At 60.6% G+C, this 123504-nt stretch overlaps 4 protein-coding genes, 1 long non-coding RNA gene and 1 other non-coding gene across 17 annotated transcripts; 4 read left to right on the forward strand and 2 right to left on the reverse strand.

Annotated features, from left to right (window-relative positions):
• Nucleotides 1–880: 880 nt before the first annotated feature.
• LOC119003399 (small Cajal body-specific RNA 6) lies at nucleotides 881–1124 on the forward strand. Its single transcript, XR_005069957.1, has one exon.
• A 4071-nt stretch (nucleotides 1125–5195) lies between these two features.
• Nucleotides 5196–29721, forward strand: CSNK1D (casein kinase 1 delta). Of its 3 annotated transcripts, XM_037063906.1 has the most exons (10): nucleotides 5197–5602; nucleotides 11066–11176; nucleotides 20372–20520; nucleotides 20883–21111; nucleotides 21427–21597; nucleotides 21908–22056; nucleotides 22711–22882; nucleotides 23311–23450; nucleotides 26161–26223; nucleotides 27322–28990. In XM_037063906.1, exons 1-9 carry the CDS (start codon nucleotides 5527–5529, stop codon nucleotides 26191–26193), a joined length of 1230 nt encoding a protein of 409 aa, XP_036919801.1. In that variant the 5' UTR covers nucleotides 5197–5526; the 3' UTR covers nucleotides 26194–26223; nucleotides 27322–28990. The 3 variants fall into 3 exon arrangements, with proteins under 3 accessions (XP_036919812.1, XP_036919790.1, XP_036919801.1); XM_037063917.1 differs by lacking the exons at nucleotides 26161–26223; nucleotides 27322–28990 and adding an exon at nucleotides 29617–29721 and having other exon boundaries at nucleotides 5196–5602; XM_037063895.1 differs by lacking the exon at nucleotides 26161–26223 and having other exon boundaries at nucleotides 5196–5602.
• Nucleotides 29722–30058: 337 nt separating this feature from the next.
• Nucleotides 30059–38671, reverse strand: SLC16A3 (solute carrier family 16 member 3). 8 transcript variants are annotated; one of them, XM_037063882.1, is made up of 7 exons: nucleotides 38541–38671; nucleotides 33386–33500; nucleotides 32708–32832; nucleotides 32353–32606; nucleotides 32039–32182; nucleotides 31013–31765; nucleotides 30059–30765 (listed from the first exon to the last, which is right to left on the reverse strand). In XM_037063882.1, exons 4-7 carry the CDS (start codon nucleotides 32573–32575, stop codon nucleotides 30503–30505), a joined length of 1383 nt encoding a protein of 460 aa, XP_036919777.1. In that variant the 5' UTR covers nucleotides 32576–32606; nucleotides 32708–32832; nucleotides 33386–33500; nucleotides 38541–38671; the 3' UTR covers nucleotides 30059–30502. The 8 variants fall into 8 exon arrangements, with proteins under 8 accessions (XP_036919777.1, XP_036919720.1, XP_036919716.1 ...); XM_037063825.1 differs by lacking the exon at nucleotides 38541–38671 and adding an exon at nucleotides 37841–37949; XM_037063821.1 differs by lacking the exon at nucleotides 38541–38671 and adding an exon at nucleotides 37841–37949 and having other exon boundaries at nucleotides 33386–33518.
• Nucleotides 38672–43304: 4633 nt separating this feature from the next.
• On the forward strand, nucleotides 43305–97280 carry CCDC57 (coiled-coil domain containing 57). 3 transcript variants are annotated; one of them, XM_037068424.1, is made up of 19 exons: nucleotides 43305–43701; nucleotides 47467–47881; nucleotides 49468–49576; nucleotides 54456–54557; nucleotides 55392–55549; nucleotides 55675–55749; nucleotides 57699–57899; nucleotides 58529–58687; nucleotides 61657–61819; nucleotides 62189–62323; nucleotides 63218–63434; nucleotides 64042–64194; nucleotides 65977–66080; nucleotides 67319–67522; nucleotides 70896–71073; nucleotides 76463–76641; nucleotides 78784–78900; nucleotides 80280–80499; nucleotides 96947–97280. In XM_037068424.1, exons 2-19 carry the CDS (start codon nucleotides 47475–47477, stop codon nucleotides 97138–97140), a joined length of 3075 nt encoding a protein of 1024 aa, XP_036924319.1. In that variant the 5' UTR covers nucleotides 43305–43701; nucleotides 47467–47474; the 3' UTR covers nucleotides 97141–97280. The 3 variants fall into 3 exon arrangements, with proteins under 3 accessions (XP_036924319.1, XP_036924333.1, XP_036924325.1); XM_037068430.1 differs by having other exon boundaries at nucleotides 43306–43701; nucleotides 76526–76641; nucleotides 96947–97279; XM_037068438.1 differs by lacking the exon at nucleotides 67319–67522.
• Nucleotides 65383–86224, reverse strand: LOC119003104 (uncharacterized). The gene is made up of 3 exons (XR_005069875.1): nucleotides 86054–86224; nucleotides 77861–77866; nucleotides 65383–65392 (listed from the first exon to the last, which is right to left on the reverse strand). It is a non-coding gene; the product is annotated as an uncharacterized LOC119003104 (long non-coding RNA).
• A 2292-nt stretch (nucleotides 97281–99572) lies between the features above and the next one.
• Nucleotides 99573–116229, forward strand: FASN (fatty acid synthase). Its single transcript, XM_037068324.1, has 41 exons — nucleotides 99573–99687; nucleotides 101354–101488; nucleotides 102011–102163; nucleotides 103184–103357; nucleotides 103483–103683; nucleotides 103781–103903; nucleotides 103976–104091; nucleotides 104171–104305; nucleotides 104672–105134; nucleotides 105217–105404; nucleotides 105535–105724; nucleotides 106059–106153; nucleotides 106242–106376; nucleotides 106474–106677; nucleotides 106822–106937; nucleotides 107111–107283; nucleotides 107362–107553; nucleotides 107633–107713; nucleotides 107821–108009; nucleotides 108116–108295; nucleotides 108373–108573; nucleotides 109204–109502; nucleotides 109781–110338; nucleotides 110443–110561; nucleotides 110687–110841; nucleotides 110957–111160; nucleotides 111271–111421; nucleotides 111505–111683; nucleotides 111770–111889; nucleotides 112054–112176; nucleotides 112290–112513; nucleotides 112586–112787; nucleotides 112891–113042; nucleotides 113140–113231; nucleotides 113380–113531; nucleotides 113612–113857; nucleotides 114113–114301; nucleotides 114570–114800; nucleotides 114901–115121; nucleotides 115202–115300; nucleotides 115375–116229. Exons 2-41 carry the CDS (start codon nucleotides 101362–101364, stop codon nucleotides 115762–115764), a joined length of 7542 nt encoding a protein of 2513 aa, XP_036924219.1. The 5' UTR covers nucleotides 99573–99687; nucleotides 101354–101361; the 3' UTR covers nucleotides 115765–116229.
• The last annotated feature ends 7275 nt before the right edge of the window (nucleotides 116230–123504 follow it).

A 123504-nucleotide genomic window follows, 5' to 3' on the forward strand; every position in this document is an offset into this window, starting at 1 on the left:
CTGGTGATCCACTTTTAGTCCCTGTAGATTTGCCTGTGTATGCACATACTACAAATCATTCCTTATTCATTTGAAGTTCAAGTTTAATTGGGTGTTCTGTAGTTTTATTTGGTAAGTTTGCTCCCACCCCCACCCCCAATGCTGGATATCCAAGCACCGTCACCTGGGGAAGGAGACCCTGGCATTGACCAGAGCCCAGGGTCCCCTGCATGTGGAACGTACTCTCACCTGCCAACAGATTTCCAAGAAAATGGAACTCCAAAAACACCAGGAAGCCAGGGAGTTGTCCCTCAGCACAGCCCTCTTGGGAAGGTGCAAGGGCTCAGAGTACAATGCCAGGACAAGGTCAGGAAGTGAGGGGATTTTAGGCCTACCAGTTCCCCAAAGACCTTATATGAAATCTTTTTTCCACATTGTCCCTTTTTCCATACTTTGTAGATCTCTGTATATTTAAAAACAGTTCTGCAGGGTCTGGCAGAAGTAACGCCTGCTGGAATGTGGTTGGTAGGATGATAATATGGATGTAATAATTCATAGTTTTAGTTTGAACATTTCACCTGAATGTCATATGGTGTGCTTGAGTGTGATATTGTTATATTTCAGAGTTACATGCTTATGACTGTAATAAAAAAGAGGCCCTCTGGCAGGTGTGGATGGAGCTCTGGCCTGCAAACTGAAAGGTCACCGGTTTAATTCTCACTGGGCACATCCCCGGGTTGCAGGCCAAGTCCCCAGTTTGGGGCAGGGGGTGTGAGAGGCAGCTGATTGGTGTATCTCTCACACATTGCTGTTTCTGCCATCTTTCTTCCTCCCTTCCCCTCTTTCTAAAAGTGAATAAATAAAATCTAAAAAGCTTTTTTTTTTTAAAAAAAAAAGGGGGGGTTATTTGTCCTGGAGCTTGTATCTGTGTGTTTCTTAAATCACAGCGTTTCCCAGCTGCCTCTCTCCCATCTGGTCCCAGCAGTGCTCTGATGGGCACAAGGGTGCTGACACGCGGCGATGCCCCGAGTCTGTGCTTCTTGGCGAACCCAGGGATCGTGGTTGGCACCCCACAGCCAGTCTGTGAAGGGATGAGATAGTGGGAGGCTGCTATCCGGTTCTGATCTGACTTTCACGCTGAGACCTCTGCCTTGGGGGAAAAAAATCACAGTGTTTCAGTTCGATGCTGGTGTTTCTGGGCAGTTCTGCTCCCCCTGTACCCATAGCTCTGGCCTTCCTTTGCCCTGGATGGAGGCCCTGCTGGGGGTTGGGGTGTGGGGAGGGGCTGTGGCTGGTGCCTCCCCTCCCTGCCCCCTGTAACAGAAGAGTAAACTGAGGCTCAGAGGCCTTGCCAGCTCAGCAAAACCAGGGGAGGCTTGCAGACTAGCCTGCCCACTTTACAGTCGGCTTCCTTCTTTCTCTGAGGGTCAGGTCAGGCCTTGGTCACGGAACCTGAGCATGATTCACAGGTGCCAGGCCCTCTCTTGTTTCATCTATTTATATAATATTTTGCTCATTCATTCCCTGCTCTTGTTCCCCTGACCCCACAGGCAACCCTTCAGATGGGTTTTGTGTGCTTGAATACTTTCCATCTCAAAGGATGGCAGATTTCAATGCTTAAGATTACTACCAGACAAGGAATGATGGGGAAGATCTTTAACTTGTCATGGCCACAAAAAGGATCCTACAGAAAAATAAATAAGGAAATAAATATTTAAAATGTGTTTTTTAAGTAAACCTATTTTAGAACAGTTTTACATGTTGGTAAAGTGTGAAGATAGTGCACAGAGGCCCTACCAGTCCCCACCCCCTGCACCAGGGTCTCCGGGACATCTCACACAGGATGGGGCACTTGTTACAATGCATGAGCCCGTCCTGATACATTTTTTAAACTAACGTCCACACTTTACTTCTTCAGTTTTACAGCCTGCTGTAAAACTATTGTTTTACAATAGTTGTTCCTCTTCTGGGCAGAATCTCCCCTGACGAGTGGGTGGCGGGACTCCTCGGGCTGCTGGGGGCGCTGGCTGCCTCTCAGAAGGTGCTGGTGCCGGGCAACCGGGATGGGGCTGAGTGCTGGGCGGTGCTGGTGCCGATGTCCCCTCGCCAGGACCCGTGTGCCACTTCTCTCAGTGTCGGTCTGGCCTCGTGGGCGTGGGGCAGGGAGACCGCGGAGGCCAGGCGCCTTGTCAGTGGTCACACCAAGGTCCTGCTCTCCACATGAGTCATGGTGATGTGACCTCACCTGGCTGAGGCGGTTTCCAGGTGTTTCCACTCGTCATCCCCTCCCCTCCTTATGTTCACTCAGGGAGAAGGTTACTGAGCCCTTTCACACCTGACAGAGAAGGGAGTGATGCCTCTGTGCAGAGCAGAGCAGGGCTGAGGAGAGCAGAGCAGCTTCGTAAATTATTCGACGGTCTTCTGCACGGGACATTTGCCTCTTCTCCTCTTTCTCTTTCTTTTCAGTCATTTATAGATCAGTATGAATGAATGGATACCCATCCCTATACTCTGTGATTCAACCCGACACTGTTGTGTATTTTGTTTAGATTATTCCAGCTTCAGCTCCAGGGAGCCCCTTCCCCGTGTGTTCCTCACGCAGCCTTGTTGTGAGCCATTGTTGTCTGGTTTTGTTTTCAAGCACTTCCTTACCTTCTAGCTGTACTAGCGAGCTCAGGACCCCATAACAGGACCGCAGGGCTTGGTCTGGGACAGGGGCGTCTCCGCCTGAGCTGCACCGACATCTGGGGCCCCTCTGTGTACTGGGGCAGCATCCCGACCTCCACCCACAAAGACCATCAACTGCCTTCCCTGTTGTGACAGGGTGGGATGGGGGGCACTGCCAAATGCCTCCCATAGCTCCACCCCAGCTGAGACCCCTGGGCGCCTGGGGCCCGAGTGAGCTTTCTGGGACAATGGAAACACTCTGCTGTGCCGTCTAAGCCAGGCGCCCCAAAACCCTCGGGACACAGCTAGCGAGGCGAAGGAGCTGGGTTTTCGCTCTTACTTGTTCAATCAAGCTAAACAGCCGTGAGTGGCTAGCGGCCGCTTCTGGAGCAGGCGCCTGTCAGAGCTGGAGCCCAGCCTGAGCCTGGGCCTGACCTGCCCCCGTCTGGCTGCTGGTGGGCTGTTGCTGACAGGCACCATTTCCGTTTCCGTCCTGGTGTGGGTGAGGGATGCCTGCTTCTGCCCCATTAGTCATGGGGTTGGCACAGGGCACCCAGAACCTGAAAGGCTGCTCTTCCCGACTCCCACCGATGCCTTCCTCCAGCCAGAGCGTAAGCTTGGGGCGACTGGCATTTTCCGGATTTTCCTGGACCAGTAGCTGGGCACTAGATGTGGGAGACACACACCTGAACACACACGCACAGGCAAGCACCTATGCGCACTGCCTTTCACCCTTGGGAGGCCCTCCAGGTCCGACCAGGGGCCCTACGTGCTGGCCCCCTCTCACAGGCCGAGGTCATTCCTCCTTCTTCAGATCTCAGAGAAAGGTCACCTTCCTCTGGAAGCTGCCAGAAGCCACGGACCACAGCCCGGTGCCCACATCGTCTGGAGTGTGACCACAGTCCTTGTCTGTCCTAAACCCCTAGACAGAGACTCGGATGGTGAATTTTGTTAATCAAATGGGAATAAGCATTACTGCTGGCCTCACCCCTCGGCACATACACTCAGGTCCTAGGGCGAGGGGTGGCCTCGGGTCCCCACCCCAGAGGACCTGAGCAGGAGAAGACTGTCCAGCCTGGGCACCGTCCACTGCTCTGTGGGCAAACATTGCCGCTGCCAGCTGTGTGAGGACTGTGCCGAGCAAGGGCACAGCAGCGAGGCAAACGGTTAGCGTTCACACAGCACTACCTTGTTTCCAGGCCCTGCTCTGAGGTGTGTGTGGTGGCCCCCTAGCCTCCTGCGCAGCCCTCGGGTCTCATGTGCTTGTCCCTGTTTCGAAGATGAGAAAACAGAGGCACAGGAGGACTGAGTCCCCCGTCCCAGGTGGCACAGCTGGTGGCGGAGCACGGATGGAAACTTAGGTACCCGACCCCCGAGCCCTGTCCCTCAGCCACTGCCTTTGAAGGTGGTGGCCCCTCCAATCCTGTTCAGGCGTGTCTGTTACTCCTGCGCATTGTGGGCGCCAGTTCAGTGTCCTGAGCATCGACTGGGTATGTTCCCAAGCAGGGGTGGAGCCCACGACCTTCTGCTTATGAGATGATGCTCTGACCAACTGACCCACACCGGCCAGGACTGTTTTAAAGTGTGCAGTTCAGTGGCTTTTGAGCATCCGTGAGGCTGTACAATCATCACCTGTACTTCGTTCTGGAAGGTGTTTGTCATCCCAGAAGGGCCCAGGGCCCATCAGCTCCAGCCCCCTCCCCAGCTCCCAATCCGCTTTCTGTTTCACACAGATTCTGTGTCTGTAAAGCCTGGCCCTTTGTGTCTGGCTTCTTTAATGTTTTCAAGAGTCATTCACCTTGTAGCTTTGGTGCTCCATTCCTTCCATGGCTGGGGAATAATGATCCCACTGTACGGACTGGCCGTACTTTGATGATCCATTCGCCCATTTGGGAGATTTGGGTTGTTTGTACTTTTGGCTGTCGTAATATGATTACATATAGTAAATTATAAAACGCTGCTCTGAACACGTCAGTTCAGTCTCCAGACGGATGGGAGGCTGGCCATCCTGGCCTCGCCCTTTGAAACCCTGGTAGCTTCCCCTTCACCCTTCAAGTCTGACACCAGGGTGCCCTTACTTTGCCCCAGGTTCGAGTGTGCAGGGCGTCGGGGTTCTTCAGCACCAGGCCAGGGGGCACACCTGTGTCCCCTGTGTCCCGGCCTGTGTCATCTCACCGGGCGCTGGCCCGGACGGAAGGCCCTCTTCCTGCCGCGTACGAGGGCAGGGGTCCAGGGAGCCTGGAGGGGCGGGCTCGGCTGCCTTTCACCCTCTAGCAAAGCGCAATGCCCGCAGGCCTGTCTCGGATCTTTTATCAGGATCCGCTGTTTTCCCACAGGCCTGGGAGAGCAAACGTAGAGTCCGATCACGGGAAGGAGCCCGGCGGAGGCAAGGAGAAGGGGCGGGCCGGGGGTCCAGGGGTCGCGCGAGGACACCTCCACGCCCTGGCTCCGCCCCCGCCCCGCCCCGCCCCGCCCCGCCCCGCCTTTCGGGCAGCGCGACCCCGCCCCTCAGACAGCGTGGCCCCGCCCCCGGGTTGCTAGGGGAAGTGACGTCACAGCGCGATGGCGGCGGCTCCTTCAGGCAGCTGAAGTGGGATTTAGGCCCGGAAGATCCGAGTCCATCCGCGGCGGGGAGAGGGCGAGCGCGGCCGTCGGGGGCCGGAGCAGGGGCGGCGGCGCTCAGACTGTCCCATCCGTCCCGTATTGTGGCGCTGGGCGCGGCGGGGCGGCCGGAAAGCGATGGTGAAAGCAGGGCCGTGAGGGGGGCGGAGCCGGCAGCCGGACCCGCAGTAGCGGCAGGAGCGGCGCCGCCTCCCCGAGTTCAGACTCAGGAAGCGGCAGGGAGGGCAGGAGCGAGCCGGGCCCGCCGCCGCCGCCACCATGGAGCTCAGAGTCGGGAACAGGTACCGGCTGGGCCGGAAGATCGGCAGCGGCTCTTTCGGAGACATCTATCTGGGTGAGGCGTCCGTCCCCCAGCCTTGGGGTCGCCCCCGACGGGCGATCGCCCGGCTCCGACGCGGGGAACCGGGCAGGGCCGCCCCCCCCCCCCGGGACACTCCGGTCCCCGCATCTCCCTCGCGGCCCTCGCTCCGGCCTCCGGGCCCCGCGGTTGCCAGACAGGAACTTGCGGTCCTTCCGGGTCGGCCCGCGCCGCCGCCCCGGGGACACCTGCCCAACGTGTGGCCGGGGCCGCCGGGGTCGCCCCGGGACCCCGCTACCCGCGCCGGCGCCCCGCAGACGGACAAAGGCGGCGGGCGGAGCGCGGCCCCGCGTCCTGCGCACGTGCGGTGGGCCGGGAACGCCCGAGCCGGCCGGAGGCGCCCGTGGCCCCCGCTGCCCTTGGCGACGCGGCCCAGGGCCGGTCCAGCGGGGGCCGAGGACGTGTTGCGCATCCAGGTTCCGCGCCGGGTGCCAGGACTCGGAGCGCCGTTGGCGCCCGCAGACCGGCCCGGACCTCGGCCGCAGTGGACGGAGACGCTGGGCCGCGCTGCCCTCGAGAGCTTGTTCCTGAGGCTCTCAGGCTGCCCTGTTTGCGGCGGGAATGTTCTGGGCTGTGTCCGATTCACGGGGCAGGCGCAGGTGTGATGCGAGGCTGGCTGGCTCCTCCAGGCCGCGCGTTCGGGAAGGCTGCCTTTCCCGGGAATCGTGTGCGAGTTGCCCCGCCCCCCGAGGGGTCCGTCCAGCTGGCCCGCAGGGCGGCTGCGGAGGGACTGCTGTTGCGCAAGTTCGGGGGTGAACTTATCCTGCGGTTGCGTTTCGTTGGCCGGTGTACCTGCCAGGAGGGGCAGGACCGGCCGGGTGCAGTCCGCCTGCCGCCGGGTGCGCCGTGCAGTCGGTGGGGCGTGTGCTCCGGCCCCCCTCCTGTCACCGGTGGAGCGCCGGCCTCGCCCGGGCCGGAGTTCACTGCTTTTGGTGCCTCCTTCCTGACCCTGCAGGGCAGCCCCATCCCAGGCGACACTGTTGCCTTTGAACTGCTGGACTTCCGCCTGCCATCCTGCTGAGTAAAATACACTTTGGAGATGTTCGGATTTTACTGTTTAAATATTTATGCCCAACAGTCAGTGGCCGCATCCTTCAGCTGCGTTTGGGGAGGCAGAGTGCTGCATAAATGCGAGTTGTTTGCCTTATTTATAGAGCAGTGGGTTTCTGGCAAAACTTTTAACGTGGGATCTGGGAGCTGGACTGAAAAGCTGTGAGCCACCCTTACACAGACATGAAAAGTGGACAGTTGGGAGTGTTCTGTGCTCTGGTCTGAGACTCTGCTGGGCAGCTCTTGGCTCCGGAAGCTGGGTGCAGACCGTCGAGCCACGAGCCCTTTGTCAGGATGGGAGCTCTCCGGGGACCCTGTTTGCTCGTCCTCCAGCCTGCCTTTGGGCCTGCACTCTTGCCCGGCACACCGCCACTTGGTAGAGACCAGGCAGCCAGGTGTCCGAGTGCCTAAGGCTGGTGGGTGCACCATGGCGCTCTCACCGCGGTGGGAGCTCCCGCACAGGCCGCCCGTTGGGACTGGGTAAGCAGGCCGGTCCTCCTCCACCGCGTTGACTCAGCTCTGTGCTGGCTGGAGCGAGTTCTGGCTGCGAAGATGGGTCTGCGAGTGCTCCCCACACACTGGTTCAGGATCAAAGGTGAGGTCCAAAGGGCATGGGGCGGACTGAGTTACATGTGCCATAGTTGTGGGGTTTTTTCTGTTGGTTTAGGCCACTGGTTGGGCTACTTAAGGGGTTGAGTCTTCACCTTGAAAATGGGCCTGGCCTGTCATTCTGTGCCATCACTTTGCAGTTGGTCAGGATGCTCTTGACTCTTCTGGGTAGGGCTACCACGGACCCCAGGGTGTGTGGTCTCCATCCTCAGTGTGCCTCCCCTAAGCCTCACAGGTCCCAAAGGCTCCTGGGAAGGCCCAGCGCTCAGGCCCCGTGCAGCGCTCACGCAGCAGGAGGCCGCCGTGCCTGTCACCTCCGGCCCCCCTCAGCCCCAGCCCCCACATGCCTTAGCCCCTGGTGTGCGGGAGGCCACGGGGCAGCCTCTCACTTTGCGGGCACCTCCCACGTTGGCTAGTGTGGGGGACAAGGGCCAGTGTCCTCAGTGTGACCAGAGGACCGGGGAGGGGGTGTGCGGGGTGGCGTCCTGGCACCCAGCCTGTGTGGCAGTGCCATGGTCAGCATGGGTGCTGCTGGGATTCAGCCGTGTGGGGTGCCCAGGCCTGCGGGGGCAGCGTGATCCCCCTTCTGACCGAGCTCTGTTCTCTCTGCTGTGTGTCTTCTGGAACCGCATCCTGCGGCTCCATCGGGTGACTAAAGGACTCGCAGCGTGCGCAAGCACCTTGTTTGGGTGCCGTGTTTAGGGACCTCTCGGAACCTGACTCTCCTGCCCTGCCTCTCCGGTTTCGATGCTCCTGTGGAGCTCATGGGAGGGGCTCCACGGCACGGGCCGGCCAGTTGGAGGGGAGGGCAGCCCCTTGCCCTCCACAGCTCCGGTCATCTCCTGTATTCTTGAGGGTGGGGCTTGAGTGCTCCAGCAAGAAGTCGGGGCGCTGCCTCCGCTGCCCTGCCAGCACTTCACTGTGGGCGGCCTTTGCCCTGCTGTCCTGAGGCGTCTCCCCGTTTCTTCGCAGTGTCACTGCTCAGCGACAGTTACCTCCCTGCCCTAGACTGGGGTCGGTTAGGTTCACTGAGTTTACCGTCTACCTTGCCTGCCCAACTCGAGGGGCCCAATCCCATCTCCCTAGGACCAGCACTGGCCGGTGTCTGAACGCAGGCGCCCATCATGTCCTGAGGGCAGGTTCGCTGCCCAGGAGCGGGGGTGCTCTGGGGGCCACAGCACCAGTTTGGCAGACCCGGTGAGGAGCCACTGACCGGCTGCTCGGTTTTGACTTGTTCTGAGTCTGGAGCCAGACCTCAGTGCTTCCTTCAGTTCATTTAGAAGCACTTCTGGTGTGTGTGTTTTTAATGTGAACTTTTTTAAAAAGCTATTTATTTTTAGGTAGAAGGGAAGGGGGAAAGAGGGAGAGAAATATCAGTGTGTGGTTGCTTCTCATGCGTCCCCTACTGGGATCTTGGCCTGCAACCCAGGCATGTGCCCTGACCGGGAATCAAACCAGTGACCCTTCGGTTTCCGGGCCGACGTTCAGTCCACCTGCCACACCTGCCAGGGCTAGAAGTACTTCTAAAAGTTACCTGCCCCGAAGCCCCAGGTGTTGTAATTTCCAGTTTGTCACAGGCTGACACTTCAAGTAAGATTAAGATGTTGGTGGTAGTGCCCCATTGTGGTGGGAGCCCTGCCGGGGTGCCCCCTGCCCTGGCAGCTGTTTGAGGACGGGCCTGGAGCAGCAATGCCCGAGCATGGCGTTGCTGGTGGCTGTGGGAGGCGGAGCAGGGCTGCAGACTGGCCGGCCTCAGTTTCCGTGGCATGTGCACACCTGTGGCTCTGCTGCTTGGTACTTCCGCCCAGTGGACACGTTTCTGTGTGTGTGTGGCAGAGAGCCCACGTGCAGCCCTTCTCCTCGAGTCATTACATGGGGGGGGGGGCGACCTTCATGCCTGCTTTTGCGGTTGTGCCCTGGGGAGGACTTGCACCACACCTGGAGGAGGGAATTGCTGTGCGCTCTGAGCTGCCGGTGGCTTGTGTCCCGCACACAGTCACTGTGCAGGGACACTGCTCTATGCTGGCTTTGTCAGTCCCAATGAGTGAAGCCAGCAGTGCTTCTGCCTTCTGGAAGGCGTGAGCCTGGAATCTAGCCAGCCTGTGCAGGACCATGCCTTCTGTTTGAGGAGGGCTTTCGTCCCGGCCTGGGTGACATGGATGAGCAAGTGGAGTGCTGATGTCACTGGTGAGATGAGTCATCCACTCCTACAGGGCAGCTCAGAGTTCAGGTCAGAGTTACAGGCCCTCGCAGGGACTCTGAGTTCATTTTTCATTTGCGCAGTAAATTTTGTGGTGAAGTCACCTCTCTCGCAATTGGGGAGAGTGTGCCAACTGCAGGCAGACGTGTCTGTCTCTCAGGGCCCCCAAATCTCAGTGGGATGGGCGGCAAAGCTCTTGGACCCTGAGGGGACCGCTCTCTGGCAGCGGTCAGACAGTGGGTGTCCCCACTGCACCCAGCACTGGGGACTGGTTTTGGAGTCAGGCCCGCTGCAAGTGACCACATCCCGTGCAGTCACCCGAGCCGAGGAGAGGAGGCTGTTCTCTCTGGGGCGTTCCCTGATGTCGGCGTCAGTGCTCGATGACCTCGTCTGTGAGCTCCCCTGTGCTCTGTGACCACTACCCTGTGGGTCTCCACACTTCCCTCCTGAAGCTCACTGCCAGCCTGCTGTCTAAACAGAGAAGGCGAGCAACCACGTCGCCAAGGACGGGGGGACGGAAGTGTCCTGGGTTCTGTCTGGGCCGCTGGAGCCAGTGGTCGCCGCTTCGTAGCAGCCCCACTGCTGGGGCGGTCACAGCGCTCACACCTGGAGGGCTCCTGCGGGGCAGGCCAGCAGGGCCAGGGTCTGCGCTGTGTGCAGTCATCTCCTGCAGGAAGGTCCTGCCACTGCTGTGGGGCTTCGGGTGCTTGTGTGGGAGGGTGGTGGGTGTCAGGTTTGCGGGTCATTAAGGGGAGAAAACAGATGAAATACTTGTACACAAAAGCTTCTAATTTTACCTTTAAGCTCACAGGCTGATGATGGAGAGGTAGTAGCAGACACATTGTCAGTTTTAGTACAAAACTAACAAAACGTGTGACAAGTAGTCAGGGCTTTGAAAATAAGTTCACCCTCTTGGTCTAGTATCACTGATAAACGCAAGGTGATGTCCTATTGCTGAGAGTCTCCCCCCCCCCCCTCCAAAGCCTTGTCCCTTGGCCTGGCCTGCCCTGGGTTAGTGAGGAGTGTCATGCCCTGGAGCTGAGCCCACTTTGTTCGGGGGACCTGTGGCTGGGTCCCTAGACTGGGGGGTCTCAGGCTGTGTGGTGTTAGGTGAAGACCCAGCCTTCCCTGTAGAGAAAGGCGCATGCACACACAGTTCTGTCCTGGCAGCGTTGGGGGACACAGGCGATGTCACAGGAACACACGAAGTCACCCTGGGGCTGACTGATAGGGTGCTAGGAAGGTTAGGAGCAGGAAATGTGGGAGGCTGCGAGGAGAACCCCTTGGCCTTCTCTGGGTCCCCTAGTGATGTGTGCCCATTGGGCACATGCGGAGGTGGGTGATGGACAGCAAATTAGACTTCCCCACATATGTGGAATTCCTCGCTGGAGAAGGAGGGGAAGGAGGATAACTTCCCATGGGGTCTGTGGACCACTGACACCATCTCATGGCAGAGGCAGAGTGTGACCATCCCCTGGTGCTTCTTGGAAGATTGGGACCGAGCTTCTGTTCCTGGCATGTCACGACTTTGGGTTAGGTGGGCACCAGGCAGTAATGCTGTGCTTTTCTTTCTTTGCAAGGTACCGACATTGTTGCAGGAGAAGAAGTTGCCATCAAGCTTGAATGTGTCAAAACCAAACACCCTCAGCTCCACATCGAGAGCAAAATCTACAAAATGATGCAGGGAGGAGGTACGGCCTTTACCTGTTCAGAAAGACGACCGGGTGGTTTGATGGGGGCATGCTTCCCGAACCACAGTCTCAGGTTTGTTTGGGGGAGGGAGGGAGAGCCCTGCACCCTGGACCCACGTACTGGCGGGCCTGCAGAGGGACTGGCTCGACAGAAAGATCCCGCCTTCCTCCCCTGCCTCACACGGCAGTGCCTGCCTTTGGGACTGGCAGGAGCTCTGGTGCCCCAGCTCACCCGGTTGTGTGTGCCAGCTCAGGGTCCTGCTTTGCTCGCAGCTCGGCAGAGCGGCCGTGCCTTCAGACTTGTCTGAGTTTAACAACTGTGACCCCTTATGACTCAGTCACTGTCCCAGGTCCATCCCTAAAGCTGCCTGCTGTCCGAGGGCGCCCATCCTGATACCAGAGTCTAACTTGTAGAATTTGCTGGACTTGGGAATCGTCTCGCTAACAGAGCAGGGGGGGCATGTTTGGGGGGGGTCTCAGAGAGTGGAAATGCTGCAGCGTGTAGGGGGTGTGGCCAGAGCTCCAGGGGGGGCCTGGGCCCCACCCCATGGGAAAGGCAGCGGTGCTACTTCCTCCTGGAAGCCTGGGGGGCGAGGCCCAGAGCTTCAGCTCCGGGCCCCTTCTCTCTGGGTTTGGTCTGTGGCTGGGAACCAGCGTCAGGAGACCACCGAGAGCAGCACAGCTGGTTCTGGGATCCTGCCCAGGGGTGTCTGTGCATTTCATCCTATGTCTCACGGTACCATAAAAGCCCTTGTCCAACTTCTGTCGTCCCAGGGAAGGTCGGCAGAGGACCCAGCCAGGGTGCTTGCCCGCCAGTGGCCTCAGTAGAAGGCAGCTGAGGCAGATACACCTTTGAAGGTGCTGACCAGTAGAGCAAGGTGACTCAGGATGTGGTCTTCATGGTGGGCAGGAGCCTTGTACTGAAGGTGGATTAAAACCTCTCACTGGGAAGCCTTGCCCACTTTTAAGAAACAGCATCTCTCTAAGGACGCCCAAGCCAGGGCACCCCTGTCACTGGCTATGGCACAGTGTGGCAGCACCCTCCCCCAGGGCAGAAGGGTCAGGAATGTCTGCAGGTCTGGCTGATGCTACTTCCCGTCTGAACCCTGCTGGAGGGGGGCAGTGCCCCTCCTCCCGGTCTTCCCGTGCCGCCTCCCTGGGACCCTGCCATCCCCACACGGATTGGGTCCCCCGGTTTAAGTTGCACACTGGAGGGTGCTGTCCAGGTGTGAGGTGTGCTCTAGAGAACGACTGTGCCCGGAAAAGCAGAGCACAGCATTCTGGGAGGTTCTGTGAACTTGTCAGCCGAGAGCAGGCTGGGCCTGGCAGAGCTGAAGGCGGAATCTTGGCGGGGGCGGGGGGGGGGTTCTACAGTGGGCCAGGTGACGGTGGCATGGTACCTGGGTGGCCAGGGGACAGTTCCTGTGATGTCTGTGGGAAGGGGTTGGGTGCACACATGTCAGTGTCAGGGATTGCTAGAAGTGTGGTTTTTTAAAATTATTCGTTGACTTTCGAGAGAGAAACATTGATTTGTTGTTCTATGTCCTGATGCATTGATTGGTTGATGCATGTATGTGCCTTGATCCGGGAGTGAACCCATGACCTCGGCGTATCAGGATGACACTCCAGCCACCTGAGCTGCCTGTCCAGGGTGGCACGAGTTCGTTTTTAGCGCAGATCTGGTCCAAAATAAAACATTGGGAACAAGGACAAAAAGAAGAAAAGTATGGCTTGGGACCCGCGTTGCAGGCCTGTGTTTCAAGTCCTTTGATTGGTGTGAACCGTTTGTCAAAGATGCTCTGGTGATTCCGCTCTCCCAGTAGAAAAAGAAGCTTGTAAGCAACACAACCCTAGAAGAGCGTGGACAAAACAACTTGTTAGGGTTACACTAGCCGGGCCACCTAGTGGTCGGCCACCAAAGCAGTGAGGGGAAGGTCTAGGGCCCCTACAGGGAAGGGGGCACCAGTGGCGTGCCAAGAACGCAGGGGTCAGGCACACGTTGCCCATTCCGGCATGCGAGTCCCAGTGCGCAAACCTGAATCCTCTTCTCTGTAGCTCCCATGATGCTGCCCACAGCCATGTGGCCGCCACAGGGAAACCACACTTGTGCCCTCCTGGCACTAAGGTGGAGCAGCCCAGCGTTGTGAAAGGTTAAGGGTTTGGGTCCTTGTTTCACACAGCCACCCTGGCAGCTTGGGAAGGGTGCAGAGGTGTCCTTAAAGCGTGTCGTGGCCTACTCACGTTTCTATGCATGCTCAAGCCGTGTTGTGCTGGGAGGTCTAGTCCTACCCAGGCCGGGCAGGGAGCAGCGGGTCTGTGCCTTGCTCCTCACCCCCACACCCTCTCCTGCTCTCATGTCCACGTGCATCCCACCGTCCAGGAGGGGGGCCAGTCCTGGTGCCCTGAAGGAGCAAGGCCAGCTCTGCTCTTTGGCAAACTGAGGTGGTGGGTGGGCTGTGCCATCTGATAGGTGGTCTCCATGGTGACAAGATGACGTATCCCTGCTCTGCAGGCCCTAACAGCTGCTGACTTGGCCCTGACATTGCTCGTGGGCCTGAGAACAAGCAGCCAGCCACGTTACACCCGAATATTCGTAGTAGGAAAACTGTTAAAACGCACGAGGTGCATCATTCACACATAGCCTGTGCCATTGGCCTGGGAGCGTGGGACCAGGTAGCAGCTACCTTGATGAGCAACACTGGGGGTGGCGTTGGCCTGGAGTGGGGTGCCTTTTCCTAACTACACCCCAAAAGTAGGTTTGGAGGAGGCCAGGGTGGGAAACCCTGCCTCCTCCAAGACCTCCGGCCCCCGAGTGCAGGGGCTGCGCTCAGGCAGCGGGTGGCTCTCTCCTGCTTCACCTTTTCCCTGGGCTGCCGGGAAGGTCATCGTCATCCAGTCACATTCTTTTTGTTGCAGTTCGATCACAGTTGTCCCCACCCTGTGCACCCCTGTTCCCACAGTCAGTCCCCAACCCGTTGTCCATGCCCATGGGTCCTTTATACATGTCCCTTCACTGGACCCCTCCCCTTTCCTCTGTTGTCCCCCTCCCCCCTCCTGTTGGTAACTGCCAGTCTGTTCCTTGTTTCCGTGCCTCTGGTTCTGTTGAGCTCATTTGTTTTGTCGATTGGGTTCCACTTGCAGGTGCAATCACATGGTACTCACCTTTCACTACCTGGCTTGCTTCTCAGTTCCCTCCACGCGGTTTCAAAGGGCAGGAGTGCGCTCTGCTGCAGTGTCCCGTCTCGGGGTGGGCGCGGTCTCTGACCCGCTCGTTGACTGAGGGGCACCGCGGCTGGTTCAAGCACTTGGCTGTTGTGAGCTGTGCTGCTCTGAACACGGGGGTGTTTCAGGTCCTGGGGGTGTGACCCCGCGGTGGGATTGCTGGGGCGAAGGCAGTCCCACTTTCAGTTTTCTGAGGGAAGTCCACACCGTTTTCTGCAGTGGCTGCACCAGTCTGCATCCCTGCCAGCAGTGCACTGGGCCTCTCTTCTCCGCGGGCTCACCGCCTCTTCTGTTTGTGCTGTAGACCATTCTCACCGGTGTGAGGTGGCATCTATCTGTGGCTTTAATTTGCATCTCTGATGGCTGGTGGTGCTGAGTGTCCGGTCATGTGTCTCTGGGACCTCTGTGTGTCCTCCCTGGAGAGGTATCTGTTCAGGTCCTGTGCCCAGTTTTCTCATTGGGTTGTTTTCCTGGTGTTGAGTCGTGTGAGGTCTTCATATGTTTTGGAACTCAGACCCTTGTCTGAGGTGTCGTTGGCATGTGTCTTCCTACACAGTAAGTTCCCTTTGCATTCTGCTGTTTTCTTTAGCCATGTAGAGGCTTTTTTTAATAAAAAGATTTCATTGATCTGTTTTAGAGAGAAGGGAAGGAAGAAGGAAAGGGAGAGAAACACCAGTGTGTGGTTGCCTTTTACGTGTCCCCCACTGGCGACCTGGACCGCAACCCAGGCGTGTGCCCTGGTTGGGTATCAAACCAGCGACCCTTTGGTTTGCAGGCCGGTGCTCAGTCTACTGAGCCACAGCAGCCAAGGCAGCCGTGTGGAAGCTTTTTAATTTGGTGTAGTCCATCTTTGTTTATTTTTTCCTTTATGTCCCTTGTCCTAGGAAATACCGATATCAGCAAAAATATTGCTGTGTGGGATGTCTGAAATTTTACTGCCTGTGTTTTCCTCTAGGACTTCTATGGTGTCATGGGTTATATTTAAGTCTTTCATCCATCTTGAGTTTATTCTGGTGTGTGGTGTAAGTTGGTAGTCAAGTTTCTTTTTTTTTTTTTTTTTTTTGCATGTACCAGGACAGTTCTCCCAACGCCATTTATTAAAGAGGTTATTTTTACTCCATTTTATGCGCCTTCCCTTTGTCGAATATTAATGGACCGTAGAGACTTGGGTTTACTTTGGGGCTCTCTATTCTGTTTCATTGATCTATGTGTCTGTTCTTATGCCAGTACCAGACTGTTTTGATTACAGTGGCCTTGTAGTATAGTTTTTATATCAGGTATTGTGATCTCTTCTACTCACATTCTTCTTTAACAGGAAAACATCTTCTTTATCCAGGCCACTTTCAAAAACTGGAGATTCTGCTGGGGCGAGTCTGATACAGATTTTGGGCGGGTTCCCCAAAGCCCTCAGGTGTGCTTGCACAGAGCGTGGTTGGAGTGCCTCTGCCTCCCTTCCAGGAGGGCAGAGGGGGTGATGCTGGGGCTCCTGGCCTGACGGCAGTGTCCACCCTTCCTCGCTCCTTGGAACCCCACTGTTGGGCAGCCTGTGCGACACGGCTGTGGCTCTCTCCCCCTCCCCAGAAGCAGGCTGGCATGGCTTGCCTTGTGAGCTGGGCCACCTTGTGGCTGGTGCTCTGGAAGAAGGGGCCTGGCTGCCCCCATCTTCCTCCCCTTCGGTGCCTCATTGCCAAGACAGAACTGCTACAGGGCCAGTGGCTCGAGAAATCCTGGGCCCTTGGTAGACTTACAGACTCTCAGCCCCACTGCCGCACCCTCTGTGCACACCCTCCTTCGGCTCACAGAGTGCACGGGGGGTCGGGCCTGGCTGTGACGCGGCAGGTGCAGGCAGGAAGCCGAATTCTGGGCCCGAGGACGGGGCCAGCCCCACGAGGCAGCAGTGGTTCCTAGTGGCTTGGCACGGCCACTTGCAAACCTTTTGCTGGGCAGATGCAGACCCTACCTTCCCCACAGAGCCCCAGGGCCCTGGTCAGGTGGCTGCAGTCCCCTAAGAACTCCAGAAACTGAAGTGTGATTCTTAAAAGTTTACAGTAGTCAGGTACAAACCATAGGTGACTAGCAATAAATCAGGCCAGGTAAGACCTGCGTGCAGAAGGTTTTGGCTGGATGGGAGGGTGCTGAAGACTTGGCAGCAGGGGCGTTCTGTGTTCCTCAGTGGGAGATTTGGTAAGTCCTCTGTCTTTCAAAGCTCTTCGGTTCCGTGGGATCCTGGTCCAGACCCGGCACGACTTTTCTTCCAAACGACAAGCTGACTTGAGAACTCTGAGTAGGCAAGGGCCAAGACTGACTGAAATACTGCTGAAGAAGTGGGGCACTTGCCCTGCAGATGACAAGACTGACAGCAGCTGTATGGGGTGGCAGCCACCCAAACTCGGACGGTGGCGGTCAGTCCCCACAAGGGGCCCAGGCCAGGCTGGGGCAGGAGAGGTGAGCCTGGCATGTGTGGTGGCGGGAGAAGACACGCTCAAAGGCCAGCAGGCAGTGCAGAGGACACAGGGCAAGCTTGGGGGGCATCAGCTGGCCAAAGTTGGGGCGAGGAGCGTTTGTGAATCCATCGTGCTGTGCACACTCACTGAGCTCCACGGGGAAAACACGGAAGGAACTGTCACATGGGAATGACCACTCTAGTGATGGGTTCAGGTGGGAGTCATCGGTGCCTGTGAGTAACTTCAGGGGAACCAGGGTCTGGCGCCACCCTTGAAGCTTTGTCCACCGGTGACTTGATAATAGGGAAGCACCTTTCAGGGAAGAAATCTAACAGATAGCACCTGGCAGTGGGTCACAACTGGAAAATCCAAATGGATGGCCCTTCAGCAGAGTTGCCTGAACTCACCAAAAACGTGTGCGGCGAAAGAGGAGACACTGTCCACACCGAAGCATGAGGACCACACCCAGCGTGTGGCCCTAGCGGGGGCCCTGGGTGGTGCAGTTGTGAGGGTGTCCTGGGACCGGGGGCTGGGGAGATGTGCGTGGGCCTACGTACACGTTGACCACGGCAGCGTCAGGGGCCTGGGACTGACTGGACAGCGTGGAGGTGGGCTCTTGTGGCTTCAGTGGCGAAGGCCTCGTGCGCACACAGTGCAGGTGATGTTGGGTGTTCTGCCTCACTTTCCCCGGAAGTCCATTTCAGGGGCAGGACTGCCATGAGGGGCGTGGAACTGTCACACTTGTTGGTTTTGTCAAAGCAGCATTACTGAGGCATAATGAACTGCATTTTAAAAAAGTGCAGTGCAGTAAGTTTTGCCATATTTATGCTCTCAGGAAACTATTACCGTAATCAGCACAGTCACTCTCCCCATCTCCCCCAGAGGGTTTGCGTCCCCCTTGTGGTCCCTTCACTGCGGTGGCCTGCAGCTCCTTCCAGACGCCGCTCCTGTCACTGGGTCAGCTTGCACTGTCCTGTGTGTCAGTGGTCACTGCTTCGTGGCGCGGGAGCACCCTGGGTGGGCGCGCTGGGTTCTTGCTCCCTTTGCCTGTTCACAGAGATGGGTGTTCGGGGGTCCAGCTTTCCAAACAGCTGCTGGGAAACTTGTGCAGAGACCCTGTGTGGACATTTACTTCCTTTTTCTTTGATCAGCCCGGGGGGCAGGGCGGCCAGTGAAACGCGGTGGGCGGGGCTCGTCTCTAAGGAGCTGCCGGTCAGTGGGACATGGGGCTCCAGCGGTTGTGCCCTTCAGATTGGCCATTTCACCTGAAGTTTATGATACTTCTTCCCAGTCTTTGCATATTTGTAGAATCCTGTTATGTTATCTCATTCTTGATTTTGGGAGTTTGTGCCTTCTTTCTTTTTCCTGGGAAGTCTGGTCAGAGGTTTATCAAAAAACTCAGAGAACCAGCTTTTGGTTTCAGTAGTTTGAAACCAAACTACTCTGTTTTAATGATTTCTGTGATCTTTCATTTCTTCTGACTTTGGTTTTCTTATTTTTTTAGATGGAAACTGAAATCATCGATCTCTTCCTGACACAGGTGTCTGGTTGCTATAACTTCCCCCAAGCGCACCTGGGCAGCACCTCGGGAGTGCCGGTGTGCTTGGTTTTCATGCCCGTGCAGTGCTAGGTGCCTCCTGATCCCCGTTTTGATTTCCTCCATGATCCCATGGCTTATTTCCTTGTGTGTAAAATAGCCGCTTATCATGCGCACCAGACCTGTGGCTCTTGGGAAGGGCAGAGCTGGGCAGTCTCGTCTCTGCTCTGCGATGGCCTTATCTGAACGGCTCAAAGGCAGAGGGCTGGACCCGGCCGAGGGCCGCCATCATCTGTCGCCACTGCCGCCGCCAGCAGCGTGTCTGAAGGCTGGTGCTGGCCGCGAGCAAGGCCTGTGCAGCAGCTGAGGTGCTGCCCTACCTCCCAGCACAGCAGGGAGCGAGGGGTGGTGTCACGGGTGGAAGACAAGCCTCGCTGAGCTGCGGTGAAGGGAGAGCCGCTCGGGAGGCATGGGAGAGACCGAACGTGACTTCAGGTGAGGGTCGCAGGGACAGGTAGGCGCCTGGGCTGCTTTGAGGTGTGTTGTGTAGCTTCCAGCTATTTCAGAAGTTTTCAGGGTCCTCTACTGTCTGTGTCTCAGACACCTGATGACACAGGTGTCTGAGGTCAGGCTCTGTGCGGCCGGAGCCCTCTCGCTCCCGTGAGGCCTGTTCGCAGGTCTCTGCCATCTGGCTTCCTGCTGCGCTGTGCTCTGCCGCTGGCCTCAGACGCGCTGGCCGTGCTCCTCCAGGCAAGGCGGTGCCTTTACCACCGTGAGGTGACCGGCAGTCTGTCCCGCTGTCCTCCTCTGGCACCGACTGTGTCCTCCTGTGCGTGAAGGCGCTCCGTGTGTGCAGGGTGCAGGGACCGGGTGTGCTCTTTCCTGACCCTGGTTGCTGGCGCCTCACTTCCCAGGGTGTCCGGGCTGCAGCAGGCCCTGGGACGCCTGCTCAGTTTCTGCTTTCCTTTGGGTTGGTCGCGTATGTTTATTTCAGTGGCTGTCCTGTGGTTAGCCTCTCTGGTGGCTTGTTGACTGTTCCTCTTGTGCTTGGGGCCGGGGTCGGTTTTCCATGGCCATCTTTCTTTACCTGTCGTGGTCTCCTCCTCGTGCTTTCTCCCAGCCCGCCTGCGCTTTGTGCTGCTGCGTCCTTGTCACCTCTGAGCCGTCCAGTGTGGTGTGTGCAGCGTGTGCCGGTTTCCAGCCTTCCATCTGGAAGGGACAGACAAGCAAAGCTGATCTGCTGGTGATTGATTCTGCAACTTTTTATGTCTGCAAACGTCTCCGTTTTGTCTTTGCTGAGGGTGTTGTGCAGCCTCTACTCTTGGAAAGCGCCAGACTTTTCTGAGCTTGGAGGGTGTTGCTCCGTGTGTTCTGATGGGAAGTCTCATCACCCTTGTCCTCGTTCCTCAGTACCTGCTGCGTCGTCTTTCTCGGTTGCTTTCGAAGTGTTCTCTGTCACTGATGACGAGTGACTCGGTCGTTGGGCACTAGTGTAATGTTCTTTGTGGTTCTTGTTCTTGGGGCCCGTTGAGCTTTTGGGGTTTCTGGGTTAAATGTTTTCATCCAGCTATTTCTTCTGGCGTGACGCCTGTCCTTACTTCTCTCTCCTCTCCCGGGGGCTCTGGATGCAGAAAGACCTGAAGTTGTCCCACAGGGACCGCGGTGCCGTGGGCTCTGCCGGTGGTTTCTGTGTGTCACACGGAACCTCGGGGCTCCCAGTGTCGGGTCTGCTGTGAACCCCACCCTGGGGGTTCTCGTCTCGCACACTGTGGCGCTCGTCGCCGCAAGCCAGCCTTGAGCCTGGTGCACATCCCACGCTGCTGGTCCGCAGCTGTACGGAGGGTGTCCAGCATAGGGGCCTCCCTTCCCTGCCCCCCCTCCTCTGTTCTGCGTCTGCCTGCCCAGCCGACCCTGGTCAGAGTCTCTGTGCGAGCCCAGGCTTGTCAGGGTCTTCTGACCCCACCCCTCTGAAACACCACGTGTGTCTTGCAGTGGGCATCCCTACCATTCGGTGGTGCGGGGCCGAAGGGGACTACAATGTCATGGTGATGGAGCTGCTGGGGCCGAGCCTGGAAGACCTCTTCAACTTTTGCTCGAGGAAGTTCAGTCTCAAGACTGTCCTTCTGCTGGCTGACCAGATGGTAAGAGTTTATTGTTCCGAGTGATCGGTCTGACTTGTGGGTTTTTCTCCATCCACCTGTCACACACAGGGAGGAAGTGACACGGTGGGTTGGGCTTGGAGAGCCACAGTGGGCGCAGGACAGCACATTCACACATGCGACCTGATTCTCAGAGACAGGACTGCAGAGGGGCCTGCCACGGGCTGCTGTCCTTCCCCCTGGAGCGCCTGTGAGAGGGAAGTGCCCAGGATGGGGGGTGCAGTGTCCCATCCAGTCAGGGGACAGCTGCCCTGGCTGAGGGTGCGGGTGCAGGTGCGGGGCGCCGGCAGCAGCCTCCTCCATGCTGAAGTCGGGCCGGCCCCGCTGTGCCACCCCGCTTGCAGATCAGTCGGATCGAATACATCCACTCGAAGAACTTCATCCACCGTGATGTGAAGCCCGACAACTTCCTCATGGGCCTGGGGAAGAAGGGCAACCTGGTCTACATCATCGACTTCGGCCTGGCCAAGAAGTACCGGGATGCCCGCACCCACCAGCATATCCCCTACCGTGAGAACAAGAACCTCACTGGGACGGCGCGGTACGCCTCCATCAACACGCACCTCGGCATCGGTGAGCCCTGCCACTGGCCTAGGCTGCCCGGCACATCCGGCTCAGTGCAGGGGAGGGCTGGCCGCTGGGGGCTGGGAGTGGTCGGCACTAGGGGTGCAGAGCGGGGGCTCTGTGTGTGCTGCGCAGGTGAGCGGCAGCTCTCTGGCAGCTGTGCCATGGCTGTCTCAGGTCCCGGACAGCAGGTCTGGGCCGCTGCAGGTGGCCTGAAAGAATCCATGTGTTTCGCTGTGGTTCTTTGAGTTCATTTCCACAGTCAGCATGTGTTTGTTGCTGCTGATGTGGGTCAACCGTGGTTCATTTCCCCTCTTTTGCCAGAGCAATCTCGAAGGGACGACCTGGAGTCACTGGGCTACGTGCTCATGTACTTCAACCTGGGCTCCCTGCCCTGGCAGGGGCTGAAGGCTGCCACCAAGAGGCAGAAGTACGAGCGCATCAGCGAGAAGAAAATGTCCACGCCCATTGAAGTGCTGTGCAAGGGCTACCCGTGTGAGTACCCGAGGCCTGCGGGGGGCGGGGGGCAGGCAGGGCAGGCGCCCCAGCCCCCTTCAGCATCGTCTGGAGCCCTAATGGAGGTTGTCTCCCTTGGTTCTGTGGGACTGCTCTGGGGCAGGTGGCCAGGAGGGAAGTCAGGCCGCTCAGTGATGCAGCCTTTTCTGGGACTTCTCCCGGAGCTGGGGTGCCGTTCCATGTAGCCCAAGGTGGGGATGAGGGTGGGAACCCATGATGTCACCTGTTGTCGTGTGGCTTCCAGTCAGGGCTGCTGCTGGTTAGTCCTGAGCGTCTCCTTGTTTTACAGCTGAGTTTGCCACGTACCTGAACTTCTGCCGATCCTTGCGTTTTGACGACAAGCCTGACTACTCATACCTGAGGCAGCTCTTCAGAAACCTGTTCCATCGCCAGGGCTTTTCCTACGACTACGTGTTTGACTGGAACATGCTCAAGTTTGTAAGTGCCATCGCCAGCCCGCCGACCTCTCAGCACGGATGGGAAAGGGCCCATCAGCGTCAGGCCTCCAGTGGCCCGTGGGCTCTAGTCGCGTGTGGGAGGCAAGTTGTCCGAGGTGCAGGGCTGGGAGCCCCGTCTGCTGGGAGCCGGGCGTTCCTGCAGGGCTGGGCCTGTGGGGTTGGCCCAAGGGCAAGCAGCTTCAGGAGCGAGGGGCCCCTGGGGGAGGCAGCGAGGGCAGGCCAGACGTGGGGTGTGCACAGGGGCACCACAGCCCCGCACCAGGGCTCTCGCTAGAGTGCTTAGTCTCCTTCCATTGAAAGTCCATTTCACTGTCACCACCGTCAGCCCTGAGAGCGGGGTGGTGCCGGACCCCTGTGACGTGGGGTGTGGTGCCTGCTTGCTCCTGCTGCAGGGCATGGCTGAGACAGGCTCCAGCCACAGGAGCTGAGGGCGTGCTGATGAGTTGTCTATGTGGGCGGGCAGCCTGGGGAGGCCCTGTGTGCTGAGTCTGACCTTGGCTCCATTACTCAGTGTGTTTATTAATTGCCCATGAAAGTGCTGCCATGCCCCTAGTATTCTCTCGGGCTGCAGGGGACACCAGGGCCTTGGGACGTTCACCAAACCCCCTTCATTCTCCTCGACTTGCCTTCCCAGGGTGCCAGCCGGGCAGCGGACGATGCTGAACGGGAGCGCCGGGACCGTGAGGACCGATTGAGACACTCCCGAAACCCAGCCACCCGTGGGCTCCCTTCCACGGCCTCAGGCCGGCTGAGGGGGACACAAGAAGTGGCCGCCCCCACCCCACTCACCCCTACCTCACACACTGGTGAGCAGTCCTGGGGCTGCAGCTCATACCACGTGTCCCTCCCAGCAGGCAGTGGGGTTCTGTTTGCATGTGACCTCAGGCAGCCAGCTCTGAGCAGGGTCTGGGGGGGGGCTTCTGTGCTGCCTTCTGGTCATGCTCACTTCTGAGGGGGTATAGACCAAGAAGCACTTGGAGTGGTGCCTTGGGGAAGCCCATCTCGAAGCTCCCTTTCTAACTCGCGTGCCCCTGCCAGCCCCTCAAAGCCCACCCCCTCCCCCACAGCACTGCAAGCAGAGCCCTGGGGAACCCTCCCACGGGAACCCCCGATTCGGGCATCCCCCTTTGTGGGCTCTGCCTAGGGGCGTGCATGAGCAGGGCAGTGTCCCCTGGGCGCAGGCTGCCCTGGGACACAGCATGGGAGGCCTCACCCCTGTCCCTGTCTCTGTCAGCTAACACCTCCCCGCGGCCTGTGTCCGGCATGGAAAGAGAGCGGAAAGTAAGCATGCGGCTGCACCGTGGCGCCCCTGTCAACATCTCCTCGTCAGACCTCACGGGCCGGCAAGACACATCCCGCATGTCCACCTCACAGGTGCGTGGGCCCAGCTCTCCGAGGGCAGGACACAGGCCGCAGGCTCTCTGTGTGTGGACGAGTCCTGTGGGCTCCAGGTGGAGTGGGGCGAGGGTTTTGAAGAATTTGAACTGATGAGGGACACTGTCCGCTGGCTTTGTCTGCCTTCTTGGTTGAGAGCCTTGGAGAGCAGCTGTGTGGGCACCAGCCTCATCTCCCGCCGGGCTCGGACAGGCATCGAGGTCTTTTCCTCTCCTTCTGCTCAGGCCCAGGTGGGTCTCCAAGGCTTGGTGTCTTCCCTGCACACACTTGCCACACAGTGCCTGATGGCTCCAGGTATCTGTTGTGGGCACCCCCAGCCATGGACTCTTTTTCTCATCCTCTCTGCTAGGCAGAGCCTGGCCAGGGTAGGAGCGGGGGCTGCTGGTGGTCAGTCATGTGGGGTGGGGTGGACAGAGGCCTGTTGGGGCCCAGTGCCTGGTGACATGCTGTGGGCAAGGGTTTCCATCTTGATGTCCCTGTGCATCCATCCATCTGCCTGCAGAGGCCTGGCCTCCTGTCCACCCCATCTCCCCGCCACCCCCACACTCTCCCCATCAGTCTCCATTGTCCCGTCCTGCCCTGCAGGCTCCTCTCCGAGTGCAGCAGCTCTTTCTCCTCCAGGGCTTCCAGGGCCCTTCCTGTGGCCGGGTGGTTACAGGTCAGGGACCTGCCCCTACGACTGTTTGTGAGATTCCTAGGGAAATCCAGCCCTGGTTGGGGGTGCAGGCCCATGGGTGTGGCTTGCTGGCGAGGGTGGCGGTGGGAGCACAGGGTCCCAGAGCTGCCAGGGACTGCCAGTCTGGCAGGGGCGGGCTGAGGATCATCTCTCCCTATCACTCCAATGACCAGTGACTCCACTGGACCCTCTCGGGTCCTGTGACTTCCTTCTCCCTGAAGGTGCAGGAAGTTTGAATTGTGGGGCTCAAGGAGTCTGGCCGGGATAGTGAGGGTGGGTCTCGTAGAGCCCCCACTCCTGCCCCAGCACAGGACACAGCTGCGGGCTTCGGGGCTTCCTCCCACGAGTCCTAGAACCTGTGAGTCAGCAGCTGCCCACCCCCACCTGGACGTGTGGTGCCTCTCTGGCCCCGGTACACTTTTGGGGGGACACTGGGGGCTCGGACTGGACTTGACATTTGCATGTTGGGGGCCCAGCCAACAAAGATGAAGTAAGAGACAGCTTTAACTTTCTAAGGAAATAAAGCGTTTGGGGGGGTTTGGAACCCTTGAGGAAATGGGAGAGTGGGAGGTCCTCCAGGCACCGGGCACTGAGAGCTGTGAGTCCGGCTTTGCACCCAGGCCCACCGCAGCTGCTGGCCCCTGCACGGGCCACACAGCTCTGAGGCTGCGCCAGGGAAGTCTCAGTGCGCCGAGATGAGCTCATGGCCCAGGATTCCTGTTCCTAACGATCCTGTTCTCCATCTGCTCTCCATCTGAAGAGAGAGAATGGGGGGGCGGGGGCAAGAGATTGGATTTGAGGGTGTTTCCCCTCCAGAAGCAACCTCTCAGCTCTTTTCACCGGTCACCTTGGGGATTTTCTCAGGGTCTTCCTCTTGTAGAGGACCTGGCTTCTGGGGGTGTGTCCCATTGCACCGTTCCGGGTCTGGCAGGGATGACTGTGTCTCAGTTTTCCTGGTCTCCATGGGCATGCTCCCTGGGGTGGCTCCGAAAGGCCTTGCTGTCCAAGGGCGTGATTGGTGCCCCCGGGGGCAGTGGGCGGCTCAGGGCAGAGCTGCCCTGGGGTTTGAGGTTTGGCTGTTCGTGGGGTCCCTCCTGCTTCTGCAGTTCTGCAGCCTCCGTCGCACCTGCTCCCCAGAGGAGGCAGGTGAAGGCACTGCAGCCTTGCACGCGTTTTGCCTGCTCACCTGTGGCAGCATCTCCTACGTGCCCTCGAGGAGAGGTTGCGTCGGGTGCCGATGCTCCCGGCCAGGGAGGTGGTTCGGCCTTGGCAGAAAGCAGCTCAGACCCCACCTGTCAGAGGACCTGCTGCCTGGGTCCAGCTAGGGGGTGTCCCTCTCTGGACCTCATGGCCATTGTGCGCTCGGCCCCTGCAGGAGGCAGTCACTCCTCCTTGCTTCCACTCCCTTCGCACGGGCAGCTGGTGCTGGACCAGCTCTGGGGACTTCAGTCCCTGCACGCCCAGCCCCAGGCTGCAGGTCCGGCCTCTGGTGGACGAGCTTGCGTGTGGCGGAGTCTCGGTGTGGCGGTGCTGATGGAGCGACGGGACAGGTCCTCAGCTCACTTGCTCCTGTGTCGGTTTTAGTCCACCTTGTGTCGCCCAAATCAGGTCCCATCCTCTTCCTCGTGCCGTGAGGAAATGTGGCCACCTGTGTGTCACAGAGAGGTGCCGTCCTTTCCAGCTGCCCAAGCACAGGCCACTCTGAGCAGGGAGCGAGGCCTGGGGCAGCCACTGGGCATTGGGCTTGCGTGCTGTGGGGGGGTCAGGGGTCTCCCCTGGCCCCTTGTCAGCCTTGGAGGCAGCTCGTCCTAGAGGAGCGGCCACAGCTGCTCTTGGCTTCGGGGGCAACTCACAGAAGGTGAGGTTGAACCCCCGGGTGGTTCCCAGGGTCCCTTCTATGGCACCCTGGCCGATGCGGGTGGACTTGGTGGAGGAAGCACTTCTGGAAACAGGAGGCCTCATGCTGGGCCCGCCAGCGGCCCCTGTACCAACAGCTGTCTTTTCCCACCTCAGAATAGCATTCCTTTCGAACACCACGGCAAGTAGCTGCGCGTCTCCGTCGGAAGGCAGCACTGGGTGAGTGTGCTCACGGCGGTCTCCAGACGGCAGGCGCCGGGGCGGGCGGGAGCCGACCCTTCGCCCCCGTGGGAGCTCACAGGTGGGCTTGGTCTTGCATGCCAGGTGCTGCAGGTAGACTGAGGGCCCTCTGCCCAGTTCCTTCTCTCTTGCCCCGTCCAGAGCACCTGCAGTCAGGTGCTCAGTCTGGGGGGCAGACAGACTGCAGGGAGTCCCCTAGTGGGGTGACTCGAGGACCAGCTGCTGTGTGCGTCTGAGCCCTGCTGGGGAGCAGGGCCCCAGGGCTCTACACGTGCCTGGCTCCAGCAGTCCGGGATACTCCAGCTGCTGGGTCTCGGTGTCGGCTGTTGGGGTCGTGTGTATGTCGCGCTCAGCTGAGTGGTCGCGCTTGGTGGGGCCTCCTGCGTGCTCGCTGCATGAGACCCCTGTGGTCTCTGCGGCCCTGGCTTTGCCGTCTCTCTTCCCTCCGCGTTTATCTGTCTTCCTCGCTTTGTTTTTCTTTCCAAACTTGGTCTCTGCCCAACACCTTGTCTCTGCTGTTGTGTGTACCGACCTGTCGGCCCAGCCGCCTGCTCCCCGCCGCCAACGTGCATGGCTGGGCACCCAGGGCACTTCTCTGGGCTGGGTTGGGCGACTCCTTCCCTCCGCTGAAGGCTGCAGCTGGGGCTCGGGGGCCACGTGGAGCCCGCTGCAGCTCAGACACGGCGGTGCTCTGGGAACTGAGTAGGGGAACTGCTTGTTACCTCTCCCCCAAAGGGTGGGGATCCCAGTGCCTCGGGGGCCTGACCCCCATATCAGAATATGAGATTATTTGGGGTGGGGGTGGCTGGGATCGAGTATTTCTTGCCGCTTGGATTCTGGTCCTGTCGTTCACGAGCTTCTCGGCTCCGCCTGCATGCATCTCCTCCTTCCCCGTCTTCCTGTCACTGTTCTGCTGAGCACCTGCCCTGGCCGCAGAGGGCGCTCCTGGAGCGCGGCTGGGTATTTGGGCATCTAGAGTGGGGCTGGGCGACACCTGTCCCCTTCCTTCAGGACACTCGCTGACCGACCTGGCCCCTGGCCGCATGCTGATCTTGTCCTGTGCTTTGGCTCCGACAGATTCCTGGTCGGGTGGCTTCCAGTGGTCTTCAGTCTGTCGTGCACCGATGAGAGCGCTCCTCTGTGCTGTGAAGGGCAGACACTGAATGCATGGCTGATCTACTCTGTTACATGGCTTTACTAGTGACGCTCCCCGGGCTAGGACTCCGGGCCACCCACTCAGCAACGCCCGCGGGGACAAACTAAACTAACCGGACAGACTCCCAGCGCTGCCGCCGCCTGGGCTTCACTGAGGCCCACGCGGACTCGTTGTCCCGGGCCCGGGAAGAGACGCCGAGGGTGAAATGCCGGCAGGAACCAGGCTCCCGGTCCAGAGCCGCCAGCCCTCCCTGCCACGGCGGCGCTCCACGCTCCCCGATGAGTCTGCTGTAACCACCACCTTCTACTTGGTTCTGACAGTTTTGTATCATTTTGCTAAAAATTATTGGCTTAAATCTGTGTAAAGAAATCTTTTTATTGTTTCTTCTTGTCTGTTTCTCCGGTCTTAAAAAAGGTGTTGACTTCAGAGAGTCCCGACTCAGACACCAACATGGAGTTTCTGTGTAGCCCGAGGTGGGCGCTGGGCACCTGTGCCACCAGCGATGTGCCTGCGTCTGTGTGGCCTGACCCACTGTGGAGAGGGGCGTTCTCCAGAAATCGCCACGTGTACACGTGTGTGCAGTGTGCATCTGTGTGTGTCGTGTGCTGTGTCCTGTGACCTTACCTGGCTTTGGCCGTCACCCCTTCCCCACCGTAAACTGAGCCTCCAGGACTCCGGCCAGCGGAGCCTTTAGGAAGTGCAGCCTCGAGCCAGGGCCTCAAGGTGCTCCCGGCAGGGAGGGGCGTGGTGTGTCGGCAGAGGTGGGGGCTGGACTGGCCCTTGGTTGATGGGGATTGCCGCAAAGCCTTTGGATTGGGGTGTGTCTTCTAAACAGACTGAATAACAGCGGTGCACAGTGGCCCTTAGTGTGTGCTGACATCTGTGTGCTCAGGGCCGAGCCTGGGGCCCGCAGCCCTGGGTGGGGGCTGGCCCAGAAGGGGCCTGCTAAAGGGAATTCCCCCAGAAATGCCAGGAGAAAGGGACGCCACGACCTGTGGGTCCAGGAGGGTGTGTTGTGCTCTCACGAGCCCGGGAGTCACCAGGTCTCATGTTCTTACCAGAAGGACCTGCAGAGCAGGGCCCCCGTGCTGTTCCCTGTCATGTTATTCTGTCAGAGGCCCCAGGTGGTGGCAGCCAGTAGACAGGAGCCCTTCTCAGGAAAGGGGTACACCGTGTACTTTCTTGGGTGCTCCCACCCTGCAGTGGTGTTTGGAGACCAGGGAGCTTTCAGGCAGTCCTGGGCCCAGAAAGTGTTAGGGGGGGTGTCCCTCCTGCCCCAGAGCCGCACAGCACCAGAGAGCGGGTCCTGGGCACCAGGTGGTGATGTGTCAGCACACAGGGTTTGTTCGGGGCTGGAGGGTCAGGGCAGGTTGGGGCGCCCCCCGGAGGGGTGGCCGCTGCGTGCAGCACCCTGCCCGAGTCCTCAGCGTGTGGCTGGACAGTGTTGCGTTCCGTGACAGCCCCCAGGAGCTGTGGTGGCGTGTCTGTGCAGCTGTGTCGGTGACGTGTCTGACCTGTGCATTTGTGTGACCACTGTATTTGTGTACTTACTACACCATGTAAATAATAAATATATGACATCTACCTTTCCTCCCTGCTCCCAGCATGTGGTCGTTATTTCATCAGCTTGGGTCTTCAGTGGGTGGGGGACCCCATGAGAACCCTCTGGGCCTGGGCCTGGGCGGATGGGGTGGGGCACAGCCACTGCACCTGGCGTCCGGCCTGTGCCCTCCACTCTGGAAGACGCCACCCCCGGGCCCCCAGCCAAGCCTCCAAGGTGGTTGACCACCTCAGGGTCTCCTAGTAGTGTTCCCAGAGTATGACTTGGGAATTGGCCAGTCCTCTCCCGAGGCCAGCAGGGGTGAGGCAGCTGGAGATGAAAGGGAGGGGAGAGGTCTGGGGGAAGCTTGGCCCCATTCAGCAAGCCACGGGGCTCCTGTCAGGCGCCAGAAGGGGATTTGCACAGCCTAGAGGCTGCCCTGTCCACCCTGCCTCTCCCCTACCCCCTCCAGTGCAGGCAGGTGGCAGGCCGCTGCTAAGACCAGCATCTTCCAGGCTGCCCTTGAGGCTGACCCTCTGCAACCTGACTGGAGGGAGTGAGGCTGGTGTCCCAGCTTTGCCAGGGACCCTACTGGCATGCCTCACACAGGATGAGCCCTGGGGCGCTGTCCCCGACCAGGCCCTGGACGTGAGCCCTTGCCTGCTTTTCATTGCAGAGGAGCAGGGACGTGGCATCTCTCCGGCTGCACGCGGCCCGCCAGGGCACCCAGTGCCGTCCCCAGCGCCCTCGACGCACCACCTGCTGAGGCGGCCCCAGTGGTCTCTGATCGCTCCCCAGCCACGCAGGCGCCGCCGGCCACAAGGGCAGGTGGGTGTGAGGGGCCTGGGTGAGGCCAGCAGGGCTGGACGGGGAGTGCAGGGAGCTGATGTCAGCCCCGGTGGTGCCAACTGCATAGGGTCCCAGCAGCGCCCGCGGGGTGACTGAACAGAAGGGGGAAACTTCCTTTGAACACACCCCTTCTCGGGGATCCCGGCTGCCTGCCTGAAGGGCCTTCACCCCCAGCACTCAGCCAACACGCTGACAGGCCAGACCCACTGTGGTGTTTGCCCAGGAAGATCTGGGGTGAAGGGTAGACCGGACCCTCCCTTACGCCAGACTCAGCTGCCCTGACACGCAGGTTTATTCCAGACCCTCCAGAGGCGGAGGGGGGAGCTGTGCCCCCAGACACTGGACAGGCGGGGTGGGGGGCCCCAAGGGGTGGGGTGGGAGGCAGGCCCAGGGCAAGCCCAATGCAGGGCTGTGCAGGCCCCACCCCTGAAGAATGTCTCTGAGGCCGGGTTTCTAGGTCCTTGAGCCCAGCTGTGGGCACCGGGCTGCTCAGCAGGCTGGGTGTCTGGTGCAGACGGCTTGTAACCTCGAGCTTGACTTCACCACAGATCTGCTTTGGAATGACGCGGTTCCCATCCACCACCTGCCCCGAAAAACAGTGATGGGCGATGATCCACGGTGGGGAGCCGGGGCCCGCCCGAGCCCGTCCTGTCTGTGAAATAAATACAAGCCCCGAGGCCTCGGCTCTGTCCCAGCACCCCGGCCGCACCAGCTCAGACGCTCGTCTCCGGGCTGTGAGCCGTCTCTCCCGCTTTCTCGGGCTCGGCCTTCAGGAACTGCTCCACCTCCCTCGAGTCCACACCATCCCTGTCGTCCACGGGGGGCTTGTGGCTCTCCTCCTCCTCCTCGGCGGCGCCCCCCGGCCGCCTCCTAATGCAGACGTTGCCCAGCAGCAGCAGCAGGGAGGCGGCCAGCACCTCGGCCCCCGCCAGAAGGAACACGAACTGGTACACACGCGTGGCGTCCAGGAGTCTGCCTGCAGAGCAGCGGTGCGTCAGCTCAGCCCAGCTCCCGGGAGCTCCCCCCCCCCCCCCACAGTGGACCGGGCAGGTCCTCCCTGACACCTGCTGGCTGTGTGCCAGAGGACGTGGTGGCCTGGCTATGCCGGGCCGGGGTGGGGGTTCCTCCCACTAACAGCCACCCCACAGTGCATCCCCCTCCCTGGGGTGGGCAGGTGCTGGGACTGGGGGTCTGGCCCGGGCGCCTGCTTGCTGCAGCCTCACCTCCAGACGGGGGTCCGATGAGCACGGCGATGGCCTCCAGCAGCAGCACGAGGCCGATGGCACTGGAGAACTTGTGGGTGCCCACAATGGCCATGAGCACCTCGAACTGCAGGGCCCCCACCATGCCGTAGGAGATGCCAAAGAAGATGCAGAAGACCACCAGGCCGCTATAGTTGCTGGCTGTGGAGCCCGTGAGGTCGGTGACGGCGTTGAAGAACATAGAGAAGCTGAAGAGGTAGACAGAGTAGGGCCGCACCCTGGGGAGCCCTGTGATGAAGCCGGCAGTGGGCCGGGCGAAGATGTCGACAAAGCCCAGGACAGTCAGCAAGGCGGCAGCCTGAGTGTCTGGCACACCCAGGTCCTTGGCGTAGCTCACCACGAACACAGGCGGCACAAAGAGCCCCAGCACCATGACAGAGGCAGCCGCCGCGTAGACCTGGAAGCCACGGTCCCTGAAGACGCTCAGGTCCAGCAGCCTCCGGGGCGGCTTCCGGGGCCCGGGCCCCACGCTGGCTGCCTCCAGGGGCCGCATGAGCGCGGCGCACACGCAGCAGTTGAGGAGCAGGCCGCCCAGGATGAGGAAGCCGCCCCGCCAGCCGAAGCGGTCCTGCAGCAGCTGGCCCAGTGGGGACAGCGCGCACAGGAACACGGGGCTGCCCGCCGCCGCCAGCCCGTTGGCCAGGGGGCGCCGCTTGTTAAAGTACCGGTTGAGCATAATGAGTGAGGGCTGGAAGTTGAGCGCCAAGCCCAAGCCTGGATGGGGGGGCGGCAGGTGAGGGGCTGGCTGTGCCCCTGCCCCACCCCCTCTGTCCCCAGCACAGGCTCGGCCTGCTGTGAGGAGACCCAGTGTGCGCAGGGCCCTGTCCCTGATGGGTGTGCCAGGAGGGAGGGCAGAAGAGGGGACACAGGCCAAGCTGGCACCCTGGGGTCTAGGTGACCGGGCTTCTCTGTGGGCCTGAGCCATGGTCAACGGGCCGCTAGGCACAGATGGGCCCCCAGCACCCTGCTCCACCCTGCCCCGCTCACCTGTAAGGACTCCCGTGGTGAAGTACAGCTGAATGACACTCTTGCAGAAGGATGCAGCCACCATGCCCAGGGATGCCAGCAGGCCACCCACCAGCATGACTGGCCGGCAGCCAAAGCGATTCACACACACGCTACAGAGTGGGCCTGGGGGGGACAGCGACTAAGAGAGCGGGTCCAGCCAGACACCGTGCTGGTGTCTGCAGGTGTGAGGACCAGCCGCCTGCCTGGTTCTCTGGGCCTCATGGCCGGGCAGGCACAGCTGTTGGGACGGGCCCCAGGCAGGGCTGGCTGGCGACCCACGAGGTGGCCCTCACCTGTGCCGTACAGCATGGCGAGCAGGATGGATGAGATCCAGGCCGTGTCGCTGTAGCCGATGCCAAATTCGTGCATGAGCTCTTTGAAGAAGACGCTGACCGCCTTGGGGAAGGCGTAGGAAAAGCCCGTGATGACAAAGCAGCCCACGAGCACGGCCCAGCCCCAGCCCCCGTCAGGGGCCGTGGCACCGGTGGGGCCTTCGTCCACCACAGCCCCTCCCATGGCAGGAGGGCTGGTTCCTGGCTCCGGGTCCCTGAGAAAGAAAGCCAGGCTCACTGGGCCGTCAGGTGGTCGTCCACCAGTGGTGTGGGGACAGACATCTGTGAGGGCTGGCAGCCTGCCTCGGGCCCTCACCTGCACTTGGCCCACCACCCCCACCAGGCAGCTCCCACACAGCCAGCTCTGAAGGGCAGCGGCTCTCCTGGGCTCAGCTGAGTCGCAGGTTTTACTGCTTGGAGGCAGACCTCAGGCCTCCTGCCCTGGGGTGATGCCACAGGGCCCACAGGGTGGGCTGGCATCCCAGAGGGAAGGGACCTGGGGCCCCATCTGGGAAATCCTGCCACCTGGGGACTGGGGCTGGGGCCAGACGGTAGTGCCATTGAGCAGGCAGGTGGGGACTGAGGACAGGCCCTGTGCCCTCTACCCAGGCAGGAGGACCCCACCCACTGCGATGCACAGGCCCCTGCTCCTCTGGGGAGAAGGGAGAGGCCAAGGGCTGGGCGGGTAGCAGGGGCCAGACCCAGATGCCTGTCTGCTGCAGGATTTGATGATGTGGGAAGCTCAGGGTGGGCAGGGAGGGGCTCCCCTCCAGCCACCAGGTGGCCTGTCTTGTGCCCCAACCCTGCAGTGGTCCCGAGCCAGTGGCCCTCTTACTGCCCAGACGCTTGGCTCCTTTGGGACCTCGTAACTTGGAACCTGGGGCCAGACTTCCAGCTGGAGGCCCACCCACCCCTTCGCCCCCTGACCGCCCCTCCAGCCGGTCCTGGCACCAAAGATGCAGCCCCAGATCAGCCTGGTGGCCTTGCCCCCCACCTTGCCGGATAGGAGCTTCTCCAAGGCGAGTCTGCTGCTGGCTGCAGGCGTGGGGAAGGAGGGCAGTCGCAGCAGCTGAGTCCTCCCCGCTGGCCAAACGCGGTGAACCAGCCCTCTGTGGGAACACCCACTCCTGTGGCATAAACACTCCCACCTGCTCCGAGGCCCAAGCCCCTCTTGACATCCGTTCCCATCAGCCCACCTGCCCCCAGCTGCCAGTCTGTCCTGGCTGCACTTTGGCACCTTCCCTCCTTGGCCTGCCACAGTCCCCTGCCCAGCGTCCTGGCCACACCACAGGGGCGGTGCTTTCCAGGGGGCTCTGATTTGGTGGGTGTTGGGGGGACGCTTTGCAAGGGCCTCCCTATGATGTGCCTCTAAGCAGTAGCGGCTGTGCACGGGCACCAGCGTTGGAGGTCCGGGCCAGTGCCACGGGTGCCAGTACTGGGAAACCCGAGAGGGGCTTCCAGACCTCAGTGCTCTGGGCACTTGGGAGGCTCCCAGACGACAGGAAGCCAGATGGGGGTTGTTCCCAAGGCAGGGGCTGTGCCCGTGTCCGGGAACAGCACAGGGCCCCACGGGGGTACGTCCTCCTGCCAACTCGTCCACAGGTCTGTGGCCCGGCACAGGTCCTAGGTGGTCAGCGCACGTACCTGTGGCACACGGGGGACCTCGGCGCTCGGGCCCTCCGAGCTCAGGGTCGGCGTGCGGGCCAAACACGCTGGTCGGCACCAAGGGGCGCAAGTCTGGAGGTCACAGGGTCATTTTAAAGGAAACATACTAGAAAATAGGTATGTCTTAGGAACACATTGTGGCGGGGGGAACGCTGTTTAAGGCAGAAAGCAGGGGCGCCCCAGACCCCGGGCTCGTGGTCAAGTAGTGCCAAGGAGGGGCATGTGTCCAAAACAGCCATCAGGAACGACAGCCCCCTCTGGGTACCCAATGTCACAAAGTAAGCCATGGCCTCCCTCCAAGCTCTGCCCACCGCACCGGCCACCGGGCCCCTCTCTGGCCAGCTTTCAAGGGCCTGGAACTCCCTGGAGGCTCTCAGGATCTGCAGGAGACGGGGTGGCTGCCTGTGGGAGTGGGGCATCCCCTGAACTAGCTGCTGGAAGTTTGAGGAGGCCCAGACACCAGGAGGGGACAGCATGTCTCAGGACCTGTGTGGGCCAAGTGGCTGCCCTGCATGGCTCCCCGCCCAGGCTCTTCAGACTGCTTTACCCAGCTAACCATCCCTCCAGCCTGCCCGGCCTTCGGTTAGCAATGGAATGGCCCTGCCCCATCCCCCACACCAGCTGCTCCTTAGTGAGGTTTCCCTGGGAGGTTGTGATTTGCGATGGGGGGGGGGGGGGGCATGGAAAGGGGTGGGAGAGCAGGATGNGGGGGGGGGTGCATGGAAAGGGGTGGGAGAGCAGGATGGGGGAGTGGTTCTAGTTTGGGGCAAAGGGATTCTGTCCAGCAGGGCAGTGTGTATATGGGGCGGGGATGGGGGGTGGAGGCAGGGGTCGAACCTGCTGGATAAGGGACAGAGGGGCCTGCTGAGGCCCAGGGGAACCCTGCCGCTGCCCAGTCTGGACCAGGGATGGGAGGAGCAACCCCCTTAGGGGGCACTGGGGACCCTCATGCGGTGCTTAGAAAGGCAGTGCCAGCGCAGGAGTGGGTACACGGTGCCTGGCTGGCCTTTTGTGACATTTACCCTCCCAGGGAAGCACGCAAACCATGTCCCCAGCCCAGAAATAACCCGCCCTCTGAGCCTTAGAAAGCTGATCCCCCAGACTGCTGGAAGCCGAATGGGAAAGGCCAAGGGGCAGAGGTCCCAGGGCCCCTGGGAGGGGCCTGTTCAGCAGTCACACATCTGAGGATCCACCCTTCCTCCCAAGCCAGGCTCCCAGCCCCTGAGCCAACCCCCAACTTGCCTGGCCATGAAGCCCTGAGGGCCTGGCCTCCTCTGGCATCACCCCTACTCCCCACCCCCAGGCGTCGCTCCCCCGCTGATATTCACCCAGGCTTTGAACTGCATCTTGGTGTGGACAGTGCCTAGCCACACCCCTGCAGTCATTGGCCCTGGCATGTGCCCTCTGAGGCCCACTCTGTACCACAGTCCCCTCACCCGGTGTCTCGGGTCCTGTGTCTGGCCCATCAGCCCCCAGGAAAGGCCACGTCCCCTGGGTTTGGTGTGGCGGCTCCAGCCCTGGAGCCTGCAGCCTGTCCCGGCGCTAGCTAGGTGGCCTTCTGGGGAGGCTGGCGGGCAGTCCTCCAGCACTCCCAGCCCTGGGCAGGAAAGGGGCAACGGCCTTCCTTCTGGACTCCTCCCTCAGCAAGAGGCCAGCAGCACCTGAGCCCCCGGGAGCAGCCCCAAGTCCCCTGGAGCCGGCGGGGGCGGCGGCAGGCAAGAGGCCTCTCTGCTGCCCAGAGCACATCTGGACCCTTGCCTGCCTCGGGCTCAAAGACCCTGCCCCTCCTGGCTTGGGGCAGGATCCCAGCGTGCAAAGCTGTGAGCTGGGGGTGGGGGGTGTGCCTGCCGCTTCTCCTGGGGACACTGGGCAAGGGTCTGTGCCCCCAGCGTGCCTGGTGCCCCTGAAGATCTAGAGTGACTCCCATCTTCTGGCAAGGCTGATGGGGGCGGGTGGAGGGAGGGAGGTGGCTGGGGAGCGGGAGCGGAGCTACCTCGCGCGCCCTCCACCCTCCTCCCCCTCCCCAGCACTGGGGCAGACAGGCTGGACGCGGGGGCTGCAGCTCTGGGCTGGGCTCGGGGGTTCAGGCAGGGAGGATGCTCCACCGGACCGCTCACCGGCCGCGGGACGTGGGGGACGTGACCATGCGCCGAGGGAGGAGCCGCCACCGTAATGCCTAGAGTAGGCGCCCCTTTGCCAGGTGCCGTATTAGCGGTCGCGCACTACGACGTGAGGGCTGCCGGGTCAGCGATCCCCGCAGCAGCGCGCAATCCCTCGACTCCCTCAGGGTGGGCCGGCTTCCTCTCCCTCCCCTGGGCAGCCCACACGCGGATCTCCAGGACGGAGTCCCCTGACGGCCCATTTCACAGATGGGGACCAAGGCAACGCTTGAGGAGACCTAGCCCCTGTCCGCCCCGCTCCTCATCCCAAACCCCATACAGGTGTGCTCCAGTGTGCCCAGGCCTGCCCTCGAGGCGCCGCGTGTGGGCCGGCAGCTCTGCGTGGCCCTTCCGCACTCACCAGCCCCAGGGCCCCCTCCACTCACACTGCCTCCCAGCTGTCCTGGGGCATCCAAAGCCCCCCTCGCTGCCCCTCCAGCTCGCTGCCCCTCCAGCTGAGGTGTCGGACTGGAATCGGTGGGAGCCAGGGCGTCTCCTGGTGTCGGACCCTGCCCGAGGTCACGTGGGGTCGTTACAGAGCCTGCCTTGTGACCAGGCCTCCCAGGGCCCACCCCTGGCTCTGTCCACACCACAGACTTCCGGGCAGGAAGGCTCCACGCCCACCTGGCCTCGGCTGCCAGAATCCTCATTGCCCCTTTGGGGCGGACCTCCCACCAAGGAGCAAGGCCTCAACCCCCTGCCTGAGCCCCGGGTCCCAGCCCAACCTCTCAGCACCCATAGCCCCTCGGGCCTTAGCAGTGAGGCAGGGGCACCCTGGAACCCAACTGCATAGCCTCCACCCCTGCTCTGGGCTTTGGTGGAGTCCCACAGGCTTGGGTTGCACGGGGGAGCGCACAGCCACCATCCCCTGACCCTCACTCAGACCGCCTGGCCACGGCCGGCCGTTCTGTGGCCCAGGCACCTCTGGGACGGAGGGCCCTCTGGCCCTCCCTCCTGCCCTTTTGTTCCTCCCCCAGACACCAGCACCCCCAGTGGCCCAACTACTTCCCGTCCACTCACAAGCTTGCTGGTCACTGGCCTGGTCCACTGTCCAGGAAGATGCATTACCAACCCATTGTGCAGATAACTACACTGAGGCCTCACCTGGTCTGGGCCTGGGAGGGGGTGAGGGGAACCCAGGGGGCCCAGGCCAGTTCCTGGTGGCCGCATAAGTTTAGGGTGAGGCCAGGAGGGAAAGGAGATGAGGAGGAGAGCTGCCCCCATGTTCCCCACTCCCCGCGGGGGGACCCCACCAAATATAGCCTGAAGGCCTGGGATGCTGCAGGCTGAGCTATTTATACCTAGGACCTGGCCAGGCCACCGGGCGCAGCCACCTCCTGGCTGGAGCCCAGCCCCCGAGGGCTGCCCGACGGAGGGGTGGCTGCGCCAGGCAGAGGGAGTTGACCAGGGGTGGCCTGGGTCCGAGGGCGCGGAGGGGGCGCGGCCTGCTCTGGGGGAGCTCTAGGGTGCGACCCCGAGCGGTGGGAGGCTCCTCGGAGCCTCCGCGCCTTGGACCGGGAGAGGCAGGGGCAAGGGGAGCAAAAGCGCGGGCTCAGTGCCCGGGCCGATTGGAAGGTCCCGGGGCCTGACCCCCGGCTGCTGCGGAGCATCCAAGCCGAGCCTACCTGCGGCCACTCGCCAGTCCGCTTCTGCCCTCTCTGGCTGCTGGGCCCGCACTGGGGGCGACTAGGTGCCCTGGTCGCTCGCGCTGCACGTCCCCCATACACGTCACGGCCGCTGGCACCGCCCCTGCCACCCCGCCCGGACCCTGCGCGGCCGAGGGAGGGGAGCACCCTGCTCCCAGACCGCGCGTCGCCGTGCTCCCACCGGGCCGGCGACCCAAGAGCGGGCCTAGCCGGTAGACGTGGCTCCTAGCCCGATCCGACTGGTCCCGCGCCCTCCGAGCCCTGGGTCAGGCTGCCGGGCGCTCGGCCGCCTCCCGCCCCTCCATCTACCGGCTTCGGTGCGCGCTGGCTTCCAACTCTGGCCATCCCGGGACCTCCCTCCCGGGCAGGGATCTCTCTCGTCCCCCAATCCCGGGGCCGAAGGCATCCACCAGCCGCTCTCGTCGAGCAGTGTTTGCGGACCCCGTGGGTTTCCCGTCTCCGGCCTCCCTCTCCAGCCCCGCCTGGGGTCTGCACCCCCATCCAAACCTGCGCTTCCTCCGGGGCCTGGGTTGGGGCTGGGGCTGGGGCTCGAGGGGCGGGCCCTGCGCTGCCTAAGTGATCTTGGGTGAGGCGGCACCCCCTCTGAACTTCCGTTTCCCCCCGTGTGGCTGGGAGCTCTGCGAAGCCGGATAAAGCCGCTTGCCTTCCCCTCACATACCCAGAACGCGGACGTGCGGGGAGTGGGAGACGTCCGTCCTTCCGCAAACCGTCGCCCTTGGGGGAGGGGTGATTCTGCCGGTAGGGGGCTAGGTGCTCAAACTCCACTTGTCTCCTCTGCCACTGGAAAGAACTAAGGTTTGAGGAGGCGCCAGGCAGTGCGACTTTCCGCCGGTTGGGGCGGGGGGGGGGTGGGGGGCGGCACTGGAGATGAGGCAATAGGTACACTTTCCACCTAAGCAACCTGGAGTGGCACAAGGGCCCCGGCTGCGGCAGACGGGCGCTGTCCACTCGGCGTTATCACAAAGATCCCAGCAGGTCCAGAGCGGGGTGGGGGCTTCAGTGGAGGATAACCTCTCCAGGGGCCTGGGGGGCCCGCACCCCACACGCCAAGAGGGGCAGAATTGGCCTCCTGGTCCAGAGTCCACCATGTGACCACCTCTTCTGAGATGCCGAGTCCACTGAGGCCCCTGCTCTTTATTTTGGACGCTGAGACCCCCTCCCCTAATCTCCTTTCCAGGCCCTTGGTTCCAGGCGTGGGAAGTCATGGCCACAGGCCCATGTGCTCCAGGGGCCCCCAGGGCTGTCCCCAACCACCCTCCCAGGTTGGCCGAGGCTCGGAGTGTTCTCCGCCTTCTGCCTGGAGCGTTCTGCTTGTGTGCGGGGATGGAGGAGTTCCGAAAATGACACTGGAAACCCACAGAACCCTGGGAGGTGAGGGGCCAGGTCCCGGGCTCCAGGGCACCTCCCAGGGCCTGATGGAGCCGCACAGAACCCAGTCTTCAAGCCCCCACTGGACGCCAGGCTTGTGGTTTGCCCAGCAGGCTGCTGCCACCCCATGGACAGGGTCAGGGCAGGCCCAGCAGGGTCAGTGAAGACAGCTGAGTCATGGGGCAGACACTCCTGCCCAGCCACCACCCCTGCCCTGGGGCTCCAGGGGCCCAGGCTCAGGAGAGACCCCGCTCTCCTTAGGGACCTGGTGCATAGTTGTCAGAGCCGGTCTTCACCCGGGCTCTCAGCCCAGGTGGCTGTTAGCCGTGACTGATGAGAGGGGCTGGGGGTCCAGGCGTCTTGCTCATTAACGAGTCACTCCCCTTAGCCCCATCCTCTGCCTGTTCTTGGCCTGTCCCTGTGGCAGGAGCCACACGGCACGCGACCTTTTGTAACGGGCTGCTTTCACTCGGCAGGCGTTTCCACGGTTCATCCATGTTGCAGCCTTTATCAGGTCATTCCTGTTATGGCCAAATGACGGACACTTTGCTGTGTGGACGGACCCCACTCATCTGTTGGTGGGCGCTGAGGTCCTTTCCACCTCTCAGCTGTCATGAGCGATGTGCTGCACGCACACATCCCTGTCGAGCTTCTGTGGGGACCTGTCCTCGTCCGTCCGTCTTGGGGAATGAGCCAGGAGTGGCTGCAGCACGGGAACTGGCCCGCAGCGGGGACCCAGCCCCTCCACATCCAGACCACGGGGCTGCTCTCCCCTCTTCTTAAAGCCACACTCATGGATTCGACTCCAGTGTCTTGAGGACTGATGACCTGGAGCGCCCTCTCACGGGCTGCGGGCCCTCGGCGTGTCCCCCCTGGAGAAACGTCAGTTCGCGCCTTTCCACTGAGTGTCATGAGGACGTGTTCCGGACCCTTCTCAGATGAGTGGTTTGCAGGTATTTGCTCCCACCTCCTGGGTTAGCATTTCACTCTCTCCTATGAGCTTCGATGCACAAAAGCTTTATCTTTCTTTCTTGGGAAGCTGTGTTTTTGCTCCCCTGTCTAGTGACCGAGTGTTTCGGAAGACTTGCCCCTGTGTTTCTCCTGAGAGTTTTGTAGTCTTAGCTCTTGTGTCGAGGTTGACCCATTTGGAGGGGTTTCCGTATGTGGTGTGGGGGACGAGGGACTTCCTTCCGAATGTAGACATCCAGCTGTCCCAGCCTACCTAACAAGGGTAAGTCCGTGTGGTCAGCCTGCTCCCACGTTGAAGCCAGAGTGGGTGGTGCCAGGCAGGGGCCTCCTTGTGGGGCCGGAGGCTGCCCTGGGTCTCCCCTTCCCACTCCCGGGGCAGCGTAGCCCTGCCTCTGCGCCTTGCCACCCACTGCACTTGAGCCTCAAGCAGGAGGCCCTAGCAATGGGCATGGAGCAGCGGCAGGCCCGTCGGGGGCTGGGGGAGCAGCTCTCCCCGGCACGGAAGGCATGAGGTGCCTCGAGTGTAGGCTGCTCTGTGGGGCCATTGGAGTCCCACCTCTGCCAGGGGCTGGGGGCTGGACAGGAAATGGCCCTTTGCATTGGGGCTGCCCCCGTCCCCAGGCCCTTTGGGTCCAGCGCCCAGGGCACTTTTCCTCCTTGTTCCACTGCCCCATCCCATCCTGAGCTATGGGTGGGGTTGGGGGTCCTCAGGGCTCCCCCTGCCCAGCTAGGCCCTGGGAACAGGGCTGGGACACGGGGAAACAGGAATCGGTGGAACCCTTCACTCGGTTTTTCCCTCAGACTGGATGCCCTCACCTCCCTGTTTGCTGCCTATGCCCAAGCTGCCCCTCTGGCCTCTGTGGGAGGGTCCCACTGCCTGCTGCTCCCTCCCCTCCTCCTGGAGGCCCCCCGCCCTGCTCTGCTGCTGCCCACAGGCCTGTCCCAACCCTGTGTCCCACAGGCACAGGAAAGTAACACTCCATAGCTTGGGGGCAGCTGTCCACCTCATCCGGGGATGTCTGCCCCCGGGTCTGGGCTGAGTGAGGTGTCACTAAGAAGCTGTGGGGTGGCCAGGCAAGGACACAGGATGCTGTACGAGAAAGGCTGGCACCAGAAGCTCCACTGTGGTGTGGGGTGTGGCCCTCCCGTGGCTGGGCCTGGTGCCCAGCATCCACAGTCTCCCGAGCGGGAGCCCGGGACAGAGCTGGTGGCTGCACGATCTCTGCTGGCAGTGGCCTGTCCAGGGTCTGAGGGCCGCCCAACGGTACCTGCTGACCAGGTGAGGTTTGGCACCTGTCACAGGTTGGGGACAGCTGTGGAGGCTGGCTGAGCTCGACACCTCACTCACAGACCCTCCTCAGTTGGGGCCTAGCCCAGGGGCCGCCTGGCAAAAATACACTGCTCCACACTCCTTTCGAGGCCTCAGGCCCCAGGCCTCAAACGCAGTGGCCACTTCTCGGGCCTCACTCAGACCTGCAGCCGGATGGGGCTCACCTCCTCCCTGTGGCTGTCTCTGGCCTCCAGGGCTCCTCTGCTGGCCCTCCCCTGCAGTTCCCAGCGCTTCCCCCATCTCCCCTCACACAGGCCCACCCACCTGGAGAGTGGGACCTGGAGCTGTAGCTCCCCACATGCCCCCCGATCTCAGCTTGAAGCCTCCCAACCCCTGCCCCAGGGCGGAGGATGGGCATCTCTTCCCCAGGCCAGGTGGAGGATGGCAGCCAGGCTTCATGGGGCAGTGGGAGTGGGCTTGGCTACATGCCAGGCTCTGCACATCTCTTCTAGCCCATGCAGAGCTCGAGCGAGACCTTGCACGACCTTCCTGTGCCAACCGCAGCCCTTCCTCCCCATGACTCGGCACCCACTGCTCCCCGAGGGGCCGCCCAGGGGCTCGTAGGGGCGGGACACCTCCTGGGGGCAGCTGACAGCCCTAGTCCATCCCTTGTCCTCACAGTGACTCTGGCTCAAGGGTAGGCTTCCACATGGGGTGTGTGAAACCAGGAGGTGTGCAGGGTTGCCCAGGGCCTCACAGGCTCTTGGCTTCCCTCTTGGTTTCCTTCTCATGCAGAGGTAGACATCGTGGGCCCCACCTGTGAGGTGGGTCCCTGTGAGCCCCACCAGGGCACCCCCAGGCCCAGTCACCTTCCACTCACTGGCTGTCTCCTACGCGGTGGGCAGGATGGCAAAGAAGGTGGACGCCAGCCCCCTTTAAAGACACCTGAGGGGGCGTCCACATGGCCAAACGCCTGCCCGCTTGGTGCCCACTGTACAGACATCTCTCACTGGACCCTTGGAAGACCCGGACACCTTCCACTTCCCACGCAGCCTGGCTTATTGATCTGCCTGATATTTAACACCTCCTGGACCCCGCTCCAGAAGCTGCCTCCACAGCAGAGCCTGGAGAGAACGGCAGAGCCTTTCTGAGGGTTAACCGTATTGGGACGTTTGTCCAGCACTGGCACAACCAACTTAGGGACCAGCCCTGGGCAGCACCCAAGCCTTGAGGGTGGAGAAAACAGACGCACGGGAGGGGCTTCTGTGCCGGTCTCCGCTTAGAGCTCCACCTCCTGGCGGGGCCACCTCCACCAGTGCCACCGCCAGGCGGATTGAGCACACGTTTTGTCTTCACTTGGGGCAACTGTGTCCCTCTCAGCTCCAGAGGACGCTCACATGCTGGTGACCGGTGTCCCTACCCAGAAACTGCCTGCGAAGGTGCTTTTGTTTCTCTTTGTAACGCGTGATCGAACACGTGCACAAAAGCGCACAGGCTGTAAGCGCTCACGGCGGACCAAGTCTCACAAACCAAACCTTTCAACAGCACCCAAGCCCGGAGACCTGCCCACCCGCGCCCTGTCACTACCCGAGGGACGCACACCGCCCCCTACAGCCCCACCCGCCCAGGTGCAGCCTCGCGTCCTGCGCAGTGACCCCGGGGCCCCTGGGGGCCCGGCCGCGGCTCAGGTCCACCCTCTGGGTTCAAGACGGGCGCGCTCCAGGAGTTCGGGTCCTGGAGACACCTGAGGCCCTCCAGCCCACCCCGCCACCCCCGAAGGTCCGCGGTCCTCCGCGCTCGGCTGGCCCCGCTCGGAGTCGGGTCGGCAGCGTGCCCCATGTTCCCCCCGGCGCCCGCGAACCCGCCGGGAGGGGCCAGACAGGGAGGTAGGAACCTGGAGACCCGCTCACGTTCCCCACCGGCGGAACCTGAGCGTTGCACCGCGCTCGCCCGGACCGCCGCGGACGGACTTGTGTCGCTATGGCAATGCGACCGGAGCGGAGATTGTTTGGAGCCCCGCGCTCTGCCTGAGACGAGGGCGCGCGCGAGGCCTGGGACGCGGGAGGGTCCTTCGCTCGCGGCCTCTCGTCGCTTTTCGGGAAAAACTCGGAGAAACTCGAGACTTTGCAGTCCGCGGTGTGTGGGCACCCAGAGCCAGGCGGGCCGCCAGGATCCCCGCGGGGAGTCCCCTGCAGACGCGCGCCGGCTCCAGGTTTGTGCGGCTGAACCCTCTCTTCCCTGCAGCGCCCACAGGCGAGGCTGCCAGAGAGGACAGGTTCCTGCTCAGGCAGTCTGTCGCAGGACGGTGGTTGAGAGATTATTTGGGACTTACTTAAAAGTGTCAGAGGCAGTACAGGGATTTGCCCCGTTTCTTTTGCCGAGATCCCCCGACCACCTGCAGGAGCACAGTTGGTTTGGCAGGCTAACCAACGCAAACGGACAGGGGACTTGGGAACCCAAGGCTGTAGCCTGAGTCGTGCATGAGGCCACCTAAGTCATAGCCTTGGGTGACAAATGCATGTGAAAGGCTGTTGTTACGGGCCCTGGAGGCACCACCAAGAGACTCCAGGAGGTGACAAGCCAACCTTGTGCCCCCGGCGAAGGCAAGCCCTGGGGATGCACCCAACTCAGTGTGTCCCAGGGAGGGACTGCCTCTGATGCAGATAAAGAGCTAAGATCAGCAGATACAGAAATACTAGGAGAACTGGCTCTGCTCAATCTGTTTTTCCAAACAAACCCCTTACCTGCCCTTTTCTTCTCAAAAAAAAGATCGACTTGAGAAGGTAAGAAAGGCTCTAGAGTCCGTATCCCGCTGCCTTCTCAGATCCGCATCCAAATAAGGCGGCAGTAAAGGTCCAATCCTGGTCTCTACCGAGTGGCTCTGGTAGCGATGGGCAGCACAACCGCCTGTCCCGATCTCAAAACCAGGATCCCGAGGACGGGATTTGTCCACGTACTGCACAGGCCACTTTACCGCCCAGGGTCCAGCCCACGACCACCCTTGCTTTCTTTCCTCTCCTTCAGTCCCGGACAATTCGCGGTTTGGCTTTGACTTTTAGAGTCAGCTACTTTGTAGACTCCTCCTCAGTTTGGATTTATCTGACTGCTCATCGAGGTTAATAATTCGCTGTTTGGCTATGACTTTTAGAGTCAGCTACTTTGTAGACTCCTCCTCAGTTTGGATTTATCTGACTGCTCATCGAGGTTAATAATGTCAAGGTATGCACTTTTGGTAAGAAAACCTGAACAGTGAAATTGTGTTCTTCTCCATGCGTCTCAGCAGTGGGCAGACCATGTCACTTTGTGCCGTCACTGACTGGTCACATGGCCTGCGTGGTGTCTCCCAGGGTTAGGGTCAGGGTCTCCGTCAGAGTTCGTCATTTTTCCCTTTGTGAATAGTAAGTACCTCGTGGGGAGAGGTCTGGAGACTAAGTCTCCTGTTTGTGGCCACGCTGCTTGTTGCTAACCTTAGTGTCCAGTCCACAAATGAGTGTTTTCTGACACAGATGTGTCATACTTGCCAAATGGTGATTTTTTTCCCCATTACTGTTATTTCTTCGACATTTATTAGTAGTATTTCTATTATAAAAAAATCTTTCTCCTCATTTTTCTATTTATTCTGTGAGTTATGTTGGTATTGACAGTTTTTTCTTAATCCCAGGGGTTATAATCCATTGCCGCCATTTATTCTGTTCCTCTGCCTGTCCAGATTCAGGCATCAGGCTCCCCTTCAAGCTGGCTTCTGCGTGCTGTTTGCATGTCCCGCTGTTCTGACCACTCCCTTTCCCTCTGGCTCCGGGCGCCGCCCCAGGCTCATCTTGTGCTTCTTGTGACTGAGCCTGGACTCAGTTGCTTCTCTCAGGAGTGCTGGTGCTTCTGCTGTAGAAGGTGGTGCTTAGAAATCAAGGTCTGGCCCTGTTTGGTGTGGCTCAGTGGACTGCGAACCAGAGGGTCACCAGTTCGATTCCCAGTCAGGGCACATGCCTGGGTTGCTGGCCAGTTCCCCAGTAGGGGGCGCCCAAGAGGCAACCACACATTGATGTTTCTCTCCCTCTCTTTCTCCCTTCTCCTCTCTATAAATAAATAAGTACAATCCTTAAACCAGTGAAAGAAATCAAGCTCTGGCCACTGATCATTGTGGCCAGAACATCACTGCTTTTGGCTTTCTCCACAGACAGAGATGGGAATCACACCTGCATACACCAGCCCCCCAGTGTCGGTCTCCGCCCCTCTGTGCCTGGGCCTGCACTCGGAAGGGGGTCAGGCTGGTGCCTGCGGCTCCTGTCCATCACCCCAGCCTTGCTCTGCACCCTTCTCGCTGGGTCTGGCCCCACTGCCTCAGATGATGGATGCGTTTGCTCAGTCCTGGACCACGCATAAAGTCTGGACCACGCATAAAGTCCTGGACCACGCATAAAGTCCTGGACCACGCATAAAGGCACGTCAGAACCACCACTCCCTGTTTCTGTGAAAAGCAGACCTAGCTGGAGTATTGATGTTTGCACACAGTTGTTTTGGCTTTATCCTCAGAACGCACAGTCAAAACGCTGTCCAGTGGAATTGGCTTCAGTGTGGTTATGTCGCGTGGACTGAGTCAGTGTGTTTGTTGCTTTCAGAGTCACGGGCGTGAGGTTTTGGTATGGGAAACAGCCGCATGCTTCTGACAGTCGGTGGGTCTGAGCGAGTAGCTGCAGGAGCATTCTCCTCTTGCATTTGATTTCTTATATGCTTACTCGTGTGGGGAGGGAGTTCGGCAGGTGTCAGTGGAAACAAAAAAGCACTGCCTGCCCTCCCTGCGTGGTGCCCATAACCCAGCCAGTGCCAGGGAAGGGACTGGCGTCCGTCCGTCTGCGCCGCTCTTCCTTCCGGTTTGACAGGTGGCGGTGTGTGGGGTCTGGCCACCCGTGAAGGGTGGGGAGGAGGAAGTCACAGGCCCATGGTCTGTGTCCCTCAGCCCTCTTTCGATGATGTGCTTCGAGCACAGCTCAAGCTGCCTCTGTCGTGCATCCGGGGGTGCTGGTGCGGGTTCCACTGCCAGCAAAGCCCCTGAGCGTCCCTCAGCCTTGCGTGAGCATTTTGTGAATTAAGCTCGCAGCGTGGATTCATGCAGCAGCAGTGAGGCCACACTGCCCGCTGGGGCAGGCGTGGGGTCTGCTGCGTCGGGCACGCAGGGCAGACCCCAGTGGTCGAGGGGGCGGCATCCAGAGCCAGTCCTTCCAGGCAGCAGGTGCACAGGCGCCTGCTCCGGGGTCTGCCCCAGCTGACGTGTCTAGAACGCTTGCTCAGAGGTGCTTCGTGTCCGACCCTAGGCCTTTGCCGTGGTCCCTCTGTGTGCACTGTGGGGTCTGCGCCTGCAGGCACGGGGTCAGGGTGACGCGGGGCTCTCAGATGTCCATTCCGACACAAGCGGCTCCAGGTTGTGGTCGGCCAGACAGGGGTGTGACTGATGGCACTGTCAGGTGTGCAGGTTGGGTGGCCTGTGGTGCCTCTTTGACTTTGATGTCCCCTCCCACTCATGATGTGACAGCCACCCGTGGAGGCCAGAGCGCCACCTCCTTGTCCTATGCCTGGGCTGTCCCTGACCCTCGTGGCTGGCCTGGCCTGGCCTTGGTTTCTCAGAGAGCCTGGCACCAGCACAGGGCCCTGGCCCGACACTTGCTGCATGTGTGTTGCCTACGACAGGTGTCACTCATGTGCGTTACTTCCTGTGTGTGTGGCGTCTCGCCTTCGACAGGCGTGTCCCTTGTGCCGTGTGTCCCATGCATGTCACTCACGTGTATGCCCCTCAGGACCCTTGCAGCCTGGCCCCTCAGGGAGCCTCTTGCACTGCAGCACCAGGTGTGACCAGACAGGGGGGAGCTGACCCGGAGCCCCTGCTGCCTTCGGTGGTGACAGTAGCCAGTGTCAGCGAGGCTCCCCGGGGACCTTGTGCGGGGACAGCGAGAGTCCCTGACAGAGCCATCCCCTCTCACTGCAGCTGCTGCGATGCCACCACCTCCCTCGGAGCAGACCCTGAGCGAGCTGCTGGCTCGCAAGGAGGAGGAGTGGAGGGCGCTGCAGGCCCAGCACTCCCAGCTGCAGGAGGCGGCGCTGCATGAGGCGCGTGGCCAGCTGGAGGAGGCCCAGCGCAGGCTGCGGTGCCTGCAGGAGGACTTCCTCTACAACCTGCAGGTATTGGAGGAGCGGGATCGCGAGCTGGAGCGCTATGACGCCGCCTTCGCCCAGGCCCGAAGGCTAGAGGAGGCCCGGCAGGCCGAGGTAAGCGAGCTCAAGGTTGAGGCAGCCAGGCTGCGGCAGGCGCTGGCCAGGGAGGCCCAGCAGCTGGAGGACCTGCAGCAGCAGCAGCAGCGGAAGGAGCAGGAGCACCGCCTGGCGCTGCAGCGGGTCCACAGGTGGGAACACACCTGCCCCTTCCCCATGCGCCCACCTACATCCCTGTCAGCGGGCACCTGACTCGGACGGGCCCAAAGCCAGGCAGCAGGCCCATGGAAGAGGTGTCCACACCCCACACCACCTCCCTGGGGCCCCGGGATAGAGCTGTGGCCTTCCACCAAGGCCAGCTCCTCCCGGAGCCCGCCGGGCCTCGACCACCAGCCACCATCAGCAGGACCGCTGCAGACGGTGCTGGTGCACGTGCAGGGCCCGAGGCTGCTGTGGCCGCCCTTCCCCCCAAGGGCCTCGGATCCCACTCCTCACGCCCGCCGAGTGTTCAGAGCGTCCTCAAGGTGCATTACATTACTCTGTGCAGTGTCTCCTCTGGTCCTTGGCCCACTTATTTTTGCCACATTTGGGGCATTTTTAGCCATTAGTTTCTTGCAATGCATTTCCATCTCACCCTCTGCGTCCTTGTGCCCTGGGACCTGGGGACGTGGACACTGGCACTTTTGTTGCTGTCCCGTAGGTCCCCGCTGCTCCATTGGCCTGTGTTTTTCACCCACTTCCCTCTGTTCTTTGGTCAGGTGGTATCCGTTGTTCTGTCCGCAAGTCCCGGTTCTTTCGTCTGTCATCCCCGTTCTGCGGTTGAGACTGGGGTTCTCACTCTTGTCGGCCCCCAGACGTCGGCCGGGCCCTCTGCTGAGGGTCCCCTTCCTTCTGAACGGGCCCTGCGTTGCCGGCTGGGCGTGTTGATGGTGGGGCGGTGCCGGCCTCTGTCCCCTTGGTGTCGGCGTCTGCTGACCTCCCGTCGTATCTGAGCAGAGATCTTCCTGGCCTCCCTGGAGGCCCTGCAACAAGGCTGTGTGTGGCGGACTCCGGCCAGTGGGGTCTGCCTGTCATGACTGACGACACGTATGAACGCACAGGCGACCGCAGTCCTGTGGGGAAGAAGGGGACTGACTGCACAGCCACCCCCTCCAGAGGGGAGCGCCAGGGCCCCGGCCTAGACAGGCTTTTGTTGTTTTTCTCGGGTCTTACACCAGAGAAAGATTTATTATCTCTTACATAGAATATTATTATCTACATTTTAGGTACGATCGAGGAAATGAAAATAACATGCAGAGGGGAATGGTGATGAGCTGATTAGCTCTGTCCTTGGGGAAAATTCACACAGGCTTTGGAAATTACCTTGAGGATAGACAACACACATTTGTTGTTTCAGACCAGGGTGAGGGAGTTTTAGCAAGAGCGAGCCATACAGTCCAGATGCGTTTTCTAGGCCCGATTCCCACGGGAAAACTCGGTTTGAAGGTCTGGCTCCTGCCCACCACTTCGCTTCTGTAGGTTTTCTGTTCAGAGCTGAGTGACATTTGCCGGACCGAAACAAGCTGGTCCCCTACAGCTCTGCCCCCTTCCACGTGCTCTGTTGCAGGAAGTCACCTATCTGGGTGGAGCAAGCAGTGGGGGGTGCGCGCAGCCCCCGCTCCCACTGAGCCACCTCTGCTGAGCGAAGCCCCACTCCCGCCTCTAAAGCTCGCCCAGCAACCGCGTCCTCCTGGGGACCGCCGCCCGGGTCACGCTCAGCACCCTTGTCTCCGCGCAGTGACAAGAACGGAGAGATGGACCAGCAGCGGGAACAGTATGAGAAGCTGAAGTGGACATTGGAGAGGAGGCTCGAGGAGCTGGATGGCCAGCGTGCACTGCAGAGGCAGGTGGGGCGTGCAGCGTCGGGTCCCCGCGCAGGCTGCCCTGTCCCCAGGGCCTGAGGGGCGGGGAGGCAGCTGTTGCGGCTGCCAGGAGTCCCTGGGGCCAACTCGAGGTGGAGGGCAGGCCCTCTGCAGTCTGCGGGGAGCCTGCGGGCCCCCCTCCGCGGCGGCTGCCGGCGCCTGCAGGGCTGCTGTCAGTGGCCATGGAAGAGCAGGGCCCACTCTGGGAGCCTGTGTTCCTGTCAGAAGCACAGGAAGTAGCTGTAAGCCTAACTGTAGGTTTGCCAACAGATAGGCGACACCTCGCCCTGTCGCCGAAATCTCTCCTCAGTTTCGGTGACTGTGCCTGACTTCCGAATGCCTCAGCCGCACCATGGCCAAGCCTGTGTGCCATGGGGCCTCCTTCCAGGCTGCGCTGGGCCGAGCCCTGTGGCCGTGGCTGGTGTTTAAGGAGCCTCCTCCCTGAAGCCCCTCGTGACGTGGGAACTTTCCTGCTCCCCACAAGGCAGGTGCAGCTCCAACCTGCACAGGTGGGGCAGAGGCATGAGGTGGCCCACCTGGGTCCCCTCAGCAAGTGTCAGAGCTGCCACCTGAGTCCCAGACGTCCCCAGCACGGCAACTTTCAGCCACTGTCACCTGCCCCTTGGGGGCAGGCCACCACAGCCCACGCACACGGGCCATCCTTCTGGGAGCAATGCTGAGTGAGCGCCCACATGTTGGGGAGAGCCCTGTGGTCCTGCGTGGGGTCAGCGCTCTCCGGAAGGACAGGCCTGCTCTGCTGGCCCGCGGCCCCCGCGCAGTGTGCCCTTCCACACACCACACCCGCTGACGGGGCGTGGAGTGGACCAGTGGCCTGTCCTGCCCTGCTGGTGCTCACAGTCCCCCTCGGAGCCCTTTCTTTGCCTGCCGTGGCAGGTTTGACACCTGGGCCCAGCCCACGTCCTCGGGCACCAAGCGGGGTAGGGCTGGGCTGGGCTGGGCTGGGCGATGAGGAAAGACCTGTCCTGACTTTTCTGACAGCGAGGAGGTTTCCTCAAATGCACCAGGTCACTTCTGAAGAGGGTGCTTCAGGGGCTCCAGGCAGAGGTCAGCCCGGGTGGTGGGCAGGCCCCTCCCCCACTCGGAGCCTCAGGTCTCTGGGCCTGGGAGCGTCTGTCTGAGGGTTCAGTCCAAGGCACGCCTGTGCCGGATGTGGCCTTTCCAGGGCCCTGCCCTGCTGGCCCTGCACTCCAGCTGTGGACTGGTCCCTGTCTCGTGCACATTATCGACTCGGAAGCAGAGTGGACTCCTTGCTGATGAACGCCTCTCTCCTGAGAAGGCCATGTGAGGCGAGGGGCCTGCATGGCCCGCCCACTGCAGGCTGTGCTGCTGGGCGGGCTTAGGGTCAGGGCCCCTGGGGCAGAGCGGGGGTGATGGACAGAGGGCCTCCTACAGCGCTGCCCTGCCTGAGAGGGCATCACCTGCGGGACACGGTGGGCGGGGCTGACCTCTTGACTCGGGCGGGGTGGGCAGAATGCTGTCCTGGAAACGGGACTGGTGAGCCTGCGTCTGTGGGTGAGGAGGGGGAGGGAGCTGCGGGCACTCGTTTGCCCAGGGAGTTTGGCGCCAGTGTTGGGGGTGCAGGGCGCTCTGGGGGAGCGGCTCACAGGCTCTCGCCAGGAGGGGCTTTGTGCCAGGTGCAAGGGCACCGGCTCTGGCCTTGGCGCAGATGCCCGGTGAGCTCAGCTGTGACTCTCCTGGGCTAGCCAAGACCTTCATTTGGTTTTCTCTGTACGATGGCTGTAGTGGTGCCAGTTGTCTTTAACTTCATTCAAAACAATTTTGGGCCCTGGCTGGTGTAGCTCAGTGGATTGAGCACGGGCCTGTGAACCAGACGATTGCGGTTCGATTCCCAGTCACGGCACATGCCTGTGTTGCAGGCCAGTTCCCAGCAGGGGGCGCATGAGAGGCAACCATACATTGATATTTCTCTCCCTCTCTCCTTCCCTTCCCCTCTAAAGATAAGTAAATGAAATCTTTTTAAAAAACTACTTTGTTAGATTGTATTGTGACAGCTGTCATATCAGTGTGCATTTAAAAAAGCATACCAGGAGACTTTTGCCAAGATGGAGGCATAGGTGGAAACACTGTGCCTTCTCCCACAACCAAGTTTGAATACAACAAAGGTTTAGAGAACAAAGACACAGCCAAAGGACAGAAAATTGAATTACACGGAAGTCCTACCACAACTAACCATTCAACGGGGACGGTAAGAGGGGCAGAGCCAGCAGCGGAGCAGGGTCTGGCAGGAAGGATCCCCCGACCTGGGCGTGCAAGTGGCCCGGACCCAGTCAGGTTGTGGGGCAGACTGACCACAGTCGCACATTCGCGCACAGTGAGACGGATCACGCAGGCCCCAGGGGGCGAGGGCTGACGGCAGGAGGCACACTCGAGTACAGTGGGACGAAACGCGTGGGCCCCGGTGACCGTCGCAGCTGCGGCACCTGTGGCTGTGGCGGCAGACGGGACGCCATTGTCCCTCTTTGACCCCGCCCCCACATACAACGTCACAACCCAGCGACTGAGTTGCCCTGCTCTGGTGAACACCTAGGGCTCTGATCCTGCTACGGAACAGGCACGAACAGGCCAAAAGATGGTGCAAGAAGAACTCAAAGCCCCAGAGCCAATAACTCTAAGCCACCAAGAAATAGCCAGCCTCTCAGATGCACAGTTCAAGACACTGGTCATCAGGATGCTCACAGAACTGGTAGATTACAGTCACAAATTAGAGGAACATATGAAGGCTAAACTAATTGAAATGAAGGGAGATGTTCAGGAAACCAATAGCAATGGAAAGGAAACTGGGACTCAAATCAATGGAATGGACCAGAAGGAAGAACGAAACATCCAACTAGAAAGGAATGAAGAAATGAGAATTCAAAAAAATGAGGAGAGGCTTAGGAACCTCCAGGACATGTTTAAACGTTCCAACATCCGGATTATAGGGGTACCAGAAGGGGGAAAGAAACAGCCACGAGTGGAAAACTTACTTGAGCAAATAATAAAGGAGAACTTCCCCAGTCTGGCAAAGGAAATGGACTTCCAGGAAATCCAGGAAGCTCAGAGAGTCCCAAAGAAGTTGGACCCAAGGAGGAACACACCAAGGCACATCAGAATTACATTAGCCAAGATGAAAATGAAGGAGAGAATCCTAGAAGCAGCAAGAGATAAGGGAACAGTCACCTACAAAGGAGTACCCATCAGACTGTCAGCGGATTTCTCAAAAGAGACCTTACAGGCAAGAAGGGGCTGGAAAGAAGTATTCCAAGTCATGAAATCCAAAGACCTACAGCCAAGATTGCTTTATCCAGCAAAACTTTCATTTAGAATGGAAGGACAGATAAAGTGCTTCTCAGATAAGGTCAAGTTCAAGGAGTTCATCATCACCAAGCCCTTATTATATGAAATGCTAAAGGGACTTATCTAAGAAAAAGAAGATGAAAAATATGAACAGTGAAAGGACAGCAAACTCACAGTTATTAACAACCACACCTAAAACAAGAGCAAACCTAGAGGACAGCTAGATCAGGAATGGAACCATAGAAATGAAGAACACATGGAGGGTTAGCAACAGGGGAGAGGGAGGGGGAGAAGGGGGGAGAAGGCACAGAAAATAGCATAGATGGTAGGTAGAAAATAGATAGGGGGGAGGGCAAGAATAGTGGGGGGAATATAGAATCTAAAGAACTTGAGACATGTGGTTATAAACTAAGGGGGGGAGAATGGTGGGGGAGGGAGTGTGCGGGTGGAGGGGAATGAAAGGGGGGAATAGAACAACTGTAATGGTATAATCAATAAAATATATTTTTAAAAAAGCATACCAAAATTGGTGAATTTTGTGGCCATTTTAATATTGGAAGAAAATATGCAACATTTTTGGCGTATTTGCTTTATGATTTCAAGAAAGGTAACAGTGGGAGTGAAATGCAGAGGGAAGCTTTGTTCCATGTGTGGAGAAGGTGCTGCCACGAACCGGTCCTGTCGGATGTGGTTTGTAAGGTTTCGCGCTGGACGATGCTGCTTGGCCAGCTGGACCAGCTGAAGCTGACAGTTGGAAATTTCTCTCAATCTAATTGAGAATTTGATTTTGAACAATCAACATTCTACTATGTGGGAGATCGCTGACATACTCAAAATATCCAAGTCAGTCAAGTTATTGGTGAAAATGAAAAATGTGTCTTTTAAGTTTATGGAAAAAAGCCAAATGGCCTATGTGGCCCGAGAAGAGCCCATCTGCCACTGGGTTGGGGCCGGGCTGTGGGGCTGGGGCTGGGGGTAGCGAGGAGGCTGCTGTGGGCCAGGGCACGGGCCCGAGGGGCCTGAGAAGCAGGCAGGTTCTGGGGACACCTGGAATGAGGAGGTGGGAGAGACAGGTGCTGAGGACACGTTGACGTGCCATGCACTGAGGTGGGATTGTACAGGGAGGGTGTTTGCCCGGGCCACATGGCAGGGGGCCTCTGAGATGGGGGTGGGGGTCATCCTGCTTGAGCCATGACTGGGGAGACTGGGCAGGTGAGGGGGCTTTGGCTGCAGGGCGCCAGAGAGGGCGTAGGGAGAGAGGACTCCCGGGGCAAGAGAAGAGGGTGGCCAGGAGGCAGGCGTGTCTGTGGGTGGCCTAGCCACTGGGCTAACAGGCCGCTTGTGGAAGGGGGACTCTGGACTGCCCTCCCGGTGGGTCCTCTGAGGGGTGGGAGGCTCTTCCCAGCAGGAGAGACGCCGGGTGGGGCCCCAGCGCAGAGCAGAAAGTGTCGGCATGGAGGACGCCCTACAGGCCCATCGGCACTGGTCGTGCATGCTGGTCTCTGTGGGGACCTGCCCCGTTCACCCCAGGCCCTTCCTGCCCCAGGAGCTGCTGCTGGAGTTTGAATCTGAGACAAAGAGGCGGGAGCAGGCATTCCAGCTGCATGTGGACAGTATGAGCGGCGTGGTCTTGGAACATGAGCTCAAGGTAGTGGGCGCATCTGCAGGGCCGGGGCCTGGGCTGGGGGTCGGGTCCCCACAAGGCCCCCTCCTTTGCAGGAGCACGGTGCTGCCAGGGTCTGGGGAAGGGTACCCATGCCCTGCCTTTGGCCCCAAGACGGGGTCTGGCCTGCAGGGGTGGGGTCAGCAGGGTTGGCGGATGTTGGGGCGACACCCACCCTGTCCAGCAGCCCTGCAAGGACCCAGCCCCTCTCAGTCCCATGGGCCTGCCCTTCTGAGCAAGCCCCTGGACCACTCCCCGCAGAGAAGTGCTGCCCAGACCTCAAGGCTGGGGCTCGAAACCCTCACCAGGGCACCAGGGGAGAAGGGACGCGTGGGGGCCACCCTGTGCTCCACAGTGTCGGGGGACTCGCTTAGGGGAGGGGCTGCAGTGTGGGAGGGCTGTGCAGACCCCACTCCCCTCTGCTGTGGGGGTGGGTCACAGACTCTGGACACAGCTGCCCACCCCTCGACACCTCCACCTACTCCCCGGGCCTCACAACTTACCCCTGGTGCCAGTTCGAGGCAGCAGCCATTACATCCCCCGACCCTGCATCGAGGAAAGAGATGCCAGAGAGGTTGTTTAGACCTGGAGTGTGTGGCCAGGGTTTGGGCCACGTTCTCTCAACTCCCGCCTGCGTACGTGAGCACGTGCCAGGCAACGAGGCAGGTCACGAGGCCGCTGGGGGTGCCCTGCTGCCAGCGGTGGGGGGGGAGGGGCATGTGAGGATGCCCCCCCCCATCCTGATACGGGGCCACGTCCCGTCCACGCCTCCAGTGCGGCAGCCGCAGCCTTGCTCTAAAGGCCCTTCCTGTGTTCCAGGCGAAGCTTCTGAATGAGGAGCTGGGGGCCCTGAGGGAGGCTGGTGCCCAGGCGGCCGAGTCTCTGCAGAGCGCCCAGGCCACCAACTCGGAGCTGGAGGATAGGCTACAGCGGGCCGCCTGGGAGCTCAGGGACCTCGCCACTGTGAAGGACGCCCGGTGCGGGTCCCTCCTGCTTCCTCTCTGGGGGAGGGGCCGCCCCACTGCCCGGTGGGGACCCTGTCTGGAGGGGGTGCCTGCCCTGGTCACAGGCTGGCTGTCCTCCAAAACTTGGTTCTTTTCAGGATAAAGGAGTTGGAGGACAAGCTTCAGTCTGCACAGCTGACCCGGAAGAAAGAAGAGGAGATGTTCAGGAGGAAGTGAGTATTTCTGGCTCCTGGTGCTGATGGCGTGAACAGGTCACATGGACCCTTGGTCTCGATGGCCCCACTCCGCTGGCAGTGCCGGGATGCAGTCCGGGCTCGTGGCCAGAGAGGCTGGAGAAGCCCTGTCCCTCCTGGTCTGTTTTCAAAGCTACATCGAGAACCTTTTAAATTGTAAATTGAAATCGTTGGCAAGGAATAGGATTTCCAGCCTCCTGCGAATACTAGCCTTGAGAGCTACCAAGGCTCAGTGACTCTGGTGTGTGCCAAACGCCGTGGCAACGCCACCCCTGTCGCCGCCCCCAGGTCAGAGCGTGCAGGCCACAGAGGGCCGCCCCCGCCTTGCAGACAGCGTGTGGGAGCCCGTACTCGAGAACGCGGGGCTCGCTGGGGCCACTGTCTCTACGTTAAGACGTCGTGATGATCATGAGCGCGGACTGGGCCACACCGCAGCAAGAGCTGCAGAGCCAGTGTCGCTGACAGAACCGTCACGGGCGCTTGGGGATGAGCAGCTGCCGGGGTGAGAACCCCCTGCGGCCCCCACCCCCTGGCCAGGACCTGCTGGGCTCCAGCAGCTTCTTCACATGAGCTGAGCCCCTTCCAGGTCACACACCGAGAGCCACTCCCCCGGGAGTGGCATTGGGCCGTCTGCCGGCCTGGCCGCTGCATCCGAGCCTGCGGCCCTGGAGGCTGGAGGCCAGGCAGCACCGGCCGGCATGAGGTCTGCACCCAGTGGGCAGCGTCATCCACCCTGGCGGCTTCCCGAGTTAAGTAAAAGGCCTTGCAAAGATGTGTTCCGTGACCATTGCATGTGCCTGCCTACTTAGCAGGACCTGGGACCCCCAGTGCATGGACACAGGGAGGTCACTGGATGCTGGTGCCCTTGCGCTGGCACAATGGCTGCGAAGTAAACGCTCCCAGCTCCTCCAGGCTCCCAGTCCCCGGAACCTCCGACATGCGCCTCAGCTTCAGCCCAGGGCAGGGGCTCACGCCCCCGGGGCCACCTTCCCGCGCAGCGGCCTGGGCAGCTCAGACATGCCTCCGTGTGTACGTTTGCTGCGCTGTGTCATCGGGCGCACCTTGGCCAATGAGTGCCTGACTACAGGGGAAGAGTTCGGTGTGAAGGTGCCGACCACTGACTCCATGTCCTTGCGCGTGGTCAGCCAGGCGCCTGGCCTCAGGACGGCCACTGAGCTGCCACTTAGGTGACATGCATGTGCATGTCCTCAGCCCAAGGCCTGGTGTTTGCCTTTGAAGACAGAAAACCGTTCAGAAAACCTCCATCGTTCCTCCCACCCTGTGGGCGAGCCTGTCCCACCACTCAGTGAGGGAGGGGGCACCAGGGGGCGGTGTCTGGGCTCCAGGTGAGTCCTGGGTATGGTCCTGGAGCTAGGCCAACGGAGCTGAGAGGAGCCAGGGAAGCGCTGTTTTCAGGGCTTCTTACTTCCCCGGGACAGAATAGAACAAAGGTTATAAGCATCACCCTCCAGGCATCAGCAGCGCACACAGCAGCCTGGTGTGTGCTCAGGATGGACGTCTCTCCTGGTGACTGTGTCCCTCAGCGCATCCCTCCCTTGGCAGTGCAGGGCGGGCCTACGCCCTGCAGCGGAGTTGGGCCCAAGCAGGGAGGGGGACTCACGGCGTACCCACAGCACTTTGCTTTCAGGTGTCACGGGAATGCCGCTGGTGGCGTCGCCCATGCGCTTGACTGAAGCACCTGCTTCTGGCCTCTTCCTGCCCAGGGGCTGCCAACTTTGGGGTGGGGGCCTGTGTCTGGTGCCTCCAGCTGCTCAGCCCCAGCTCTGTGGGGGGTGACGGGTGAAGGAGCGGTCTTCCACCCCACGACGATGCCCACAGAGCCCCCACATCACAGAACTGGGAGGGGTGCCATGCCCAGGGCGCTAGGTCAGCCCTGTGTGAGCCCTGTGGGCCCTGTTGTCTTCCAGGCACGAGGAGCTGGACCGCACGGCCCGGGAAAGGGACGCAGTGCTGGCGTCGGTGAAGGATGCCCATGCGGAGCAGCTGCGGGCGCTGGAGGCCCGGGTCCTCGAGCTGCAGGCCCAGTGTGAGGCCCTGGAGGTGCAGGCCCGCCGGGCGGAGTGGAGGCAGGCGGACGCACTGAAGGAGAAGGACGCCGCCATCGCCCAGTGAGCAGGCCCAGGGAGTGGGCTGGCGCAGGCTGCTCCACTTCCAAAACGCGCGCTGACGGGACCTGAAGCCCGCCAGGAAAAGTTGCTGCTCAGCTGCTTTGCGTCTCCGTGCTGCTGCAGCCAGGAGCCACGTCTCTGCGTGGCCGGGTGGGCACTCCGGAGCCCGAGGCGAGCGCTTTGCCCGGTCCCTGTGGCCCCAGCATGAACATTGCTGAAACTCTTCTTCTTGGGGAGGAGTTCAATTTCTGGTGATTTTACCAGGGAATTGAAGGTCACTTCAGACCCTAGTTTACTATTCAGTTTGAAAACGTGATAAATGTCTCCGCGTCAAGGAGCGGGGTGGGGCAAGGTGGCAGGCCCTTGAGAACCTGGGGTTCTCTGTCCCCCACGCACTTGGCAGGACTGGGCTGTTCCTGTGGCAGCAGCTTGGCTGGCCCTGGGTTGGTGAGAGGGGCCATCTGCTGCTCTAGGTGAGGAGGCCCCCCCAATGTGGACACAGAAGGGTGGAAGTGACACTGGCCTGCTGTGTCCCCCTGAGGGACGCACCATGAGTGCACGTCAGTGCTGGGCATGTGTGCAAGGCCTTGCACGGGAGAAACAGCACACACTCCTGCCTTCCCACCTAGACTCCGGGAGGAGGCGTCCACACTGAGGTCCAGCTGGGATGCCCAGGTCGCCCAGATGTCCAAGGAGATGACCTCCAGAGACCTTCGGGTCCAGTCACTGCAGCAGGAGGAGGCAGAGCTCCAGGCGCAGCTGGCCCGGTGCCAGCAGGATGTCAGCAGGTGACTGTTCCCTTGGCACTGGGCGCCATCCTGGGCCCTGAGCTCCTGGTTTGAATCCTACTGGGGAAGAGGGACAAGAGCAGACACAGAAACAGAATTTTCCTCAGTTGTCTTTCTGGGGTCAGTTTCATTGGTATCTGTGCTTGTCAGTACTTACTTTCTTTTGAGTTTAGCTTTAATTCCATGTTGTTTTGAGGATTTCTGTGGCAGGAGCTTAGATGATTAACTTTGGACCATTCCCCTTTTCAAAGAAATACAAGCGGATATTTCCTAATTTTCTTGTGATTTCTTCTTTGGTCCGTGGGTCACTGTGGACCAAAGTAGTATGTGGCTTAATTCCCTGTCGTTACTGATCTCTCGCTCAGCACTGCTCTGTACAGAGAACACGTTCGGCTGGGCTTCCCGGCTTCCCGGCTTCAGGGTGCGTCCTCGATCCGTGACTCATAGGGGCTGAGGGCCTAGCCCCTCTCTGGGGTCCAGGCAGCCCTTGTCGAGGTTCTGCTGGTTGCCAGCAGAGAGCTCAGAGTCTGCACGCGGCTCTGGGGTGAGCCACCCTCCCCTCTGAGGGTGGGAGGGCAGGAACCCTCCCAAAGGGCACCTGTTCCCAGGCTCTAACGGCCCCTCATGGTCCCTCAGGAACTGCACTCCTTCTAGGGAGAGCCTGCCCCTGCTCCGGGTGCTGATGGGTCCCTGGGTGACCCCTCTGCCCCCTCTGCCTGTGTGGTTTTGTATTTAAGTGTGCTTCCTGCCTGTGTCCTTGGCTGAGTCCTGCCTTTTCTTCCACCTTGTGTGACAATCTTTGCTGCTCATTTGAGTGCTTAAATATTTATTACTGTGATTGATATGTTTGGGTTTAAATCTCCAGTTTGGTGCTTATTTTCTATTCCTTATGACTTTTTTTCCTGCCTTTTAAAACAATTGAGTATCTTTTAGGGTTTCATTTTCTTTCCACTGTTGTCTCAGTAAAACCTCTTTGTTCTGCCCTGGCGGGTGGTCCTGTGGGTTGGAGGGCTGTCCCTACACCAGAAGGTTGCAGTTTGACCGTTGGTTGGGCAGGTATCAAGCCGATGGGTGTTCCTCTCTCCCACCCTCGGGCGGCTCTCGAGCCAGCGAGCATGGCCGCAGTGAGGACTGAGAAAGCCCTCTTCGTCCTGCTGCTTCAGTGACTGTTCGAGATCACGGTCCGCGGGATCGGTTCGGGACCTCCTCACGACCTGCTGCTCCCTTCCCCCTTCTCACGCTGTCGCGCACATGTGGCTTTTTCACACTCAGTCACACCCAGCTGTCTTTCCTTTGGTTGGACAAGCGTCCTTCAGTTGAATACTTAGAACTGACCGCAGAAGCCCTCTACTTTTTCCCACGTTTATGTCTGACGCTCTCGGTTCTTGCCAATCAGCGTCCGCAGTTTTCTTCGGCCCCGCCTCCCCCGCCTGCGGCCACTCCGGAGTGACTGGGCTCCGTCAGTGTGAAGCGTCAGTGTGCAGCCTCGTTCCCCTGGATGCGAGGTTCCGGGGCGAGTTTTCTCTCCGAGGATCCCCGCGGCGGCGCCGCCACGGTGTCCGGCCGTCTTCCCGACCAACGGCTGGTCCGCAGTGACCCCGTCTTCACGTGGGAGCGGGGTTTGTGAGCGGGCGTGTGTCCGAACGGGGACATCCCCGCAGCATCTGTCGTGCTGCTCGGGCCGCGAGTTTCCACTTCACACCTTTCGCCGTAGGTTCCTTTCCTCGCTACGTGCTCGGCCACCTTCGGTCCCGAAGCGTGTTTTCGGCCCGGTCCCGAAGCGTGTTTTCGGCCCGTCCCGTCATCGCTGTCTCTGGTGGGTTCCGGGGACTGAGAAGCTGTTCCCGTGCGCCCCGCCTCTGCCCCTGCTGAGCTGCGAGCCTCCGCGGCTGTATCTTTGTCTTCTCGAGGAGCTGCCGAGGCAGCGGGGTCGGGACCCGGCTTCCTCGTTGCCTCCCGCTGGGTTCTCACACCTGTCCGTGTGACCTCACTGCTGCTCTGTGACCAAGGCTGTGGACGGGGTGTTGTTCATCGGCACCCATTGGTTTCCTGGGCTCCGGGCTCTGGCCACCGCTTGGTAGGGTCCCTCCTGGGGACCCCAGGAGGCTGGCTCTGCAGTGCCGCCGGCAGCCCTCCACTCTGTGGCTCCGGCTCCCTTCCCGGGTCATTCAGGTGTCGTGGGCAGGGGATGCTGTCAGTCCTCCTGGCCCTGTGGCCCTCACAGCCAGTGCCAACTTCCTGGAGGCCAGTGGGCAGGCTGGAGGGTCACTCAGCACGGCTGGCCCCTTGAGTGGCTCCTCCCTGTGCACAGCCCGGCCCTCACCCGGGAGGCTGTGCTGCTGTGCGTGGCCCGGCATCTGTGCAGCCTCTCGGCCCCGGCACCTGGGGTGTTCCCACCAGAGGCACGGGTCTCTCCGGGTGCACGCTTTCTCCTCCATCTCCTCGGTGGCTTCTTCCCTCTGCTCTGGTCTCTCTAGCCCTTCCATGGGGTGGGTGTCTTCTCCACTCTGGAGGGCGCTCTCTTCCTGACCCTCCAGCTCACGGCTGCCCCAGGCTGCATCCACAGTGTTTCTCCCTCTGCACATTCCTTCGCGCTCAGGTTCGCGCCTGCCCCTGAGGCCCCCCCCCAGCTGCCCCTGGCCCCTTCCTCGTGCACGTTGGCTCTTCTCTTACTTTCATTTGACCTTGACCGCTTCTTTCACGGGCTGGTTGTTCTCAGTGCTGGAGGGGCCCCTGGCCGTGTGGCTTGCTGCCATGCCCAAGCCTGTCTGAGGTGTGTGTCTCCTCCACGTCCCAGTGCAGAAACCCCTCAGCTGCCAGCCACGAGCAAGCTGGTGTCCGATGCACAGGGACAGGCTGGCCCAGAGCAGGCAGGAGGGTGTGGCCACAGCCCTGGGGCACCCGTCTTCCCAGCACATTGCTCAGCAAACCCCGAGGATGGGTGACACCAGTGACTCTGATGCCCGCAGGTACCAGCGGCAGCTGTCTCTGGCCACAGAGAGGGAGCAGAGCCTAGAGCGTGAGAAGGCACAGCTGGGCCTGGACTGGCAGCGGCGCTGTGCCAGCCTGGAGAGGGACCACTACCGCCAGTCCGAGGAGCTGATCCAGGGGCTGACCACGGCCAGAGAGCAGGTGCGTGCCCCCCCAGGCCCTGCCCTGGGCCGCATGCTCCTGGAGGCTGGATCTGGGCCAGTTACCCTTTGATTTAGAAATGCCATTCTCAAGAAGCACTTTGGCCTGTAACCACCCCAGTTGCCTGACTCGTGTGCCCCTGTCCTGCCACAGGCCTCTCATGGTGCTTCCTTAGCTGTGTCTCCAACTGGCCGGTCGGGACAGTGCCCAGGTCCCTTTGCAGCAGGTCCAGGCAGCCAGGGGTGGTGGGGACTAGAGGGGGGGCCGGGCCCCAGTGCCCACCTGGAGTTGCTTGGGTGTGGTCACTGCATCGCCACACAGAGTCCTGCCCCCCGACCCCCCTGATGTGAATGAGTCCCACATTCCCAGGTGGCTGCCAAGCTTCAGGAGGCAGAGAGGAAGCTTCATGAGCAGGAGGTGGTACTGAAGGCCATGACCCTCGAGAGAGACCAGGCCCTGCAGGCCCTGAGGACCCACGGCCTCCTCCCTGAGCAGGAGCTCGAGGTTAGCACCCCCAGCCTCCCCCCGCGTCTCTGCTGCCCCGCCGCCCCCACCCCCACACGCTCGAGGGTGCATGTTCGCTGCCTGTCTGTATCCTCCAGCTTCTCCCAAGCCAAGTACGATATGCTCCTCGGCCCTCCCGTCTGGTCATTTTGTGTTTCAGATGATCTGGTTGTATCTCCACACAGGCCACGTGGTCTCTTAAATGTCTCCCGTCCTCCTCCTCTCCTGCTCTCGTTCTTCCCTGAGCCCCTGAACCTCTGTGCAGTGTGGACACTGCAGTGTCCTGCCTGCCAGCCACCCCCATGGCGGTGCCCCCACGCCCCCACCCTCCAGTCCTGCCTCGGGCAGTTCGTGCCCCTGTGTTAGTTAGACTCCACTTGTCTGCATGTGCACCGCTGGGCATCTGAGTATTTCCACACAGTGGCCATTATGGGCGCTGCCCAGGGGGCACACGGGAGCCTCTGCACAGATTCCAGCAGCTCCCGTGGGTGCGGCCCTGGGAGTGGTGCCGCTCGGCCAGAGTGCGGTTGGCATCGAGCTGCCCGAGGGCCTGCCGGGCTTCTGCATTGGCTGCCAGTGTCCGCTGTGCCGCTACACGCAGCTCCCTTTCTCCACGTCCGAGCCAGCACTTGTCCCATCTGTGTCTTTATTGTGGGTACCTGGCAGGTGACAAAGGGTTTTTCCATTGGAGAGGAAGTGTCCCCAAATTTCTCGATAAAAGTTATCTCCGAAAAATGGACTCACCTGGTGAAACTGAGAAGAAAGACGTCTTCCGTGCTTCTGTCCGTGCAGGCAGGGGGCCGCTGCACAGTGTGGCTGGAGGACCAAGGGGGGCGCAGGAAGGCGGGGCCAAGAGGGTCCCAGCCTCCTCCCATCCTCTTCTGTCTCTGGCAGGTGCTCCTGAGGCGTCAGGGAGAAGAAGTCAGTACCGGTTTCCTGTCGGGTGAGATCCAGCGGCTGCAGGAACAGAACTCGAGCCTGCGAGATGCCGTTGCCCGCATGAGGACGGAGATGGAGGCTCTGAGCAAGCAGGTGCTGCCTCCCACCCTGCAGGCCGGGGACAGAGATGCGGCCCGAGCACCACAGCCTGCTGCACAGGCCACCACCCCTGGTGAGCGAGGGGCCAGAACAGTGCCCCACTGGGGCCCCCAGGTTTCTCAAGAGCTCAGCCTGAGCACCCCAGTCATAGACCCCGTCAGAGTTGGACAGTCGCCTTCCCCCAGGGCTGGGGGTAGTTTCACACGTGGGTAAAAAGTGGAAGGGAAAGTGAAGGGTTCCTGGCACACTTAAAAGCCAGAGTGAGACTCAGGCTGGGGCTGGGCTGGCCCACCGCTGGTGGACGGAGGCCTGTCCTGGGGAGGGTGCCTGCTGGGGCAGAAGGGGTCCCCAGGCAGCTGTGGGTGGAGGGACCCCAGGCCTCTGAGGTGGCTGCTCTCAAGACTTCATTGCTGCGTCTGTGACCAAAGCTGGCAGGGGTGTGGGAGGCATGTATTCTGAGGGCTGAGCCCCAGCTGAGCCCCTGCAAAGCCGGGCAAGCTGGCGCCCAGACGCTGCACTCTGGCGGCGAGGGGGGCATGGCCTGCAGGCGCCAGGACTCGGGGGGCGTATGGGGCAGGGAGGGGAGCAGCTCCGGCTGCTGGAGCCCTGCTGACGGTGTGAGATCTATCCCTCCATCCCTGTACACACCTGCCTACCGGGTTGCGTGTTTTATTTGACAGATTATGTTCTGGCCCTTGAAGCAGAAATACAAAATCTCAAGGGCAAGTTTAAGATGCTGGAAGAACAGCTGGGAGATGTGCCAGGGCCTCCGAGGGCACCCTTATCACAGAGGGAGGCCCTGCCCAGTGTCCCTCCCACAGCAGAAGCCACCGGTGAGCCTCCGTCTGTGCCCCAGGGCTCTGCCCCAGGGGCACCGCCTTTGTTCTAAACTGAAGTGTGAACGCGGAGCTCAGGGCTCCCTTCCCAGCACCAATGTCCCAACGTCCTGTGTCCCGACGCCTGGTCTGCTCACCTCGTTCAGGGGGGCTCACGTGGCGCCTGCCCCATCTGGCTCCTGGCCACCCTCACTGTGCGTGGTTGCCTTCCCTGTGCTCAGTGTCACTGCCAGGGGGCTGTGGGACACACTGCTTGGGGTTTGCTTTGGTGTCACCCTGTTCCTCTCAAGGCCCTCCCTGTGCTCGCAGGGGCCAGCAGGGTCTGCTCCAGCAGCTGGAACGTAAGCAGCGGCCCTCCCTTCCCTGGGGCCTTCGCAAGCGGAAGGTCTCCCTTTCTGGACAGACTTGTTGATCCTCTGTTGGCCGGTGCAGCCTCACGGGGCCGTCCTGGTTGTCTCCTTCTCCATTTTTCTGACTCCCGTCTCCAGCGAGAAACCTGGCTCCCGGCGTCCACAGTCCACTTGCCTCTCCATCATGTTGCCTGGACGTGAGCCGCCTCCTTGGCTGTCCTGGGCTCTGACTGCCAGGCCTGGCTGCCCGCCGCATGCATGGACGCCCCTCACCCGGCTGGGGTGCTGGCCCGCGCCGAGGCCAGCTAGGGTCACTTGGCCGGCCGCAGCACCTCATCTCAAACCACAGAAGCTCTTCCTTCCCCTGGGCTGCTGCCTTGTCTTCTCGGGTTTTGGGTTTTGGTCAGACTAAGGAGGTTTCTTTCTATTCCTACTTTAACGCAAGTCTTTTTTTTCCCATGGTTTTGTCCGTTCCCACTCAGTGTGTTCTGGCCCTTGGTTGGTAGCTACACGGGAGCTGCTCTGCCCCCGGTGCGTGCGCCGAGTTCCCTGCAGCAGCCTTCGCCCTGGAGTGCGCTTGCCCGGCACTGGCCAGGCCGCCTGCTCCTGATCCGTGTTGCCTGTCGACCTTTGCAATCCGACCCCACTGTCAGGTCCGAGCGGGGCTTCTCGCAGGCAGCATGTAGCTTTTACATGCATTTCGCTCGTGTTTCAATGGGCACATCTGCCGTTGCCTGAGGCCGTCCCCGGCTGTGGGGTGGGGTGGGGAGTGTGCTAAGGATGGGGCCACAGAGCCGGCTCCCGAGCCTCCGCCGTGTGGATGCGGCTGGTCCCCACGTGGGCTCCTCCGGGCTCCACCCCAGCACTGGGCAACAATCCTTTCAGGGGAGCCGCTGGGGGTGCTGGCCTTGTAGTTGCATGTTCATTCCGTGTCCTCACCTCGCACATTAGCTTTCCTCTCACGTCCCTTCTACTCTGCCAGGGGCTCTCTCTCGTTTTCTAAATGGGTGTCTGCGCCTGGAGTGTCCGGCCTCCTCTCTTGTGAAACGAGCTTCTGGCTGTGGACCTGGTTCTGGAACTCTGTCCCCAGTGTCTTCATGACACCTAACCGAGGACGATTCCCAATGTCCCCTGTGCTTCCTCAGGGCCCGTGGCTGTTTGACGTCTTTCTGAACGCCACTCAGACGAGGAGTCAGGGGGTGTCTTCCTGCAGGGTGGTCCTGCTTCCTCGGCCTAAGGGCGAGACTCTGCACCGAACATGCTCAGTCCTCGTGGGGCCCTCCCTCCCCGCCTGTGGTCACGTCAAGGGGCCAGGGGTGACAGGGGTGTCCTTGGTGGAGGCAGAGGCAGAGAAGCAGGCGCATCCTCCCTGGATGACACAGGTCCCCACAGCATCGGGATCATGCCTGATGGGCCTCTCTTCCCACAGAGGACACTGCATCCCATGACAGCGTTTCCATGGGGCTGGCACTCAGGCGGCTGGGAGACAGGACACGTCTGCTGAACCTCCTGGTGACCCGGCTCCGGCCGAAGGTACCGCCGCTCAGCAGGCTCTGGGGTCTCTGACTAGGGAGTGGTCCTGGGAGGGCGGCTGCCGTGCGAACACTGCCGGGACCTTCATGTTGCGTGGCGTCTCCGTGCCCGCTTCCCGGCAAGGGGACAGTGACTGTGGCCCAACGAACAGGTGGAAGGGCGCTCCAGCCTGCTCCAGTCACAGCAGGGAGGTGCACACTTGTGGGGCCTCACAGCTGCTGTGCTTCCCAGGCACCATTCCAAGGTGACTGACACACAGCCATGACTGCCCAGGGACGGACAGAAAACACAGGTGGTTGGATCTTCTGAGGAAAGTGACCGCCTCCACCTCAAAGTGCTTTTTGTTTATTTTTTATCTATTTATTTTTTGAAGACTTTATTTACTTTTAGAGAGAGGGAAAAGTCGGGGAGAGAAACATCAATGTGCGGTTGCCTCTCACTTGCCTCCTACTGGGGAACTGGCCTGCAACCCAGGCAAGTGCCCTGACTGGGAATCGAACCGCTGACTCTTTGGTTTGCAGGCCTGTGTTCAGTACACTGAGCCACGCCAGTGAGGGCATGTTTATTTTTTAATTAACAGCGTCTACCAAACAATCGCCTTCTTTAGTGTGTGTGTGACAAATATGAGGACTCAGTATCCATCAGGACTTCATTTCAGGGTCCCTGAACTTGACCCTGCTGAGCGTGTGGCTGGGAGGGAGTCAGGGGTCTTTCTAGGTGCCTGTCCTTGTCCCTCCGAACGTCAGGAGGACAGCAGACATTGGGCAAGGCAGGGAGGCTGCCCGGGCTCCACACAGCCACCTGCAGTCCCCAGCCTTCCGTCCAGCTCTGTCCATGCTTGCTCCCAGCCCCCAACCCCCTTTTCAGAGTCGAGCCCCCCGCCCGATGTCCTCCCCAGGGCCTGTGTTCCTGAGACTGTTTCCCTTGGGCCGAGCTCCGGTGCTGGGCTTCAGGCTCTGCTCCATCCACATACCTCCCAGCAGGTGTAGGCTCTCCCCCAGGCACTCCCCAGCCCCATGCGGACAGGCAGGGTGGGTGCCCAGGACCAGTCCAGGTGGGCTGGAGGGCAGCCAGGTCTCAGGGAAGAGCACCTTAAACAAATGAGAGGAGAGCCTGAGGGCCGTGTGTCCCGTCAGATTTTCCTGAACCTTCCGCCGCCCACCTCTGCTGCTCTGTTGCCCAGCCCTGTCCGTGGTGGTGGCCTCCTCCTTCCTCACGGTGCCTTGGACGGCCCCCAGGTACTGCAGGAGCCTCCGGAGGTGGATGCCGCCGTCCAGTGCGCACTTCCCCACGAGGTGGACCAGGTGCACCTGGAGGTGCTGGAGTTGCAGAGGCAGGTGGCTGAGCTGGAGAAACATCTGGGGACAGCGAGACCGGGAGGCAGGGAGCCTCTGAGCAGGCAGCAGCTGCACAGGCCCCGTCGAGTGGCCCTGGGGAGACAGGTGGGTGCCCTGTGCTGGCCTTGGATCCACCCCAGCTGCTGGCTGTCCGGGGTCTGGCTCCAGAGGACGCCCTGGGGCTGCCGTCCGCCACCCGCCACCTCTCTAGCTTGCTCTCCCTCTCTGTGGACATGCTGCTGGCCGCCAGGGCCAGCCTCACTCCTCTGAGTCTTCACGACCTACCCCTTGGGTCAGAAGCCAGGCACAGGGAACCTGTGCCTGTGCCCAGGGCTGGGCTCTGTCCTCCAAGCAGGAGTTCCAAGGCCCTGCAAAGCCTTGAACCCATGTGCTGACTTGGAGTCTCCTTCAAGAGGACCCTGTAGCTCCAACAAGCTTCTCAGTGTCTGAGATGGGGCCGCCTGTTAAGGGGGTGGGGCTCCCACCCTGGGCTGGCCAGGCCCGGCCCTGCTGACCATCCAGTCAGCCCGTGGGTCCCAGCTGCAGAGAGAGCAGCAGCAGCCTGCTGCCCGCCCCGTCGTCCAGCCAGGCCAGGCCACCTCTCCTCTTACTGAGAGCACCTTTTGACGTGCCTCCTGAGAGGAACTGCCTCTGTCAGTCCCCGTGGTGACCTCTGGTGACATGCTCATCAGGGAAGCGCGTCAGAGACTGCGAAACGATGCCTGGCAGGTGCTGGACGTTCTCCAGCAGGCAGAGACACTGAAGACAGCAGGCCACCTGCCTTCACGCAGCCCCAGCGGCTCTCATCCCAGGGCCAGGTTTTGAGAGTGGGACTGAGGGACAGGTGCCAAGAGGGCTGGGCTGGGGGAGGATCTTGGGTCTGGTGCCTACTCAGGGGGCACCAGGACAGGAGTGGGGGGCAGTGGGCGGGGAGGTGGGGTGCTGGCCTCTGTGCAGTCAGGACGGATGTGTCCCAGCCCCCCAGGGCGAGTCCTGGCCCATCAGGTGCTCTGTCCACAGCTGCCCACGTCCACTGCGTGTCCCTGGCACTGCCAGGCGCTCAGTGCCCTTGAGCCCCGGGTCGTGTGCCGACCTCACTTGGTCTGGAGTGAAGGGAGAGGAGTCGCTGGAGAGCAGGGCTGGTGGGGACAAGCCCCGGGCCCTAGTTCTGCCCAGCGGTCAGGGTCTTGTGCTGCTCTAAGTCTGGGCCTCCCGTGACCTTGGGGAAGGCTGTTCCTGGGCGAGAAAGCCCAAGCGCAGGAAACCCAGGGGCCAGCTCCCCTCCCTCACTGCCCTCAGCGGGCCACCCAGGCCACTCAGCCATGTGTCTGCGTCTGCGGCGTCTCGAGGGAGGATGGGGCACCGAAAGCTGTGTCACACGTGTCCAGACACAGGGCCCTGAGTTTCCCGCTCTCTTGGGAAGAGTCAGGGAGAGTGGCCGGTTCCAGCATGGGGACCTGTGGGGGACGGGAGTCGGGGAATGATGGCCCGGCTGACCTGCTCACCAACAGAGTGTGTGTCCTCGTGCCCCCCCCCCCTCNCCCCCCCCCCCCCCCCCCCCCCCCGGCGGTCCCCCTGCTGGCTGCTCAATCCTCCTTCTGCAAGCAGCAGCACTGGCACTGTCCACTGGGGGGCAGTGTGTGCTGTCCATCCCCTGCTGGCTCTTTGGGAAGCTGGGGACCTGCTTAGGGATTTGACACACAGCATGACCAGCCGAGAGCTGCCAGCCCTGCCCTGTGCCCTCTGCACCCCCTCATCCGAGCTGGTGTCCTTGCCAGCCCAGGCCCCACCCTCCCTGGGGCTGCCGCGTGCTGCCCCCCAGCATGGAAACCATTAAGATGTCTCAGCAGGCCAAGTTCTCCTTGCTGCCCCAGCGTTTTCCCTCCTCACCACGAGGAAGGTCTGGCCCCGGGCCAACGAAGTGAGCAGGGCAGCAGCATGGGCCCAGGCACTTGCGAGGGGGCTCCTGAATGTGTCTGCTTGTTGTTAGCATCACACCGTCACTGGGGAGACACATCAGAGAGCCACCAGGGCAAAGTGATCTCCCCAGGAGCCCAGCTCCCCTCACCGTGTGGCCACAGAGACCAAACCCTGGTGTCCAGACCAGAGGCCTGGCAGCGTTGCTGCCTCGCTCGCGCCTGGGGGATATCGGGGGGGGGGGTGTCTCCTCTTAAATCCCTAAGGACCCTGAGATTGCGAAGCCTGTTCTCTTCCCTCACTTGAAGAAACACAGAGTTGGACAGTGTGTTCCTGGGCAGGACCAGGCCTTGGGCATGGACGCTGGCCAAGCTCTCACCTCTGGACCAGCCGCCCTGGCCGAAGTGCTTGGGAGGCCATGACCAATGCACGTGCACAGGCAGCTGGGTCAGCCTTAGGGGCACGTGGGGCCCCGTGCACGAGCCTGCCCTGGGCTCTGGCCTTCAGGCCTGCCCTGACCCCTCTGTCAGCCCAGGGCCCCGGGACGCAGGCGACCCCGCCCTGGCAACCTCTGGGCCACTCAGGCCTGTGGCATCTGCCAGGACCAGGGCATTGGCTGTAGCACCGGGGCCACCTGAAGAGGGGTGCTGTGAGGGTGGGTGTCTGCCAGGTCTATAGAGGCCCTCGGGGAGAGGGGTCAGGACAGGGCGTGCTGGCCTGCACCAGAGACGCGGAGCAGGTTCCTTGTGCCTGCGCCAGGCCATGCGGCCTGGACAGACACACAGGAGCTTTTCTCAGGTGTCTGCAGCTAAGTAGGCCACCTGCTTCCCTCAGGGCCTGGGGCCTCTCCGGCCCCTCCTGGGCCTCTGCCCAACACAGAAGCAGGTCCCTCTTCCTTCCCCTTGTTCTCCAGGGCCTCCCACGGGATCACAGGTCCCTGGAGGAGCCATGGGGGTCCAGGTCAGGATGACGGATGTTAGTGGGCTCGGGACTGGAGGGGCTCAGACCCCAAGTGTTGTCCCCATTGCTCCCACCATGCCCTCTGCTTTCCCTGCCCCTTTGTCAGGGTGGTGGAGAATCTGGGCCCACCCACCATGCCAGAGGGGAGTCAAAGGGCAGGTGGACCAAGTGCCTGAGCCTTGGGGCGAGGAGCCTAGGAGGGGCCCAGGAGCACAGCCAAGGGCAGAGTGCAGGGTGAGAGGGAGACTGGAGAGAGGGGGTGGGCTCCCGTGTCCCTTCCAGCTTCTGCCAGGCCACGGCCACCCAGAGGGTCCTGTCCCAGGCCCAGCCCTCATGGGTCCAGGGGATGCTGGGGGGGCGGGGGCGGGTGTGGATGTTGGATGGCTCCTCATTGTCCTCACTGAGAAGGCACTCGGTGGGGAGGACAGGGACCCAGGGTCAGGGCTGGGAGGGGATTGGGTGCAGAGGGACCCAGTGTCCCACCTGGGATAGGAGTGTGTGCAGGTGCTGTCGCCAGGGGCTAGTCGGGGACACCAGCACCCCCACCCCCTCCTCAGCCCCTGGGGGCCTGTCTTAAACCCCGGTGGGGTTTCCTTCACAGGTCCTGGCAGCTGGGGGACCCTTGGGGACCGAGGACCCTGGGGCACAGGCTCCCTCGGTGCAGCAGCTCCAGCGGAAACTGAAGGAGGCGGCCCAGACGGCCCTCCGCCTGCAGCTGGAGAAGGAGCAGCTGCTGGAGCTTGGCAACCGGCTCCGTGCCAAGCTGGGCCGACCCGCAGGTGAGCCTGAGGCCGTGGGGGGCCCCGGGTTAGGTGGGAGAACATGAAGGGCGCCCTCATGGGCGGATGTGGGTCCAGAGACGAGGGGAGTAGAGTCCCGCATCTGGAGGGACTTTGTGAGTCTGCTCACTGGCCGCCATTGTGAGAAACGCTGCTGGTCTGTGATGCTGGCCACAGGGCCCGGGCCGGTGACCTCCGCCCCACAGCTGCCAGGGCAGGCAGGGCCTGTGCCACCATCCTGCAAGCCTGTCTCCACAGGCACTGCTTTTGAAGAAAGGCCACGGCACTCTCTTACTGCTCTGCTGTCAAGACTTTATGCGTTTGCGCGTTTGTTTGTTGTTTGTTTGTTTTTAGAGAGAAGGGAAGGGAGGGAGAGGGAGGGAGAGAAACAGCAGTGTGTGGTGGCCTCTCCTGTGCCCCCCAACCCGGGGCCCGGCCTGCAACCCAGTCATGTGCCCCGACTGGGAATTGAACCTGTGACCTTCTGCTTCTCCAGACAGGGTTCAACACTGGCCCCGACTGGCCAGGGTGGTCTCACTCTTAAAAAAAAAAAAAGCACACGCGGTTCAGTTGGTTGGAGCGCCCTCTCCTAGACCAGAAGGTCATGGGGCTGCAAGAAGGCAGCCGATCGATGTCTCTCTGAGAGCAATGAAAAAATGTCCTGGTGCCGATAAACAAAAACGGAGGATGCACACCCGTCCCAAGCGAGCAGGACTGGCCCCGCGCGGTGCAGGCACAGGTGGCGCCGCCCCAGCCTCACGCGCATTTCTGCGCAGGCGCAGTCCGGTCGAGGACTGGGGGCGGGGGGCCGCCCCCCGGCCCAGGTCCCCAGGTCTCGGGTGGCTTCTTCCTGTCCATCGTTTTCGAGTTCCTGAGGACCCCAGTGTGCAGGGCCTTGTCGATGAGACCCTGAGGCCGTCCCCTCGCTCCTCTCCGTGGCCAGAACGCCAGCCACTCAGGTCCTTCTCAAGGCGGAGCAGCCCAGCAGCCACGGTGCGTGTCGGGGAAGCGGCTCCCCTGCGGCCACCGAGCCTGCACGCTCGGAAAACCGAGCGAAATGGGAGTCGCTGGAGGCAAAGGGCTGGGCCCGGTTCCGGACCCAGTGACAGTTTCAGTTGACGTGGTGGTTCGGTTGACAGGCAGTCTGCTTATTTCCGTGATGCACGCATCAAGGTGACAGCTGGACTCGGGATGGGGAACCCGTGCCAGGGCACGGCGGAGTTCTCAGAACTCCACGCGCTCCGTGGGCACTGAGGCTTGCACGCGGGCGCTCACAGGGGAGCCTGGCGCTGCTCCTCCTTTGTGGGCGCCTCCGGCCTGTCCACACCCGCTGAGCCCTACGGGCACAGCTCCCTTCCTCGAAGAGAGGAGACGGTTCAGAAATGTTCCAGGGCTTTCTGGGAAACATCAGGGCTCCTTCAGGTTAAAAGACTACAGAGTGTCTGATATCTGGGGAGCTTGTAAAAGCGCGTGGTCAGACAGGCCCAGGTGTCGCCGTGCGCCAGCACCCAGCCGCTGCCGAGGCAGGGGCAGAGCCCCCCGACTCGGGAGGCGGCGGGCCCACGCCAGTCCCGCGGTCCTGCACAGAGCAGCGTTCTGATAGGATACAGAGTCTTGCTTTCCGAGTAGGTCCCTTAGAGAGTAGAGTGATGCTCACTGCATTATCCAAAGCAAACCAGAAGTTCAAGAAGACTTTTGTCTTTTTAACAGAAAGAGGAAACCAGTGTTAATTTTAAACCAGTGAACTTTTGGTATTAAAATTCAGTTTAAAATAAATGTANCAGCACCCAGCCGCTGCCGAGGCAGGGGCAGAGCCCCCCCACTCGGGAGGCGGCGGGCCCACGCCAGTCCCGCGGTCCTGCACAGAGCAGCGTTCTGATAGGACACAGAGTCTTGCTTTCCGAGTAGGTCCCTTAGAGAGTAGAGTGATGCTCACTGCATTATCCAAAGCAAACCAGAAGTTCAAGAAGACTTTTGTCTTTTTAACAGAAAGAGGAAACCAGTGTTAATTTTAAACCAGTGAACTTTTGGTATTAAAATTCAGTTTAAAATAAATGTATTTCAATCTTAGCTTGACCATGCACAAAATCTCTTTCCAAAGATTTCTTTTTCAGAGACTTTCTGTGCATTTCTTTTTCACATTCACGTTCTGTTCTCGCCTCCTCCTCTCACCGGGCTTTAGGGCAAATTTCTTTTCCCTCACAAATGCGTTTTCATACCTCAGACCTTTCTTCCTGGAACACACTCTGCCTTCCGGGCATAGGGAGACGTTTCCCTTATTATTTCTGTAGCTTCGATCACACCTGTTACTTAGAACATTTCACCATTGAAGATCTTAATGGCCTGTGTGCCTCGGAAGCGGGTGGCTGTGACCTGTCCCCACTGTCTTGCTGCCAACAGGCGCACAGGTGCCTTGTGACTTCCAGAATGTGCTTCTTCGTGAAAACCAAAACCTAGCAAAACTCCTCGGCTCGGCTCGCCAGCTGTTCACCCACTGGCCGGAACGCCTGCCTCCGTCCAGTGCTGAGCGCGCTCCCCGGGTCCGGAAGGACGGTGCGGGGCAGGGAGTGCCCGCCGCGAGCTTCGCCCGAAGCGAGGCGCTCGGGTGCGCGTTACCCAAGAGACTCTGGGCGCTGCTTAAGCAAACACTGCGGTTGTTGCAAAAGAGCTGGCCACTCGCCTCCAGTCCATCTCTTCAGTTTGTTTGCTTTTCGTAATCGCCCTGGGGCGACTCATGGGGACTTTACCTCAGCAGTCCTCACCCTATTTGGCGCCAGGAATTGGTTTCACAGAAGAGGGTTTTTCAACGGGCCAGGCGGGGGGTGGGACGGGAGGGAAGTTCAGGCAGTAAAGCCAGCTTGTCCGCCATCCACCTGCTGCTGTGAGGCCCGGTTCCTGTAACAGGCCACTGACCAGTCAGTCGTGTGTGGCCTGGGGGGTTGGGACCCTGCCTGATGAGATATTAGACAAAGTCACCTATTATCCCAGGCTGTATTTCTCCTCTTTTGTAGAAAATACTTTATTTATTTATTTTAGAGAGAGGGGAAAGGAGGGAGAAAGACAGGGAGAGAAACATCCCTGTATGGTTGCCTCTCACACGCCCCCTGCTGGGGACCTGCGTGCAACGCAGGGACGTGCCCTGACCGGGAATCAAACCCACGGCCCTTTGGTTAGCAGGCCGGTGCTCAAACCACTGAGCCACACCAGCCAGGGCTATATTTCCTACAATTAAAAAAAATATTCTATTTATTTAATTTTAGAGAGAGGGGACAGGAGGGAGGAAGGGAAAGAAACATTAATCAGTTGCCTCTTGCGTGCTCCCTGACTGGGAATCAAACTGGTGACCTTTCGGTCTGTGGGGCAGCACCCAGCCCTTTGAGCCACACAGGCCAGGGCCGGGCCATCTCTCTTGAAGACACATTTCGTAACAGTGACAACATGAAGTTGCTTGATTGATGACTGAGGCGGTGCCCTGGCCTGCCCTCCCTGGACCGAGGCGGCTCTGTCGCCGGAGGAGGCCCCCCAGGGTTCTCTGGAAGGGCAGTCTCCACGGTCGGCCTGCAGATGAGGCACAGAACCCCCAGTTTTGTCTGACTGGAGTGTTGGGCCCCCAAAGGACAGTTCCCAAGCCAAGCTCACAAAACAAACTCACAATTTCTAGGTTGGGACTTCTCTAAAACAACACTTTTTCAGTTTAGGTGGTTTTCCCATTTGAAGGATTTATGTCCATAGTGACTCAAACCAAGAACCTTTTGTGGCTTCCCCGTAGACACGAACGTCCCAAAGAAAGCGGCCCCCGCAGCGTCCACAGCCTCCGTCCGAGAGGGGGAGGCGCCTGCAGCCACAAGTCCAGGGACCCACGGCCCCAGCAGGCTCCTCTGGACTGGGGTCACTGGGGTCACTGGGGCCCCACGTGCCACTCCCCTGAGAGCAGAGGTGCTCCGAGCCCTGGTCTGCTCAGCTGGCCCCCAGGTGCCCCCAGGAAGCATATCCCCCAGATGGTGGGGACCAGAAGAGCCGTTCCCCCTGGGTCGCAAAGGACCACGTGGCCACAGAGACAAAGCAGCAGCGTCTCCATCCCCGGGAACGGAGGCCATCGCGGGGTCGGGGACGGGAGTGGACGGGAGTGCCGCCACCGACCTAAACACAGAGGGGGAAGAGGACACCTTTGGCACTTCCCCCGCCCGGGTCCCGGAGCCCCAGGTCCGGGAGGCCAGTGGGCAGGGACGGCCACCCCTCCTGGCAAGTGCCCAGCTTTTGAGGCTGTTCCGGCTGGGGCACTAATTAAATTGATTCAAGACAGATCAAAGGGAGAAAAAATAATTTAATTTGTACGGGAGGAGGCCTCGAAGAAATGAGAACTAAAGGAATGACTGGAGCAGATGGCTCTTCCCATTTTAGACAAAGAACCCCTGAACTCATGAGGCTCTGATGAGACAAAGCTGGCCTGGGTGCTCAGTGAGGACTGCCCTCTGGGCCCCAGCCCCCTATCGCTGTGACAAGGAGACAGTTCCTGCTTCCAGGGACACTGGCTGGGCGGTCTCAAGTGTGCGAAGGGGCCCTGGGGGAAGCAGCCTGGTAAACCCCTGGCCGGGCAGGTCCGGGGGAACCCGCCCAGGCCTGGGTCTTATTTCTTTGAGAGGCTGCCTTTCAGCCTCGGCCAGCCCTGCCCACTGTCCCTGTGTGTCCAGGGAGCTGCTCTGAAGTGAGCACATTCCTGCGACCTTCCTTATGTGTCCCTTGGCCCCTGTGCGCACCGGCCCTCTCCCCAGCTTGTGGGAGCCTGCTGCTGTCAGTTTGGTTCAGATCAGCGCAGACGCGCTCCCCCACAGGTGTGGGCACTTCTCTCGGCAGGAGCATGTTTCGGGGTGGCGTGCCCCCAGCTGCATCTGGCCACCCTCCAGCCACTGAGGCACTGCAGGCGTTAGATGCCCACCTCCTGAGGTTCCTGCCCCCAGGCCCCGGCCCCCTGCCTCTCCATGTGGGCCCCAGGCCCCTGCGACCGGCCCACAGCCGGCTCGGGAGGTCGGGACTTCGGCCGGCGCTCTCTGGTCCTGGAGCCTGTGTTAGTGGTGGGTTTTCTTTGCATTTTCTTCTATGACAAGGTGTCCGTGCCAGCTTCCCACCTCCGCTCGGGCCACTGTGACCACCTGCACTCTGGGGAGAGAGCTCCTCGTTCTCTCTGTCTAGCCGACGGAGCTGCTTTGGGGAGGGTGCACTTTCAGGCCGGTTCGTGAAAGTGCCCCTCTCTGCCACTGCAGCGAGCCGGGCAAGGGCCTGTGTGTCCGTGGGCTCTGCCAGGCTGCTGGCACGCGCCCTCGCCTGCATTGTGGGAGCAAAGGGACTTGGGTCTTGAAGAGGGACACGTGTGACACGTGTCTGTCTTCAGGAGGGAAGAAGTCCAGAAGTGCTGCGCACACAGAGCCAACCCTTTCCCTCACCTTGTCTCCAGGGAAGCCGTGCCGCCCCCGCCCCAGTCCGGAGGCCTGGATCCCAGGGGAGGGGCCCGAGAAGCCCTCGGAGCAGGGCCCACCTCTGAAACAGCTGCAGCCCCACCTCACAAGTCAGGTAACTGTCACCTCAGAAACGTATTTTCAACAACCATGACTAATTTGTTTTCTTTATTTAAAAGATTTTATTTATTTCTCTTTAGAGAGAGGGAAGGGAGGGAAGGAGAGGGAGAGAAACATCAATGTGTGGTTGCCTGTTGCGTGCCCTACTGGGGACCTGGCCCACAACCCAGGCCTGTGCCCCGACTGGGAATCGAGCCAGCGACATTTCAGTTCGCAGGCCGGCGCTCAGTCCACTGAGCCCCACCAGCCAGGGCTTAATTTCTAAAGTGTTAAGTTTTTGTTACAGAAACGGCAATTTACAACACACACAATCTTAAAAGCCTCCAATTTTCAGTGCCGAAATGTAGTTACTGGTAACATTTCCTCCTGTTTCCTGCTGTTTTTAAAATTACAGAACATATCCTACATGTGTTCCGTAGCTTCCCCCATTTGGGTGTGATTGTCTTGTCTCTACCGATATGAAGGGTGATAAAGGGCATCCTGTAAAAGTTTCTTTGTCTTTAGTGGTATTGAAACTTTTTAGTATATTCATTGGTATTTGTTTCTCCTTTTGCGGGTTATTTATAGACATGCTTTGGAAATTTATCTGCTGATGTGTTTGTACTTGTTAGTTTGTAAGAGCTCTTTATATATTAAGGAAGTTGCCACTTTTCTGTTAAACATCTTTCTTGAACTTGTTATTTGCTTTTTAATTTTTCAAGTTTTCAGTCCACAGATAACTTTTTAAGAGCCCTGACAAGCTCCGTCAGGCACTCCGACAGTTTGTGCTCTGCTCCGAGTCTGGGCAGACGGTCGTCTGCGCCCCCAGCTGTGTGTCTCCCTCACTGTCACTGATTCTGAGTCCAAGTGTGTGTCATGTGCTGAAGATCCATCCTCTTGCTTGTGTTTGTTTTTTCACTATTTAAATTTTCAAGTAGTTCTAACTTGTCATGAAGTTATGAGACTAGCACAGCCCGCCCCCCCTCCCCGGTGTGGCCCAGTTGGGGGGGATCGTTCTGCAGAGCCAAAGGTCTCCCCTTGACCCCCAGTCCAGGCACGCCCCTGGGTCACAAACTCAGTCCCAGTCGGGGTGCGCGAGGCGACCGGCCAGTGCTTCTCTCCCGTCGACGTTTCTCCCCTCTCTTCTCCCTCCCTCCTCTCTTCCCAAAAACAAGTAAGTTTTTTGAGACTGTGGTAGTGCACGCACCTATCACCTAGACTCACCGGGTGCTAACTTCCGACTACACTTCCTGTTGCCTTCTCTCCCCCACGGCTTCCTCCCGCGTGCGTCAGTCAGAGGTGGCAGACAGACAGACAGAAGCTTACCCCCAGGACGGTGAGCGCCAGTCCTGGGTGTCAAGCTGCTGTGTGTCTAAGGGTGGGGGCACGACACCCACACAGTCCCCGGGCGTCGCCACTGTCGGGACACACACCCCCTGTCGATGTGGCCCCGGACTATGTGCTCAGTGCCAAGCTTTTGCCATACTCAGCCTCCCAGCTGGTCCAGGGTGTGTGTGTGCGTGTGTGCCTGTGTGCACACGTGTGTGAGTGCACATGTGTGTGTCTCCTTCGACCCAGAGCTGGCCCTGCCCTGCCGCCTGCCGGCGCACAGTCGGCTGCGAGGGCTCAGCTGCTGCGTTGTCTGCGAGGTGGCACTGCCGCCTGGTTGGGTCCTGCCAGGTGGCGGCTCTCTGTGTGGTGGGGAGGCCTCTGCCCGCTCCAGCACGGAGCAGGTCTGGGGCCGGCCCCTCCCTGTCGGACTTCCCGCAGACGTCGGTACGTGGTTGTCTCTCCAGCTTGTTCAGTGTGAATCAAAATTGGAGAGAGCCAGGCGGCCGGCGGCCGGCTCTGCCAGGAGATGCCACGAGTCCCGTGTTCGGGCTCAGGGGGCGCAGGCTGGCCTGGCTGGGCAGCCACCTGCTTGGCTGGGAGCGGGGCGCTGGTGTGGGTGCCCCGGGAGCAGCTGAAGTGGGGCTCCCTTTGTCCTGGCCAGTGGGCACCAGCCTGCCCCTCCCTTTGGGCTCATGACCCAGCAGAGTAGGTCCCTGGTACCAGCGACCTTGGAGTGTCCCCTCCCGGCCTCGAAGGGAGGCTCAGTAACACGAGCCGTTGATGACCCACAAACGCTGACCTCCCTTTATGGGTGTTCCTCTGGCAGGACTTGAAGCGCACTGACGAGGGGCGTCCAGGAGAGACCCCGCCCCACGCCGCCCCCGCGGTCAGCAGAAACGACGCTTCCCGTGGCACTGCGGCAGGCACAGTGGGGCCAGGGCAGGTACGCAGGCCCTGGAGCACTAGGTGTGCGCGCGCCATCGCAGACACAGCACTGGGTGTCGCAGGAGAGGGCCGTGGCCCCGAGTGGCCGTCATCTCGGTGGCTGGGCGCTGCGTGAGGGTGGTGGCAGGCTGCAGAGCACGGGGGCAAGGCCTGGTCCGAGCGCTGGGGCAGGGCCAGACACCAGGGCCCTGCTTGCCACGTCCAGTGCTAACCAGGTCGGCTGACACAGTCACGGCTTGGGGACAAAGGCTTCACAGAAGCATTTTCCAGCAGGACGGACGTGGCCTTAGTGGATATATGGTGTTGCTTTTATTCTTACTGTTTCTTAGTATTCTAACCTTTGCACTTCTGATAATTTGGAATCTCCTAGAATTAATGACCACTCTCAGAGAAAAAACAACAGTTGGCTCAAGTCCTAAGCAATATCACCCTGGCTGAATTAAGGCATCGTACTTTACTTATTTGTTCCTGTGAAAGCCACCCAAGAAAGAACAGTTCAGGGAAAAATATGTATTCCCACAGAACTGCCTCATAGAATTGCAAAAACCCCTTTAGAAAATAGCCCCTGGTTGTCAGAGAGTTGTTAGAGTAACGGCCCCTCCTTTACCTTGAATAGGAATATATATCAGTTAGAATTAGACAGGCATAAAAACAGAAGAAGCTGGTTAGCTATTACTAACTAAGCACTTAGAAACAACTACCAAGAAGTCAGAGTCCCCAGTATACAAAAAACATTTTAGACAGCAAGATAGATAGCTAAGTTAGATATTACAAAGGCTTATAATTAATTTCCTAACCTCTGCTCGGTCTAAGTGTACCTGTTGCCCATGACAAATTCTGAGAACTTAATAGTAAGACATTCAAACTGTATACATAGAACTATTTCAAATTGTCTGATTCCTGGCTACCTTTGTATTGATTTTTTTCTGCTTAACTGATCATGCTATGCACCTGCAATGTTAATCACTACCAGAAATGAAAATATAAAAACCTGTTTGTACTTGTAATAAACAGAACAGTGCTTCACCTGCCTTTGAGCTGTGTAGTTGCCTGTTACCCAGCACCGACGCCTACTCTCACCTGAGGGACCCTTAGATGAGCTGCGGCCAGACCGCGGCACCTGCCCGGCCTGTTCTGGCAGCCGCAGACCAGGGCCATCGCCGCAGACCACAGCCCCATCCTGACGCTTTTGCTCAGCTGCATGCTTAGAGGGACCTGGCGGCCAGAGCGTGGGCTGCCTCCCCAGGTTTCTCTTCTGGTCCTTGAGGTCCCACTGTCTTGTCACCTTCCCAAAGAGGGACAGGAGCCCTGTTGTTCCCTCTGGGTTGAAGAGAGGGTGGCTTTCAAGGATAATTCTGCCATCCTTAACTTTTATAGAAGCAACACAGAATCTCCACAGTGACTGGCAAGTCAACTCGTCAGAAGGAGAACCGGTCCCCAGAGCCAGGGCAGGCTCACGGGCTCCTCCAGGGCAGTGGCCACCCCACCCAGAGGTCCTCGTCGCTTGCCAGCAGCTCCCTCCAGGACACCTGGAAGTTACTGGACCTGGGATCCAGCCCTTCCGGCCTCGCCTCCCAGGATGACTCAACTCCAGCAGGTGAGAACGTGCGGCCTGGGCGCTGCCATGGGGCCGTGGGGCATGGGGTCGTGGGCCATGGGTGGCGGTGAGCGTGGTGGCGGCTGCACCCAGGGTGACCTGGGTCAGGGTAACCCAGGGCGACCAGGGCTCCCTGTGCGTCTCGAGTGTTTGAGCTGTGTGGGTTGGGGTGCAGGCTGGTCCGCAGCGACGGTGCCACGCAGCGACGGTGCCACGCAGCATGGTGGGGCCTCCTGGGGAAAAAGGTGACAACGGTCACGGGGCAGTTTGGCAGCTTCTGGCCTCGGCGTGTGACCACACGGACGGCTTTCACAGCGCGGCCTTTCACAGATGGCACCGAGTTTTGGGTTTTGAGGTGGGGCCAGAGCGGCCCCGACCCCTCCCCGCACCCGCCGTCCTTCACAAGTGTGCACGCTCTGAACCTTTGCCACCCGGCCGGGGCTGGTGTCCTCATTCAGGACAGGGCCCCACGTGCTCCCTGGGGCCCTGCGGTCCAGATGGCCCTGCTGCGCCCTCTACCTGGACCTCAGGTCGGCACAGCCCCTCCTCTCTGATCCCCACTCTCCGAGGGTGTGAAGCCCCCGCCCGCCACCTCCCCCAACCCCCTGCCTGTTTTTGCAGCAGCTGGCTGCAGCCGCTGCAGCCGGAAACGGCAGCTGCACCTTCCTTCCAGCCCCTGCAGCCCCTCCTGCTGCCCCTGCCGCGCAGTGGACCCCTGTGCCCTGGGGTCTCCACCCGCCGGCACCAGCCCCCATAGGTCACTGTGTCTCATCTGTCTTCATTCTGTTGTCTGCTGGAAGAATGTGGGTGGGGCCCAGCATTGTCCCTGATCCTCGACCCCTTGCCTGCAGGGCAGGCTCACAATAGGTGGGGGGCGGGGACAGGTATGCAGGGAGAGGGCTGGAAGGGGCAGTCAGGGCTCCGGATTCCCAGACAAAGTATGAGGTTAGGAAAGGCGCCGGGCACTGTAGAAAGGGCTAGGTTTGAGAAGGCGGACGGGTCCTGGGTATCAGTGTTGAATGTGGGTGGCTGGGCCCCCCAGACTGTGGTCACCAGTCAGTGGGATTCTACGCGACTTGTGGACATGTTGCATTCACCAACCGCAAGAACAAATGCTGGAGACTTTCAGGGTTCCAAAGATGTTACTTTATTGGCCAAGTTTAACCTGCGCAGGGGCGAACTCTCAAAGCGTCCGGAGACACGGTGCCCGCAAGGGCTGCAAATGAGAGTCGCACCAAACGCTTACAGGCTTAGGGTTTTAAGGAGGCGCGCAAGCAAGCTGGATACAGAAGCAGATGTGGCGGTTAGCGGTTGGCTCAGGGGCACAATAGTGTTACTGATTATTGGTGAGTTAACTCGCGCACTGGCTCGTGCTCCTTTACCTGATTGGTCAGTCGAGCTCGTGCACAGGGGCAAAATTTCCCTCCCTAGTGACCGTCCAGATGGCTATCTGCCTGACTGACCTTTGCTCTTAACCCACATCCTGGAGCACACCCTGCTCTTCGGGCGTGTCCCGGAGCCTCTTTGCGTTAGTTAGTAAAACACCTTTTGCTTCCTTACAGCTATGTTCTGGCTAGTTCCCCTTGCCCTCAACATTCCCCCATTTCCTTTGGGGGTATGTCAAACCTTTGACTTTTCTTTATTTGGGATGATCAGGGGTCCTAGGACGGGGGCTAGGAAGGAGAGAAGAGTGTCCTGCCACTAGGAGGACGCTCCTGTCCTGGCCCTGGGCCATAGTCAAGCCTATTTATGCATTGTAAGTTTTCTTCAACTAAGCCACTTTCATTATTTTTCTCCTCCTGTGATTAACTATTAGGAGGGGTTCTGAGATTCCTTTCTCCTTCTGGAATCATATAAAGGACAATGGACAAAGGTCTCATCTTCTTATAACTACTTCAGGCTGGACATGGACGTCGTCCTACCTGCCCTTGGGTCAGGAGTACCCTGAAAGAGGAGGAGGTGGGTGCAGCACAGAGGTCGTCCTTCCTGCAAGGGGAAGGACCTTACAGGGTCCTGGTCAGTTGGCTGTCACCAGGAAGTCGCAGGCTTAGTGTCCAAAGGCTGGCATTACTGGACCGTTGGCCTTCTCATCAGGTCATATTCTGGAGGTGACAGATTAGGCAGGTCATAGGCATACGGCCTATGTAAACAGAAGAACACACAGATTAATTCACACAATAATTCCCAAACCAGTTGCTGTGCCTGTGAGACTGTCTTTTGGGATGACATTCTATTGCAAGGTCCTTCCTGAAATGACATTTAACAGTGGCAATTTGACAGGTCCTTTGCACCTGTAAATTGTACATCTTTGGTGACATCACAAACCTGGTTTCAACTCTTCAACTCTTTAATGAAAACAAACTTTCAAGACAGTTAGCTGTGCCATTCTGATGTCCAATACTGAGCATTGTGATTTTCCTTGAACTATAATTTTTCTCCTTAAGATCACCCTCACTGTTATTACAGGGACTACTTTGGGTCCTGCTTTTGATTTTGCCTGTTCATTTGCATAAACACACTAAGAGCAATCTGGACCACTTATGATCTTCAAGTCCGCTTTGCTGGAACTCACACAGGGAACCTTCAGATTGACTTCTCTGTCTGCCTCTCAGGGCACAGAAGCAGAGCCACACATTCTCCATCTGGCTTCGCCTGTACCAGTCATTTCACTCAAATCCTTGAGCCTCCATTGTGCCTATAGGTTCCTTTTAGCCATCTTTCAGGAAGGCAACCTTCGGTCCTTCCCCGGAAAGACTGGCATGAACCTCACAACTAACCAAAGTACCAGGTTTTTCTCGTGGGCTTTTGCTAGCTTCACAGGTCAATCCCAGTTCCTCTGAGCTCTCTGGTAACGACCAGAACCCATACATGCCTTCTTCAGACATGACATTCCAGTCAAAGTTCTGGTTAACAAAACCCCTATTAATGACTGGTCTTATTGGTTTTATGCAAAGAAACCTTATGTTATCATTTATTCCTTCAGAATGCCAAATTCTGGAGGGATCAGGTAGGGAGAAAAACACAAAGCTTGAAGGAAAATCTTTCTCCTTCTAATACCCATCAAGATGCATCTCCATGCCTTATACCTTCTATACTAACACCACATAATTTCTTTCCAAAACTTTCACATTTCCATTTATTTTTATAACTTCCCACAGACTTTCTACAATATTTATAAACCTTTTCCTTATTCACTTTCTTACAGAGTATGAAGTTTCAACCTTTTCTAGAATCTTCAATTTCCTTTTCAGAGCAGATACAGAGCAAAATATGGAACAGAGTTTCAGAACAATATACAGGTAGAGGCATTCTCTTGCACCAATGTGTCCATTGGTGCCTCGCAGAGACATGCTCCTTCAGGCCCGGTCTCATGGCAGAGACATACTGCTTTGCCTCAGGTGGATACACCTATCAGCCCCAAATGACCCTTCCTGGGTCCTGGCTGGCAAAGCATTTTACCCAACCAGATACAGGTGACCTTTCCTAGGTCTTACAATACAGGTTTCTGATCAGAAACAGAATACATGTGAGAAATTTGCTCTCTTTCCACCAAATCAGAAAACAAGTAGTTGAGGTTTCCTTGACTCCAGGTTTAAAACTTTTATATTCTTTATATATATTTCTACTCATTTAGATTTACTTATCATTCTCTTTTAATTCTTGTTCCTTTCCTATACTGGGAAGGACTGTACCTAAACTCAGTATCGGTCAGCTTAAAGTCCCTAGATTCACGGGGACATTTTTTCACCTTTTTGAAGCTTAGACCTTGCAAATACCTTATAAATCAGATGGTCAGCTATGGACCTCAGTCCATGACCTTCAAAACTTAGAGCCATTCCTATCAGAACCAGTTACACAGAGAATCTGACTGCTGCAGGGTCCACACAGCAGCAGTATATAGCTAAGCAGGTTTATAGAAGTAAGAAAGCAGGGCTACTGATAGGGTAATGTTCTTTTGTTCTTACTCCTTAGTTACTTAGTTATTTACCCCTCCTTATCTTAGTGGCTCAGCAAATGGACTCAGTCTCTCTGACTTGTCTGGGCTTGTCTAAACAGGTCTCTTGCTACATTTCCCCCTTTATCTATTCTGAGGATGGGAGGAGGTCTCCTGAAGACTTAGGGGCATTCCTAATTCTAAGCAGTGCCAGCGGCAGCAAATCTGTCCAAGGTCATCCAGTCTCCTTTTCAGTGAATGATTTTTGATCTCTGGCCAGGGCCTCTCCGAGGGTAGGGGGAGTTTCTGAAGCCCTGTGGCAGTCTGGTCTGGGTCTAAGCCAGCTAGAGTTAGACCCTCAGCAGGCTGAGGGCTGTAGGTGCCTGCTAGTGGCTTTCTCTTCCCTTTCAGATACAGATACAGAACAAAACTTAAAACACAGAGTTCCGAAAATAACACACAGGCATTCGGCTTTCCCGCAGCTGCCCCGAGCCCTGCCCAGGGGCTCCGATGTTTCTAATTACATAAATCACCGGTGGAGACGAAGGGCGGGCCGAGTGTCGGGCGGAAGTCCTGCTGTCGCATCGGCTCGAGGGGCGAAGGGCGGGGCTGGGCGGAACTCACGTTGTCGCTGGGGCCAGGGGCAGAAGCCAGACGAGGTTTTCATCCAAGAAGCGTTGGACTCGCCGCCCTCCCTCACGGAGGGCGGGCTGCTGGCTCCCAGATCGACGCACAGCCGGATCGGCCCACGCCGCCGCGGACACACGGAGGGGGCTCAGAGGCGGGCGCGGCGGCAGTGGGGCTTCGGCCCTGGATGCAGCCTGGCTGCACCCGCGGGGGGGAGCATCCCACACCAGTGGCACTTCCCGGAGAGACAAAATGGTGGCGTCTCTCGTCCCTCCAGCAAGGGGGTTGTCACTCCTGCTCCGTAGGTTTTCTTGAGCTTCTGGATCTAAGGGGGTGTATACCCTATAAGCCTCCATAAGTCTTTCTAGGAAGGCAGCAGGGGACTCCTCTCGTCCTTGTATGACCTCATTGACTTTGCTGAAGTTGGTGGGCTTCCTAGCTGCCGCTTTTAGTCCCCTGAGTAGAATCTTGCGATATTGGAGGAGCGCGTCCCTCCCCCCACTGGAATTGGAGTCCCAATCGGGTGGCTGAGAGGGGAGGATATCTTCTAGCTCCCTCCTCCCCGCTGCTGTGCTGCCCTCCTCTCCCATGACAGCTTTTGCAGCCTCTCTAATAATCCTGTCCCTTCCTTCTGATGTGAAGAGGGTCTGCAGGATTTGCTGACAGTCATCCCACGTGGGCTGGTGGGTTCTAAAAATGGTCTCAAGGAGGGAGATTAACCCTTGAGGCTTTTCCGAAAAATGGGGGGTTTTGGTGCTTCCAATTATATAAATCACTAGTGGAAAAGGGTACATATATTAGCCGGGGAGGAGGGCGCGGAGAGGCATCCAGGGCTGGGGGTGCCTCTCGCAGCGGCAAAATGGCCGGCGCTTCCCACGGAATCAAAATGGCGGAGGCAGCGTTATCTCCCGCCGGAGGGCCGTGTACCCCGCCCGAGGTTATGGCGCCTTCCCCATAAGGTGTGCCTCCGAGGGTATGTGGTGGACTTAATACTCTACCCCCTCCCGGGTGGGTGGAATCTGGTTTTTCTGGGAGAGGGTAGGGAGGTGGAGCATTCACAGGATCGAGTGGGTCTTCTGGCTGCCCTGGGAGCACCGGGTAAAGCCTGGGCTTACCCAGCGGTTTCCTCAGGGCGTGACCATTGCCAGATTCCTCCCCACCCCCTGGGCTTAGAAGTAACACATATTGCCCTCCTACCCCTCCTGTTTGTCTGCATGCATCTTCCAATAGAACCTGGGCGCTCAGTGGCAATATCCACCCAGACGTCTATGGACAAATATTGGTCCGGGTGGGGTACCCTATAAACCGTTGCCCGGACGGCAAACAGGGTGGGCAGATCAAAGGTGCCCTCCGTGGGCCAGCCAACATTAAAGGTGGGCCACTCGAGCTGGCAAAGGGTTCGGAGGAACTCTGGGTCCGGCGGAGGTCCCCCGTAGCCGCTTGCGCGCCTCTGAAAATCAGAAAAATTCCTTAGCAAGCAGTCAAGGGGGGGTCCCAGGCAGGGACTTTCTCTCTGGCCCATCTTTATATATTGGATGACCTTCGGGATCTCGAAAATGAGAGCTGAAATCAAAAGAGTTAAGACACCAGTCGCCAAAACACACACTTGTCTCTCACACCCACACAAAAACGAACCGCTGTTCTCAGGCATACAATCACTCTCAGACGGTCGCGGCGCAGCGCAGCACAATCCAGAAGCAAGCGCAAAATCGCAAATACCAAATGTGACCCAGTCACAACTCCCGAGGGCGTCCCCTCCTTGGGAGCCCCTGGATGGAATGCCAGCAACGTTTCGCCTACCATCTCAGGGCCAAACAGTCTAGACCTTCCAAAACCAAAAGAGGATCCTCACAAATACTTACTCAGCCCGGGCTGCCCGTCCAGTCTTCTGAACCCAAACTCCACAAAGGGAAATCTCGCTGGGGCCTCCAAATGTTGCATTCACCAACCGCAAGAACAAATGTCGGAGACTTTCGGGGTTCCAAAGATGTTACTTTATTGGCCAAGTTTAACCTGCGCAGGGGCGAACTCTCAAAGCGTCCGGAGACACGGTGCCCGCAAGGGCTGCAAATGAGAGTCGCACCAAACGCTTACAGGCTTAGGGTTTTAAGGAGGCGCGCAAGCAAGCTGGATACAGAAGCAGATGTGGCGGTTAGCGGTTGGCTCAGGGGCACAATAGTGTTACTGATTATTGGTGAGTTAACTCGTGCACTGGCTCGTGCTCCTTTACCTGATTGGTCAGTCGAGCTCGTGCACAGGGGCAAAATTTCCCTCCCTAGTGACCGTCCAGATGGCTATCTGCCTGACTAACCTTTGCTCTTAACCCACATCCTGGAGCACACCCTGCTCTTCGGGCGTGTCCCGGAGCCTCGTTGCGTTAGTTAGTAAAACACCTTTTGCTTCCTTACAGCTATGTTCTGGCTAATTCCCCTTGCCCTCAACAGACAGAGCTTCTCTTGAAGCTAAAAAAGTGGGCTTTTAAGTTGCAGAGCAATAAAACGCAGGCAGGAGGTGAGAGCAAAACCCGGCCCTGGAAGACGGCGGGCATTGTCTAGGCATGGTCTGGTCCTGTGCCGGCAGTGACGTGGGGTGGGGTGCGGGGAGCACAGCCCCTCCCAGGAGGTGCCGCCCCCCGCCCCCCCCCCTCCGCCGGCAGTTCTCCAGGAGCCCTGAGGGCAGTCCCCTTCCCATCGCACCCTCATGGGGAGCAGGCAGAGGGGAGGGCTTTGGATCAAACCTAGAGACCCGTAGCTGTGGAAGGGAGCGGAGTGCTTACACAGGGCCACAAGATTGAGCTGAGGTGTTACCGAAATGTCACACCGTGGCCCTGGCTGGGTTGCTCAGTGGGCGGGGCGTGGTTCCGCAAGGCGAGGGGCCACCACCAGTTCGGTTCCCATTGGGAAACAGGCCTGGGTGGGGTGGTCAGTCCCTGGTTGGGGGCGCAAACGAGAGGCAACAGGTCGGTGTTTCTCTCCTTCTCCTTCTCCCTCCTTCGCCCTCTCTCTAAAATAAATAAATAAAATATCTGTAAAAAAGTCCTTGGGTAAGGGTTTTTTTAAAATTACAGATATCTAAGATAATTCTTTTCTTGACCTCCAGAGTAATCAAACTGGGAAGACATTCTTTTCTTTTTTTTTTACCTACCCTAAGTATGGAAAAACATTCTTAAGAACAAACGAAGGCAGCCCCACACGAGGCCCTGCGCACCCTGGGAAGTGGCCAGCTTCAGGAGCCTCACCAGGGGCCAGGAGGCAGGCGCTCGGCCTGCTGGGACTGCAGGATATCGGAGTCAGCCCTCCAGCGGTCACTGGAGCAAAGGGAGCCCCCACCCCCTCCCTCAGGCTTTGAGGTGAAGAGTGAGCCAGGCCTGCCTCCCTTCCCTTCCCCAGGGGCTCATCCCTGCCCCTGGCCACGCCCCACCACGCCCTGCTGAAGGGTGTCTCTGCTGTCACCTGCCATCGCGATTCCCCTCCCACTCTGCAAGGTGCTCCCTGAGCGCTACCCCCCCCACCCCCGCCTCTCCTCGCCGGTCTGATAAGTGAAAGGCAGGATCCCCTTACTGGTTCAATTTCCCGTTTTATTTATTTTATTTTTTGTCAACGTTATTTAATTCCTTTTTCATTGGTTCAGTTGGGGAGACGCTGGTGGACAGGTCATGCAGGTTCTGGGGGCACAGTCCCCTGACGGGCCACCTGGGTGCTGTGCTGGGTGCCCACCACCGGCCTGCGCTTCGGTGGTTCAGCTGCAAGGGCACCGAGTGCCCTTCAGGTTCTGCGCCCTTCTCAGAGGCCACCACGAAGGCCCGTGACCCCAGGCGTTGTGTGTGTTCCCTGTGAGTTAGGGCGCAGGGAGGTGGACCAGTCTCACAGGGGACAGCCACCCAGGCCCTGGGGAGGGACCAGAGGGGCAGGGGACTGGACACCCACTTTCAGAAAAAAGAGGAGCTTTTTTAAAAAAGATTTTATTTATTTATCTTTAGAGGGGAAGGGAAGGAGAGAAGGAGAGAAACATCAATGGTTGCCTCTTGTGAGTCCCCTCCTGGGAACTGGCCTGCAACCCAGGCATGTGCCCTGACTGGGAATCAAACCGCGATCTTGTGGTTCGCAGGCCCACGCTCAATCCACTGAGCTACACCAGCCAGGGCAAGAGGAGTTTTTTAAGAGGGTGGCACAGCCGAGAGCCAGCACCAGCTAAGCTGAGTGCCTCCAGCGCTGGGCATTGCTCCCTGTGCTGCACCTGTGCAGGGGACCGGCTGTCTGTGGTGACAAGTGCCACCCAACGCCACCAGCTGTGAGTGAGGCCGGGGCCTCCAGTGACCGCCCCAGGCCACAGCGCACACATCCAGGAGTCCCCAGTCCCACCTCCGTTCCACCCCTGGAGTTTCGGGGCGTGGGGCCAGCAGGCGGCGGGGGGCCAGGGCTGTCACAGGCAGGCACAGCAGGAAGCTCAGAGGAGTGTCACCGCCAGGGTACTGCTCGGTGGAGATGCCACTGCCCTGACTGCGGTTCCACCCCTGAGCCGCCGCCCCCACCCGACCAAGAGGAATAGAAAGGGCCACGAGGGCTGAAGGGCACAGCGTTAGTGTGTTGGGTTTTCTCTTCAAGTTTTTGTCTTTTGACAAATCACAGTAGTTTCTCCTGAAGTTGGAATCACTGCCCTTTAGAAAGGGCGTTCGGCCGGTGCTGCAGGGGCCAGAAGAGGCACCTCCCTGCCAACCAAGACACAGCCCAGCCCTGGGAAGCGGCCAGGGGAGTTCGGCCACATTCACGAGGCTGTCGCCCACTGGCAGCCTCACGGCCTGCGAGGGGGCAGGAAGGCGTGACCTGGGTCCAGGAGGGGGGCCGGGCAGCGGACAACGGCATTCAGAGAGTTCCCACAGCCAGATTCAAGTATTTCTTTAAAAACGCGTACATAATGAGAATAACTTCAAATACAAGAAACAAACAAAACCTCCTGCAGTGAGAAGCCCAGATGAAGAACCCCCGGCCTGTGGGCTGAGGCCGACCACACAGCCCTGGTGATTGCTGGGAGGGGGAGCAGGGAAGCTGGAGACAGAAGGATGCGGTGAGGGGCTGGCGGGCGGAGGAACCGCGGGGACCAGGTCCCATCTGTCAGTTCAGCAGGACAAGAGAAGGGCCCTGGCTGGTGGGGCTCGGCGGACTGAGCGCCATTCTGGGAACGGAAGGGTCCCCGGTTCGATTCCCAGTCAGGGCACACGCCTGGGTTGTGGGCCAGGTCCCTGGTGGGGGGGCGGGGGGAGAGGTGGCCACACATTGGTGTTTCCCTCCCTCTCTAAAAATACCTAAAACCTGCCCTGGATGGTGTAGCTCAGTGGATTGAACACGGGCCTGCGAACCACACGATCGAGGTTCGATTCCCAGTCAGGACACATGCCTGGGTTGCAGGCCAGTTCCCAGCAGGGGACACACGAGAGGCAACCATACATTGATATTTCTCTGCTTCCCTTCCCCTCTAAAGATAAATAAATAAAATCTTTTAAAAAATACCTAAAACCTTTAAGATAGAAAGGAGGAGAAGGGGAGGGGGTAGAAAAGTATCTGAAGAAATCATGGCCCATTTTTTTCTAAATTTGATGAAAACTCAATTCAGAGTTTCAAGAAATTTACCCCATGCAACAGGACAAACACATGTGGGCCTCCCAGGGGGCCTCGTGGTCAAATTTCTGAACATCAGTGAAAAAGATAAAACCTTCAAAGCACTGAAGAAAAAAGAAAGACACATGACGCGGTGGGCCATGGGGCTGAAAACGGCCTCAGGCCTCTCCCCGGAAGCGCGTTAGCCTGGTGACGAGGCCGGTCCCATCTGTCGGTGAGCCCAAAGCTGTCAAGCAGGACCGTCCACGCAGCACACACACTCTTCAAAGATTAAGGCAAAATAAAACTTCTAGACGGAGCTGATAGACCTCATCGCTGACAGACATTGCAAAGGGTATTCTCTGGCTGACGGACAGAGGGCGCGCGGTGGCGGGGTGACTGAGGGCTGGGGGAGCACGGTGCGGGCAGACAGGGAGGGCACACATACATTTTTCTTTCTTTTTTTTTAAAGATTTTATTTATCTTTAGAGGGGAAGGGAAGGAGATAAGAAGAGAAATATGAATGTATGGTTGCTTCTCATGCGTGCCCTGCTGGGAACTGGCCTGCAACCCAGGCATGTGCCCTGACTGGGAATCGAACTGCGATCGATCGTGTGGTTCGCAGGCCCGCGCTCCATCCACTGAGCTGCACCAGCCAGGGCCATACATTTTTCTGTGAAAGATAATGGACAGTTCAATCCTTTGGGTTTGGTCCCCACCAGAGGACGTTTTTCTCATCGCTGTTTTAGAGAGGAAGGGAAAGGAACGTCAGTGAGAAGGAGGAGTATCCGCTGGCCTCCTCCTGTCCACGACCCCTGACCAGGGACGATACCCGTCCAGACTGGGGATCGGCCCCACAACGTTCTGGTTACGGGATGACACTCCAACCCACCGCGGCCCCAGGCAGCGGACATTCTAAAGCGCAGGCCTGGGCAGCACACTGCCAGTGTGCAGCGTGCAGAGCGGCGTTCCGACGTGGGAAGCCAGGAGAACCACCTGATGAGAAGAATCGTCGGAGCCCAGCCTCGTGGGTCACAATGTCACATGCAGTCGTGGGAGGGTCTCATTCAAAAGCTGGCCGGGAGCCAGCTGGGGGTCCCTCGCCTGCCGGGACCCCCAGCGATGTGACTGTGCAGCACCATGTCCCTGCCTTCAGACCTCGGGGAATCTGGGACGAGGATGTCACTCAGTGCTTGGGGTACCTGGTGGGTTCCAGAGAGGTGGGCGCCGCTGGGCGGGGCTGCAGGGTCTCCCCACCCCACCCCCGCCCCAGGCCTTCCTCTCCTGTCAGCCTGGGAGAGTGTATATTTCCTGCATAAACTCTCCCCGGGGACGGGGGGGGGGGGGCTACTCTATTGCTTCCTCTTCAGGCATCTTTCAAAATCTGTGAGTGCAGGGTGCCAACCAAGCAGCCAGGGCCCAACTGCATGGTGATGAAGGGGCATCCTGTGCTGTGGCCATGACCGGCGGTCGGGGCAGCTCGAGGCCAGCCCTGTGCAATGCAGCAGCCTCAGAGTCCTCGTGGGCTCAGCTGCCTGCCTCCCTGATGGGCCTTGCCCTCCTTTTTCTAAGGGGCTTTGAGACAGGACCCCCACCCCTAGTCCCCTCTGGAGGGCTAGTCTCTCCACATCCTTGACCTTCACACCAGCTGCATGCACGATCCACGCCCTGTCATGGCTGACACGGCGGTCCTGTCACAGGGCCAAGGACTGTCCTTGCGTAGAAACATCCCAGCCACTTGCCGGGGGGCAGCAGCCCGCCCAGGCCCCCCAGGTGACAGTGAAGGCACATCCATGGCCCTGAGGGCCTCCGGTGCCAGCCCTTCTCCCTGGGTGGGCCCAGCACTGCCAGGGCTCCCCCTTGCCAGGCCCACAAGGTGCCTCTTCCGGGACTGTGTCCCGACCAGGTGCGGCGGCTGCGACGTGGACGGTGCAGCTTCTAAACAAAAGCACGTTTGTCAAATGCAGCTGTGGAGATGCGGCGCGACCCCAGGGGCCACCGACCCATCTGTCATCTTTCCAGGTGGCGAGCAGTGTGTGGACGCAGGGGTGGGGCCGAATGAGTCCAGTGGGCGCCCAGGGCCCTTCCACAGTGCTACCCCGCAGGGTGAAGCCCGGGTCCCTGCTCAGCTTCCTGCGGCGATTTGGCGAGGCCGGCCCAGGGCTATGTTAAAGATGCTGATGCAGACGCCCAGCGTGGAGGGCTCCCTGAGGCTGTGGTCGCCGGCGGGTCTGTGCCTTGTCCGTGCCCTCATCCAGCAGTGACCCCTGACTCGGTCTGTCCTCCTCAGGCTTGTGGAAGTGGCCCTTTGTGGTCCCCAGCCTAGGACTCTGCACTGTTCACAGCCGCGGCCCAGGCCTGCACACTGGGCTGCACATGGGTCATGCAGCTCGACACCTGACCCTCGAGCCCTTCGTTCTTTCCACACAGAGGATGGCCGCAGACACCCGGCAACGTGCTCCCGGCACCTGCCAGATGGTGTTCACCCCCTTCCGCCTTGTCTGTGTGGCCCCACTCGCAGCTCTACAGGTCCCCGTGTTGCCCTCGCCTGTTTGGGGAATGAAAAGAGCAAGCAGCATACGCTCTCTTCCTGCCTTTCTGAGTAACCAGTAAGACGGAAACGGGCTGTTCTCTGCCATTTTGGCTGCCCTGGAAGTTTCGCAGGAACAGCTGTCAGGCCTCCCGGGCGGGGGTGGGGGCAGCGGGGGTCCTGGGAAGGGAGGTACACAGTCATGGTCCCAGCCCCCTTGCAGCAGCCCGACGTGCAAGATGCCATTTCGTTTGGTGCTGGTTTGAGAATCCCCCGTGTGGTCTGCCTTCGTGAACTGAACTGGCGTGTGAATAGCTCCGCACCCACTTGGCTCTGCCGGCTGCGCCCCACCCGGCTCCTCTGCCCTCTCGAGCTCCAGTCCGTCTTACTAGTGTCCATGCACCGCAGGTGGGGTTCTGTTCCTGCCCTCGGGGCTTCCATTCCACTGAAGTCTGCCTTTACGATTTCCTTGTTCCTTGTTCTGGTACGTTCTTCCCAGCTTCTCAGGCTGGGGGTGGTCACCTCCAGGTGGCCACGGTGTCTCCGGGCGGGTGGCAGCGTGTCCTGCACATTCGGCCCGAAACGTCCCAGACTCATCTGGGACCTCCTCCACCAGCCGCGTGTTATTCCTCCAGATGTGGAGGGGCCTCCAAGTGGAGGCGATTTGGGGCAGGTTCCGTGTTGGCTTCCAGGTCGATTCCTTCCGTGTGGAGTGGACTGAGACTTGCTCTGCACCAGGCACAGCCAGGTCTCCACCAGCTCCCACGTCTGATGGCGGCACCGGCCTGCGCAGTCTCGGCGGAGCAGGCGACAGCCCCGCAGGTGGGTGGAGCCTCGGCAGAGTTCACATGTCCCCACAGCAGCCACTGGCGACTGCGTGGCCCAGCCTGCTCTGCCTGTGAGGGTGTCTTTGGCTGCATTCCACTCCGTTTATTTTCAGCCCCGTGTGTCTTCACCCGTCAGGTCAGGTCTCGTCTTTCTCTCAGATCCAGTCTGAGAATCTTGTGTCTGTTTAACGTGTTTATTCTCATTCATAACTCACGGAATTCTGATCTGTCGGGAGTCACTCTCCGGAACTGTGCATTTCCCATGTACTTACCTCCTGACCCATCCCCTCGTCACCTGGGCACGGAGCCTGTCCTTCACGCACCTCATCCCCACTGCACCGCCTGCCCTGGCCACAGCCGCAGCCTCACCTCTGGCCTCCCCCATGAGATCTGCTGGGCTTCCCCTCCGGACGCATCCTCTGAGAGCCGCAGGGCCATTGCCAGGGAGTGGGAGGCTCGCTCTAACTCAGGAACGACAGGGAGGGGCTTCCTGGGCCTGGCAGTTGGAGCCAGGGGTCCAGGTGGCTCTGACTCCATTACACACCCGCCACGGTCCTGATGCCGCAGGCTTCACATCAGAGCAGGCAGGGACTTTGCACCCCAAAATTCACGGTGTGGCTTTAAGCCTCCTGTGGACCCTGCTCCCAGAGGCCCCAGTGAGGCCACTTGGCCCCCTGGCAAGCCTGGGTCCCCAGTGGCCTGTCTGCAGGGTCCCAGCCATGCTGCTTCCCGCTCGGGCCAAATCAAACAGCGACCAGCAGAGACACTGGGAGCATCACCAGCCCCAAGAGCCTGACTGCCTAGGGGGGCTGAAAGGACACTACCAGACCCACAGAGCAATTTCAGGGGCCCAGCCCTGCACGGGGAACCTCTGACCAGGGACACGGCTCGGGGCACCCGGTGCAGGAGGGGCAGCCTCCACCCCCAAGCCCGAGTGGCCACACTTCTGTGCGAAAGGAGAGCCTTGCCTCACCAGCAGCTGTCCTGCGGCCAAGGGTAGCAGAGGGCAGCCAGTGGCCATGTGGCCTGCTGGGGCCCCAGGCCGGGGTGCGAGAACCCCGAGGGGCCGGGGGTGGCCTGGCTACCCTGTGGTGCAGCCCCCACGGGCCCCTTTGTAAAACGTATCTTTCGTGAATTTTATCTCCTTTATCCAGGTTTTAGACTTGGATCTCTGAACCCATAATCATAAAGGGGCTCAAGGTGGGGGGACCTGGGGCATTGAGGGGTGTGGGGGGGCTCCTTTGGGAGCAGGAAGTCTCGGTAGCAGTGAGGGCCATCAGCACAGGCAGGCTGAGACTCCAAAGAAGGGAGGCCAGGCCAGGCCAGGCTGAGGAGGCCTCCTCCTGAGTCCCACCCCAGCCCCAGGTGCAGCTCTGGGGAGCCGGGACAGGCACAGGCTCGGCATCCACAGCCTCCCAACAGCTCTCCAAAGCCCAGGCTGGACACGGACGGGGCTGTAAGAGGGCTCCGAGCCGGCAGGGAGCTGGGACCAGCGCTGTCCCTTAGAGGACACTGGCCACCTCCACTCCACGAGGGTCCACAGGTTTCGTCCAAGTTCCAGGTGCAAGCCCGTGTGCTAGGCACTGTCGGCCCAGGGAGCTGCCCCTGGGAGGAGCTGGCAGGCTCCGTCCCACTCGGGGTTCAAGGACGGGTCCTCAGTGTCTCGGGGATCAGTAGCAGCCCTGTGAGGAAGCAGGAGGATGGCCTGTGCCCACAGCCTCCCAAGCCAGCCCGGAGCCAGGGCCGGAAGAGAAGCCTGGGCTGGGCTCACGGAACAGGTTGGGTGAGAAAGAGAAGGCAGAACTAGCCACTGGACAGAGTGGGGGCACAGGTCTGGCTCCTTGGGTGGGATGGCGGTCACGGGGTGCCAGGGCCAGCACCCTGTCCTTGGGCTCAGAGTCTCCCCTGCCCCCCGACAGCCAGTGTCTCAGGGAGCTCAAGTGGCCGTGTGGCCGTGTCGTCACCGACAGGTCAGTGCCCAGGTGGCAGGAAGGAAGTGACCGCTGACCAAGGGCAGAGCCTGCTGGTTTACTTGTCAAGAGGGGCTGGAATCAGGACCGCACCCTCGCCTCCCCAGGGCCGGGCACTCAGAGGCCAGGCAGTAGGAGAGGACTGGGTCTGAGTGCCCAGGTGGGAGGCTGCAGGGAAGCCCAAGAAGAAAGAAGAGGCCTGAGGGGAGGGCTGGGCACTGGGCCCACCCAGCAGACCCAGCCTCGGCTCCAGCGCCGACAGGCCACAGCAAGCCTCCCCAGCGTGTTCCTCCCACGGTGCCCCCCCCCCCAGCCCTGCTCTCTCCCTTCCCAGGCTGCCAGCTGGACCTTCTTGTCCCCAGGGCCCAGCTGTGCCACACACAGCCACATGCTGGACGGCCCCCCAGGACCTCACTCCCCTCACAGCGGTGGTACTGTGGTATCTCAGCCCCCTGCCTGGCCTGCTGCCCCCCACGAGGGAGAGCTAATCCTGGGCTTGCATCTTACAATTGCTTCTTAATAACAACATCCTTGTTGTACAAAAAAATACATTTTTCTAAAAATTTGAAAAAACAGGAACCTCAAAGGATAAAGTTTGGGGCTGCTGGGCAGTTGGAGGTGCTTAGGGAACGTGACCGGCAGGCCAGGGGTGGGCGGCAGCCGGGGCAGCGCCACAGTCAAGTGTGAACCTCAGCGCCCCCCGGGGGCCTGTCCTGAAAGGGTTGCGCCCAGAGATGGACTGCTCAGGGCCCAGTGCAGGGCAGGCCCAGGCCCACGAAACCTCGGGACACCAGGTGGGTCCTCGGTGCCTGCACTGAGTCGCCACTGCAGGAGGACCCCTGGCCTGCATGGGCTCCTGTGGAGAGGACCAGGGTGCGGCATGGCCGGTTCCTGCTTTCGCAGCCCGTGGCCTCCAGCCCCGTCAGGTGACAGGCCCTCTCCTCTGGTTTCTCTTCACCTGGCAGAGCTCACGGCACCTGCAGCAGCCAACAGCCCACAACACACCGACGGGAGCCCCGCGGAGACACGGGCACCCTTCGCCATCAAGGGGGTGAAGATGGAAGCCCAGGCCAAGGCCAAGCCTGCCAGAGCTCATCCTGCCAACCCTAAACGCTGCCAGCGGGCCCCCAAGATCCGGAACTACAATTTCAAGGACTGACTTCACCCCTTCCCTCCTGTCTTTCCACAGCAGGGGTGCGTGCATGCGTGCACACGCAAAGGGCACTGTGAGCCGTAGCACAGGGACCCCAGTGCTGGTGGGGCACCTTGCAGACGGAGTGCAGATTCCATTAAAGCTGTGCCTCCCCCTCCCACTCGCCGGGAAGTTGTTTACCTAGCCTACTTGGGAAGCAGCATCAGGGCCTCACCAGCCGCCCGCGTCACCGCCCACAGCCAGCCACCTGCACACTGCCTGGCAGAGAACAGAGTCAGAATGCCCGCCCGCAGCAAAAGCACCCCCCAGAGAGCACTGTGCAGGTGGGGGGGGGGCAGTGTCCACAGTGAAAGCGGTGGAGCTGGATGACCCCATGTGTCCAGACGGGGCCCCTGCCGTGTCCTGCATGTCAGGGTTCCCGTGGCGGGGCGCCGTTGGGGTGCGCGGGGTGCCGTTGGGGTGCACGTGGCCCCAGACCCAGAGCCTGCAAAAGGGAGAAAGAAAGTAATGCCGCCCCTTCCAAGCATTACAAGGCCACATCCAACTCCCCCACCAGGAAACCATGTCCCGAGAATCATGACCACCAGACCTGACACTTGGGACTCTGTGCGGAGTCAGCAGCCTGCCACAGGTACCTGTCCTGGGGGCAGCAGGTGGGAAGGCAGCCCTGGGCTCCTCGGCCCCTCCAAAGCCCACAGCCCTCTTCTCAACCTGGCTCTCTGCTCCATCGTCTGCACCTGGCAGGCATGGCCAGAGGGCTCCTGTCTGCAGCACTGCCCGTCCCCACCCCAGGTTGGGGGGGGCTGTGCCTTCAGGCAGTCTGAGGCTTCCCAGTAGGTGCGGCCAGCTCTCACAGCAGGCTGCGGGGTTGGGGGTGGGGGGTGGGGGCTGTGCCTCCAGCAGGGTAGCACCCCACCTCCCTGCGGTATGACCTGGGCACACCAGGTGGTCTTTGTGGCTGCAGTGTCCTGAGCCTGCCCAGCTCACAGGTGTGGGGGCGCACATGGCAGCACTAAGGCACAGGGCCCAGGGTCACAGACCCAGGACTCAGGGGTGCTCAGTGGCTCCTGCCTCACACTGTGCACCAGAAATTGCTTCACTCAGCTCCCTGTGAATACAAGCGGGCATGGGCACCCTCCCCAAGAGGCTAGCAGTTCTGCCCAGGGTTGGGGGGTGTCTCAGCAGGGCTCAGTGCTCTGCTGTTTCCACACTTGCCCCTTCTAGTGAGGTGTGGCCGCGTGACTTCCTTTAGCTGAGAAAGTGAATAGAGATGCCAGTTCACTTTCCCTAGAAGCACCCTCAGAGCCCGCGAGCAAGCCACAGCTGGCTCTGGGTACCAGGTATCATGAGAAAGAAAACCCCACGGAGAGGCTGTTCAGAACAGCAGTTCAGCTGTCGATCCTCGGGGCCCTCTGCCCCTTTTTCTTTCCACCGAACCAGAGTCAGAGGTCCCCCCACAGAGCAGCGGGGCTGGAGCTGAATTCAGGTCGGTAACTGAGCAGGATTACAAGGGAAAGCGCGCCAGTAAGCCGAGGCACAGGGCCGAGCCTCCGCCGGTGCGCCTGCGCGCGCGTGGGTGTGTGTGGCCATGTGCGCGCGCGAGGGCCTCTGCCCAGGAAGGCTCCTTTGTTCGAACCACACGAAGTGGTGTTGGTGAAAAGCCCGCTCGCCAGATGGCCGCGCCCCCTCCCCAAGGCCTGCTCCAGGGAGCCAGCAGTGCGTCCGCTCGGCTACTGCCGGGCCTCCGAGGGGAGCCCGGTTTCTCGCGGCGGCACCGCCATGTGGGACAGCAGGGAAAGAAGGACCAGGCCCGCGCTGCGCTGACCGGCAGTAACCCCTCCGGGGGCTCTGGCCGGGTCAACGACCGCGCTAGTCCGCGGCGTCCCGCGCAGTCCGAGGCCCGCCCATCACCCTATCGCCTAGCAACGCCCACTCGCGCACCGCCCTTTGAGCCCGCAAGCACGCCCTCGGCCCGCGATTGGGCGCGGCTGCGGAGCGAGCCACGCCCCGGCCCGCTCTGCGCGGCCGGGATGCGAGCTCGTGCGTCGGTCTTCAGAGGCTTCCCGGCTCCCAGTGTGGCCCCAGTGTGACCCCCCTAGTGGCCCAAACACGTCCCGTTCCGTTTCACCCAAGTGCCGCGCACACGTGGTCCCCTTGGCCCTGGGGGCGGGGGCGGCCCGGGAAAGCATTGGCCGGGGGCACGCCACGTGCCCTCCAAACGGGGAACGGAAGCACGGGCCCACCATCTCAGCGCCCCCCCCCCGGGCGCGCCCCCGAGAAGGGTCCTGGCGCGCGCCGGCGGCGCGCCGCATCACCCCACTGGCGGCGGCGCGCCGGGTCCCGGGGCGCAGCCCCGACGCTCATTGGCCTGGGAGGCGCAGCCAAGCTGTCAGCCCATGTGGCGTGTCCGCTCGGGGACGGCCGCAGTTAAATAGAGTCGGCGCCGGCCTAGAGGGAGCCAGAGAGACGGCAGCGGTCCGGCTTCCCCTCCTTCGCAGTGCTCCATCCTCGCTCTCCGCCGCCCGTCCGCACTGCCGCCCGCGCCTAGATCAGGTACCAGCCGAGGGCCGGGTTGCGGCCCTGGCCGGACCGGGCCGGGTTCGGGGCTGGGTCGGCGCGGCCGGGCTCCGGGGTGGCCCCCAGCCCGCATCCTCCTGCCTCAGAAAGCGCACCGTCCGCCCGTGGTGAGAGGTCGCCCCAAGAGGCCGCCCGAGTCTCGCGGTCCGAGCCCCCGTCTGTTGGGCGAGCCACCGCGGAGCTTCCGGGGCCGGGAGGTGAAGGGCCAGGCCCGGTGGGGCAGGTGGGCGATGGCGGGGAGGCGGACGCGGGGGAGGGCCGCAAACAGCCATTTTGGTCTCGAGGTGGGCCGAGGACCGGTAGGATCCCCCGCCGCCCAGTGCGGGCCGGGCCGCCGGGCCCCTCCAGCCGTGGCACCCTCCGCCCCCGACAGCTGGGAAGCCGAGGCTCAGTCCCAGGGGCGTCTTTTCAGCAAACCGGAGGGCCGGGAGGCCCCGGAGCCGGGTACAGACAGGTTTCCCCACCACGTGGGCGCAGCCCCGAGCCCCCAAAGTTCTGGGGGATGATCAGCTTCTGCCGGGTGCGGTGGCGGCGGGGCGGGGCGCGCTGCGGGGGTCTCCACCCCCACCTCCTCCGCCGCTGGACTCCGCGTGAATAGCAAGTAGGGGAGAACAGAGCCGACGCTTTCTGGAGGAAGCAGCCGCCTGAGAGCTGGTGCCCTGGACCGGCAAAGGACTCTTTATTCAGCGCTGGGGGAGGAGGCTCCCTCCCTACCGGGACAGCGGGGTGCTGGGCCACCCAAGGAAGTCACTGCTGTCCTCCACCCATCCACCCTTGCTCAGAGAGACCTGGGAGTGTCGGTGGTTGGCGGGGCCACGGGTCATTAGTATCGAGAGGCCCTGGGGCCTTGGTGGAAGTTGGGAGACCAGCCGTAGCTCTGCCCCAACCCTCAGGGGCTACGCAGGCACTACAAGCTCAGGGTGGCCGGGTGCTTCCTCCGGATGGGCCTTGGGAACCTGGGTCTGGGTGGTCAGGTCAGCTATGGGGAGCTACGCTAGGGGCATCCTGCAGCTGGGCAGCGCTGTGCTGGCACCTGAGCAGGAGGGCCTCTCCAAGTTGGCCCATCGCGGCACCTAGGCCACCTTTCCCCCAGAGCCCTGCCAGGCCTCTACCCCCATATCGCCTTGGCTGCCCCTGGTCCTCAGTTCCTCCCAAGTCCTGGCAGCTCCAAGCTGTTCTTGTGGGCATGCATGGGGGGCTGAGTGCAGGGCTGCCTCTTGCAGGCTGGTGTCCTCCCCGCCCCACATTCTCCTCCATCAGACTTTGGCACCTCTTCTCCTTCCCCCACTTGAGCCCTGGGCCAGCTCTGAGCTGGCTGGGGGATCGGGTCCCAGCTGGGTGGCCTCCTGCAGGAAGTCGCAGAGGCCCTGGCTGCCATGGGTGGGCACAGGCAGCAGGCTGTGGCGGGGTCACCCCAGGCCAGGGCCCCGGCTGTGATAGGCCAGTGCCGAGCCACAGTGGGAGGTAAGGGCCTGATGGATCAGATTTTGCCACCCCCAAACCCCCTACACACGTAACCGGGGCATCCATCTGGGCATCTGGACGTCCACCCCTTGGTCCGGGACTTTCTCAGACCTATGGGTGGGCCACGTGGAGGGGTGGCTGGTGCAGGCTGAGCTGAGCTGAGTCTGGGCCCCTGCAGGGAGCAGCATGGAGGAGGTGGTGATCGCCGGCATGTCCGGGAAGCTTCCCGAGTCGGATAACTTGGAGGAGTTCTGGGCGAACCTCATCGGCGGTGTGGACATGGTGACGGAGGATGACCGGCGCTGGAAGCCTGGTGAGTGGTTGGCCTGCTCCACCTGCACGGCCTTCCTTGCCCTCTGGGGCTGCTCCTCTTACAGACAGGACCGCAGTGGGGTCTGGGCTCCGGCCACTGCAGGCTGCGGGTCGGCCCTGGTGTGCCGCCTTGCCTGTTTCTGTGCTGAGTTAGGAGACCTGCTGGGGTCCGGAGCTGGGGCATGGCCAGGGCAAGGCCAAGTGGGTCAGTGCCCCTGCCTGCCCACCACCTTGTCCCTGGACAGCCTCCGGCCACCGCCGGCCCACGTGTCTGAGGTTAGATTACACGCCGGGCTCTGCGGAAGCTGGTTTGACTCCCTGGTGCCTGGAGGCCCTTCCGCGGAGCCGTCCTACCTGATCTGCAGGGTGTGAGTCAGTGCCTTGGAGCCCAGCCCTGAGGAGGCCAGGCAGGGGGTCTGCAGCCTGGCCAGTGGGGCTCCTGCCCGCCTGCCCGGGGAGCACATACACAACTCCCTGCCTGTCCCCTGGGCCTGTGACACCCTCCCCCCACCTGTATCCACAGGGCTGTACGGCCTGCCCAGGCGGGCTGGCAAGCTGAAGGACCTGTCCAAGTTTGACGCCACCTTCTTTGGGGTCCACGCCAAGCAGGCACACACGATGGACCCCCAGCTGCGCCTGCTGCTGGAGGCGGCCTATGAGGCCATCGTGGATGGAGGTGGGTCACTGGGGGGCCTGTGGCCTGGCCAGTCTGGGATCACAGTGGGACAGCAGTGTTCTTGGTTTATTTTTTTGCTTCTAAAACCGACACATGTTCAGAGCCAACCGAGCACATCTGGCCCAGGAGGACAGCCAGAGCCCATGGCTCAGCAGGCGCAGGCCCTCGGGCAGGTCGGGTTTCGCAACCACCCCTCAGGGTTCTGGGTGTATCCTGGTGTCCCAGTTTCTTCATCTCTGTCCAAAGGCTGACTTTAGGCTGAGCAGGAGACAGGGTTCTGTCCCCAGGACTTGTGCCCTCCCCTGGGTTGGGTCTGACCCAGAGGCAGCTGTCTCTTATCCTGGGGTGCAGACCTATTACTGCTGTGCCCCCACGCACCTATGAGAAGGGGTGGGAGGCCAGCCCCTCTCAATTTTGGTCAGCAGATGCCAGCCACCCCTGGGGTTGTCATTGAGCAGGACAGATGGGAGACACACACCGCCCTGGGCGATGGGAGGGCAGACGGACCCCGACTAGCCTCCCGGGGGGGAGGGGGATGCCTGCCCACTGCCTGGCCCTACCCAAAGGCCTTGAGAACCTCTCCCCTGGGGCTGTCCCTCCCTCCTTCAGGATGGTGGACACTTGGCCTTTGTCTTCCTTTGTCCCCTTATCTTGCCTGTCTCGGGGCAGGCCACCCTCGGGGCCTGGGTGCTTATTGGCCCCGGGGCTTGCCAGACCCTGCCTGCGACATCGGGGCCAGGGGAGTAGCCTGGGGACAATGATGCCCTCTGTCTCCACCTCTGGTGTTTCCGACTGTCGCCTGACCCAGAGCCCTGAGCTGCACCTGGCGCCATCCCCACCCCGGGCCCCGGGGTTTCTTCTGTTTCCTGTGACCTGGTTCCCGGGCCTCTGCACCTCTGGTCAGGCCGAGCCAGAGGACCCTCTCTCTCAAGCCAGAGAGCCAGGGGGAGGCTCACTCCGCGAGGCTGGGTGGGTAGGGGGCAAGGTCCAGTCCCCCACCCTGACCGCCACCCCCTGCAGGCATCAACCCAGCCTCACTCCGAGGGACGCACACGGGTGTCTGGGTGGGCGTGAGTGGCTCTGAGGCCTCCGAGGCTCTGAGCCGGGACCCCGAGACGCTCCTGGGCTACAGCATGGTGGGCTGCCAGCGGGCCATGATGGCCAACCGCCTCTCCTTCTTCTTTGACCTAAAAGGTGAGTGCTCTCGGCGGGGTGCAGACCCAAGGGCAGCAAGCCCCTTCCACCCTCGGCTGCCCCTCCCCCGGGCGGGCTGGTGGGGCCTCAAGGGGCTGACACCTGCGCCGTGCCTTTGGCTGCAGGTCCCAGCATCGCCCTGGACACCGCCTGCTCCTCCAGCCTGCTGGCCTTGCACAGCGCCTGGCAGGCCATCCACAGCGGGGAGTGCCCCATGGCCCTGGTGGGTGGCATCAATGTCCTGCTCAAGCCCAACACCTCCGTGCAGTTCATGAAGCTCGGCATGCTGAGCCCCGAGGGCTCCTGCAAGTCCTTCGACGAGGCTGGTGAGGGCACAGGCAGGGGCCAGGGCCCAGGGCAGCACCTGCCCCCCACCCCCCACCCCCAGGCAGAGGCCTTGTCCTGAGCCAGCCTCGCCCTCAGGGAACGGGTACTGTCGGTCGGAGGCCGTGGTGGCCGTGCTGCTGACCAGGAAGTCCCTGGCCCGGCGGGTGTACGCCACCATCCTGTCCTCCGGCACCAACACAGACGGCGCCAAGGAGCAAGGTGGGAGCTGCTGCAGTGGGGCGGGGGTGGGGCTGTGTGCGGCCCGGTGCTGAGGCCCCGCCCTTCCTGCAGGCGTGACCTTCCCCTCTGGAGAAGCCCAGGAACAGCTGATCCGCTCTGTGCACCTGCAGGCCGGCCTGGCCCCCGAGTCTCTCGAGTACATTGAAGCCCACGGCACGGGCACCAAGGTGAGGCCTTATCCACACCCTGCCGCTGGGCTGCTGGGCTGCCCGGCTGCCCTGCCAACCTTCCCCATGTCCTCCACAGGTGGGTGACCCCCAGGAGCTGAACAGCATCGTCCGAGCCCTGTGTGCCAGCCGCCAGGACCCACTGCTGGTCGGGTCTACCAAGTCGAACATGGGGCACCCGGAGCCCGCCTCGGGGCTGGCAGGACTGGTCAAGGTGGGTGGGAGTCGGCCCCGAAGGCCCTAGTGGCAGGCTGTGAGCGTGTGGCCAGTCTCCGCCCTGGTTCACTGTGAGGCTGGCATGCTGCATGGCACCTCTGAACATGGCTTCAGGGAGGGGAGACGGCTAGAGTGACTACTGGGGGGGCCGGACAGCGGTCACCCACAGGAGCCCTGCCACTGTAGCTCTCACACCAGGACCTGGGTGGGTCTGGCCAAGGGGGCCACGGCCGCCGGGTCCGGGAGGTGATGGGCGGAAGGCGGGGTGGGGGTTTCAAGGTGGCCCAGGGCTGTGGCGGGGGGGGGGGGCTGCAGGGCGGCGGCAAGGCCCGCGCACAGGCTCACGAGCACACACCGCCCACAGGTGCTGCTGTGCCTAGAGCGGGGGCTCTGGGCCCCCAACCTGCACTTCCACAGCCCGAACCCCGAGATCCCAGGGCTGCGGGACGGGCGGCTGCAGGTGGTAGAACGGCCGCTGCCTGTGCGCGGGGGCGACGTGGCCATCAACTCCTTTGGTTTCGGCGGCTCCAACGTGCACGTGGTCCTCCGGCCCAACCTGCGCCCGCCCCCGTCGCCTGCCCCGCACGCTGCCCTGCCCCGCCTGCTGCTGGCCAGTGGGCGCACCCTGGAGGCTGTACAGGCCCTGTTGGAGCAGGGCCAACAGCACAGCCAGAACCTGACCTTCGTGAGCATGCTCAACGAGATCGCGGCCACCCCCGTCACCTCCATGCCCTTCCGGGGCTATGCCGTGCTGGGCAGCAGGGAACGCAGCCAGGATGGGCAGCAGGTGGCCCCCGGCCAGCGCCCACTCTGGTTCATCTGCTCTGGTGAGTTGTCCCAGGCCCTTCCTGGGTTGGGGGGTCGCCAACAGGCAGGGTGGCCCTGCCCCTGACACCTCTCTCCTCCCAGGGATGGGCACACAGTGGCGAGGGATGGGACTCAGCCTCATGCGCCTGCCCGCCTTCCGAGACTCCATCTTGCGGTCTGACAAGGCCGTGAAGCCCTTGGGCTTGCAGGTGTCAGACCTGCTGATGAGCTCAGACGAGGCCACCTTTGAGGACACTCTCCATGCCTTCATAAGCCTGACTGCTATTCAGGTGCGCCCTCAGGGGCTGGGGTCAGAGGGCCCAGAGATACGGGGGGGAGATGGGCCTGGACCTGGCGGGGCAGCCCCCTGGTGCTGTGGCGCCCCCAGGACTGACCACATATGCTGCGGTTCCCACATAGATCGCCCTCATAGACCTGCTGACCTCTATGGGCCTGAAGCCAGACGGCATCATCGGGCACTCGCTGGGCGAGGTGGCCTGCGGCTACGCCGACGGCTGTCTCTCCCAGGATGAGGCCATCCTCTGTGCTTACTGGAGGGGCCAGTGCATCAAGGAGGCCAGCATCCCGCCAGGGGCCATGGCGGCCGTGGGTAGGTGTTGCCCGTGTCCCGTGGCCTGAGGAGCTGGCAGTGTGGCCGGTGGCCGACAGCCGACACCAGTGCGGTTTCCCGTGAGCCTGAGCTGAGCCCACGTGGGGACGTGGACCCGAGCAGTTTTGACAGTCAGGTGTCAGGGCCGCTCGCCCCGGCTCCTACCCGTGGGAAGGAAGGAGCCTTGAGTGTCAGGACTGGCGGGGGCTGGGGTCGGGGGGGACCTGTGGGAAGGCGATACACTTTCACCGGAGAGGAGCACAGGGCAGTGGGAAGAGGGCCGCCTTCCCAGAGCCAGTCACTGGGGCCGCCCTCCGTGCGTCTCCGCCCTCAGGCCTGTCCTGGGAGGAGTGCAAGAAGCGCTGCCCCCCCAGCGTCATCCCTGCCTGCCACAACTCCGAGGACACAGTGACCATCTCGGGACCTCAGGTTGGCACTGGCGGGCAAGGCCTGGTCCCCGAGAGGGCAAGCTCAGCCTGAGGGCCCAGGACTGTCATCCCACCCCCCACCCCCACAGGCCGCTGTTTCCAAGTTTGTGGAGCAGCTGAAGCAGGAGGGCGTGTTCGCCAAGGAGGTGCGGACCGGCGGCTTTGCTTTCCACTCACCCTTCATGGAGGCTATTGCTCCCTCGTTGCTGAAGGCGCTCAAGAAGGTGGGCTGGCCACCCTCGGGGGCTGCCTGAAGCGGGGCCTGTGGAGGTCGGGCAGTAAGCCTGAGCCCCCGGGGGCTGACCTGCGCGGTGTGCACAGGTGATCCGGGAGCCGAAGCCCCGTTCCCCACGCTGGCTCAGCACCTCCATCCCTGAGGCCGAGTGGCAGGGCAGCCTGGCCCGCACGTTCTCCGCTGAGTACAACGTCAACAACCTGGTGAGCCCCGTGCTGTTCCAGGAGGCGCTGTGGCACGTGCCGGAGAACGCCGTGGTGCTGGAGATCGCCCCCCACGGCCTGCTGCAGGTGCGCCCAGATGCCGGGCAGGGGCCCTGCCGGCTCCTGGGGGGGGCGGGCCCGCAGAGTCCGAAAGCTGAGGGTCTGCCTGGACCTTGTGGGCACGGGCCAGGGGGCTGGCAGGAACCCATAGGCTCGGCACCCCCTCCCCAGGCCGTCCTGAAGAGAGGCCTCAAGTCCAGCTGCACCACCATCCCCCTGATGAAGAAGGACCATGAGGACAACCTGCACTTCTTCCTCAGCAACGTGGGCCGGCTGCACCTGGCAGGGTGGGTCTGCGCCCCTGCGCCTCCTGCTGGGGCCCCTTTTCAGAGCTGGGGGGGTGCGGCTTCAGGGGCCCCCCATCTTGGTGGCCTCCAGGGTCTTGGGGGAGACAGTTGGCAGGGGCTCTGATGGGGCCCCCAGGGCCAGGCGTGCCTCTAACCTGGCCCCCCACCCCCAGCATTGATGTCAACCCCAACGGCCTTTTCCCGCCCGTGGAGTTCCCAGCTCCCCGAGGGACCCCCCTCATCTCCCCTCACATCAAGTGGGACCACAGCCAGACCTGGGATGTGCCTTCCGTCGAGGACTTCCCCAACGGGTCCCTCAGCTCCTCCGCCACCGTCTACAACATCGGTGAGATGGCGTGGGGTGGGGGACGGGAGCTCAACCCCTCCCTCCTGGGCTTGCACACTGAGGCCCCCACCCATGCAGATGCCAGCCCCGAGTCCCCCGACCACTACCTGGTGGACCACTGCATCGACGGCCGGGTCTTGTTCCCGGCCACCGGCTACCTGTGCCTGGTCTGGAGAACGCTGGCACGTGCCCTGGACAAAAGCATGGAGCAGGTGCCAGTGGCTTTTGAGGATGTGACACTGCACCGGGCCACCATCCTGCCCAAGACCGGTGAGGTGGGGTGGCCAGGAGGAGCTGAGCGGGGTGCTGACTGCTAACCTCTGCTGACCTCTGACCCTGCCGTCCACAGGGACCATCCCCCTGGAGGTGCGGCTCATGGAGGCCTCCCAGACCTTTGAGGTGTCTCAGAGCGGCAACCTGGTTGTGAGCGGTGAGTGGGGTGCCGCCCGTAGGATCCCCCGTGGGCCCCTCTGGGTGGGCCCCTGGCTGCCAGCACGGCTCCCTCCCGCCCTCACACCCCTGCTGCCCCGCCCACAGGGAAGGTGTACCAGTGGGAGGACCCCGACCCCACACTCTTCAACATCCCCGACCGCCCGGACCGCGAGGATCCGGCAGACCCCACGGCAGCGCTGCGCCTGGCCAAGGGGGATGTGTACAAGATGCTGCGGTTGCGTGGCTACGACTATGGCCCCCACTTCCAGGGCATCCTGGAAGCCAGCCTCGAAGGTACGGCGCGAGAGGCCCCACCCGGCAGGCAGAGAGCGAGCGTGAGACCCAGTGCAGAGAGGCTGCGTGAGACCCAGCCCTCGGGCTGACAGCCATTCTGCCACAGGCAACATAGGTCAGCTGCTGTGGAGGGACAACTGGGTGACCTTCCTGGACACGATGCTGCAGATGTCCATCCTGTGCTCCAGCCAGCGCGCCCTGTACCTGCCCACCCGCATCAGCGCCGTGCACATCGACCCCGTCGCCCACCGGCAGCTGGTGCACCCGCCCCAGGGCGAGGACCAAGGTAGCCCAGCCCCATGCCGGGGGGCGCCCACCTGCGTCTGTGAGCCCAGCACTGCCCACACCTGCCTGTCCCCACAGCGGTCAACGTGGTGGTGAGCCGCTGTCTGAACAGCACGGCAGCGGGGGGCGTTCTCATCTCGCGGGTCCACACCACATCGGCCCCACGCAAGCAGGAACAGCTCTCGCCCACCCTGGAGAACTTCTGCTTCACGCCGCATGTGGAGGAGGGCTGTCTGGCCGGGAGCGTGGCTCTGCAGAAGCAGCTGCAGCTGTGCAAAGGTGGGTCCTCCCAGCCGTGCCCGCTGGCCTCTGGCACGCCTCCAGTGTCAGGGGTCCGTCCCCTGCACACAGCCTGTCCCCGGGACCTGGCCCAGCTTTTCACCCCTCTCCTTTAGGTGGAGGCCAGCCCTGCCCTTCTCGGGGCCCCTTGTGAGCCCCCAAGGCCCACTCCTCAAACCCAGGCAGATGGTAGTTGTCTACATCCCCGTCCTCCAGTCCTCAGAGGGGCCTGGGCCTTAAAGGTGATAAGCTACGTCCTGCCCCCAGCCACTCAGGCACATGGCTCATGTGGCTGGACCCCATAAGCAGCTGCTGCGGAGGGGGCGGGCCTTAGGCAGTGAGCTCAGCACCTGGCGGGGCTCCCCCCGATGATGCCCAGGCCTCAGTGGGGCACAAGGCCCACACAGGCCCTCAAGGAGCAGTGTCAGTCCGCCCCCCAGGTGGCTGGGCTGCACGTTTTCTCCCTCCATCTCTGCTCGTCCAGTGGGCAGGACTGAGCGGTGGGTCCTGAGAGTAGGGCCTTAAGGGTCCCGGTCAGCTCGAGCCCCTCCTCCAACCAGACCCCTGCTGCCTGGGGGCCTAGAGCCCACCCAGCAGGCCTCGCCCAGTGCCTGTCTCCCCCAACCCCAGGGCTGGCCCAGGCGCTGCAGACCAAGGCGGCCCAGCAGGGGCTGAAGATGGTGGTGCCAGGGCTGGATGGGGCCCAGGCCCCCCTGGAACCCCCACAGCAGGGCCTGCCTCGGCTGCTGGCATCAGCATGCCAGCTGCAGCTGAACGGGAACCCGCAGCTGGGCTGGCTGCTGGCCCAGGAGAGGGCCCAGCTGTGTGACGACCCGCTGCTCAGCGGCCTGCTGGACGCCCCGATGCTCAAGGCCTGCGTGGACACTGCCCTAGAGAACCTGACCGGCGTCCGGATGAAGGTGGTGGAGGTGGGTGCTGAGTGGAGCAGTCAGCAGAGTGGCCTGGGGCTGGGCGGACCCAGACCTGAGGTGCACCCGGGCCCCAGCCCCGGGAGGCCGTCTGCTCCCAACTGCGGGGCCCCGTCTCCGTCGTCCACCCTTGGGCCCCCCAGCACTGGGGGAGAAGGGACATGAGGATGCTGCAAGTGGCTTGGTGGCCGGGGCTTGGTGGTGAACGTCTACCCAGCCTGGGTTCGTATGCCTGGCAAGGGCATAGCCAGTCAAGGAACCTGTCTCCCCATCCCCAGGTGCTGGCTGGCGAAGGCCACCTGTATTCCCGAATCCCCGCACTGCTCAACACCCAGCCTATGCTGCGGCTGGACTACACTGCCACTGACCGCCACCCCCAGGCCCTGGATTCTGCCCAGGATGAGCTACAGCAGCAAAATGTGGTCCAGGGCCAGTGGGACCCTGCGGAGCCCGCCCCCAGCAGCTTGGGGGATGCTGACCTCCTGGTATGCAACTGTGCGGTGGCCGCTCTCGGGGACCCAGCCGCGGCCCTCAACAACATGGCGGCTGCCGTCAAGGAGGGGGGCTTCCTGCTGCTGCACACCCTGCTCCGCGGGCACTTCCTCCCGGAGACAGTCGCCTTCCTGACCTGCCCTGAGCCGCAGCCAGGCAAGAAGGGCCTCCTGAGCCAGGACGAGTGGGAGCGCCTGCTGGCTGGGGCGTCCCTGCACCTGGTGGCTTTGAAGAGGTCCTTCTACGGCTCCGCGCTCTTTCTGTGTCGCCGGCTGGCCCCACGGGACAGCCCCATCTTCCTGCCTGTGGAGTCCACCAGCTTCCAATGGGTGGACTCGCTCAAGGTCAGTCCCTGCCAGCCCTCAGGCCCAGGCCTGGCCGACTCAGCAGCACACATGGGGGCCGTGAGGCCTTCCAGGGCCCGACCAACCCTCCCCTCGCCCTGCAGAGCATTCTGGCTGACTCCTCCTCCCGGCCTGTGTGGCTGACAGCAGTCGGCTGCGCCACCTCGGGCGTCGTGGGCATGGTCAACTGCCTCCGCAAGGAGCCTGGCGGGCACCGGGTCCGGTGAGAGATGCCATCAGGCTGTGCGCCCCTCCCCCCAACGGCCGCCTCCTACCCTGCCCCCCACACAGCCTGCCACCTCGCCACCCCCCACCCCTGCCGTCCCTCACTGGCCTGGCTGCCCACAGGTGCATCCTGGTGTCCAACCTCAGCAGCAAGTCCCCTGTCCCCAAGATGGACCCAGGCTCCGCAGAGCTGCGCAAGGTGCTGCAGGCAGACCTCGTGATGAATGTCTGCCGGGACGGCACCTGGGGAGCCTTCCGCCACTTCCCGCTGGAAAGCAGTAAGCCCTGGGCAAGGCCTCTTACCAGGCAGCTGGGGTGTGAGGACAGGTGGGGACCCCACCCAGCCCTGGGCCACGCGCAGCCCCCACACAGCCTCACTTTCTGACCCCCTAGAACAGCTGGAGGAGCAGACGAAGCATGCCTACGTGAGCGTCCTCACCCGGGGGGACCTCTCCTCCATCCGCTGGGTCTGCTCCCCACTGCGCCACGCCCTGACCCCCAGCCCCGGCACCCAGCTCTGCACTGTCTACTACGCCTCCCTCAACTTCCGGGACATCATGCTGGCCACGGGCAAGCTGTCCCCGGACGCCATCCCAGGTGCAGGCCTCGCATGGTGGGGTGGGGGTGGGTGCCGAGCAAGGGCCCTGGGCTGGGAGCTGGGGGAGGAGAGGGTGTCCGCCTGCAGGCTCACCTGTGTGTGTCCCCAGGGTACCAGGCCGGCCAGGACTGCATGCTGGGTATGGAGTTCGCTGGCAGAGATGCCCGTGGCAAGCGCGTTATGGGGCTGGTGGCCGCCCAGGGCCTGGCCACCTCCATCCTGCTGTCTCAGGATTTCATGTGGGACGTGCCCTCCAGCTGGTGAGTTGGTCATCCTGGGAGCCTGGGTCCCGCATAGACGGGGTCAGGCTCAGGCCTGAGTGACCCATGGGCTATGACCACAGGACCCTGGAGGAAGCGGCATCTGTTCCTGTTGTCTATGCCACCGCCTATTACTCGCTGGTGGTGCGTGGGCGCATACAGCGCGGGGAGACCGTGCTCATCCACTCGGGCTCGGGCGGTGTGGGCCAGGCCGCCATCGCCATTGCCCTCAGCCTGGGGTGCCGTGTCTTCACCACCGTGGGTAAGCGGCCAGCCCTTCCCGAGCCCAGGGCTGCCCCACAGGCTGCAGCCAGGCTTACCATCACGTGTCCACCCCTCTCCACCCAGGGTCGGCTGAGAAGCGGGCGTACCTCCAGTCCAGGTTCCCCCAGCTCGAAGACTCCAGCTTTGCAAACTCCAGGGACACCTCCTTTGAGCAGCACGTGCTCCTGCACACAGATGGAAAGGGTGTGGCCCCCCTGCCCCTGCTCCCCACGTGCCCAGACTCCAGCCCTCCTCCTCGACACCCCTCCCCCTGGCCCAGGCAGCACGGGCAGGGTCTGGCTCTGTGGGTTGGGATGGTGGGCTTGCACTGGTTGTGACTGTGAGGACCCTGCTCGCCTCCCTGCCAGGTGTGGACCTGGTGCTGAACTCCCTGGCGGAGGAGAAGCTGCAGGCCAGCGTGCGGTGCCTTGCCCAGCACGGCCGCTTCCTAGAAATCGGCAAATTTGACCTTTCCAACAACCACCCACTGGGTGAGGCTGGATAGTGGGCATGGGGCGGGCCAAGGGACCGGGGGGGCAAGGTGGAATCCACAAAGCGGGCTGTGGGCCCAGAGTGGTGAGCACCCCGCCCTCCCCCTGCGCAGGTATGGCCGTCTTCCTGAAGAACGTGACCTTCCACGGCATCCTGCTGGACGCGCTCTTCAGCGAGGCCGCCTCCAGCTGGCGTGAAGTGGCAGCGCTGCTGCGGGCGGGCATCCAGGACGGCGTGGTGCGACCCCTCAAGTGCACCGTGTTCCCCAAGTCCCAGGTGGAGGACGCCTTCCGCTACATGGCGCAGGGGAAGCACATCGGCAAAGTGGTTGTGCAGGTACGGTGTTGGCGGGGCCCCTGGGCGCCCTGGGCCTAAGGGCAGAGCGTGATTGGTGCCGCTCGGCTGCAGGTGCGTGAGGAGGAGCGGGACGCTGTGCTGCAGGGGCCCCAGCCCACGCTGATGGCCGCCGTGTCCAAGATCTTCTTCCCGGCCCACAAGAGCTATGTCATCACTGGGGGCCTGGGTGGCTTTGGCCTCGAGCTGGCTCACTGGCTGGTGCTTCGAGGGGCCCAGAAGCTGGTGCTGACCTCCCGCTCCGGCATCCGCACAGGTGAGCAGGCTCAGGGCGGGGTTGGGGCAGGGCGGTGCCCTGGAGAGAGAGGGGCTCCCTTCCTGGCCCGGACCCTGACCTTCGGCCCCACCCCACCCCGCAGGCTACCAGGCCAAGCAGGTCCGTGAGTGGCGGCGCAGTGGCGTGCAGGTGCTGGTGTCCACCAGCGACGCCAGCACCCTGGACGGCGCCCGGAGCCTCATTGCCGAGGCCACGCGGCTCGGGCCCGTCGGAGGCGTCTTCAACCTGGCCATGGTGAGTCCCTTGCGGAAGGGAGTGGGCCGGCCGGCCAGGCAAGGTCCCCATCTGAAGCCCTGGGTTCAGGGCAGGCTCTGAGAGTGCTTCTCCCCAGGTCCTGAGAGATGCCATGCTGGAGAACCAGACGCCCGAGTTCTTCCAGGACGTTAGCAAGCCCAAGTACAGCGGCACCCTGAACTTGGACAGGTGGGCCGTGTGGCTGACCCCGGCTCAGTGCAGGCTGCAGCCTTCTGCTGGGGTCTTCATGGGGGGGGTCCAGGGAAGCAGGGTGCGGGGGGTCGACAGGTGGGCGGCAGGGGCAGCCAACCCCAGGGAGTGACTGGAGAACCCACAGGGTGACCCGAGATGCGTGTCCCAAGCTGGACCACTTCGTGGCCTTCTCTTCGGTGAGCTGTGGGCGTGGCAACGCAGGCCAGAGCAACTATGGCTTCGCCAACTCCACCATGGAGCGAATCTGCGAGCAGCGCAGACACGACGGCCTCCCAGGTGGGCCCCACCCAGTGCCCGCCTATTCCCACAGCTGCTGCCCTGCCTGCGCCCCCACTCACCCACCCCCTCGCCCACAGGCCTCGCCGTGCAGTGGGGCTCCATCGGCGACGTGGGCGTGGTCATGGAGGCGATGATGGGCTCGAACGACTCAGTGGTGGGCGGGACGCGGCCCCAGCGCATCGCCTCCTGCCTGGAGGTGCTGGAGCTCTTCCTGACCCAGCCCCACCCCGTCCTAAGCAGCTTTGTGCTGGCCGAGAAGGCCGAGGCCCACAGCGACAGCAAGGGCCAGCAGGACCTGGTGAAGGCCGTGGCCCACATCCTGGGTGAGGAGGCACGCCACCCCGGGCAAGCTCGGCTCCCAGGCCCGGGGCCCCCCGCGGCACAGAGACTGCGCGTTCACGCGTGCCGGGAGCCACCAGTGCTCTGTGTGCCCTCTGGTGAGGGCTGGCACTGCAGCCGTGGTGATGGTGGCTGGGGAGGACAAGGGGCCTCATCCAAGGTTCGGCTGCCAAGATGCCTGTACCCACCCAGCACCCCCTGTGCCCCCCCCAAACTGCCAACCAAGTGTCTCTTCCCAGGTATCCGAGACCTGGCCGCCGTCAGCCTGGACAGCTCACTGGGGGACCTGGGCCTGGACTCCCTCATGGGCGTGGAGGTGCGCCAGACCCTGGAGCGTGAGCACGACCTGGTGCTGTCCATGAGGGAGATCCAGCAGCTCACCCTCCGGGACCTGCAGGATCTCTCCTCCCGGGCCGACTCTGCCGGGGGTGCGTGCGGGGTCCTGGGGGGCTGGGGAGGGGGGTTCTCCGGGGTGTGGGGCAAGTGTCCCAGCAGCAGCACGGCCCTGCCTTTCTGCTGCTGGTCCGTGGGCAGCTGGGCCCCCTGGTCAGGGCTGGTGCATTAGGCCCTTGAGGGCTCGTTGGGGGCTCAGGGCCCCACCCAACCACTGGCCAGCAGCTGCTGGAATCAGGTGGGCGTGTGCATGTCTATGTGTCCATGGACCTGGCCCTCTCTGGCACGTGCCCCTCCCCACAGAGCTGGCAGCCTCCACACCCAAGGGGGACAGCCCCACCCGGCAGCAAGCCCAGCTGAACCTGAAGAGCATGCTGGTGAACCCCGAGGGCCCGACCTTGACCCGGCTCAACTCCGTGCAGAGCTCAGAGCGGCCCCTGTTCCTGGTGCACCCCATCGAAGGCTCCACCGCCGTCTTCCACAGCCTGGCCACCAAGCTCAGCATCCCTACCTACGGCCTGCAGTGCACCCGAGGTGTGCCGGGGTTCTGTCGGCCGCCCCCACCCAACAAGGCAGGGTGGTGCGCCCCTGGGTCTCGGGGCCCCTGCCTGCACTGAGCCTCTCCCACCCGCAGCCGCACCCCTGGACAGCATCCGGAGCCTGGCCACCTACTACATCGACTGCATCAGGCAGGTGCAGCCTGAGGGGCCCTACCGCATCGCCGGCTACTCCTACGGGGCCTGCGTGGCCTTCGAGATGTGCTCGCAGCTGCAGGCGCAGCAGAGCCCCGCCCCCATGCACAACAGCCTCTTCCTGTTCGATGGCTCGCACACCTTCGTGCTAGCATACACACAGGTGAGAGTGGCACCCTGGGGCCCAGGCCCCGTGCCCAGGTCTCCTGTCCCCTCTCTACAGAGCCCCTCTTCCCTCTGCAGAGCTTCCGCTCGAAGCTGACGCCCGGCTGCGAGGAGGAGGCCGAGTCGGAGGCCATTTGCTTCTTCGTGCAGCAGTTCACAGACATGGAGCACAGCAAGGTGGGTCCCAGGCAGAACGTGGGGCTGTCCGGGGCCACCCCGCGGCGGCGCCCACTCAGAGACCCTTCCCACAGGTGCTGGAGCTGCTGCTGCCCCTCTCGAACCTGGAGGAGCGCGTGGCGGCAGCCGTGGACCTCATCACGAAAAGCCACGCGGGCCTGGACCGCCAGGCACTCGCCTTCGCGGCGCGCTCCTTCTACCACAAGCTGCGCGCCGCTGAGCAGTACACGCCCCTCGCCACGTACCACGGCAACGTGACGCTGCTGCGCGCCAAGATGGGCGGCGCCTACGGTGAGAACCTGGGCCCTGACTACAACCTGTCGGAGGTGTGCGACGGCAAGGTGTCTGTGCACGTCATCGAAGGGGACCACCGCACACTGCTGGAGGGCAGCGGCCTGGAGGCCATCCTCGGCATCATCCACAGCTCCCTGGCCGAGCCACGAGTCAGTGTGAGGGAGGGTTAGCTCGCCACCACCGCCGCCAGGTCGGGAGGTCCTGCCGGTGGGACCCTGGCCTGCGCTCCACGCTGCTCCCCCAGTGGCTGCTAGAGGTAGAACTGACGCCCAGCCCTCCCTGGGCACCTGCTGCGCGGCCCGGGGGACACCCCCCACCCCACCCCCGCCGCGCAAGTGCAGGGCCCGCCCACGCAGCCGACTCGGAGACACCCTGGTCTGTGAAGAGTCAGCCTTGCCCCTGCGCTGCTGCGAGCCCTGAGCACCACATGGGGTCTGCGCGGGTCCCTTTGTCGTCGTGGTTTGGGTTCTATTTATTGTGCCGCTGGGGAGCCACCAGGGCGTGACCCTGGTGCGGCTGGGCCGCCTGGGCCTGGCCGGCTGTGATACAGCGGGACGCGGGCGCCCTCTGTCTGTTTGCTCTGTTCGTTTTTTCAAGAAATAAATTCTCATTTGCTGCCCCAGTTTTGAAATCCACTTTGTCAGTTCAAAGAGCCCTCTCTGTCCTGTTTCATTTTGGCACCGGCCTGGTAACTCACAGGCCACAGCCTCCGTCCCTCTTCCCCTCCACCCTGACCGACCACCAGGAGCTGGACCCTGTCCCCTGAGGCCTGGAGGGGGGCTCCTCTACTCCCCACAGAGCAGGCGAGATGCCCTTAGGACTGCCAGGCACAGCCCAACCCCCAGGCACCTGACACTCTTCAAGGGTGTGTAGAGGACTTGTAGGTGACCACTGTGGGGACCCAGCCCCTCCTGCCACCTACAGTCCACTCCCCCAGCACCAGTGGCTGGAGGTGTCCCATCCTCCTGCTCCACAGTGGGCTTCACTCCAGGTCCCCTGGCTGTGGGTGGGAGCCACATGGCACAGTCCCCTCGAGCCAACACTGGTGTCCACATGGCTTGCCAGGGGGATTGTGATTCTGGCGGTCACGAGGTTCAGGCAAAGGAGCAGGGGTGTGGGGGCCCCTGTGCGCCCAGGACTGCAGCAGATGTGCTGCAGGGGGCTTCTGGACTGGCTGAGGGGCAGCCACCTGGGGAGCTGGGCCCTGGGGCGCATAGCAGGGGCCTGCACCCAAGAGGAGGGGGTGTGGGGGGCCCAGAGACCGATCAGGGCTGGCTTCTGCCTCAGAGACCTCAGCAGCTGAGCCTGTACTCGCTCCTGGGGGGAGCCCAGGAGTGGTGGGAAGCAGGCTCCTGGCCACTGAGGCCAGCACTCGGGTGACTCCTGCGGCAGCTGCAGGGGCACAGCCCAGGCCTCTGTCCACGGGAGCCCGGGTCAGTAAACGACAGCCAGTTACTTGGTCGGAAGAGATGGGACTCGCCGTGGCGGGGGCCGGGCTGTGGACGGGTTTCTGGACTTGCTGATTTAATGTCCAAGGATTCAGAGCAGACGCGCATTAGGGGCCAAGGGCCATTTCACAGGGAGTCCAAGGGAGGTGACGATCCTAAACTTCCATGTCCCTAAAACAGCCCCAAATTACCGGAAGCAAAAGTTACAGACCCGAAAGGAGAAACAAGGAGCAAGTCTCTAGTGAAAGCCAGCAAGCCCCAAACCCTTCATCACTGGCAGGAGGAGGCGAAGGAGCGAGGTGGGGGGAGCTGGGACAAGGTTTCAGCCTGTTGCCCTGCGCCTGGTGTGAGCTTTCCAAGTTCATGGGCACATCCACCAAGACGGTGCACACTGGGTCATAGAGCCAGTCAGTAAAGTCCAAAGAATTTGACTTGTGTGAAAGTATGTTCGCTTACCACAGCTGAATAAAATTAGAATCAATAGCCAAAAGGTCTTGACTATTCTCAAATATTTAGAAACCAAATTATATACTTCTAAATAACTCCAGTTAAAGAAGAAATCACCTGGCACCTGGCTGATGGTTCACTGAATTGAGTGCGGGCCTGTGAACCGAAGGATCACCAGTTGGATTCCCAGTCAGGGCACATGCCTGGGCTGCAGGCCAGTAGGGGGCGTGGGAGAGGCAACCACACACTGATGTTTCTCTCCCTCTTCCCTTCCCTTCTCTCTAAAAGTAAATAAAATCTTTTTAAAAATTTAAACTCAAAATGGATTGTACAACTAAATTTAAGTTCTAAAGCTATAAAACTTCTACAGGTAAATGTAGGAGAAAACCTTGCCCTGGCTGGCGTAGCTCAGTGGATTGAGCGCGGGCCTGCGAACCAGAGGATCACGGTTCGATTCCCAGTCAGGGCACATCCCTGGGTTGCAGGCCAGTTCCCAGCAGGGGACTCACGAGAGGCAACCACACATTGATATTTCTCTCCTTCTCTCCTTCCCTTCCCCTCTAAAGGTAAATACATAAAATCTTTTTTAAAAATGTAGGAGAAAACCTTTGTGAACCTGTGTTACACAAATATTTCTTAGATACAAGACCAAAAGCACAACAGATAAAAGTATAAATTCTGCCCTGGCTGGTGTAGTTCAGTGGATCGAGCGCGGGCCTGTGAACCAGACGATCGCGGTTCTATTCCCAGTCAGGGCACATGCCTGGGTTGCAGGCCAGTTCCCGGCAGGGGCCAGTTCCCAGCAAGGGATGCACGAGAAGCAACCATACATTGATGTTTCTCTTCCTCTCTCCTTCCCTTCCCCTCTAAAGATAAATAAATAAATATTTTTTAAAAAAGTATAAATTCTAACGATAAGCTGAGTTTTATCTAATCATTTCTACTCTTTGAAAAACACTGTTAGTGAAAAAGTCACAGATTCTCAAAGTATTTGCAAATCGCCTCACAAAGGGTTTGTACCCATAATATTTAAAGAAATCAAAAGTCAACAAAAAGAAATACTTAATGTTTCTAACTGGCAAATGAGCTGGAACACATTTCAACAATGAAGACACAGATGGCAAAGAAACTCGGGGGCTGGGGGCGGTGGGCTGGGATGGGAATAAAAGGCAGAAAACTGTACTTGACCAACAATTACATTTAAAAAGCGAAAGCTGGGGAGAGGTGGCCTCACTGCCAGCAGATCGGCAGGGCAGAGGGAGAGCCCCCAGCAGGGGGTGTAGAGCCCCCCTTCCTGGCAGGGGAGCGAACGGGGCACCCACCCTGTGAACAGTCTGGCAGTTTCTTTTTCCAAGGTTTTATTTATTTTTAGAGTGAGGGGAAGGGAGGGAGAGAAACATTGCTGTGTGGTGGCCTCTCGAATGCCCCCCCACTGGGGACCTGGCCCACAACCCAGGCGTGTGCCCTGACTGGGAATGGAACTGCTGACCCTTCGGTTCGCAGGCCCGCGCTCGATCCACTGAGCCGCACCAGCCAGGGCTGTCTGGCACTTTCTTAAAGTCAAACACGGTCCTCCCTGAACCTGACCACCCAGTTCGCAGGCATTCGCTCCGAGAAACAGAGCGGGTGTCTGTCTGCGCAGCTTTCTGGGAGGCAGCCGAGCCCTGGGGCGACCCCAGAGTCGGTCATAGGCCAGCGGCCAGGTGCACGGGGACCATCCGTGCGATGGGGCACCCTCAGCCGGGCAGAGGCAGGAACCGTGGACACGCAAGAGCGCGGTTGCCCCTCCAAGCACATGCTGCGTGAAAGACACTAGACGAGCGCGCTCTGAGTCCACTCACCCGAAGTTCTAGAAGGAAGGTAGCTCCCTGCGCCGAGGAGGGCAGCTCCCGGAGAGGCGCGAGGACGGGCCGGGGCTGATCCGAGTCTCGACTACCTCCGTCGGTCGTCGTTGTCTCGCCGGTGTGCGCGTCCACGGTGAGACGCCGCGTTGCTTTACAGGCGGCTCTTGGCTGCTCGCTAAGCCTCAGTCATGCGGTTACAGACACAGGCACGCCGACTCAGAGTCCAACCCGTGACCTATAGAAGACCCCCACTTCCCTTCCAGGGAGAGAAGTGCCGGTGCCCCGAGCGCCCATCCCACCGCGCTGGGACACCCCCGAGGCTTCTGTCCCGCAGTGCTCTCCCCCTCTGGCCCAGCTCCTACATTTAGACAACAGTGTTCACCCACGTGGGTTTTTTAAAGACTATGAACACCCCCAAGCCTGCGTGCTCATAGGGATGCTGTGACGAACGTTTACCTGGTGCCCCGTGCTGGGTGACATCACCCCCCACCCCCGCGATGACTTTGTTGTTGCCGTGAGGATGAGGACACTTCAGATCTGCTCCCGCAGCACCTGCCAACACCCTGCTGGACACCAACCCCCCAGAGCCCCTGGCCACACAGCTGGACAGCCCTGGGCCCCCCTGGTCACAGCCCCCTCCCATCGCCCAGCCGCCAGCAGCCAAGGGCCCAGCCTTGGTCCCCGTGAGCTGGACTCGAATCCCACCTGCTAATGTGGCCGCACCACGTTCGCCCCTCCCTGTCTGACTCACCTCACGTAGCAGATGTTCTCGGGGCCACCCCTGTCGTCCCCCAATGGCAGGTACTCCACATCGCATTTCTGTACCCATTCGTCACAGGACACTGGGCTGTCTTCATGTCTTAGCTACTGCGAAGTGTTTTTAAGCTTTAGAACAACACAGAGAGATTGACAGGGAGTTGCAAAGAAGTGTGTCCCCTGTGACGACAGCACACTGCCGGTGGCTTCCTGTGCCCACGCGTGTGCGTGTCCTCGTGTGGATCTCACAGGCACCGCCACAGTGACACAGAACTGTCCTCACTGCGAGGCTCTGTCCCACCCCTGTGCCCTCCCACCCCTACCCGCTTTCCGCCTCCTCAAACCCGTGACCCTGAGACCATTGTGTACGTGGAAACATCGTGACCTGTTGAGGTTGGCTCGTGCGCTCGGCAGGATTTCCTTGTGGGCGTGGAGGGCTGCACTGCCCGACGGTCTGTCCCTTTCGATGCTGTGCCGTGCCCAGGACACAGATGAGAGAACCGGAGTCTCCACTGGGGCGGGTCTGCCTGCGTCTTTATTTCTTCTGGAGTCAGTTTTGGGGGGGTCTCTGTGTTTGTAGGGCGGTACCCACTGCACGGACATCTTAGCCCTCGTCAGGGACCAAGGTGCTGGGAGAGGACAGGAGGGGCCCGGCGGGGCCACAGTGACCTCGTGCCCCCTTCTGCTCCCTCCGATTCGCCCCGTGGGTGTGAACCGCCACCTGGTGCCATCTGCTCTCACATCCTCGAGAGCCGCCATGACTCCGCCCGATGCTTCTCTGTCAGATCCACGGTGGCCACTCCGGGCCTATCGGTGCTCACACCGACCTCGCCACATTTCAGACGTGCCCAGCACACACAGACTGTTCTGCAGACACCTTCACAACACCCACAGTCTCGGCCGCTCTGACCAATGGTCAACAGAGGGTCTCTTTCCTGATTTCTGCCGTCAGAATCTTGTCTGCGGTCACTGGCGCGTGGGTCCCGTGCTGGTGTGTGCGACTCACACTTAAGTGTGGAATCGTCTCTGGAGCAATTGTAAGTGGTGCTGAAACGGTAGTTTTGTTTCACATGTGTTTGTTGTTAGTGTGTACAATATGATTCCTTTTTGTGTAGTGACCTTACTGAACTTACCTGTTGGTTGTACTGTTTCAGGGGGTTTTTTAGACTCTTTAGGAAATTCTATGTAGCCAAATCGTGCTCTGTACAGAAAGGGACATTTCCCTTGTTGTTCTCTGTCCACCTTTTATTTCTTTGTCTTGCCTTATTCTGCTGGGCGGAGCTGTCCCCACTATTTGCAGAAAGACTGGTGAGAACAGGACATGCCTCGTTCCTGGTATTAGGAGAAAAGCAAGTGGTCATCCGTCACCGAGTACGATACTCGTTGTGCTTTTGGAGTTCTTTGCAGATACTCTATCAAGTTCAGAAAGTTCCTCTCTATTCCCAGTTAATTGAGGTTTGTTTTTCTTTTTTTAAAAAATATATTTTTAAGATTTTTTAAATTTTTCTTTAGAGGGGAAGGGAAGGAGAGAAAGAGAGAAATATCAATGTATGGTTGCCTCTCATGCGTCCCCTGCTGGGAACTGGCCCACAACCCAGGCATGTGCCCTGACTGGGAATCCAACCGCGGTTGTTTGGTTCGCAAGCCCGCGCTCAATCCACTGAGCCACACCAGCCAGGGTGAGGTTTGCTTTTCTTAAATCATGTATAGATGTATTTTGCTGAAGATACAAAAAAATAATCATTTTTGTACTTAATTTTATTAATATGATGTATTACATTTATTGATTTTCAGATAATAAAGCAGTCTTTGCTTCCAGGATAAATAGCACTTGATTATGAAATGCAATTTTTTTAATTTTTAATTTTTTTATTTTTACATAGGAGAAGAGAGAAAAAGGGAGAGAAACATCAGTGTGTGGTTGCCTCTCACACGCCCCCCTACTGGGGACCTGGTACACAACCCAGGCATGTGCCTTGACTGGGATTCGAACCCTCAGTACTTTGGTTTGCAGGCCGGTGCTCAGTCCACTGAGCTAACCAGCCAGGGTGGGATATAATTTCGTATGTGGTGCTGGATTAAGTTTGCTAGTATACTCAAGATTTTTCTGTCAGTTCGTGAAGGGTATTTGTGTGTAGTTTTCTTTCCCTGTAACCCCTGTGACTGGTCTGGGCCTCGAAACCGCACCGGCCTCTGGGCATCAGTGGAGTCTTGTTTTCTGCTGCATTTTCCAGGGGAGTTTTAAAGGGTTGGTGTCCATCCTTCGATGCTTCCTACAGTTCATAAAAGTCATCTGAGCCTGGGCTTGATTTTGTGGGAGTATTTTAAAAATATATTTTATCGATTGTGCTATTACAGTTTCCGATTTTTCTCCCTTTATTCCCCTGCACCCTGCACCCCCTCCCACCCACATTACCCACTTTAGTTCATGTCCATGGGTCATATATATAAGTTCTCTGGCTTCTACATTTTCTGTTCCATTCTCTTTTTTTAAATTTAGAAATCATATATAAGCTTTTTAATTTATTTTATTTTATTTATTTATCTTTAGAAGGGAAGCAGAGAGGGAGAGAAATATCAACGTATGGTTGCCTCTCGTGAGTCCCCTGCTGGGAGCTGGCCTGCAGCCCAGGCGTGTACCCTGACTGGGAATGGAATTGTGATCTTTTGGTTCACAGGCCCGCGCTCAATCCACTCAGCTACATCAGCCAGAACTCATCCTGTACTATTCTTAACCTCCCCGTTTATTTTGTACCTACCTATTTTGCTTCTTATCCCTGTACCTACCCCCACCATTCTTCCCCCTCCCTGCTGATGACCCTCCACGTGATCTCCATTTTGGTGATTCTGTTCCTGTTCTAGTTGTTTGCTGAGTTTGTTTTTGTTTTTTCAGGTTCGATTATTGGTTGTTGTGAATTTGTTATCATTTTACTGTTCATATTTTTAATAATCTTAGATAAGTCCCTTTAACATTTCATAGAATAAGGGCTTGGTGATGATGAACTCCTTTAACTTGACCATATCTGGGAAGCATCTATCTGCCCTCCATTCTAAGTGACAGCTTTAGCTCCCAGATTCCCGCTTCATTCCTTCTTACCCATGTTCAGTAACTTAAAAAACAACAACAACAAAAAGTGTTTCTCAAATGCTGTATGCGTTTTGTCAATTCCCAGGGTCCTGGAACGGCTGCGTTTAACAACCTGTCCAGTTTTGTGTCGCCTTTGGAAGGACTGTTTGCTCAGCTCTTGCATGTGCTCTTCCGGAAGGCCCACACTTAAAGTTTCCACCAGCTCACTGAAAGCCATAAAGAGGGACGGAGGAGCCCTAGCAAGTGTGGCTTGGCGGGTTTCACGTCGTCCCATAAACCCAAAAGGTCACCGGTTTAACTCCGGGTCGGGACACCTGTTTTCTCTCC

The sequence above is a fragment of the Sturnira hondurensis genome, unplaced genomic scaffold (assembly GCF_014824575.4).
Source record: "Sturnira hondurensis isolate 20B ecotype Veracruz unplaced genomic scaffold, ASM1482457v3 Scaffold0001221, whole genome shotgun sequence".
Taxonomy (NCBI): Eukaryota; Metazoa; Chordata; class Mammalia; order Chiroptera; family Phyllostomidae; genus Sturnira; species Sturnira hondurensis.

Bases quoted from the DNA above. Each gene is read 5' to 3' on its own strand.
- SLC16A3 (XM_037063821.1), bottom strand. From the start codon at position 37,938: ATGGGGGACGTGCAGCGCGAGCGACCAGGGCACCTAGTCGCCCCCAGT. The intron at 32,833-33,385 runs GTGGGGGGCAAG...GCATCACCCCAG, and splicing joins AGAAGCTCCTATCCGGCAAG to GGCAGGAGGCCTGAGGTCTG. The intron at 30,766-31,012 runs GTGAGGCTGCAG...GCTGCTCTGCAG, and splicing joins CATCGGACCCCCGTCTGGAG to GCAGACTCCTGGACGCCACG.
- FASN (XM_037068324.1), top strand. From the start codon at position 101,362: ATGGAGGAGGTGGTGATCGCCGGCATGTCCGGGAAGCTTCCCGAGTCG. The intron at 106,678-106,821 runs GTGCGCCCAGAT...CCCCCTCCCCAG, and splicing joins CCCCCCACGGCCTGCTGCAG to GCCGTCCTGAAGAGAGGCCT. The intron at 113,532-113,611 runs GTGGGCCCCACC...CCTCGCCCACAG, and splicing joins CAGACACGACGGCCTCCCAG to GCCTCGCCGTGCAGTGGGGC.
- CSNK1D (XM_037063917.1), top strand. From the start codon at position 5,527: ATGGAGCTCAGAGTCGGGAACAGGTACCGGCTGGGCCGGAAGATCGGC. The intron at 21,112-21,426 runs GTGAGCCCTGCC...CTCTTTTGCCAG, and splicing joins CAACACGCACCTCGGCATCG to AGCAATCTCGAAGGGACGAC. The intron at 21,598-21,907 runs GTGAGTACCCGA...CTTGTTTTACAG, and splicing joins GCTGTGCAAGGGCTACCCGT to CTGAGTTTGCCACGTACCTG.
- CCDC57 (XM_037068424.1), top strand. From the start codon at position 47,475: ATGCCACCACCTCCCTCGGAGCAGACCCTGAGCGAGCTGCTGGCTCGC. The intron at 67,523-70,895 runs GTGGGTGCCCTG...TTTCCTTCACAG, and splicing joins GAGTGGCCCTGGGGAGACAG to GTCCTGGCAGCTGGGGGACC. The intron at 71,074-76,462 runs GTGAGCCTGAGG...GTCTGTCTTCAG, and splicing joins CAAGCTGGGCCGACCCGCAG to GAGGGAAGAAGTCCAGAAGT.